Source organism: Rhinopithecus roxellana, chromosome 19, assembly GCF_007565055.1.
Source record: "Rhinopithecus roxellana isolate Shanxi Qingling chromosome 19, ASM756505v1, whole genome shotgun sequence".
Taxonomy (NCBI): domain Eukaryota; kingdom Metazoa; phylum Chordata; class Mammalia; order Primates; family Cercopithecidae; genus Rhinopithecus; species Rhinopithecus roxellana.
The window spans coordinates 63,823,489-63,964,433 of NC_044567.1; the positions used below are offsets into that span (position 1 = coordinate 63,823,489).

At 52.4% G+C, this 140,945-nt stretch overlaps 1 protein-coding gene and 1 long non-coding RNA gene across 4 annotated transcripts; one reads left to right on the plus strand and one right to left on the minus strand.

Annotated features, from left to right (window-relative positions):
• The first annotated feature begins 10,705 nt into the window (after positions 1–10,705).
• MGAT5B (alpha-1,6-mannosylglycoprotein 6-beta-N-acetylglucosaminyltransferase B) lies at positions 10,706–93,621 on the plus strand. 2 transcript variants are annotated; one of them, XM_010387500.2, is made up of 17 exons: positions 10,706–11,292; positions 15,151–15,263; positions 24,748–24,895; positions 45,932–46,047; positions 46,682–46,755; positions 47,608–47,778; positions 48,526–48,690; positions 49,365–49,534; positions 67,341–67,472; positions 69,344–69,477; positions 75,773–75,903; positions 81,000–81,155; positions 83,688–83,834; positions 84,018–84,134; positions 89,620–89,694; positions 91,071–91,327; positions 91,874–93,621. In XM_010387500.2, exons 1-17 carry the CDS (start codon positions 11,225–11,227, stop codon positions 92,070–92,072), a joined length of 2,373 nt encoding a protein of 790 aa, XP_010385802.2. In that variant the 5' UTR covers positions 10,706–11,224; the 3' UTR covers positions 92,073–93,621. The 2 variants fall into 2 exon arrangements, with proteins under 2 accessions (XP_010385802.2, XP_010385800.2); XM_010387498.2 differs by lacking the exon at positions 10,706–11,292 and having other exon boundaries at positions 15,050–15,263.
• An 80-nt stretch (positions 93,622–93,701) lies between these two features.
• LOC115894713 lies at positions 93,702–112,628 on the minus strand. 2 transcript variants are annotated; one of them, XR_004054849.1, is made up of 3 exons: positions 112,314–112,628; positions 107,419–107,669; positions 93,702–93,786 (listed from the first exon to the last, which is right to left on the minus strand). It is a non-coding gene; the product is annotated as an uncharacterized LOC115894713 (long non-coding RNA). The 2 variants fall into 2 exon arrangements; XR_004054850.1 differs by lacking the exon at positions 93,702–93,786 and adding an exon at positions 106,262–106,567.
• Positions 112,629–140,945: the final 28,317 nt, after the last annotated feature.

The following is a 140,945-nucleotide window of genomic DNA, read 5'->3' on the forward strand; positions in this document are numbered from 1 at the left end:
AATAACCATTTCAACCAGTTGCCAATCAGAAACATTTTATCCCTTAATTTATTATTTTACTATTTTAATTTTTTTCTGAGAGGGAGTCTCGCATTGTCATCCAGGCTGAAGTACAATGGCATGATCTCGTCTCACTGCAATCTCCGCCTCCTGGGGTCAAGTGATTCTCCTGCCTTGGCCTCCTGAGTAACTGGGACTACAGGCATATGCCACCACACCTGGCTAATTTTTTGTATTTTTAGTAGGGATGGGATTTCACCATAGTGGCCAAGCTGGTCTCGAACTCCTGACCTCAGGTGATCCTCCCGCCTCGGCCTCCCAAAGTGCTGGGAATACAGGCATGAGTCACTGCGCTGGACCTAGAAACAATTAAATCTACTTGTATCCTGGAAGCCCTCCCCTCCCACTTCTTCAAGTTGGCCCACCTTTCTGAACGGATCCAATGTATATCTTAATGTATCTGATTGATGTCTCATGTCTCCCTAAAATGTATAAAACTGTGCTGTGCCCCAACCTCCTTGGGCACACGTCATCAGCACCTCCTGAGGCTGCGTGATGAGCACATTCTTTTTTATTTTTTTTTGAGATGGAGTCTTGCTCTGTCGCCCAGGCTGGAGTGCGGTGGCGTGATCTCCGTTCACTGCAAGCTCCGCCTCCCGGGTTCACGCCATTCTCCTGCCTCAGCCTCCTGAGTAGCTGGGACTACAGGCTCCCGCTACCACACCCAGCTAATTTTTTTGTATTTTTAGTAGAGACGGGGTTTCACCGTGTTAGCCAGGATGGTCTCAATCTCCTGACCTCATGATCTGCCTGCCTCAGCCTCCCAAAGTGCTGGGATTACAGGCTGTGAGCCACTGTGCCTGGCGATGACCACATTCTAAACCTTGGCAAAATGAACTTCTTAAATGGATTGAGACCTGTCTTGGATCCTTCTGGGCTCGCAGAGGCTAAAGTCAAGGTGCGGCCGGGCTGCATTCCTGCTGGAAGCTCTGGGGGAGAACCTACCTCCTTTTTCCAGTTTTTGTTGTTGCTGTTGTTGTTGTTTTTTTTTTTTTTGAGACGGAGTCTCGCTCTGTCGCCCAGGGCTGGAGTGCAGTGGCCGGATCTCAGCTCACTGCAAGCTCCGCCTCCCGGGTTCATGCCATTCTCTCGCCTCAGCCTCCGAGTAGCTGGGACTACAGGCGCCCGCCACCACGCCCGGCTAGTTTTTTTTGTATTTTTAGTAAAGACGGGGTTTCACCATGTTAGCCAGGAGGGTCTCGATCTCCTGACCTCGTGATCCACCCGCCTCGGCCTCCCAAAGTGCTGGGATTACAGGCTTGAGCCAAGGCGCCCGGACTCCTTTTCCAGTTTTTGGAGGCCGCCTGGATCCCCTGGCTTGTGGCCTCTTCCTCCACCTTCAAAGCCAGCAAAATGGCTGGTGGAGTCTTTCTCATGCTCTGTCACTCAGACACTCTTGCTTTGCCTCCCTCTTCTCTATATAAGGATCCTTGTGTAGGAGTGACAGAACCTTCTCTTTTTCCTGGAGGTTCAATATTCAAGCCTGAAAAATGCACTCAGCAGGAGACAGATGAGCAGGAGGAAAGACACACATTTATAAGGTGCATGTGCACAGGGGTCACACAGGGTAAGCGCCTCCAAGAAGGACCAGAGGGTTGAAGCTTAAATAGCATTTTGAGCTACATAAAGAGTTAGGGGCTTACAGGCTCCTGGAGGGTGGTGGCGACCAGCGATGGAGGGTGAGGGCAGGAGCTGCACTGGGAACAAAGTCATTCCTCTCTCCTCTGGTTAGCGTACGCAGGTTCTGGGGACAAGAAAATTGCATTCCTTCTGGAGGAATTTCCCTTAGATAAGGAAAGCTTCAGGAAAGCCCCTCCCTGTGCTTCAGGAAAGAAGGGATGGAGACAGGATGGAGACTGGAGAAGGGCAGAGAGACCTTGGTTCTGAGGCTGCTGCTTTAGTTCAAAATACAGCCCTCTGCATCAGTGCGTTCCACATCTGCAGATTCAACCAACTGCGAATGGAAAACATTAAAAAACAATCATAACAATACAACATTTAAAAATAATACTGGCCAGGCATGGCAGCTTATGCCTGTAATCTCAGCACTTTGGGAAGCTGAGGTGAGTAGATCACTTGAGGTCAGAAGCTTGAGACTAGCCTGGCCAACATGGTGAAACCTCATCTCTACTAAAAATACAAAAATTAGCTGGGCCTGGTGGTGCCCAGCTGTAATCCCAGCTATTTGGGAAGCTGAGGCAGGAGAATCGCTTGAACTCGGGAGGCAGAGGTTGCAGTGAGTTGGGTGACAGAGCGAGACTCAGTCTCAAAAAAAAAAAAAAAAAATATATATATATATATATATACAAATTTAAAAATATAGTATAACTATTTACTATAGCATTTATGTTGTGTTAGGTATTATAAGTAATCTAGAGATGCTGTAAGGTCTATGGGAGGATGTGTACAGATAACATGCAAATATGATATAAGGAAATTGAGCAGCCTTAGATTTTGGTACCTGCAGGGGTGCTGGAACCAATCCTGCATGGATGCTGAGGGATGACTGTACTTAGCATGTCAAAGCACCGTATTTTGGGGTGTCATTTTCTGAGTTCCGGCACTTGCGGTTACATTAGGCCTGTGACAGTGAAGCAAAGAACAAACACCCCTCCCTCCATTTGTGTTTAAGAGGCCTTTACTCATTCCTGCACGTCTGTAGGATAATTTTAGAGCACTGAGACAAAATGCAAAACAGCAATCATGTAGTTTTTGAAACTAACTCTGGGATTAAAGGCAAAGTCTGTAAACAACTAGCTATGTTTTGTTGAAGGTTTACAGGCACACTGTGACCGGACCAAGGACAAAGAAGTTCCCAACCTCTTCTCACCCTCACTGATGTCCGAATGTCTGTGGTCCTTCATCACCTCCAGATTCCAACGCTCTCCTCTTCCCCATATCCCCCTCCCATAAAAACTCTCTGGCCAGCCTAAAAAATTGGAGCTGTACTTTCGAACACTAGTTCACCATCTTCCTGGTTTTGCTGGCTTCCTGAATAAACCTGCTTTTCCTCCCTCCAACCTTACTGCTCATGTCTGGCTTTTGGGTGGCAAGCAGCTAAACCTGAGTTCGGTTGCAGGCCCAACCAGATAATCTAGGATAATCTCTGCTTTTTTTTTTTTTTTTTTTTTGAGATGGGGTTTCGCTCTTGCCCAGGCTGGAGTGCAATGGCATGATCTCAGCTCACCACAACCTCCGCCTCCTGGGTTCAAGCTATTCTCCTGCCTCAGCCTCCCAAGTAGCTGGGATTACAGGTATGTGCCACCATGCCTGGCTAATTTTTGTATTTTTAGTAGAGACGGGTTTCTCCATGTTGATCACGCTGGTCTTGAACTCCTGACCTCAAGTGATCCACCAACCTCAGCCTCCCAAAGTGTTGGGATGACAGGCGTGAGCCACCATGCCTGACCTCATCTCTGCATTTTAAACTCAGTTGATTAGCAACCTAATTCTCACAGGTTCTGGGGATTAACAGGTGGACATCTTTGGGGGCTGATTCTGCTGATCCCATATTTCTGCAGTGATCTGTGATGCAACCAGAGAAACTGTTCAGAAAGAAAGGGAGTCTGTATTAGTCTCCAGTGTTTCTTTATAGCAATGTGAGAATGGACTGAGTAATTTATAAAGAAAAGAGGTTTAATTGGCTCACTATTCCACAGACTCTACAGGAAGGATGACTGGGAAGGCCTCAGGAAACTTACAATCACAGGAAACTTACAATCACGATGGAAGGCAAAGCGGAAGCAGGTGTGACTTCATGGCAGGAGCAGGAGGAAGGTGGGGGGAGGTGCTACATACTTTTAAACAACTGAATCTTGTGAGAACTCACTATCAGCAAGGGGGAAGTCTGCCACCTGATCCAGTCACCTCCCACCAGGCTCCTCCTCCAACAGTGGGGATTACAATTTGACATGAGATTTGAGTGGGGACACAAATCCAAACCATATCAGGGTCATTAAAAAAAAAGTTGTCCTGCTAAAGCAAATCTAAATAACAACGTGAACATGGTAATACATTTAGAGTCCCTGGTTCATTTCCTGGTTGTATGAGTCTGTTTTCACACTGGTATAAAGATACTACCTGAGACTGGGTAATTCATGAAGGAAAGAAATTTAATTGACTCACAGTTCCTTGTGGCTGGGGAGGCCTCAGGAAACTTACAATTAGGGTGGAAGGGGAAGCAGCCTTCTTTTTCACAAGGTGGCAGCAGAGAGAAGAGTGAGGAATGAAGTGGAAGAGCCCCTTATAAAACCATCAGACCTCCTGAGAACGCACTTGCTTTCTTGAAAATAGCATGGGGGAAACTACCTCCATGATCCAATCACCTGCCACAGGGCTCCTCCCTCAACACATGAGGATTATGGGGATTACAATTCCAGATGAGATTTGGGTGGGGACACAGAGCCAAACCGTATCACTGGCATATAGTAGATGCTCAATAAATGGAATCTCCTGATCATGATAAAGCGTTCACCTGTGTTTCCAGCACTGGGATGGGGCCTATATGGAGGGGGAGGGCTGCCTGTCTGGTTGGTGCCTGCTTGGCTGGCCACATACACCCCAGACACAGTGGTTACCTTTCCTGCAGAACAGGGCAAGTACAATAGCTCTGCTCCCAGCTCCCACAAGCTGTGTGGTAGAATGGCCTTCTGTCATAAATAAAAACAAATCCTAGATGCTGCCTTTCAAGCAGAGGATTAGCCAAATGTTGTGAAACAGAAAGCATAAAATACGCATTGGAGAAGCAACTCTCCCTACCTCGTGGCCTCTGCACTCCAGGTGGCTGGCGTGTGCAGGCCAGTTGTCCTCACACAGTGCTGCTGTTGCTGATTTGTACGCAGTATCAGTAAATGCTGTTATGACATTATTAATGCTGCACACTCCAGCAAAGGACAATGGCCTATTGCCTCGTAATACGCTGTGTGCTGCTGCAGTCGGATCACATTAAATGGGGATTTCAAACACGGTAAACGGCTTGTTTCTTTTCTCCCTCTGCATACCCCAGGTCCTGTCTGTGACTCTAGAAACAACCTTGACGCCTTGAGAAGGTGGGAGTGGCAGTCGAGGCTCTGATGCCCAGTGAGGCTCCAGCAGGACCAGTGAGGGGGTCCTGGGGTCCCTAGGAAGCAACCCAGCCTTCCTACCCCCAGAGTGCACCTAGGAGAGGTGATTTTCCTCCCTGGGGCAGAGAGGTGTCTGGGCAGCTTGGCCTGAGGCTTGAGGGTGGTGGGGTAGTTCAGGGAAGCTGGACTTGCCAGGTCAGGGGGCTGCTGGGCTCACTGCTCTGCCCTCCAGTGACACCCGCAGGGGGCCCAGATGGCAGGCCTTCCAGTGGATTTCATTGGTCTTGCACAATGTTCTAAAAATACTGAGCCTACATTTTAAAATTATGCGACTTCACAGGAGAAGTCCATATTTCTGGCTTCTCTTGAAATAACTGGGCCCACAGTCACACAAACACTGATGGCAGCATGTCCCCTTCAGGGGTGCAGCCCTTGACAGTCTTTTGCCACGCTGGTCATTTGAACTAGGTCCCTGTAGTGGGTTAAACAGTGTCTTCCCTGATCCATGTCCTCCCAGAACCTCAGACTCTGACCTTATTGGGAAATAGAGTCCTTGCAGATTTAACTAGTTAAGATGAGGTCCTGTAGGATTAGGGTGGGTCCTAAATCAATGAGTAGTGTCCTTACCAGAGACGGGATATTCAGGCACACAGAGATACATCCGGAAAAGGCCAGATGGAGATAAGGCAGAGATTGGAGTGATGTAGCTACAAGCCAAGGGCTGCCTGGGGCTACCAGCAGCTGGGAGAAAAGCATGGGGTGGTTTATCTCTTAGAGCCTGGAAGAAACGGACCCTATCAACACCTTGATTTCAGACTTCTGGCCTTCAGGAAGCTGAGGCAGGAGGATCGCTTGAGCCCAGAGAGATCGAGGCTGCAGTGAACTATGAGCGCAGCACCACACTCCAGCCTGTGTGACGGAGCGATGCCCTCTTTCTTATAAAATAAATAGATAAACAAGGACTGGCATGAGGTGTCCCTGTTTCCAAACCCCTTCCCTCTTCACTGTTTCTTGAGGCTATCAACAGATCCACAATCAGTCAAATGCAGAGCAGGATGCACATTCGCCCAGGTGCCCTGAATACAGCACTTCCAGCCCCTCCCCTTGAGCAGGGTGAATGTGAAGAAATTCCAGTTGCCTTGAGCCATGCCAGTTGTGATGGTTTGTTGTGATTGTCTGGGAAACACCCCACTCCCCCTTCCCTTGTTTCCTGGCCCACCCTCTCAGTACGTTGAGTTTGGACTCCTGAATGGCAGGACTTACCCTGCTGCACCCCAATCCTTTCCCTGGAGTCCTCTGCCTGTTTGGACACAGGCCTCCACTGCCTGACCAGGGTTTTCTGCCAACTGTGGGCTTCTTCTGACCCCTCCAACCAGGCCAGCAGGACCCAAGGGCAGGGGGAGGGGCTGGAAATGCTTTTATTTTTATTTTTATTTTTTGAGACAGAGTCTTGCACCGTTGCCCAGGCTGGAGTGCAGTAGCACAATCTCGGCTCACTGCAACCTCCACCTCCCAGATTCAAGTGATTCTCCTGCCTCAGCCTCCTGAGTAGCTGGGATTACTGTATTATTAGTAAAGACGGGTTTTCACCATGTTGGTCAGGCTAGTCTTGAACTCCTGGCCTCATGATCTGCCTGCCTCAGTCTCCTAAAGTGCTGGGATTATAGGGGTGAGCCACTGCGCCCAGCCCTTTTTTTTTTTTTTTTTTTTCTTTTTTTGAGACTGAGTCTTGCACTGTGACCCAGGCTAGAGGGCAGTGGTGTGATCTCAGCTCACTGCAACCTCCACCTCCCAGGTTCAAGCAATTCTCCTGCCTCAGCCTCCTGAGTAGCTGGGATTACAGTCACCCGCCACCAGGCCCAGCTAATTTTTTGTATTTTTAGTAGTGTCAGGGGTTTCACTGTGTTGGCCAGGCTGGTCGCGAATGCCTGACCTTGTGATCCACCCACCTTGGCCTCCCGAAGTGCTGAGATTACAGGCGTGAGCCACCACGCCCGGCTAGGAAGTGCTCTATTTAGGGCTCCCGGGTGAATGTGCATCCTAGCCCTGCACTGGCTGGTGGCGGGTCTGTTGATAGCTTCAGGAGAGAAACGATGAAGAGGGATGGGGTTTGGAAACGGGTACATCTGATGTCAGTCCTTATTTATTTATTTATTATTTTACAAGAGGGCATCGCACTGTCACACAGGCTGGAGTGCAGTGGTGTGCTCATAGCTCACTGTAGCCTTGATCTCCTGGGCTCAAGCAATCCTCCTGCCTCAGCTTCCTGTGTAGCTGGGACTCCAGGTGCATGCCACCACGCCTGGGTAAGTTTTAAAGGTTTTGGTAGAGATGGGGTCTCACTATGTTGCTCAGGCTGGTTGTCTCAAGCTCTTGGCTTAAGCATTCCTCCTGCCTTAGGCTCCCAAAGTGCTGGGATTACAGGTGTGAGCCACGGCGCCCGGCCCACCGTCAGTCCTTGGCCAGGCCTTGAAGCAGGTGCCGCGGTTCCTACTCCCGTTCTCCCCTGGCTTGCTTCCAGAGACTCTCCTTCCTCCTCAGGAGGCCACAAGGATTTGTCCAGAACAGCGCTCCCCCACCCGGGCCTGTGTCCGCATAACCTGTGGCATTAAAGCACCCGCGTGCCTAGGCCACACCTCAAGTACTGGATCAGAATAAGGACGATTTTGCTAAATTCTGCAGGTGATTCTGCTGGAATCCGGGCTGAGAACCACCAGTCGATGAGGCAGGATCTTGGGATCTTGGTATGAGTTCCCCAGAAACAGATGCTGAGAATAGGATTCTGCAAGTGGTTTACTTGGACGGTGACCCCAGGAACATTGACCGGGGAGTGGAATGAGACAGGAGGGAAGGGAGTGAGCACAGGGGCATGGGCGACTGGAGCTCAACCTTGCTGGGAACCCGTGGAGCCACGGGGTAACACGCCGCGGATTATCCCCCTGAGGGAGAGGGAGTGGGGGTGTCTATCCACTGCTTCAGGCTGCTTCCAGGGTTTTGATCCTGTGTCCAAGGTCCTTTGTTCTTGCCCCTTTATGTTCTAGAATATTCCCACAGCCATTAAAAAAAGTCCTCAGGCAGAGAGTTGAAGGTGTTCTCAGTAATCTGCCTCTTTGCTTGCAGAGGTGACTGCAGCGGGAACCAGGGCGGGGCACAAACAGCATCTGTTCCTGATGGACAGTAACAACAATCAGAACCACCATGCTTGAAGGGCTCAGGAGGTCCTGGCAATGGGCTACTTACCTGCATTAAGCGGCTCAATCCTCAGAACAGCTCTATGCAGCAGATTATAAGGAGCCCGATTTATAGTTGAGGAAACCAAGGTATGAAGAGGTTGTATCCAAGACTGCATGATGTGGGATCCACAGTTTTTCCCCTAATGCCTACAGCACAGTGGAGAGCAAGCAGGACCGTTTACACTGAACTTTACTGCAGACAAGAGGCCAAAAAAAGGGGACAGACTTCAAAAGGGACAGGCAGCTGGACAATCTGGCTTGCAAAATGTCACTGGCTGGCCTGGCACGGTGGCTTATGCCTGTAATACCAGCACTTTGGGAGGCTGAGGCAGGCGGGTCACTTGAGGTCAGGAGTTTGAGAGCAGCCTGGCCAACATGGCGAAACCCGTCTCTACTAAAAATACAAACATTGTGCATTTTTATAGGCATTTATTACAGGTATTTGGCACGTGCTTGTAGTCCCAGCTACTCAGGAGGCTGAGGCAGAAGAATCGCTTGAACCCAGGAGGCAGAGGTTGCAGTGAGCCAAGATCGCACCACTGCACTTCAGCCTGGGCAACAGAGCGAGACTCCATCTCAAAAAAAAAAAAAAAAAAAAAAAAAAAGTCCCTGGCTGTCCTCTGCTTGCTTCCCTCCCTGGCCCAAGCCAGCCATCAAATGGCAGACAGGCTCTCCCACTCCAACCTCAAAGTCCATATCTAAGGGAGTGTGGCCCAGAGGAAGAGGGGAGTACCCTCTCCTACCTTCTAAATTCTGGCTTCTGTGGAGGGTAGGCCATCTCCCCAGATGACCCACACCAGAGGTGGCCATGCCTTCTAGGGAACCCCATCTCCACCACTCAGCAAGAGGCTTCCCCTTTGGCCTAAAATGGCAACCAGATATAAATGCCACCCCCTGAGCTTACATGAGAGAGACACCTAATTAGAAAGACCATTTCATTCCTTAGTGTACATATGGCTTATTGCCAGTTTGTGGCAGATGTAGGCACCCAGGCATGAGGTGTGATTTAGAGGCCTGGCAGAGACCTCTGCCCTCCAATATCTCCTTAGCCAGTCTGCCACGATGCCCAAATTTCCTGCCACCATTCATCACTCTTCTGCACAAAGGCACGGTCAGCATGTCCTTGTTCAATGCAAATTTGTTACCTAGCCCCTGTAACACATTATATCTGCTAACACCAATTTATCACCCATTTTCACATTAGCAGAGAGCAAGGCATTGAGATAATGGAACTCGGGACAGGTAAATTTTGATGAAGGAGGAGGAAAAGCAGAGAGCGTGTCACTGCCAGTGAGAAATGGCCCAGGAGGGGGGCCGGGAGGTGGGCGGGGCAGGCAGCAAGGGGCCTGGGTGTAGGGGATTGGAGGGGACCAGGCGCAGCTGCAGGAAAATAAAGTCTCCTCCTCGCATAAGCCAGGCTGCAGCATCGTGGCCTGAGCTGGGAAGACCCTCAGAGTCATTTGATATATGACCGAGGCTTTGGGCACTTCCCAGGGTGGAGTGGTCAGGTCTGACCTCGGGAAGTGCTTTTGAAGCCGGAGAGCTTTCTTCAGACTGGCTCTGCGAGCTCCCAGGAGCCTCTCTCTATCTCTGCAACTGCAAATACATCTCCAAAGCCAGGAAGTGCGAGGAGGAGGAGGGGAGGACGCCTAGATGCTAAGAGATGACATGAGATCCTACATGCTTTAGGGTTGCAAGGGGCCTTGGTGAGCTTCTGGTCACTATCCTAGTGGAGACTCTGAGACGTGCACACTTGATCGCCCACTGGCTAGTGGAGGATCTAGGGCTAGAAACTCAGTACGCCCCTACGCCTGGCTCTGTGAGCGAGCCCCACACCACAGGCTGAGTTTATACTCAGATCAGTAAACAAAGAGGAGCCACGGGAGTTTCTGATCAGGGAGGAGCAGAAGACGGGCGTGTGTTGCCAAGCGAAATCCGATCGTTGGGAAGCGGCTGGTGAGGAAGCCCGTGCAGGCACCTGGTGGAACAGAAGGGTCTCCGGTGAGTGCTCATCTCTTCTGTGCTCTGCGGGAGCCAAAGCAGCTTTCGGCCCCCGGGGCTGGTGGCGCCCTGGGAAGTAGCTTGGCTCAGGGGAAGGAGCAGGGACCCCCGCCCGCCGGTCCCCAAAGCCGGTCCTCGGCGTCGCAGCCCCGCACGGCCCCTGGCAGGGCGCACAGCGGGGCTGCGGCCACGAGGTGGCGCCGGCGCGCCTTGGAAGCGCAGCGGCCGCTCCCGGGCCGCCCCAGCGCCGCTCGGCCGCCTCCTCCGAGGAACAATGCGGCGCCTTCGGGCGTAGCGCTGCGCCGGGCCAGACGCCGGACACCAGAGCGCGGGCGGCGGAGTGAGCGGGCGGGCTGCGGGCGCGGGTTGCCCTAGTAGAGAGCCATGGGCGCGGCGCGGCGCGGGGCCGAGGATCGGCGCGGCCCGGTGGCGCTGGGGACCCGGGCGCGGGCCCGGGGCCGCCTCTAGCCGGCACCGAGGGCGCGGGGCCGGGGATGAGGGCGCCCGCCGCGGGGAGCCCGTCTGCGCGCCGCGGCACCGTCCCGCCCAGCGAGCGAACCCGAGCAGGCAGACGCGCGGCCGGCGGTCTGGGGGCGAGCCGCCTCCCGGCCCCCAAAATGTGAAGCGGGGAGGGCGGAGACGCAGAGACGGCCCGGCCGGGCGCCCTCGCCGCCCTCCGGCAGCCGCGCCGCTCCCTCCGCTGCCCTCCCAGGCCCGAGCAGCGAGGCCACCGAGCCGCGCGCTCCCAGCTTCGCTCGGACGCTGCTTCGGCCCGCAGAGGGTTCGTGGCCCGGAAGCGGCGAGAACTGGGCCCAGGACGGTGCGTCCCGCCTCGCCCGCGGCTGCTCGCACCAACAACTTTGAACAATGATCACCGTCAACCCCGATGGGAAGATAATGGTCAGAAGATGCCTGGTCACCCTGAGACCGTTTCGGTAAAGTTCCCTCCTGGTTGGTCTTTTCCCCGGGGGGCGCGGGATGGAAGTGGGCGAGGTCGGTTCCTGCGAGCGTGCAAGTCCCGGTGGCAGAAGGGGAGGTTCGCGCTTCAATCCCTGGTGATCACCAGTGGGGCTGGGCTGGGGAAACGGATGGGGTTGGGGTTCGGGGTGCGGGTGGGGAGGGGTGTGTTATTCGGGGACCTGTCCCGAGTTGGGCAGGGTTGGAGAGGACTCGGGGTGCAGAGGTAAGAATGGGGGCAGAAAACCCCCAGGTTGTGGTCGTGGGCCCAGAAAGTCGCCCCAGCCTGCCCGCCCCATCCCAGCCCCTCGGGGTCCTTCCTCACCCCGCGGACGGTCCTACCCGGGCGGCAAAGTTAGTGTGCGGCGCCTGGGAGCTCCCCCTCCGGTCCCTCCCGTCCCCCCTGTCTGCCCCTAGGTCGGCTACCCCCAACTCCTCCACCTGTGCTACCCTCTCCCCCGACTTTGGTGGCACTGCTCTCCTCCCCACGGGGCTCGGGCCTGGCTCCGACGAGAGGGTCCCGAGATTAGACCGAGGACCCGCTCATCCCGGGATTCGCCCCCGATCGCAGGCGTCGGAGAGGCGGGGGCAGGGGCGGCGCTGCGGGGCTACCGGACGGCTGGAGCCGGGGCTGCGGCGGAGCGTGGCGGGCGGGTGGTGGTGAAGGCGACATGCTTCGGGCGGCCAGCACCTGGGGGCCCAGGCCAGGCAGGGCTGGGGCCGCGCCGGACTCACTGGACCCAGCCAGGGGCCCCCAGGGCCCAGCGGTGCCGGGTCAGCCCCCTCTCCTCCCAGGCACCCGCGGAGCCGGCCCGCAGTTGGGTGGGGAGGGGGCGCTGCCTGGTGGACGCCCGGCGGGGCCCCAAGTGTCACCCCCTGGGTAGCTGGTCAGCGAGGAAGCTAGGGGAGTGACAGCCCCGGCGCAGGGGCCGGGCTCGGGACGCGGCCACAGGTGGGCTCCGGGCGCGGGAGGGAGCCCGCGAAGGCGGAGCTGGCAGGGGCCCTGAACCCTTGCCCTCCAGGTCTCGACCAGAGCCCCAGTCCCACCCAGCCCCACTGTGGTCTCCCTGCCGGCTCCAGACGGGGATGGGGGCGGGGAGACGGTGGCTCATCTGGCGCCCGTCTCCCAGCATACCGGGCCTGCCTGCTGGGCCGAGGAGGCAGCCCCAGGGGACTGCAGGGGTCAGGCTGGACCGCTGCGGTCCAGGGGCCGGGAGGCCCGGAGTGCTGGTGCAGGCCCTGGGCAGTGATGGGGGCGTCGGGAGCTCATGGGAAGCAGGGCGGGAAGCGGGCGTCTCTGTAAAGGGCCTTGCTCCTCCAGGGAAGCCCTTGAATCCCTGAGCTGACTGGGAAGGCTGGAGGGTCCTCGCCCCTTCTCTTTCGACCCCAGGCTGGAGGGTCCTCGCCCCTTCTCTTTCGACCCCATTCAGTTCGCGCCCTCCGGGCGACTGGATGTTTCCTGGCGCAATTGGAAGCAGCCTCGGGACCCCAGTACCACGGACAGCGCTCGCGCCCGAGGGCTGCTTCCCTGTCTCGTCCTGCCCTGGTTTTTTTTCAGGCCCTTACCTGAAGGCAGGACTGGGGGTGGAGCTGCATGGGTCCCCACAGTTGTGTAACTTCACCCCAGGGTCTCCCTGGGCTTCCCGGAGACCCGCAGCCATCAGTGAGTCCCTTCAGTTGAGGTGGGGGGCAGGCTCCAACCACAGCACCCCAGCTTGTTCATCCTCAAAGGCAGGCTGGGGTCCTGTTCTCTCTGGTTTTCCCAGGGCTGCTGGCAGAGTCTTTATTCCATAGGTGCCCCTGGAATGTTGCTTGAGTGGATACATAGATGGCTGAAACCATTCTAACTTGAGTCCACTCCAAATGCCCCCCAGCTGCCTTGGGGGACATTGAATCCCAGGATGGGGGGCTGGCAGAAGGAGATGCAGATGAGGTGTGTTGGGTGACTTCAGGCTAAAGGGGGTAGACACTGTTCTCTTAGCACGGTTGTTGGACCCTGGCAGGCAGCCCAGGTCCCCAGCTCTAAGTACAACTCCCTCACTCCCCTAGCCTCTTCCCCAGGGACTAGAGACATGAGTGGGGGAAGTCTGTCCTTGTCCTCAGATTGAGAGGACAAATAGCTGATTTCCCCTGGGATCTCCCGAGCATGGGACAGCACCTTTCCTGTGCCATGACTGTGGCTGTTGTCTCTAGAGCCTCCTGACTTCCTCCGAGGGACCCCAAGATCTGAGCCCCACCCCCAGGCTTGGTGGAATTCAGTGAGGTGTCCTTCTGCACTGAGGGAAGTGTCCCTTGTGCGGTCTCGCCTACTAAATCATGTCTCCTGTCCTTCCTGTTGAGGGTGTGGTCTTTGAGTCTCTCCTTGGGGAAGCTCCCAAGCACCTCTCTGCTTTGGGGTTCTCCTCCTCTCTGCCCAAATCTCTAACAGCTTCCTTTAAATATGGGCTGGGAATTTTGTTGTGCCTTTTATTTTCTTCTGCAATTTTGTGTTTTCTTTAATGGACCAAATTTTAATTAAATACTGCTCTGCCAGTTTCAAATAATGAAGATTAAAATGCATAAAGCAAGTCTTGCATAAAGACACAAACAAGTGTGGAACTTGAGGGTGGGGAGTGGAGGGGCAAAGCCCGGAGGTCTCTGGCATGACTTGTGGGGCTCTCTCCAGGGAGCCTGACTCCACACAAGAGAGAGTTCCTCACCCTAATCTGGGGTTGGTGGGAGGCCACCCCTCTCAGCTCTGCTGGTTCATCAAGTCCCCTGATAGGTTCAAGGTCCCAGAAAAGCCCCAAGGCTGTGCTGGTGAGCTCAGCTCTCCTGTTTGGGGCCTAGGATTGATGAGGGAAGCAGCAGGACCCTGGGTCTGGACTTGAGGGAGGAAGGGTTCTGTGCCTTGTTCCCTGCTGTCCCCCTGGGGTTACCCCAGAGCCTGGCTCCTGGTGGATAATCAATAACTACGTGTTGAAGGCAGGAACAGGAGTCCTGTTCTGGCCAGCTCTCCCTGCCACCCAGTATGACAGCACACACACCTATATTACATCCCTTGCACAGGTATGAGGACACCCTGGCCAGTCCGTGGTGCAGGCTGATGACCCTGGGTGTGCCTGCCTAGGGGAGATGTGTGTTGGGGGGAGCCTGGACATGGGCCGTGTGACCCTGCCCTGGAGATCTTACCATCTAGTAGTGGAAGTGGTTGGGGGTGTTCAAACAAGCTCGTGACTGCTGCAGCAACGCCTCTGCGTACAGCACTGAAGGCGGCCTGAGTGACTGATAGGGTCCAGGTGGGCTTTGTCTGGACCAATTCCTTGCCCTCTGGCTGGCCTCGGGCCCTGCTGTGTCCACCACTGGTTCTCAAACTTTAGCATGCAGTGGAATCTTCAGGAGACTTTGCTAAAACAGCTTGCTCGCTCCACCCCAGAGCCTCAGATTCAGTAATTTGGGGTCTGGGCCCAGCATTGGCATTTCTAAGGAGTCTCAGGTGATGCCGACTGCTGGTCTGGGGACCACACTTTGAGGACTGCAGCTGTTAATGAACCAGCTCCGCTTGGAGGCTAGAGCCCGCCCGCCTCATGCCTAAGTGTGCGTCATTCTGCCTTGTGGTTTTTCGTGTGGCTCGGGGCCAGCATCTTGTAGTCTAGCTCTCTTTATCCTGTAGTTAGCCTGTAGGCTCCCAGGGGGAGCCCTCCTGGGCCTGGAGCTCAGCCCCCATCCTTTCATTCTCCCTTGCTTCCTTCACTTATGCACTCATTCTTAAAGCATTTGTGCATCTGGTACTTGGTGGAGCACCGGAGCACGATGGCCCTTCCTGCCCTCCTGACCCGCCTCCTTCCTCTCCACAGGCTTTTTGTCCTGGGCATCGGCTTCTTCACTCTCTGCTTCCTGATGACATCTCTGGGAGGCCAGTTCTCGGCCCGGCGCCTGGGGGACTCGCCATTCACCATCCGCACAGAAGGTACCTTGGTGGGGCAAGGAAGTGTGAGATGAATGAGGGTGTTTGTGGGTCAAAGAGGAAGTGCCTCTGAGCCTAGCCCTGTACCTGGCTTTCTGGCCACCCTGTAGGTGGATGTGAGTGGAGGGGGCCTGGGCTTGTGCTGTGTGACCCTGCATGCACTTTGGCTCTGTTCTGGCAGCGGTCATCAGGCTTTCTCTGGCCTGGATTCTCAGGCCAGGCTAGGCCTTTAAGCCAGGGTCTCCCAGGTCTCAGAAGAGGCTGTCAGTGTTGCTTCTTTAGTTGGGTGTCAGGGGTGAGAGGTCTCTGGAGATTACACCTGAACCCTTGAGGCACACATATCCTTGTCTTTGGCCCAGGCTGTGGCCATGTGGGGACGGGCCTGCCCATAGGCTTAAATGTCTTATCTCTAAGCTCTTGGGACACAGGTCCCTCCCAGGCCCCATCACTCCTTGCCCACATGATATTTGCAAGGCAGTGGAATGGAGATCAGAGCATGGGCTTTGGAGGTCTGGCGGGTCTGGGCTTGCATCCTGGTCATCACCTACCAGCTGTGTGCTGTTGGCCGAGTCACCTGGCTTCCCTACAGAGAAGGACAGCAGTGACCTTCTGCAGAGGTTGGATTGAAGGGGCTCACACGTGAACATTACCCAGCATGGTTGGTGCCACATGGCACAAGAGTGACCAACTGGGAGCCCTCCTCCTGAAACTGGGCCCAGCCCCACCTCATCTCACCTAAGGAGGGGTGGGGGTCAGAACTGAGTCCTGCCCACTGTATCATGGGGGTTCTTTTGGTCACTGGTCAAAAGGAGGGACATGGGGTAGTAGGGAAACTGAGGCAAGTGGGTTTCTGGAACTGTTTGAAGGCTGGCTCTGTGAGTTTCCCCTGCTCCTCTGGGGAAGTCTCTCCTTAAGGTCTAGCTTCTTGAACTTGCAGGGCTTGGGTATCTGGCTCCCCTGTTCTCAGCGATGAATATTGTAGACATCCCAAGTTGAATAGGTTGTCATCTGGGTGGGTGCTGAGGGGCTCTTATTATGCCATCTGTCATCTCATCATTAGATTCATTCCTCTGGTTTCACATGCACTTCTTTAAACTTGCAAAAGCTCTCAGAAGGAATCTCATACTTATTAGTCATTCAAGCCTGAGTGTAAGTTAATTTATCCCGTCTCTGACTCGCAGAGATTCCTCAGTCTCTGAGCCTCCAAATTTTCCTCTGGTAAATGGGGATGGTAATACCCACTTCCCAGGCTCATCACGAGGCTGTGCTAAGATAAAGCATGGGAAGGGGCCTCAGCAGCATCTGTCAAACAGCGAACACTCCATCAATACTTAATGGATGTGTCGAGTTGGAAACAGGGGCACTGCAGCAAAGTGTGTTTATGGAAGAGGACCAAGGAGATGCTGGAATGTCTATGTAGGAGAGGCTGAGGACTGAGGTGGGCAGGGGTGGGAGGAGGCAGTCGTGAAGGTGCACCGGAAGGGTGGCTTGAGGGAGGGCTGGTGGGAAAAGTGGTGCATGGGAAGTTGGAGTATAGACAGAGATTCATAAAGTACCTGGGTGCCACCCCTGGAAAGGGGGTGTGCCTATCTGGGTGGGCTGCTACAGAGGCCTTGAGGAAACTGAACCTCCAGAATGGTCAGGGGTCTAAGAGGTGGGAATTAGGGGTCGGGGAGAGGAGGGGTTTTTGGCTGGGCTCTGGTTTTTATGCCTATCTCCCTAAGGGGGTTGGAGAGTCAAGGTAACTCACCTACCCCATGGCTCTTGCCCCATCTGGGCGGGATCAGGCTCAGTGGTCCAGAGTACAAGGGGTGTGGGAGCCCTGCTGTGCTCCATGCTGTGCAGTTTTGCTTGGGTATGGGAGTGGGAGTCCAACCCTAGCTGCAGGTCTGGGTCTAAAGATGGATGGAACCACATAGGGGAGAGCACTTGCCCAAGGTCATACAATTGGACTAGAGGTGTGTGTGCATATGTGTGTACATGTGCATGTGTGTGCATGTGTGTGTGCATGTGCATGTGTGTGCATGTGCATGGGCTTAAACTTTTTAATGGGGTATAATATACACAAATGAACAATCCATGCAACTAACAACCCAGATCAAGGAACAGAACATGATCAGCCCCCAAGTGTTCCCATGCCACTTCACAGTCATTACTCACCCAAAGATAGTCATGACCTGACTTCTGATCGCATAGAAGAGTTCTGCCTGTTTTTTGGACTTCGTGAGCGTGGAATCGTTTTGGGAGTTGATATGGTTTGGCTGTGTCCCCACCCAAATCTCATCTTGAATTGTAGTTCCCATAATCTCCACTTCTTGTGGAGTGGACCCTATGGGAGGTAATTGAATCACGGGGGTGGTTTACCTCCATGCTGTTCTTGTGATAGTGAGTGAGTTCTCACAAGATCTGATGGTTTTATAAGGGGCTTTTTCCCTTTTGCTTGGTACTTCCCCTTCCTGCTGCCATGTGAAGAAGGACATGTTTGCTTCCCCTTCCGCCATGATTGTAAGTTTCCTGAGGCCTCCCCAGCCATGCTGGACTCTGAGTCAATTAAACCTTTTTCCTCTATAAATTACCCAGTCTTGGCTATGTCTTTAGTAGCAACGTTGAGAATGAACTAATACAGGAGTAGTCTTTTTTGTGTGGATTTTCTCTCAATAGTACATGTGTGAGACTCACTATCTTGTATGTGGTTGCATACATATCATGTATGTCACTTGCACTTTTGCACTGTTTTTTATTTTTATTTTTATTTTTTTGCTGTGTAGCCTTCCATTGTGTGAGTACAACACCATTTTTTTAATATACTTTAAGTTCTAGGGTACATGTACACAATATGCAGGTTTGTTACATATGTGTACATGTGCCATGTTGGTGTGCTGCACCCATTAACTCGTCATTTACATTAGGTATATCTCCTAATGCTATCCCTCCCCCCTCCCCACAATAGGCCCCGGTGTGTGATGTTCCCCTTCCTGTGTCCAAGTGATCTCATTGTTCAATTCCCACCCATGAGTGAGAACATGCGTACACCACCATATTTTTATCCATCCGATCATTGGTGGGCATTTGGTTGTTTCCAGTTTTGGGCTTTTGCGAACAGTGCTGCTATGAATATTTTAGTGCACGTCTTTTGGTAAACACATGTAGGCATTTCTGTTGGGTATACCTAGGAGTGGAGATTCTACATGTTGTAACGTTGGTTCTCAGACCAAGTTTATCCAAGCCAGTCTTTTCACATTTCCCAGGCCTCAGAAGCTGAGTGCCTGGAATACAGAACTGAAGTCTGGGAGAAGGAGGAGAAAAAGGGGCCGCTGAGAACCTGGGAGAGCTGACCCTGATTCACTTTAGATCCCGATTTGCAGTGTTCCCCGTGATTTCTTTCATACCCTTGGATCAAGCTAATTTGCTTGGGCAGACCCAAGGCAGGGACTCGGGCGGGGAAAGCAGTTTGCAATGTGGGTTTAACATCCTGATCCTGCAAGAGAAGCCCCTCAAACTACATCCCCACACAGTGCCTGGGGCAGCCCTGCCGAAAATCAAGGAGGTGCCAGCATTTCCACCTAGGAGATGCCTGAGGGAAGGATTAGGACTTCAAGGGAGGTGCTTGGCAGATTGCTTGGCTGAATCAGGCCTGGGAAGGGATCTTGGAAGTTCTGGGCTAGGGTTGGGTTGTTGGATAATGCACATTTTGTTACGTAAAAGAAATCTGTGGAGTCTAGACAACCCCAGAGCAGAATCAGGAGGAGGAAACCCTCTAAGGCCCTGCTATTTAGAAAAAAAAAAAAAAAAAAAAATCATTGCATTGGTCACCAAAACAATCTGTGTACAAATGGGAAAAACCATCTCTCCTCCCCATCAAACCAGTGACAAGTGACAGAAGTGACAGAAGTGGGGTCCCACATAGACTGTGGCTGCGAAGGGGGAGGGAGGAGAAGGCTTTTCTTGAAAAGAAGAGCAGGGCGTCATTCAGCCTCTTGTGGACTGTGGTCTATGTGCGGGGCCTCCAGATTCTCCTCTGTGCCTCTTTATACTTCATGATAAACTCTGCGTACTTTGGGGGATGAAATGTGACTGACATCTCTTTCTGTATTCTGCACACTCATCTGAAAGATTCGAGAGAGGAGGCTGCATGGGGAATCATGACCCAGAGGAGATCTGACTTCATTCCCTCTTGCTGCATTTGGGCCAGGCCTGGACCCTGGGGAGGGCTTTCCGGCATTGCCCCCTCCCAGGCAGCTCTGCCCCACTTCCCACCCCAGGCCCTCTTCCTGTCTCCTGCCCTTCCAGCCCTTCTCTCCTAGGCCTCCTTCCCCATGTGGCTGCAGATAGGGCTGTGGGGCTGTTTCCTGCCCTCTGACTTGTCTTGAAGAAGTAGTGGTAGGAGTCTGGGCGTGGTGGCTCAAGCTTGTAAGCCCAACACTTTGGGAGGCTGAGGCAGGTGGATCACCTGAGGTCAGGAGTTCGAGACCAGCCTGGCTAACATGGTGAAACCCGTTTCTACTAAAAATACCAAAATTAGCAGGCTGTGGTGGCACATGCTGTAATCCCAGCTCCTCAGGAGGCTGAGGCAGGAGAATTGCTTGAACCTGGGAGGAGGAGGCTGCAGTGAACCGAGATTGCGCCACTGCACTCCAGCCTACGTGACAGAGCAGGACTCCGTCTTGGGTTTAAACAACAACAACAACAACAAAAAGTAGTGGTAGGAGGCTGTGTTTTGGGAGGGGTCTGTAGGTTGGAAGTCCATGGCACAGCTGCATGTGTCTACTGCACCCTGCCAGACCTCCCAGGCCTCCTCCAGGAATTGAACCTGAGGAAGGCTCCCTGGCTCTGTGGATGGTTCTGGCTCTGGCCCTTGGTGCTAAGGGGCCCTGGGGCTCTTCTCTCAGGCTCAATGGATGGGGGGCCAGGGCCCAGAGGTCTGAGGGAGAGCCTGATGTGGCCTCCCACGGCCTGTCCTTGTCTTCTCTGCTGCCCGGAGCCCAGAGCGCCCGTGGCCTCAGCTGGTTTCTGCGGTGAGCAAGTCCAGTGAGACAAACGTGCACATTTCTCCAGCTGCACAAACACCCAGTCACAGCTCCCTTCTCAGTGCCAGGGAGGTCTCTGCTTTCTGGAGAGATGGGGGCTCATTCAATTTCCAATGGCAAAGTGGGGGGATGGGGACAAGAAAAAGGGGACGAAGGAGGATGAGAGAAACAGAGAGAGACACAGAGCGTCTGGGGAGGGAATGGAGCCTCCGTGGGTAATAAACACACCCCGTCGGTAGATGAGAGGATCTATTTGTATCTCCCAGCGTCCCAGCTTTCCTTATTTATATGGAAATATGGAGGGAACATGTGCCTGTTCTGAGATGTATCACTGGGGCCTCACATTAAATATATTTCAATTTAGCTGACGCCAAGAGTGGTGAAGTGACTCGGGGGAAGCGATGTCAGCTGGCTCTGCTGACAGTCCCAGGGCCAGTGGTGGCTTTTAGGGGAGTGGGTCACTGGGGGAAGGTCGGCCTAACCTGCTTCCCTCCTGGGTACCCACCCCCTGCCTTGTCTTTGGGCATTTTTAGAGTAGAAAATGTGCCTGGTACCCCAAGGGCTCGTTGGGAAGGGGCAGCGCTATCTCCCCAGGTCTCAGTGCTTTCTGGAGTTCCATGCCATCTGCAGAAGATGGGAGCAGCTCCTGAGCCCCTGGAACTGGGGGGTGGGACTCTTGCTGCCTTGGTCCAGGTGGGGCTTGAAGAACTATAGATGGGGGATCTGGCTCTGTGGGCATGGTCATCGTGAAACCCAGGCTGCAATGACCCATGCCTCTGTATGCCCTCAGGGTTTTCGTTTGTTTGTTTGAGAGAAGGTCTCGCTCTGTTGCCCAGGCGGGAGTGCAGTGTAGCTCACTGCAGCCTCAATCTCATGGGCTCCAGCAATCCTCCCACCTCAGCCCTGAAAGTAGCTGGGATTACAGGCACATGCCACCATGCCTGGCTGATCTTTGTATTTTTTATTGAAAAGGGTTTTGCCATGTTGCCCAGGCTGGTCTTGAACTCCCGAGCTCAAGCGATCCATCCACCTTGACCGCCCCAAGTGCTGAGATTATAGGCATGAGCCACTGCGCCTGGCCTGCTGCCAGCTTTTATAGGAGTGATTCTTTCTTTTCCCATTTCTCGAATCTCTGGAGGCAATTAGGGGAAGTCAGAAACGGAAGTCAGGGTGATAGGGACTCAGAGCTCCATGAGCCCAGCCCCCTCGTTTTACATGAGAGTAAATTGAGGCCAAGAGAAGAACGGTGACCTGCGCACCTGTCTGGTCCGTGGCAGAGCAGGCCTGGAGTCCAGGCTTCTGCCACACCCCTCTGGACCAGGCCCATGCCACCATGCTGCTGCTGCAGCCTCTGCTTTGTCGACTGTCAGGGGCCCCTGCAGCTCTAGGCCAGACCTCATAGTTTTTGGCCCATCAACTGTTTTTCAGCCTGTGCAATGGGGCTGGGAGCGTGGGGTGTAGGTGGGGAGCTGTGACCGTGAGGTTTGTGGGAGGGGCTCAGGCGATGGGCAGGAGCAGAGGAAGCTTGGGGTGGGCTTGGAGAGTGGGACCGGTACAGCAGCAGACAGGGTGCCAGGCCTGAGGCACTCCAGGGAACACAGCATCACCCCAAAAGCCATGCTGTGGGCTCAGCACTAGCGGGGTGCTGCATCTGCAGGAGCGAGCTACTGACCAGGCTCTGTGGTCAGTCAGCGGAGTGCTCTGGCCACAGCACCGCTACGGCATCCCAGCTGTGGTCTGTTATTCCTTTTTTCATCTTAGTCCTTTGGGGAAAGGATACTCCAGCCTGAGCTGTGAGCGACAGCCCACCAGGGCTGCCCAGTGAGGCCAGGCAGGCTGTGTACTGCACGACTCCATGATACCCTTCAAGTGGTCACAATACCAGTGGTGCCCCGTGGACTTGTGGAAAGCAGTGGCCAGGCAGGTCATCTGAGTCCTCCAGTTTTTTTAGCTGAAATGATGGGAATCTTTTCATTTACTCTGTGCTACAAGCACTGGTTGCAAGCTCGGTATTGAATTTGGATGGTGGGCTTGGGCAGGCATCTCTGAAATGAGAGTGATCTGAAAATGTAAACCATTGCCCCCACCTCTGGGAAGCTCAAAGAGAGAGCGAGCCATCTATATCCTGTTTTCATCCCACTACTTTGGAGAAGGACTACTCCAGCCCAAGCTATGAGTGATGGCTCACCAGAGCTGCCCAGATTAACCGATTGAGTGTGTGAGTGCGTGGGGAGGGCCTGAGAGGCTGGAGGGACCTGAGTTAGTGTCATTTCATGCTAGTGTGAAATTGCCCGCTCCCAGCTGAATTTTTGAAAATCCACTCTGTTTTCCGTAGAGAGACTTGTGGGGAGGTCCTTTGCTGCTTCAGCTCTTGGGGTGGGGAGGAAATATGCCCATTTTCTCCAATGCCCAACCCCATCCGTGAGCCTTCCTGGGCATCTCTGCCTCTCTCTCCTCCTTTTCTTCTGCCCCCCACTTCCCCCCTGCTCCCATTCATGCCTATTCTTCAGAGCCAGGAGCCCTGTGTCTTTAAGGAAATTGCAGCTTCTCCTGTTTTGCAGCCCTAGCCTGGCGGGCATTTCCACGAGGTGTGAGTGGCCCCTCCCCAGCTCCTGTGGCCTCCCTTCTGACCTCAGGCGGGTTCACCTGGCAGGGGAGCCCCACCAGGGGGTGACTTATATCAGGGTGGGAACGCGGCAGCAGTGGCTGGGCCGGCCGGAGCCAGGGAAGAAGGACAGAAGCAAAGCAGAAATGTGACAGCAGCCGCGGTGATGCAGAGGCTGCCGGCTGCCCCTGCTCAGCTCACAGCCTCTAGTTCCTTCTCTCCTCTCCCTGCTCCGCCTCTTCTCAGTGGCCTCTCTCTTGTCACCTTCCTGGTGCTGTGATGTTGGTCTGCAGATGGGGCCTGTTATTCTTGCCTTGAGACGGGATTGCTGAAGCTCAGAGCCATTCAGTGACTGCCCCGGTCACACGGGGGTCAGCAGGCAGAGGCCCCAGGCCCCTTGCCCTCCCCAGGTGGGGTGACTGTAGTGTGCTCTACTTGGTCTCGGGGCTCCCTGGCAGGGCTGAGCTTGGGCGCCCTGGTGGTAACATTCTCGGCAGTGCAGCTTTCCCCAGCTTCCCCAGCTTCCCCAGCTTCCCCGTCTCTCTTCCTCACTCTCCTGCCGAGGTTTCCATTAGCTCCCGTTTAAACTACTCACCCTCAAACCCTTGTCCCAGGCTCTGCTTCTGGGGAGCCCAACCCATGGCATCCTCCACTGGGCCCCTGGGCTGGCAGCCTGAGTGTCAAAGGTTCGCGTCCCCAGGTGACTTGGCTCCTTTTTGGGGAGTGATTTCAAGCCCAACCCATAGGGGTTTGGGAGGAGCTGAGTTGGGGATTTTAGTGCCTGGAGCCCAGCACCCTATGGACTGTGTGGAGGGGCAATGTGAAGCCTTCAGATTTAATTTAAAAGGAAGGCGAGAGCTCGCTCCTGCACACTGGCACGTGCAGCGCTAATGATCGGGAATGATTAGAAAGGAAGCCGTGGAGGATTGCAGTCTGGCTGATGGGATCTTGGTCGAAATGCCTCATTTTCATTTAATTTTCTTCTTCACAAGGTCTCCCCTGCCCAGGCTGGGAGCAGAGGGAAGAGCAGGCGCCTCAGCCCCAGGGAACCTGCCCTTGTCAGTTGATCTTTGAGAACCCAAAGACCAGCTGGAGATTCAGAACACATGCATTAGGGTTTCCTACAGGAGGGTCCAGGGAAGAGGGATGGGGAAGAGATGGGGTTAGGGCCCAGAGGCCGGGCAGGAGAAGGAGGGCTGGGGAAGCAACAGGGCCCTGGGCCCCTGAACACAGGCTCCCAGCTTCCCTGCATGTCCGGATCCGTGAGGAGCAAGGAAAGTGCAGATTCCTGGGCCCCGGACCCTAGACAGTTGAATTGGCAAATCTAGACCAAGGCCCAGAAATCTGAATTTTAACAGCCTGGCTAGAAGATTCAGATGCTGCCGGGTGATTGGCCGCACTGCTAGGAACCCTGATCTAGAAGTCCTGCCTGGAGCTTGCTGTTTGGGGGCTCTGGAGCTTCTGTCCCAATGCTGGGCCTTCTCTGCCATCTCACAGATATGAGGGTTGTTGGGCCCCAGGAGACCTCAAAGATTACATCTAAAGCTCCATTTTACAGTTGACAAAATTGAGGCCCAGAGGGCTTAGGAAATGATCCCAATGTCACATGGCTGGTGGGGACAGGGCTGCCCAGGGCTCTCACTCCACCACGATGCTGTTCTCTGCACCGCAAAACAATGCAGCAAAGGGGTCAGGAGCGCCTGGGAAGATAGGGCTGAGGCTGGGGTCTGGTGTTGGTGCTGGGGGGTTTTGGGGCCAGCTTTGTCTGAGCTGCCCCAGCCTGGACACCAGGTGGCCTCAGGTGGCCTCCAGGCTGCTCGGGCCTCCCCTAACCATACCCATACTCTGCCCACAGTGATGGGGGGCCCCGAGTCCCGCGGCGTCCTGCGCAAGATGAGCGACCTGCTGGAGCTGATGGTGAAGCGCATGGACGCACTGGCCAGGCTGGAGAACGTCAGTGAGCTGCACCGGGCTGGCGGCGACCTGCACTTTCCCGCAGACAGGTGAGGGGATGTGGGGAGGAGGCACGCGGAGCAGGGGAGCGGTGGCACCTGCCACTCTGCCCGGGATGCTGTCCGTCATCTCCTTTTGTGAATCTGGAGAAGATTTTGACTATATGGTAATTCAGCCCAGAGCGCACTTCTACCACCCAAATTTAACAACTGTTAACATTTTGTCGCGTTTGTGGCCTGTTTTCCTCTTTAAATAAAACATCACAGATGAAAACTGAAGGGCCTTTTAACGACTCCTCCCTAGAGACAAGTGCCTCCCTGAATTTGCTGTGAGTTTTTCCAGTCCATTCCAAGCACATTTGCACATATGTTTAATACACACCCACATTATAAATGCATAGTGTGTGATTTTAACAAATTCCATGTAAGTGGCATCTCACAGGACGTATTCCACTGCCTTTTTTTTTTTTTGAGATGGAGTCTCACTCTGTCACCCAGGCTAGAGAGTGCAATGGCATAGTCTCCGCCCACTGCAACCTCCGTCTCCCAGGTTCAAGCAGTTCTCCTGCCTCAGCCTCCCAAGTAGCTGGGACTACAGGTGCATGCCACCACACCTGACTAATTTTTGTGTTTTTAGTAGAGACAGGGTTTTACTATGTTGGCGAGGCTCGTCTCGAACTCCTAACCTCGTGATCCACCCACTTTGGCCTCCCAAAGTTGGGATTACATCTACTGCCTTTTAAATATTAAAAAAAAATTTGTTTTTGAGACAGTCTTACTCTGGGCTGGAGTTAAGTGACATGATCTTGGCTCACTGCAACCTCTGCCTCCCAGGTTCAAGTGATTCTCGTGACTCAGCCTCCTGAGTAGCTGGGATTACAGGAGTGCACCACCACACCAGTTAGTTTTTCTGTTCTTTTTAGTAGAGATGGGGTTTCACCATGTTGGCCAGGCTGGTCTCCAAACTCCTGACCTCGGGTGATCCACCCGTCTCAGCTTCCCAAAGTGCTGAGATTACAGGCATGAGCCACCCAGCCTTTTTTAAAAATATTGTTTTTGTGATGATTTTGAACTCTGTGTTGAGGGCATGTTACTAATGTACCCCTGGCCATTTTTGCCAAGTAGAACTTTCTGGTTTATTTATTCTAAATATTCTCCTACTCCGGCCAGGATGTCTGAGAGCCCCAGAGTCTGTGCTGCTATCCTACATGCCCCAGCAGCATCTCCGGGGCACATGTGATGTGACATCCAAATCATGTGTCCTAGGTATATGAGGCATCTCCTGGACCTCAGAGAACAGGAGTGCAGGAGGTCAGGCTGTCCCGACTGGCCCCTAGAAGTGGATGTGGAAGGAGGGATTTTGACCCCACCCTATTCCAGGGAGAAAAGCTCCACTTTCCCTCTTTTATATATTGGAGTTCTTTATGACATGGATTTGCTAAATGTATTCTAGCTGCTAAAAATTAAACTTGAAACACACGTTTAGACAATTTGCAGAAAAGCTGTTTCTCAGCCAGCGTGTGTGATGGAAAAGCCAAAGCTCTAGGCATTTCTAAAGTACAGAGTTGGGTGAAACAGAAGGAAATGCTGACCCACAGGAGGCCACTGTGCCCACAGGAGGGTTGGAGGGACGCCTGCCTGAGTCAGGCCTGAAACACAGTGCGCCTATGTGGACTGGTGTGGGATCCTATGCCATGTAGCCTGCTAGTGCTGGGCTGTTGGCCATAGGGCTAACCTCTAACTGGCCTTGCCGATTGAGTGAATGTCCTGGATGCCTGGTGGGCCAATCTGGTGTGAGCATCATTACCCTCATATTAGCTGACATTTACTCAAAGTGCACTAAGCACCTGGCATGGTTCTTACTGCATAAGTGCCGTGATCTTACCTATCTCACAAACCATCTTACAGTTTAATCTTTAAGATTTAATTAAATCTTTACTCTCACAGAGGAGGAAACTTTTTCTCCCAGAGGAAGAAACTGAGGCACAGAGAAGTTCAGTAATTCACCCAAAGTTGCACAGCTGTAAGAGGCTGGACCCAGCTTTGGGTTCAGGCCGACTGGCTCCACAGCCCACATTTCTAAGCACTGTGCACTGTGCTCTTGATGATTCATTAAATATGTGGTTATGTGTGGTTTGGTTTTTGTCCCTTTCTAAGAGGTTTTATTTATTTTTATTTATTTTTTGAGATGGAGTCTTGCTCTGTTGCCCAGGCTGGAGACCAGCAGTGGCACGGTCTCGAGTCACTGCAGCTTCCGCCTCCTGGGTTCAAGCAATTCTTCTGCCTCAGCCTCCCAAGTAGCTGGGATTACAGGTGTGTGTGACACCATGCCCAGCTAATTTTTATTTTTTGTTTTTTGTGTTTTCAGATGGAGTCTCACTCTGTTGCCCAGGCTGGAGTGCAGTGGCACGATCTTGGCTCACTGCAAACTCTGCCGCCCGGGTTCAAGCGATTCTCCTGCCTCAGCCTCCCGAGTAGCTGGGATTACAGGCACATGACACCATGCCCAGCTGATTTTTGTATCTTTAGTAGAGACAGGTGTCACCATGTTGGCCAGGATGGTCTTGATCTCCTGACCTCGTGATCCACCTGCCTTGGCTTCCGAAAGTGCTGAGATTACAGTTGTGAGCCACTGCGCCCGGCCTAATTTTTGTATTTTTAGTAGAGATGGGATTTTGCCCTATTGCCTAGGTTGGTCTTGAACTCCTGAACTCAGGTGATCCACCCTCTCGGCCTCCCAAAGTTCTGGGATTATAGGTGTGAGCCACCGCGCCTGGCCTACTGGATTTATTTTTTAAAAAGATCATTCTGACTGCTGAGTGAAAACTCGATTAACAGGGTGGCAGGAGGGGAAGCAGCGAGGCTGTCGTAGAGATGAGGAGTGCTGGCAAAGGGATCTCAGCTTCCTTGGAAATCCCCCTGAGGCATGAGGCCATATTCTATTCCTCTCTGTGTGCACAGATCCTTCTTCTCTGACACTGTCTGTGTGCCCTCAGATCCAGCCCCTGCCCCCCGGCTCCATCTTTCTCCCTCGGATCCAGTCCTTTGCCCTTCTTTCATTCTTTCTGCTTTCCTGTCTGCCACCAGCTGTGCCTCTGACGCAGCCTTTGTCTGTAGGCCTGTTCGCCAGGTCAGGAGCAGGCCTTGTTGATCTCTGTTGAGGATACTGCTGCAGGCAGCAGAGCTGAGGGTCCAGTGGACCTGGACTCCAGATCTGCCTTCTTGGACTGGAGGTGGTACTGCTGACACATCCAGTGGTTCTGTGATTTGTTCCAGTCCTGGCCTGTGCCTCCCTCCCCTGCCCTGCCCTTTGTCTCCTCCTGGGGAAGGAGGGAACTTGTTGGGGAAGGGGAAACACGTGCCACCTCCCAGCTTCCTCCTGGGAAATCGCAACCATCCATGTGGGCAGACCCCATCACACCCACAGGCAGAGCCATCAATTTCAGGGACACTGTGGTTGCTGGTTTCAGGGAGAGAAATGGTGGGTGTGTCGAGGGCCTGTGAAAGCCACCTGCTCACACGCCCCTGTGCACAAACACTCCTGCCTCCTCCCCACCCTGAACCTGACTCCAGGTTAACCAACCTGCAGCTAGACCGGCAAGAGTCCTGCAGGAGTGCCTGCTGCTGCGTTTCCAGAAAACCCACAGGTGCCTGCACTTGGATTCCCCACTTAGAAATTTCCTATGGCTTAGAAAAACACCTCCACTATTTTTCCTCAGCCCTTTTGGAAGCTTCTGGGCTGCCGCCTTCCACTCATGGCTGGTGTGTCCTCAGGGAAAGTAAATTTGTGATTTTAGCCTAGGAAAACATAATTAGGGAGGCAGATTTGCTGCAAATGGCATCGTATTATGTATCCTAAAGCCAAATAGTAATGATCTTTGAATTTTCCATAAGGCCATAAAACCACCGAAATTTGAGGCTGCCTGTATTAGTTGAATGCCTAGTGTGTGCGGAGTCTGGGCTGGAGATTTGAGAGCAAGTGGAGGGCACAAAAGAGATGGAATTCCACTGCATGCCTGGTGCCCAGCCTGGCCGGTGGCCGCTGGGAGTGGGGCAGACCTGGGCGGCCTTGGGCTCTGCCAGCCTCAGGTTCTTCAAGTGTGTTAGAGATGATGCTGATGGGAGGCCTGGGCCTTGTGCTCGGTGCTCGGAAGAATAGCTTGTCTCCTTTCCTTTCCTTGTACTGTTAGAGTCTAGAGAAAGGGGTGACCCAGCCATGCTGTGGGAGGCTTAGAATCACCAAGTCCCCATAGCACAGGGGGAGTTTGGGATAGCCTTGAAGGAGGGACGTTTTGACTGGGGAGACAGCCAGCGCTCTGGACAGAGGGAAGGAGCAGATGACCCTGCAGACCCAGACGTGGCTGAGCCCGAGGGAGGCAGACCAGGGAGGGGGGGCTACCTGGGAGCACTGTGGCTGGAGGACCTGGTGAGTGAGGGGCAGTGGTGGGCTTGAACCCTGAACTTTGGTGGCTCTAAAAACCATCTTCAGGCCAGGTGTGGTGGCTCATGCCTATAATCCCAGCACTTTGGGAGGCCGAGGTGGTCGAATCACCTGAGGTCGGGAGTTCAAGACCAGCCTGAACAACATGGAGAAACCATGTCTCTACTAAAAATACAAACATTAGCCAGGCATGGTGGCACATGCCTGTAATCCCAGCTACTCAGGAGGCTGAAGCAGGAGAATCGCTTGAAGCCGAGAGGCAGAGGCTGCAGTGAGCCAAGATCGCACCATTGCACTCTAGCCTGGGTAACAGAGTGAGAGTCTGTCTCGTAAAACAAAAAAAACAAAAAACAAAACAAAACAAAAAAAAAAAACCACCTTTGTCCTCTAGACTCCTCAGTTTGTATCTTAAGCTGGGGCTGTAGCCCTGGATGCCGCTGCTCTCAGAATAGGCACCTGCCGACCCACCTGGGTGTCCTGGGAATGCTCAGACTTGGGGTCTCCTGGTTGCACCCAGGACCCCCTTCTTCCCCAGCCCCCATCGCAGGCTGTATCAGCGCCATTATTGCCATGGCTTGGATGCCGACCTTACAGTCACTCCTGACTGTCCTCTCTCATACGCTCACCCTGTCCCTCAGCAAATTCTCCCACCTTCAGAATACACCTTAGAAGCCCACCTCTTCTCACCCCACCAACTGACCCCAACCAGCTCTTCCCAACTCAGCAGCCACTGGGGTTTTTCTTTCACTCCCTCCCTCCCTCCCTTCCTCCCTCCCTCCTTTCCTTCCTTTCTTTCTTTTTCCTTTTCTTTCTTTTCTTTTTTTCTTTTTTTACAGAATCTTGCTCTGTTGCCCAGGCTGGAGTGCAGTGGCACGATCTAGACTCACTGCACCCTCCGCCTCCAGGGTTCAAGCAATTCTCCCGCCTCAGCCTCCCAAGTAGCTGGGATTACAGGTGTGCACCACCACGCCCGGCTAATTTTTTTGTATTTGCAGTAGAAATGGGATTTCGCCATATTGCTCAGGCTGGTCTTAAACTCCTGATCTCATGTGATCTGCCCACCTTGGCCTCCCAAAGTGCTGGGATTACAGGTGTTAGCCACCATGTCTGGCCCAGTGAGGTCTTTCTAAGTCATCGATAAGACCAAGTCCCTCCTCTACTCCCCTCTCCCTCATGGTCCCCAGCTCATCCAGGTCCTTCCAGTGGCTGCACCATGCCTGGCCCCATGTCCCTGTGGCTCCTCCTGCTGGTTCTGCCATTGTCCCTGGAACACAGTGATCTCAGGCTTTGCTTCCCCGGGCAGGTGGTAATGACACCGCACACAGCCCAGCCCCAGCTCTGTCCTTTTAACAGGGGGAGTGCATGTGTGCATGGGTGTATTTATGTATTTATTTTTAGTTTGGGAGAGAGGAGTCCTCTCTGTTCTCACTTGGGGAGGGGGCCTCCCCAGCCTCGGGGGTGGCTCTGGATGGAGCCAAGGAGGAGCTGAAGCAGAAGAGAGCAGTGCAAATGCAAGCCAGGCTGGATGCTGGGGTGGGGGCTCCATGTCCCGTGTGGTGTGTGTGAAAGAGACAGAGGCGGACACAGAGACACGGTGACAGAGAGGATCTGTCTCCCTGGCTCCGGCGCTCACGTTTCCAGCCGTGTGCACTCAGGTCTCCCGGTATGCGTGTCTGTAGGCACCTGTGTACGTGAGTCTCTGTGTTTTAAAAAGGAAAGTGATCAGTTTCATAATAAAATAACAGCCCCAGCAAGCACCCTAGCCAGCGGCTGGGAGATCAATACCCCCGTTAATTGAATGCAACTCTCATAAATCAGGAGAGGAAGTCAGAATTAAACCTCCTTCTGGAGGTGGCCTGGAGAGTAAGCAGACTGGACCAGAATCAGTGGTAACCTCGTGGGGCCAGGAGGAAGGGACTGAGTCTCAGGGGCCTCTTTGGGGGACCATCCTGAAGGGAGTTGAGGATTGGGGCCTGCGAGGAAGTAGTGATCTGCCACTGGCCACCTGCGGAGCCAGAGTTCTCCGCTGGCCCCAGCCTGTTGCCCTAGGCCTCAGGTGGTGGAGGGAACAGAACATCTGGGTCTGGCATGTGGCCTGCAGTGTTGGCTGCCTCTTTGGTCCCCTGGGGCAGTGCCTGGAGGCTGGCTGCACGAGGTCGGCCTCGGGAAGAAGGGTGGACAGTGACCAGAGGCCTCGCTTGGCATTCTTTCACTTTCCAAGTAAGAAACGATGGTTTTGGTGGAACGCCTGGGGCTTAGTGGGTGTGCAGAAAATATACTGAGGCCCAGGTCTCCCATGCCAGGTGTATTGAGCTGTTTTGCAGAGGCAGTGAGGAAATGCAAGGCTGGTGCAGGGCAGTGTCAGTCCTGGGAGCTTGCCGTCTGACCTTGGGAAAGCCACTATATCTGTCAGACGACCTGGGACCTTGGGACCCAGGCAGGCTCTTGAGGTCACAGTGCCCATGGGAGGTGACTGAGCCCACGGGAGGTCACTGTGATGGGTTTGGACCCACCAAGGGGTGGCTTCAGCAGGCAGGGAGGGGAGAGCTCTCAGGGAACACACCAGATAGCCTGGGAAGTCACCGTTCCCTCTCCCCATCCCCGCCCAGAGCTGTCTGCAAACCCCTCTGGTCTCAGAAGCTGTCTCGGGCCACCGTGGGTACCTTCACTGGGATAGAGGCATGTGGTTGGCAGGTCAGGGCACTCTTTCAGCCAGTGCCACCCAAGGGCAGCCCTCGACCCCCAGGGCATGTTCTGGATTCCAACGGACTTTGCTGCAGAGCTGGCTGAAGTAATAATTATTAATCATCATCATAATTAATGATGATAATTAATGACAATAGTAAATAATAATAACAGTCACCCTCTATTGGGCACTTCTGAACTTTGAATGTCACCAGCAGCTTGGTGAGGAGGATCCCGTCTAGGTCTGAGCCAGGCCTGTGCTGTTAGCACAGCCCCGCAGTGCCGAGAGCCAGACCAACCACACGACAGCCACATTTATTGGGGATGGGATGTGAAAAAGTCCCAAGTTCCCAGTGCAGTCCCTGCCGGGCTGGGAGGGAGGTGGGATCCTTCAGGCTGCAAGTATGTCCTGTTGGCCCTGAGGGCTTCCTGATCATGATGAATGTCTCCAGCTTTTCTGTCGAAGGCAGGGTGGGACCGGAGACCTTCCCTCCCCTCTTATTGGCCGTGATGTGGGTGCTCTCCTGGCCTGGCTTGGGGAATAATCTGTCACTACAGGATCGTGTGCCAAGGCATGGGCCAGACTCACCACCACCAGGAACCCAGGCCCCACTGAGTCCTCGGTCTGAAGAGGGACAGTGAGTGGTGGATCTCAGGGTCACCCCCTCAGCAGGGGCGGTAGTCCTGTCCTCGGTCCTTCTGAGCCATTGAAACCTCGGGTGGGGCAATTTCAGGGTTGGGAGACTCACTGCTTTCTGACGTGGTCCATTCTGTTGTTGGGCAGATCTAACTGGGACTTCATCCAGAAGGGGGTGAGACCTAACTTTGACTGAATGTCCATTATGAGTAGTGATAATAATGATAGTAATAACATCACCAATAATCATTAAAACTAGGTATGAGCGCTAGGTATACCTAAGTATAGGTATACCTGTAACTACGTATAGGTGTCTTAGGATTTCAGGCTGCAATAGCAAAATTCCATGGCCTGGGGGGCTCATAGACAACAGACATTTCTTTCTTTCTTCCTTTTCTTGAGACAGGGTCTCCCTCTGTTGCCCAGGCTAGAGTGCAGTGGCACAATCACAGCTCCCTGCAGCCTCTGCCTCTCAGGCTCGAGCAATCCTGCCCTGGCCTCCTGAGTAGCTGAGACTACAGATGCATGCCACCATCCCTGGCTAATTTTTATATTTTTGTAGAGATAGGGTTTTGCCGTGTTGCTCAGGCTGGTCTTGAACTCCTGAGCTCAAGCAATTGGGCCACCTCAGCCTCCCAAAGTACTTGGATTACAGGTGTGAGTCACCATGCCCAGCCTCAAGCATTCATTTCTCAAAGTTTTGGAGGCTGGAGGTCTGAGACCAGGGTGCCAGCATGGTCAGCTTTGGGGGAGGGCCAAACTTTGGGGGATGGTCAACTTCTTGCTGTATCTTCACACAGTGGGAAGAGGCTGAGAGAACTCTCTGGGACCTTTTTTTGGAGACCGAGTCTCCCACTGTCACCCAGGCTGGAGTGCAGTGGCACAATCTTGGCTCACTGCAACCTCTGCCTCCCAGATTCAAGCAATTCTCCTGCCTCAGCCTCCTGAGTAGCTGGGATTACAGGTGCACACCACCACACCCAGCTAATTTTTGTATTTTTGGTAGAGATGGGGTTTCACCATGTTGGACAGGCTGGTCTCAAACTCCTGACCTCAGGTGATCCACCTGCCTTGGCCTCCCAAAGTGCTGGGATTACAGGTGTGAGCCACTGCGCCCAGCCAGGGGCCTGTTATAAGGGCACTAATACCATTCATGAGGGCTCCACCCTTATGACCTAATCACCCCTCAAAAGCCCCACCTCCTAATACCATCACATTACGGGTTAGCATTCCTTCCTTCCTTCCTTCCTTCCTTCCTTCCTTCCTTCCTTCCTTCCTTCCTTCCTTCCTTCCTCCTTCGTTCTTTCCCTCCTTCCCTCCCTCCCTCCCTCCCTCCCTCCCTCCCTCCCTCCCTCCCTCCTCCCTTCCTTCCTTCCTTCCTTCCTTCCTTCCTTCCTTCCTTCCTTCCTTCCTTCCTTCCTTCCTTCTTTCCTTTTCTGGAGACAGGGTCTCCCTCTGTCACCCAGGCTGGAGTGCAGTGGTAAATCTCAGCTCACTGCAACCTCCGCCTTCTGGGTTCAAGCGATGCTCCTGCCTCAGCCTCCAGAGTAGCTAGGATTACAGGCACCCGCCACCACCCCTAGCTAATTTTTTGTATTTTTAGTAGAATCAGTGTTTCACCATGTTTCCCAGGGTGGTCTCAAACTCCTGAGCTCAGGCAATCTGCTCACGTCAGCCTCCCAAATTGCTGAGATTACAGGCGTGAGCCACTGCGCCTGGCCCTGGGGATTAGGATTTCAACATGGAAATTTTGTGGGGACACAGACATGGTTCATAGGAGCAGGCAAGGCAAGCACCTTCTATTGCTTACTCCTTCGCACAGCTCTCCCAGGGCTGCCTCCTTTGACAGACAAGGGAGCCAAGGCTCAGAGAGGCTCGTGGGTCCAGGACATGCAGCACAGGGCCAGCCTGGTGGCCTGGCTGGCTCCAAAGTTCTCGGTGCTTCGAACACAGGTTGTTCCTCTTCTAAGCCCTCCGTGGCCCTAACAGGCCTTGAGGAGGGCAGGAGGCTTCCTGGAGTGTGTCCCCTGACCCCACTGAATAAGAAAAGCCAGCACAGCAAGGCAGGTGTGGTATCAGGGCCAGGAGGTAGGAAGTCTCTTTTTGAGACAGGGTCTCGCTCTGTTGCCCAGCCTGGAGTGCAGTGGCTCAATCACGGCTCACTGAAGTCTCAACCTTCTGGGCTCAAGCAGTCCTCCCACCTCAGCCTCCAGAGTAGCTGGGACCACAGGCATGTGCCACCACACCTGGCTAATTTCTGTATTTTTAGGGGAGATGGGGTTTCACCATGTTGGCCAGGCTGGTCTCGAACACCTGACCTCAGGTGATCCACCTGCCCCAGCCTCCCAAAGTGCTGGGATTACAGGCATGAGCCACCATGCTCGGCCAGGTAGGAAGTCTTTAGAAGGACGCTCCAGGACTGTGATGGGCCAGTGGCCTTTGCCCCCCAGTGAAGCCCCAAGTGCTGGTCAAGAAGGAAACTGGCAGACCCTGTGTGGTGAGGAGAAGGTGACCTTAGGCTAGTCCTAGGGCTCCAGATGCAGGGCACTGGCACAGAACATCTGGGGTCCCCAAGGCCACCCTGAGGTTCAGTGATTTGCTAGGAGGACTCAGAACTCAGCACAGCCATGATTCTCACAGTGACAGCTTATTCCTGTGAAAGGATATGGATGAAAATCAGCCAAGGGGAGCGGCGCACGGGCAGGGCCGGGCCCTGGAGATCCACATGGAGCACCAGTGTCCCTCTCCCAGTGGAGCTATGACCACACTTGCTCTCCCAGCTACAATGTGGGACAACACGCATGGGTGTTGCCTGCCTTGGTGTCTAGCGATGTTATGGGGGCTCAGTCTCAGAGGCATGACTGACCACTCAGGGGCTGATCTCAGTCTCTGGCCCTTCCAGAGGTCAAGCTGAGGCGGTGTGGCCCGAGGCCCCCACCATCAGTCACAGGGAAGCACAGACTGTCGGGGGTGGCCCAAGGCCCCAGGTAAACAGGGACACTCTTATCAGCGGGACACTCCAAGGGCTGAGGGGTGAGCTCCCTGGAGCAGGTCCAGGGCAGGCCCTTCTTTTTTTTTTTTTTTTTTTTGAGACGGAGTCTCGCTCTGTCGTCCAGGTTGGAGTGCAGTGGCGTGATCTCCACTCACTGCAAGCTCCGCTGCCTCCCGGGTTCATGCCATTCTCCTGCCTCAGCCTCCCTAGAAGCTGGGACTACAGGCACCCGCCAGCGCGCCTGGCTATTTTTTTTTGTATTTTTAGTAGAGATGGGGTTTCACCGTATTCGCCAGGATGGTCTCGATCTCCTGACCTCGTGATCCGCCCACCTCAGCCTCCCAAAGTGCTGGGATTACAGGCGTGAGCCACCGCGCCCGGCCCAAGGGCAGGCCCATCTTTCGGATGTGTGGGTGTGGACATGCTGGAGCTGCCCAGCTCACCTGTTACTGCACGTACAGTATGGGCTCTTGGGTACCTGCGTGTTCTTCCCTCTTGCCCTTGAGTGGCTCAGTGATACCCTGTGATGCGCCCCAGGGTCACCCCACACAGACACACCCTAGATTGCTCTCCCCTCTGACCCCTCTCCCTGATAACCTCCCTCAGGGAATCCTTGAGGCTGGGCCTGCGTTTGGTTCATCTGTGTTTGGTTCCTCTGTGCCTAGAGCCCAGCACCGAGCAGGCATGTGGTAAATATGTGTGTATGCACGTGGATGATGGGACCTCCTCTGGGGACACCCCTCCTGAGCCCTCCAGCCTCCCCTCTCCCTGACTCTCACGGGCCAGGTCTTCACTGTTCGTGTTCATGCTGCTCTGCCGGAAGCCACCGGTTCAAGCTCGCCTGGGTTAACAGACGTCCTCTCTTAAAATGCATGTAATGAAGGCAGAAAAGAAAAGAAAGGAAAATGGACTACAGGCAGGACCAAAGGGCTCAGGGGCATCTGTGCCAGCTGGAGAAGGACTGGGTGCACTTGGTGGTGGGAGTAAGGCCCAGTGGATTGTCCCCTGCCCCCCTGCCGGGGTAGATAGAATTCAAGGTTCATACCCTGGTAATGGATTCTACAGGGGTTAGGGTGGTTGTTGCCTGGGAAACTCCTTCTGCCAGAGCAGCTTCGGCCTCGCCTCCTGCCGGGCCTTTTGCTCAGTTTTGGCCTCGATCCTGATGTCCTGCCCCCACCCTGTGCATGGACCCCTTCCAGGTGAAATGGTGCATTCCTGCCTGTCTCAGAGCCCCCCTGTTGGCACCACCTTCCTGGGGTGTAAGAGGTGGAAAATGGATTTTCTTCCAGCAACCCAGCGTGTCTCAGGGCAGCCTTTTCTGATTGATTGAAGACAGTGTTCCATTTGTGGCTCTAGGCTGCTTCCTTTGCTGAAGACCAAGGCCTGGAGGGCCCTCGTAAGCTTGTAGGCACTGCAGTTGTGTCCAGGCATTCATTAGGCTCACCTGGCTCCCTGTTCGCCACCAGGAACATTGTCTCCAGCTGTCCCTCTCCAGCCATGTTGCCTGTGTAGCAGCCTTCTGTGCTGGGCGGGGTGAGCTTTGGGGCTAGGCTGCCTGGTTGGACTGATTTTCTCATTTAATAACTGTGTGACCCTAAGCAAGTCAGTCAGCCTTGCTGTGCCTTGGTTTCCTTCCTGATCTGTCCAATGGGGGCATTAAGAGGGACCAGGATGTTGTCATGGGCATTAAATGAGATCAGAGTATAGAAAGAGCTGGACAAGTGAGTGCTCAATACCGGTTGGCTGTGTAACTGTCATTATCGTTAGTGGAACGGTTTTCTCGTGTCCTCCTAAAAGTCTAAAAGAAGTCTTGCCTCCCTGGGCGGCCTTATGATGTCCATAGAAAAGATTTTAGGCTGGGCAAGGTGGCTCATGCCTGTAATCCCAGCACTTTGGGAGGCCGAGGCAGGTGGATCATGAGGTCAGGAGTTCAAGACCAGCCTGGCCAAGAAGGTGAAACCCCATCTCTACTAAAAATACAAAAATTAGCTGGGCGTGGTGGTGGGCACCTGTAATCCCAGCTACCCAGGAGGCTGAGACAGAGAATTCCTTGAACCGGGGAGGTGGAGATTGCAGTCAGCTGATATTGTGACAGTGCACTCCAGCCTGGGCGACAGAGTGAGACTCTGTCTCAAAAAAAAAAAAAAAAGATTTTAAATGGCATTGGTTTCCTAGGGCTGCTGTAACAAAGAAGCACAAACTGATTGTATTAAACCACCTGTCCCTAACCCCCTGGCATAGACTGGTACTGCTCCATGGCCTGTTAGGAACCTGGCTGCACAGCAGGAAGTGGGCAGCAGGCAAGCAAGTGAGGCTTCATCCATATTTACAGCCGCTCCTCATCGCTCCCATTACTGCTTGAGCTCCGCCTCCTGTCAGATCAGCAGTGGGATTAGATTCTCATAGGCTTGAAAACCCTATTGTGAACCACACATGTGAGGGATCTAGGTTGCCTGCTTCTGATGAAAATCTAATACCTGATGATCTGTCATAGTCTCCCATCACCCCCAAATGGGACCATCTAGTTGCAGGAAAATAAGCTCAGGACTCCCACTGATTCTACATGGTGGTGAGTTGTATAATTATTTCTTTCTTTCTTTTTTTTTTTTTTTTTTTTTGAGACGGAGTTTCGCTCTGTCGCCCAGGCTGGAGTGCAGTGGCCAGATCTCAGCTCACTGCAAGCTCCGCCTCCCGGGTTTACGCCATTCTCCTGCCTCAGCCTCCCGAGTAGCTGGGACTACAGGCGCCCGCCACCTTGCCCAGCTAGTTTTTTTGTATTTTTTTAGTAGAGATGGGGTTTCACTGTGTTAGCCAGGATGGTCTCGATCTCCTGACCTCGTGATCCGCCTGTCTCAGCCTCCCAAAGTGCTGGGATTACAGGCTTGAGCCACCGCGCCCGGCCCAATTATTTCATAATAATAGAAATAAAATGCACAGTCAATGTAATGCGCTTGAATCATCCTGAAACCACCTCCACTGCCCCTGTCCCTGGGTCTATGGAAAAATGGTCTTCCAAGAAACTGGTCCTGGGTACTAAAAATGTTGGGGACCACTGGATTAAACAATAGAAATTGATTGTCTCACTGTTTTGGAGGCCGGAAGTCTGAGATCAAGGTGTCAGCAGGCAGTGCTAGGGAAGGATCTGTTCCAGGCCCTGCTCCTGGCTTCTGGTTGTTCCTTGACTGATGGGAGCACAATTAGAGTCTTCACATGGTGTTCTCTCTGTATGTGAGTTTCAGACCAAATTTCCCCTTTTGATAAAAACACCAGTCATATTGGTCACTCCAATATGACCTCCTATAATCACACATTACATCTGCAGTGACCCTGTTTTCAAGTAAAGTCACATTCTTACCTATTGGGGGATAGGGCTGCAACATATGAATTTGAAGGGGGGAACGTCATTTAACCCATGGCAAAAATTATATTTTATAATATATGAAAATCATGTATTAAAATGTTTTCCTTGATCTACAAGGGTTTTTTTGCCCCCCAATTTTTAAAGAAATTCAAACGTTTCGAGGGTCCCTAAAATCATCATGGGCTCTGGCCTGTACCTCCTGGCCCTGGTGGAGAAGTCAGTGCTTGTGCTGCCTACCCCACGGTGGCAACACCAAGGCCCTGGGTTCCCCAGACCACATTGGCTGAAGGTCATTGGCCACCGTCCCCCCAGTCCAGCCCCTCTTTTTCTTTTCCAACCAGGCATTTCCCAGGCCATAGATCTGTTGCGGTTTGAGGCTTTATGACATCTACTTTTGTTGTCACTTTTAGAAAAACCTCTCAGGGAAAGAAGCCTCATCGTATATGGTTTGAAAATAGAAAGGGCTGTGCAAATGCTAAGTCCAGTATAATAATAGTGATGCCAAGTAATTCTGTTTTGAACAAGTTGAACTTGTTAAATCAGACAGATGCCATCTGCACTATTTAAAGCCTGTGCTGGCGATAGGTTTTACACAGACATGCTTGTCGTAGGAAAATTGCTGAATCTCCCAGAAAGTAAAGCGCTTTGCTTTGTATTTGGGCGTATGATGCTTCCTCTCAGGAATGGGATGACTGCTGTCCCTGGGGAGCAAAAGCATATCAAGCATGTATTGAGCATCTCCTGTATGCTGAGTACTTTACATTTGGCCTCACAGCTAATCCTCACAATAACTCTGTTACTCAGATTTCACAGGAGTTAAAGCCTGAGTTCAGAGAGGTTAGGTAACTTGCCTAAGGCCACACAAATGTGAAATGCAGCGAGGATTTGAACTCAGGACCTCTGACTTCCCGGGTTTCACTCTTTCCAATACATCTCTGGATAATGTGGAGAGTCACTGACCCAGGGCTTGAAACTCAAGGGCATCCCTTGATTTCTTTCTTTCCTATGAGAGCGGCAGGTGAATTAAAGCTTGGCCTTCAGCAGTAGGGACATGGTTGGCAAAAAGAACTTCCTGAGAGCAGGAACATCCAGGAGAACCTAGGCTCTCTCTCTCTCTTTTTTTTTTTTTTTTAAACAAAGTCTTGTTCTGTCACCCAGGCTGGTGTGCAGTGGTGCGATCACAGCTCACTGCAGCCTTGACTTCATGGGCTCAAACGATCCTCTTGCCTCAATCTGAGTACCTGGGACCACAGGTGCACACCACCATGCCCAGCTAATTTTGAAAATTATTTATAGAGATAGTGTATCACTCGGTTGCTCAGGCTGGTCTCGAACTCCTGGGTTCAAGTGATCCTCCTGCCTTGCCCTCCCAAAGTACTGGGACTACAGGCGTGAGCCTCTGGGCCTGGGCCTGGACTCTCTTTTGTGATGGATTAAAAACCATTTCCCCTCAATTCTGCAGATGGTGATTATCATAGTTTCCTAGGGTTGCCATAAAAAATGACCACAAACTAGATGCCTGAAACTAACAGAAATTTACTCTTTCCCAGTTCTGGAGACAGAAGTCTGAAATTAGGGTGTCTGCAGGGCTGTATTCCTTCCAAAGTTCAAGGGGAGACCCCTCCCTGCCCCTTCCTGGATGCTCCTGGTGGACGCTGGCAGTGCCTGGCCTTCTTTTTCCAGCAGATGCATCACTCCACTCTCTGCCTCCTTCGTCACATGGACTTCTCCCCTGGGTGTCTGCACGTGGCCTTCTTAGAAGGACCCCAGTCATTGGACTTAGGGCCAGCCTGATCCGATATGACCTCACCTGAACTAATTACATCTGCAAAGACCCTATTCCCAAGTAAGGCCTCTTTCTTGCTTTCTTGCTTGCTTTCTTTCGTTTATTAAAAAATAAGTTTATTGGCCGGGCATGGTGGCTCACACCTGTAATCCCAGCACTTTGGGAGGCTGAGGTAGGCGGATCACGAGGTCAGGAGTTCGAGACCAGCCTGGCCAACATGGTGAAACCTCGTCTCTATTAAAAATACAAAAATTAGCCAGGCGTGGTGGCACATGCCTGTAATCCCAGCTACTTGGGAGGCTGAGGTAGGAGAATCGCTTGAACCCAGGAAGCAGAGGTTGCAGTGAGCTGGGATTGTGCCATTGCACTCCAGCCTGGGCAACGAGAGCGAAACCCTGTCTCAAAAAAACAATTTATTGAGGTGTATTTTTCATAAAGTACACTAATATTAAAGGTAGAACTTGATGGAGTTTCACATATAGACAGATTCACCTACCGAGATTAGGTTACATAGAATATTTCTAGTACACAATATTTCCTGTGTTCCTTCAGCAGAAGTCATTCTTAGTCCCTAAACCTAACTTCTATGCTGGCTTCTATCAGCATTACTTTTGCCTGTTCTTGAACATCATATAAATGGAGTCACAGAGTACATTATCTTTTTTTTTTTTTTTTTGAGACAGAGTCTTGCTTTGTCACCAGGCTGGAGTGCAGTGACACAATCTCGGCTCACTGCAACCTCCGCTTCCTGGGTTCAAGTGATTCTCCTGCCTCAGCCTCTTGAGTAGCTGGGATTACAGGTGTGCGCCATCACACCCGGCTAATTTTTTGTTTTTGTATTTTTAGTAGAGATGGGGTTTCACCATGTTGGCCCGCTGGTCTCAAACTCCTGACTTCAGGTGATCCACCCACCTCAGCCTCCCAAAGTGCTGGGATTACAGGCGTGAGCCACGTGCCCAGCCCATAATCTTTTTTATTTGGCTTATCATGCTCAACATTGTGACTCAGATTCGTCTATGTCATTGCACATAGCAGTAACTTCATGAAAAAAAATTTTTTTTATGTCCATAGGTTATTGGGGAACAGGTAGTATTTGGTTACACGAGTAAGTTCTTTAGTGGTGATTTGCGAGATTTTGGTGCACCCATCACCTGAGCAGTATACACTGCACATTACGTTTTGTCTTTTATCCCTCACATAAGGCCGCATTCTGAAGTTCCAGCTGGACATGAATTTTGGAGACACTCTTCAGCCTACAGTGATGGAGCCCCGAGCACGTGGCCCACACTGGGCAGCGCCCGGCTCCACACAGGATAATTGAGTCCCTGTCCTCGAGGACTCAGGACTCCGTTCGGGGTTTCAGGGTGGCCACTCACAACCACACCCGCAGTGGGGCAGGAGATTCAGAAAGTGATCTGGCTCTTGTAGCACAGATGGAGAAGGAGAGGTGTCTCCAGGAGGGGCTGAAATGGGTTGAGGTCCATTCCAAAGTCTCTAGTTGACCTGGCAGGACCCCTGGCTTGTCTTGACATAGGTTGTTTGTGCCCTGGGGTCTCTGGTTAGAAGCTAGGACAGGCGCCCAGTTTTTCTCCACCTTGCGTGCCTCCTGTCATGATGGGAGCCCTAGAGCCCGGCCTTAGCTGCCCTTGCTGGTCTCCAACCCTGACCCTGCAACAGTGGAGGTTTCCCTGCCTCTGCACTCTGTCCTTGAAATATTCATTCCAGGCCGGGTATGGTGGCTCACACCTGTAATCCCAGCACTTTCAGAGAACGAGGCGGGAGGATCACTTGAGCCCAGGAGTTGGAGAACAGCCTGTGCAACGTATTTTCTACAGAAAATTTTTTTAAAAATTAGCTGGACATGGTGGCTCATACATATGGTCCCAACAACTTGGGAAACTGAATTGGGATGATCGCTTGAGCGCCGGAGGTTGAGGCTGCAGGTGATCTCGCCGCTGCACTCCAGCCTCTGTCCAGGGTGGCAGAGTGAGAGCCCTTCTCTCTCTCCCTCTCTCTCTGTATATAAAAAAATATTCATTCCTGTCAAAGGAGCGTCCATCCTGCCCCTGTAGATCAGCATGGAAAGCAGCTCCACGATCTTCATCTGGACTGATTTCAGAGCCCAGCAGACATCAAATCGGCATGTTTCTTCTTGGGGTGAGCCCAGGCATTCTCGGTGGGAGCACATCACTGCCAAAAGGGCAAACACTGGTTCTTAAACAAGCATAGTAGCGGTAAGAACGTCTAAGAAACTTCCTAGATGGGCCATAATGAGAAAAGGTTGATGTGCCCTGGTCTAACCCAAGTCCCTGTGGCTGCTGCTTCAGCCACATCAATATCAGTGCTGAACACGAATGCAAACAGTGCTGATGTCACACAGGTACCGCTGGCCACGCACTTTACAGCTCTCTCTTCGTTCAGGCCTCACGATAGTAGCTGCCCTTATTTCTTAAAAGACAAGACTGGTGAACACAGAGAGGCTCAGTGACCTGCCCAGGGTCACACAGCTCATAGGGGGCTGAGCTTCTCTCATCTCTTTGTGTGGTACTGGTAATGGTAGTGAACCTTGATGTGTTTTGGACGGATGAAAAATACTCCTACCTCCTTCTGCCTGAGGATTTTTTGAGCAAACGAAGCAGGTGGCTTTTAAGTCTCTTCTCTTTCTTCTTTGCAATCTCACAGAAGGCTGTCGTGCATTCAACTTTGTGCTCCAAAAAGCCATGTCCAAGCCCTGGTCCCCAGGACCTGTGACTGTAACCTTATTTGGATATAAGGTCTTTGCAGATGTAGTCAAATTAAGAGGAGGTGCTGCTGGATTTGGATGGGCCTTGGTTCCATGGCTGGTGTTCTTATAAAGAGAGGAAGGTGGACACAGACACACACAGGGGAGAAGGCCGTGTGAAGGTGGAGGTGGAGGTCGGGGTGAAGTAGCCACGGGCTGAGGAACACTGAGGGCTGCTGCTACTTCCGGAAGTTGGGAGGGAGGCCTGGGGGAGACTCCTCCAGAGTCGGAAGGCACTGGCCCTGCTGCCGCCTTGCTGTCTGACTTCCAGCCTCCAGAGCTGCCAGAGGAGAAATGGGTGTGGTTTTAAGCCACCTGGTTTGTGGAGATTATTTCAGTTGCCTAAGGAAACTAACACAAAAGTGGTGGCATTTTTTATTTTAAGAGTTTTATGTTTGTTTGTTTTTGTCAAAGTTGGCCTTGGGCACTGAACTAAAGAGTGAGAGGACAGACTGGATTGTGTGTACGTGTGTGCATGTGTGTGTGCGTGTGTGCATGCGTGTGTGCAAGAGTGTGCATCTGTGTGTGCATGTGTGCATGCATGTGCATGTGTGTGCGTGTGTCCGTGTGTGCGTGTGTGCTTGTTTATGTGTGCATGTGTGTGTCTGTGTGCATGTGTGCATGTGTCTACTGGGGTGTATTTACATGTGCACGTGTGTGCGTCCATGTGTATGCATGCATGTGTGTGTGTGCATGTGTGAGTGCCTGTGTGCATGTGTGTGTGCGTGTGCATATGTGTGTGTGCATGTGTATATATGCATGTGTGTGTATGCATGTGTGTACATAGGCGGCTCATTCCCCATTCCTGTCATCTGCCTTTTGTCCCCTCCACTTCTGTGTCTGCTTTGCCCCCACCTGTCATCCTGACTAGTCCCCTGACGTGTATGGGGCTACTGCCCTTTCTTTCCTTAGGAAAGGTGGAGGTGGGAGAGGAGGATGGCTGCAGAGGGCGGGTGGCCATTGAGGGTTTCTGTTATGCCTTCTCTAGTGGGCAGCTTACCAGGCTCAGAAGATGAGGAGAGGTGGGGTTTGCAGACCCGAGCGGAGCCCAGGTTGGAAAAATCCTTCATTGAATTTCTGTTATGTGCAACCATAAAGACCTTGTATAGGGATAAACAGAGCTTAAACAGGGCCGGCAAAGCCACGGGGTGAGGTGAGAATCAAAGGAAACCGAATTAATATGTTTAAAAAAAGGTCAGCAGCTTCCTGGAGAAAGACCCCCAGGACTGTCTTTGTGTGAGAAGATCTGCCAGCCGAGGGGAATCCATCTCAATAGAAGTTTGCAATGAGAGAAGCACGACCTATGACGGCTAATAAATGTCCCTGAGAGCTGAGTAGTAATCAACACAGGAAATGAATTCTCCAAAAATAAAAGCAACACTGGTATCGATGGTGAGGTGGAGGGCTGTGGTGGTGGCAGTCACCTCCTTTAAGATCCTGGGAAGGATTTGTTCTCAGGAAGCCAGTGAGAATTCACCGGAGTTTTAATACCTGGCCAGTTCCCAGGCTTCTGTGGGTGGAATTCATTTTGGCACAATACGGCCTCTTGGGAGGAAATAGAGAGACAGACTGGGAGAGGCCTGGCTGTGCCTGGGAAAAGGCCTCTGTCACTTGTGTGGTCCCTGGACAGAACCTAGCCAGGCTCTTGAATGGAATTCCTCTGCCTGTTTCAGCCCCATGTGTTGCCCTTCAGCACACGTGCAGTAATGCACAGACATGCCTGACACGTGCAGATAGGGTTGCATGTGCAGATAGGGTCACATGTGCAGATAGGGTCACATGTGCAGATAGGGTCGCATGTACAGATAGGGTCACATGTGCAGATAGGGTCGCATGTGCAGTCGTGGGCACACATGCAAATGTGATCACATGTGCAGTTATGGGTATGTGTGCAGTTGTGGGTATGTGTGCAGTTGTAGGCACACGTGCAGTTGTGGGCACATGCATATGTGGGGACATGCGCAGATGTGGGGACATGCGCAGATGTGGCACCTGTACAGTTGTGGGCACATGAAGATATGTTCCCTGACTGCTCAGGGAAGGTGGATGTGAGGCCTGGGGCCGAGGGGCAGGGATGTCCACTAGTAAGGGCCTCTCTGCAGATATGATAGCACATGCAGTTGTGGGCACATGTGCAGTTGTGGGCACACATGAAGTCATGATGAACATGTGCAGATATGGGCTTTCCTAGATGTCTGTAACGTGTGTACTGGATGGGGTAGGCTGCCAGCTCCATCTTCCCACCCGATCCACTCCCCACCATTTGGTCTGCTTGGGGTTAGGGTTTGGGAGCCTGGGGTATTGCAGAGCCTGCCATCTTTGCCTGTGGGCCTACTGGCAGGGCCTTCCTGGGAAGATCATCTTGGCCGGTTCTGTGGCTCACCTCTAGCTTCTCCCACTTAGGATGCCCCCTGGGGCCGGCCTCATGGAGCGGATCCAGGCTATTGCCCAGAACGTCTCCGACATTGCTGTGAAGGTGGACCAGATCCTGCGCCACAGCCTGCTCCTGCACAGCAAGGGTGGGTGCCAGGGGGGTGGGGGTGCCCTCTACCCCAGGGAGCCAATGAACTGGGTGCTGGGTGGGCCCTGGAAGGGTGGGACACCTGAGGTGTGGCTGACCTCTCTTGACAGCAGCTCTTCTGGCTCTTCGGGGCCCCAGTTTAGGCTTTCAGGGGGAGGACTAGGGGTTCACTCCCCCCGACCCGGCAGGACGGTGCTGAGGACGGTGGAGGTCCCTGGAATCCCAGCCTCTGGGATCCACAGTTCCAGGAGTGAGGCCACGTGGGGAAGGGTCCCTGGGTGGCCCCCTCCAGTCCCTGTGATGTGAGGAGCAATGAGCTGGGGGCTGCAAACCTCATTTCTGCCTACTCAGAAAACGCTGGGGACGCTTTTAGGTGGGTGCATGAGGTCTGCCCATCCAGGCGGCTGCTGGGTAGCTGTTCACACCAGCTCCTCATTGCTCCTGAATCCCCTGAGGAGGCTGCGGGCAGCCCAGGCCCGGGATGACCTTGTGGGTGGGTTGTGCTGCTGGTGAGCTTTAAGGTGGGAAGGTCTGGCAGCAGATTGTGTGGGAAGCTGCCTCCTGCACCCAGGCCTCCCTCCCTGGGCTCCTCCTTGGACCCAGGCCTTCAGCAAGGTGACCTCTCCCTACAGTGTCAGAAGGCCGGCGGGACCAGTGTGAGGCGCCCAGTGACCCCAAGTTCCCTGACTGCTCAGGGAAGGTGGAGGTGAGGCCTGGGGCTGGGGGCGGGGATGTCCACTAGCTAGGGCCTCTCTGTCCAGCCCTGCCCCTAACCTAGGCACAAGCTGGCAGAGGCCAACCTCAAGGAAACGGCTTCTCTGCTCAGTGCATCCACCCCACCCATCAACCCAAATCCCCCAGGAGGAGTCGCCCTCAGGTGTCGGTGCTTTCTCACAGCAAATGATTAAATCTCCGAGTGTCACCGCCAGCAACCAGAGTCCCCCAGAGACTCAGAGGAGTGGCCCTGGCCGCCCTGTCCCCGTTCCTCCTGGCCCAGCCAAGAGCTGGACACAGAGTCTTCCTGCCCCATCTCTGGGGCCACCGCTGGCTGCATGAAGTCTGCCCCTGTAGGAGCTGTCCACAGCCATGAAGGCAGCCCCCCGCTGGTTCTGAACGCCCTAAGGGGTGGGCAGTGGTGCCACAGACCCCTTCTTCAGTGACCATCTGGGATCACTGCAGGTGGATCCTGCCATGGCTCCAGCCCTGGCACCTTGGCCTCTAGCCCAATCCTGCTCTGGTAGTGGGGAGACGGGGACCAAAGGGAGAGTGAGACAGCCAGGACTCCTGGCTCTTTGCCCCAGACCTTTGAGCCAGCGTTCTCTCTCAGTCCCTCCTCTTTCCAGACATGAGGGCTGGTGATCCCGCCCCTGCCATCTCTGGGGTCCTTCAGGCAGGTCCTTGTTCTATCTCTTCTCTGCCCTGTCCCCTGTTGCATCAGTAGGGCGGGCCACATGGGCCCCATCCTTGACCTCAGGGCCCCTGGGGTGCACGTGCAGGGGAGCCCCCGAGGGTTGGTGGGGCTGGCGCAGCCCCCTGCACAGCCTGGCCCTCTCTGCAGTGGATGCGTGCCCGCTGGACCTCTGACCCCTGCTACGCCTTCTTCGGGGTGGACGGCACCGAATGCTCCTTCCTCATCTACCTCAGTGAGGTCGAGTGGTTCTGCCCCCCGCTGCCCTGGAGGAACCAGACGGCTGCCCAGAGGGCACCCAAGCCCCTCCCCAAAGTCCAGGTGGGCCTGGGAGGTGGGTGGGCTGGTGAGGGGCCGGCATGGCTGGACATCCTTAGGGACAGTGGGCAGAAACCTCTGCCCTGGGGGAATGAGACTGAGCGGCTGTGCCAGGTGTGCGGGCGAGTTCCAGCCCACCCTGCCGGGCAGACAGGAGGCCAGCCTGACAGGGCCTGTCTGTCTTCTTTGAGATGCCACCAAGCTGGGCCTCTTTGCAGGGCAGGTGGGGGGCCTGGAGGTGCCCCCTTAATAGAGTAGAATAGTAGTAATAGCAACTGTCACTTATTGAGGGCTTTCTGTGTCCAGACGCTTTATTTGCACTTAAAGTTCCCAGCCATCCTCCTGTGATCATATTTGACAGACGATGCATCTGAGGTTTACCGTTGAATTAATGGGTTTGAGGCGCACAGTTGCTGTGGTGGCCACATCTGTCCCCTGCCATCAGAGTTCTGGCTATGATCACCGCCAACTGCCTCCCTGCTGTGGTTGGGATCCCAGGAACTGCTGTGGTTGGCTACCTCCCTGGAAGGACTGGGTGCCCGTGGTTAGAGCTGGGCTGGGGAGGGTGTGTTGATGGGGAGGGCAGGACTCCCTAGTTTTGGGGGCTGATGAGTCCCTTACAAAGTGTGGGAGAAGCTGGAGCAGGCCCCAGCCTCATGGGAGGGTGCCAGCCCCTGTCCCCAGGCCAGCGGGGAATGATGGTGGCTACAGGTCGAGGGGCAGAGAGAACTGAGGTCTGGACCCCTCCAGGCAGTTTTCCGAAGCAACCTGTCTCACCTCCTGGACCTGATGGGCAGCGGGAAGGAGTCCCTGATCTTCATGAAGAAGCGGACCAAAAGGCTCACAGCCCAGTGGGCGCTGGCTGCCCAGCGCCTGGCGCAGAAGCTGGGGGCCACCCGGAGGGACCAGAAGCAGGTGCGTGGCCCCTGCCCCCTCATATGCAGGAGCTGAGAAAACTCAGGGCCCCCACTTCCAAGTGGGCATGGAATAGGTCTTCAAACAAGCTGTAGTGGGCTTCTGAATTTGATCAGAGGGAGCGAGGGGTGGAAATGCAGAGTCAGGATAGATGTCTGTGGTGTTGGCCCCTGGCCCTTTTCAAGGTTGGGATCGAATGACAAGCCCCCAAGGGGTCCTGCATTCTGTGTACATCTGGTTCATGTCAGGCAGAAAAGTCATGGTATTGGCCTGGAAATTTGGGAATGTTCTGGGGAGCTTTGTTAGCTCATCCCTCCCTTCTTCCTTCCCTCCCTCTCTTCCTCCCTCCACCCAGTCGATATTTACATGACTCTCACATTGCCCTTTCATTTCTTTCAGAGCCTTTATCATTTCATGAAATTCTCTCTTGTCTGTGTTCACTGTTGTCTACCTCTTCCATCTGGAACATAAGCTCCATGAGGGCAAGCACATGACTATCTTATTCGCCTGTGTCCCCAGTGCCCGATCTGGTCACTCTGGTGCCAGAAAGCACCTGCTGGGGCCCGGCCTGGAGACAGGGTCTGCTGCCAGCTGGTCTCCTGACCAGTGCCCTGGGGAGCGGGGCTGAGAGCTGCTGCTCCTCCCTGTTCACCCTCTGTGTTGCACCAACCCAGATCCTGGTCCACATCGGCTTCCTGACGGAGGAGTCCGGAGACGTGTTCAGCCCTCGGGTCCTGAAGGGCGGACCCCTGGGGGAGATGGTGCAGTGGGCGGACATTCTGGCTGCGCTCTATGTCCTGGGCCATGGCCTGCGGGTCACAGTCTCCCTGAAGGAGCTGCAGAGGTGAGTGCTGGGGAAAGCCACTGGCATTGAGTGGGGCAGGGAGGGGGTGAAGGGAACCCCTCCCCTCCCTCCCAGGGGCCGTGGGAGCCCCTGCTCCACCTGCAGCTCCCATGGCCCTGAGGCTCTGAGACCCTGGGAGGCCTTCTGGTGTTCTGCAGGACATCGCCACTCCAATTCCCCTCCTTCTGCCCGGTCTTGGGGGATGTAGCAGGGAAGTGTATTTGCATAGCTCTGTCTGGCCAGGGCCTGGCTCCTTCTCTGGTGTTTGTGCTCAGAGACTGACACGTATTGGCTTGTGGAGTTGAGCCACGTCTGCAAGCCATTTGAGCCCCTCTGCCTGCCATCCTGGAAGGCTTGGTTTCTCTTCTGGAACTGGGCTCCTTCTTGGGTCTACTTTAGGGTCTGGAGACCAGTAAGATGTGGAGGGTGAAGGGAGTGGGTGGGTGGTGCCTATCCCTTACCCAGTGCTGGGCTTTTCAGGGTCCCTCAGATGCTGTGGGAGGTGGAAGGGGAGTGATTAGAGGCTCCCCTGGGTGCTTGAGGGTAGGATGGGGTGAGGCTGAGAGTGTGGGGATACCAAGGGGGTAAGAGTGTGTGATTGGGTTTATTTTTAACCACTGTTTCTGTGGGATATAGGAATACAGATTTTTCTCCCTTTGTTAATATTTATTATATGATATTTGATGCATACAAAGTCTATTTAAAGTATGTTGTGAAACACGAGAGTCAAATCACCTCCCATGTGTGACCTTCCACTTAAGATCATTGTCACCAACGACTCTGTGTCTGGTGTCCGCCGATCTCTCTGCCTCCTCCCCAAGCAAAACCTTAACTTGAACTTTGTGTATATTATTACTTTGCTTTTTTTTTTTTTTTTTTTTAATGGAGTTTCTCTCTTGTCACCCAGGCTGGAGTGCAGTGGCGCGATCTTGGCTCACTGCAACTTCCACCTCCCAGGTTCAAGAGATTCTCCTGCCTCAGCCTCCTGAGTTAGCTGGGATTACAGGTGCGTGCCACCACGCCGGGCTAATTTTTGTATTTTTAGTAGAGACAGGGTTTCACCGTGTTGGCCAGGGCTGGTCTCGAACTCCTGACCTCAGATGATCCACCTATTTTGGCCTCCCAAAGTGCTGGAATTATAGGTGTGAGCTACTGTGCCCAGCCTCTGCTATACATATATTTTAAAATCTTATTTATTTTAAAATAGAGATGGGTTTTCGCCATGTTGCCCAGGCTGCTCTCAAACTCCTGGGCTCAAGTGATCTGCCTGCCTCAGCCTCCCAAAGTGCTAGGATTAGAGGCACGAGCCACATGCCCGGCCTACTCTGCTATCTAACATAGAACTTATTCCTTCTATCTATCTATATGTTTGTACCCATTAACCAAACCAACCTCTCTTTATCCCCCCTCCTCACCACATTTGATGAGATTATTCCTCAGGGTCTTCCTTAAAGACCCCAAAATTGTTTGCATGTGAATCAACTTTTCTTCATTAGCCCATTAACTTCTACTCAGGTGGTTTTCAAGTGGTTTCCTTGTGTGTCTCCCCAGAGCCTGCCTACTCTCTTGCTGGTCTAATTGGCCTTCTCTCCACTAATGCTGATGCTCTGTGTAGTACAGTAGTGTTGGAGAGCAGAGAATGCTGATGAGGACACAGCCATGGCAGTCTTAGGTCACTAGGGCCCAGCAAAGCGCCAGTCTTGGGCAGCTCCTTAGTTTCTACACTTCTTCCCTGCAACTCAGAGTTTGCCAGTAACTCAGGAAGAACGTCCGTGACTCTGATCAGAGGAAGGAGTCTGGACCAGTTGTTTTGAGTAGTGGGAGAAGGAGGCTGGGTCTGGGTTGTGTTGCTTAGGAGTCTGCTAAATGACCCAGTGCTTTGAAGGTTTTCATCCCCATCGCCTGAAATTCACAGCGCTGGAGTCATCCTTTTAAGTGAATGCATTCAATGGATAGGCTCAGTAAAGATGAAAAAGTGTCTCCAGAGAGGAACAGCACATGTAAGTGAGGCTATGGGGCAGAAGCAGGTTGATGTCAGAGACTAAAGAGGCAGCTGCGTGCTTGTGGCTGTGTTGAGAAGCACCGTCCAGGTCGAGGGTGGGCTCTAGGGGAGGAAATCCCCACCTTGAAATAGCAGGTCCAGGAGCTGCAAGGAACCCGGCTGGGAGCTGTCCCCGAGTGCTAGTGCTGAACCCACAGAGGGGCTCCCAATGCTGGGAGAGGGAAACAGCACATCCCTCACTCTGGCTCTCACCCTGGTGACACCTTGTTGTCAGATCCAGCTGTTTGCACTGTGCAGGCCACTTTAGAGCCAAGTGTGGGGCCCCCTCGCTTGCCTGCACCCACTGCTGCACACTGAACTGTGTCCACCCCTGGCTCCCTCTGAACAGAGGGCCTGGAAGAGGCATCGATGCTGTCTGTGGAGCAGAGCGCTGCAGAGGCAGTTAACATTTGCAGATTATGGAAAGAGGTGATTTTTCCCTGGCCTGGAAGCTTCCTACAGGGAAGTCAGAAGGGGCAGGGCTGAGGAGGAGGGAGAAGAGAAGGGACCTGGGTTGGGGGAAGCTAAAAAGGTCTTGAGCAACTTGTGAGTGGCACAGCCAGTGGCTGTGGCTGACCATGAGTCAGACCTTCCTCAGCAGAGCAGCTAACAAGGGTCTAGTGGCCCTTGATGCCTGGGTCACCAGAGACCCCAGGATGTAGTGGGAAGAATTCTGGGGAATGGGAAGAATTCTCAAGGAATGAGAAGGCATCTCCTCTGCATTCATGACAGCCCAATGCCACCCGTATCATCTTTCTGTAAGAAAGGCAGATATCTGACGAGTCTCCTTGGGAGGTGGGAATGGAACTCAATTGTTCTGCATCTCAGCCCATGCTGGATTTCTGCTCTCTTGCCTTACCCTGAGCTCTTACTTTCCCAGAGCTCTGCATCCTCTTCTGGTCTCTCCCCTGGGCCCAGCACTGAGCCTGTGGTCAGGACAGTTGCCAACACCTGTCTCAGGGCCAGAGCAGGGACAATGGGGGTGGCTGCACTTGGGAGGCCCTGAAAGTGAGGCCCTGGTAAAAAGTGACAAGATCAGGAAATGCCCTTTCCTTTACTATTGATTGTATTTTACTGCCTTGTTCTTTACTATTCATATGCCCTCAGACATGCACACATAGAGACCCACATGCACACACACGTGAACACCCATTCACATGCATGCACACGTGTGTGTATACATTCATGCAGCCTCTGCATGCACCCGTGCATACACGTGCATATCCACCACATGTGTGCACATACATGCATACTCACCCACTCACATGCACACTCATGGACACATACTCATAGCCTCTGAACCCACACGTGCACACCCACACATGCACACCCACTCACACACCTGAATATGCACACACTCCACATACACACGTGCAAATGCACGCTCCTGCATGTGCAGACATGATGCATCTATACAGACATGCATGCACACTCTCTTGCACACACATGCACATCCACAGCCCACAGGAATCAGTGTTTTTTACCAAGCAAGGCTCCATTTCCTCTCAGGCTCTTGCAGATCTGAAGGAGCTCCAGGGAGAGGTTGCCCCATCTCTGGTTTGCAGCTTGTTAAATGGGTAGGACCAGGACTGTGCTTAGATGCCCTGGCCCGTGGTCCCCTGTGGGGTGAACGAACGATCCTGCTCAGACAGGGCAGAATGGTGTAAACAGCTCAGCGACCTCAGGGGATCTTCTTAGGAAGGTGATTTCTAAATCTGCTACCAAATGCAATTTAAAAACAACTGAAAGAATAAAAATAAAAACCAAACCACCCTCCCCAGGAGAATTCCCCAGTTATGCCTACAAAATTTACAGCATCAGCTATGGTGGGAATACATTCAGGGTGGGGGTTCTTAACCCTGGCTGCAGCAAAACCACCTGAAGCACTTTAGAAACTTACCAGTGTTTGGGCCCCAGTCTAGGCATCTCTGACTTCATTCATCTGGGGCGGGGGCCCAGGTAACAAGTTTAAGCTCCCAGTGATTCTAATGGCCACCAAAGGTTGCGAATTGGAAAAGCTTGAGGCTGTGGCTTTTCTAAGCCCCTCAGCCCAGGACACAGTCTGGGTGGCGGTGGGGCTGGGACATTATAGAATGCATGGCTTCTTCAAAAGGCCTCATCTGTGTCCCTAGTGCAGTCCTGGAGGATGGGATTGGGGCCCCAGGCTCAGAGCTCTAGAAGAGATGTAGAAAGAATGGGAGGATTCATCCTGAGTCCTCCTCTGCACTCTTGAGAACACCCAGGATACCCTTGGTTGCTGGAGTGTGGCCTAGTTGGGGGGTCAGGCCACAGAGGCACCCCGTGGAGGTGGCCCAGATGGTGGGGCCTCTGGCATCCTGCCCAGGGCATCAGGTGGGAACCTGCTGGTCTGAAATGCACTTTGTGCCACGCCCTTTCTTGGAGGTACTTTCTTCCTTCTTCCTTTGTAAAGTGGGGGCATTGCATTGGTCCCCACAGTTGGCGAGGTCAGTGACAGATGTGAGGCCAGGGTGGAGGTGCAGCTGTGAGCTCCCAGGCACATTCCCTGCCGGGTCCTCTCTGATACATAAACGCAGGCCTTTCCTCGCAGCGGAGATGTCAATGCAGCTTGAGATGTGGATGAGCCTCCTAGAGCTGCCGTAACAATGGAGCATGCGCTGCGGGGCTCACACAGCAGGAGTGAACGAACTGAATCCTGGCGCTGGAGCGTGCTGCAGGTCCAAGAGCAAGGTTTTGGCAGGGCTGGGGCCTCCTGAGGCTGTGAGGGAGTCTCTGCCCCAGGCCTCTCTCTGGGCTCCTGGTGGTTTCCTGGTGAGGAACTTGGTGACCCTTGTCCTGCAGCTACATCTCTACAATCATCTCTGCCTTTGCCTGGTGGCCTCCCTGTGAGCGTGTCTGTGTCCAGATGTCCCCTCCCTATAAGGACCTATTGCATTAGGGCCCACCCTAATGCCCTCATGTTAACTCCATTACCTCCGTAAGGACCCCAGCTCCAAATAAGGTCATAGCCTGAAGAATTGGGGGTTAGGACTTCAATATATCAATGTGGGGGGCGGGGGACACATTGTCAACCCATAGTAAGATGGCAACCATTGTAGCCTGGATGGGGCCCTGGGCAGAGTTCCCACCGAGTAACCGTGAGCCCTTCAGGGAGAGGCAGAAGCACGCAGGGCCTCACCTCTCAGCCCTGGGAGCCGTTCTGTGGGAGCAGCACCAGTTTAATTTGAAAACAGGTCAACCGGATGTGAAGGTAATCTGAATTCCGAGTGTCTCGGCTTGGCTTCTGTGACAGAAACATCTCCCTTGGCTGGCGAAATGACCCGCATGGGAGGCGGCGGGACAAAGACGCAGCTTGTACGTTTGTTGTAGTTTATTCACAGATGTTCATGGCAGATGTCCTGGCCACTGACGGAGCAACAAGCCTGGACGGATGAGCCGGCCCTGCTCCGCTCCTCGGGTTTCGGTGTTTCAATTAACCTGCTCACTGGAGTGACATTTGGGGCAATGTGCAGGATCCACATCTGCCTTTGCTGCTGCAAGATGCTTCCAGGGTGAAGGAGTTGGCACGAGGGAGCCATGCGCTCTGTGATGAGATTGCAGTGAGGTGATGTCAGCCAGTCCCCGCCTGTGCCCCGCTGTGCATGGAGGGAAGGAAAAGTCAAACCTGAGCGTCTGCCCAGCCGTTGCATCCTGAGATGGCCTCGTGCATGCACAGGTCCAGGGTGGGCGTTTTAAAGTTAAGCCTTTCCCTTTCTGCTTTCCCAGAATCAGCTGTGCTCATCAATTTTATTTGCATAATTTCAAGCATCATTAATAGTACATGGCATGAGGAAAAATTACTGAGCTCTTCCTCCATCCATGAGTGAAATTGGGTTTAGTAGAAAATTAGTTGACTTAACTGGCAAATGATGAAAGCTTAAGAGGAGAATGTTTAAATAAGGAGGACTAGGAGAGACAACTCCTGGCTGTCAAGCATGCAGCCAGGCTGGAAATCTGCCTCCTGCCTGGGGCCCAGTGCCCAAAGGAAAGGCTGGGGAGGGTTCCCAGAGAATGACGAAGGTGGAGACTCCATCTGCTTCCTCCGGCACAGTCCACGGTGACCAGCTGAGGCAGGTCTTAGGGTTGGAACCCAGAGATCAGATCTGGATATGACTGGCACAGACTGGTCTGAGCTAATGCAAACTGGGCACAGCTGCTGGAAACCAGCTTGAGCTGACCAGAGCCAGGCTGAACTGGGCAGCTCAAACCAGCTCCAGGGCGGAGGATGCTGCCCTTCTCTGAGGGGAGGGGAGAAAAGCACTGGGTTTGGGGCACACGTTGAAACAGAGGTGCCCCATGGAGGCCACTGGGTGATGGGCCCAGGGGAGGTGTGGCATGGAGATGGAGTCTTGGCCGTTGAGAGTTGTTGAACACAGTGTGGATGAAGTTGCCAAGGGATGGGAAAACAGGCTTGAGGGGCACAGACTTGGGAAATATCAACACAGAAAGTCCTCTTACAGGCAAAGGAGACTGAGGAGTAGCCAAGAGCAAGCAAGATGTGGTCATGGGTGCCCATGAGAAGATGCTTCTAGAAGGATGATGTGACCAGCAACACATTGCTCATTGAGAAACCAAGTAAGAAAGAGACTGAAAAATGTCCAAAGAATTTGGTCCCATGGGGCTGAGTGGGGCAGCTCACTCCTGTAATCCCAGCACTTTGGGAGGTCATGGCGGGAGGATTGCTTGATACCAGGAGTTCAAGACGAGCCTTGGCAAGATAGTGAGACCTGGTCTTTACCAAAAACAAAAAAATTAGCTAAGTGCGCCAGTGGTCCCAGCTACTCAGGCGACTGAGGCAGGAGGATCACTTGAGCCTGGGAGGTCGAGGCTACAGTCAGCCATGATCGTGCTACTGCATTCCAGCTTGGGTGACAAAGCAAGACTCTGTCTCAAAAAAAAAAAAAATAAAGAAGAAGAAGAAGGAGGAGGAGGAGGAGGAGGGGAAGAGGAGGGGAGGAGGAGGAGGGGAGGAGGAGGGGAGGAGGGGAGGAGGAGAAGAAGAAGAAGAAGAAAAAGAAGAAGAAGAAGAGGAGGAGGAGGAGGAGGAAATAAAGAAGGAGAGAAGGAAGGAAGGAAAGAGAGAAAGAAAGAGAATTTGGCCACGTAGATGTCATTGCTCACCTTGGAAAGAGCATTGTGGTGCAGTCGTGGGGACAAAGGTTCTAAACCCAGTCGGCTGTGGGAGTGTGGAAGGCGGGATGGGGAGGACACAGTGGTCGTGAGTGTCTGCACTTCTCCCAGGAGTTTGACCAGGAGCCGGAGGAAAAAGAGCACAGGAGTGGGGGTTATAGAATTGCAGGCAGGTGTGTCTGCCTCCTGGGGGTGACCAGTCGAAGGACCACATCCTAGGGGGTGTAGACCACACAAATGTATCCTGTCACAGTCCTGGAGGCTGGAAGTCTGAAATCAAGACTCCCTCTGAAGGTGCTAGGGAATAGTCAGTCCTAGCCTCTCCCCTGTCTTCTGGTAGCCGCAGACATTCCTGGAAGGGTAGACGGTGTTCTCCCTGCGTCCTCATCTCTCCCTCCCTCCATGCATAACTCTGTCCACATTTCTTCTTCCTCTTTTTTTTTGAGACAGAGTCTCATCCTGTCCCCCAGCTGGAGTGCAGTGGTGCAGTCTTGGCTCACTGCAACCTCCAACTGCCAGATACAAGTGATTCTCCTGCCTCAGCCTCCCAAGTAGCTGGGACTACAGGAGTGCGCCACCACGCCCAGCCAATTTTTGTATTTTTAGTAGAGACAGGGTTTCGCCATGTTGACCAGGCTCGTCTCAAACTCCTGACCTCAGGTGATCCACTTGCCTCGGCCTCCCAAAGTGCTGGGATTACAGGCGTGAGCCACTGCACCCGGCCACGTTTCTTCTTTTTGTAAGGACACCAGTCAGATTGGATTAGGGCCCACCCTAATGCCCTCATCTTAACCTGATTACCTCTGCAAAGACCCTTGTTCCAAATAAAGTCACATTCACAGGTACGGGGGTTAGGACGTCACCCTCCTTTAGGGGGGCCACAGTTCAGCCCATGATGGAAGGTGTGCTTGTTTATTTTTCAAGATAAGAGAGTGCAGTCATGTTTAAATGTGGATGTGAAGGAGCCAGAACAGTAGGGAGGTTGTGGACACAGGAGGGAGAGAGTATCGCTGGCAGTGGCTTCAGGGGAGGGTCCCAGGAGGAGGGACAGGGACAGCTCTTCTGCCCTGAGGTGAGAGAAGGAGCAGAGACCAGGGTATGATGTAAATGCAGCAGGACGGGGGGCCCGGGCTGGGGGCTGGGGATCGGGCACTCCCCTCTGATGGTTTCTGTTTTATCTTTGATGCGGGAGGGGAAGGCATTTCCCATGAGCCAGGTGGAGGCAGCGGGAGATGCGAGGAAGTGGACAAGACCGAAAAACAACCCTTGGGCTCCACCAGGGTTTGTAATATGTTACCCCCTAAACAAAAAGGATTTGAACCAGATATGGCAAAATGTTAAGGCTTGACAAGGCTGGGAAATGGAAGCATTGGAACATTATATGATTTTCTATAATTTTCTGGATGCTTGAACTATTTTATAACTTATAAGCACACAGATTAGGAAAAGGGGGAAGAACCGTGTCTTGGCACCTAGACTTGTGAACGGCGGCTCTCTTGCATCACCCTCCCTGTTCCAAGAGGAGGCATGAGAGGCTGACGATTATGTTACACTAAAAATCCCCGGCCCCTCTCCTGTCTCCTTTTTCCTTCCCCTTCCTTCAGTTTCAAGGAGGCATTTTAATCTCCTGGCTGAGTGGGGAGCGAGGGCAGGAGCCATGCATCCCAGCCACACCTGGCAGCCAGACACCCAACCCAAGTTGGCTGGCGGTCAGACTTTTCCCCGGGAAATTCAGACCTGGGTGGGCAGAAGACCTAGATGGCGGGCAAGGGGACAGAGAGGGAGCAGGCGCCGGCATGACGAGTGTGGTGGGATCTCATTCAGTGTAGCCAAATGTCATGGAAGGTTGTGGGCTTCTGCTGCTGGGGCCTGGGGCTGCCCTGGCCCCTGCCCTTCATCCTTCCTTGGGATCCAGGAGCGACCTTCCTCTCAAGGGCCTTGTCTCCCCTTATGCTCCATGTGCTGCACTGGTGTCTCAGGGAGTCTGTTTCTTGCAAGTCAAGGCCCCCGGTCAAGTCTGAACATTGACCAAAAAGCAAGACGGATGGAGGCCGTGCCGTGTCACGTTTCCCAGGTCTGGCCTGGCCTGTGTTGGGGAGGGCTGCAAGGGAAGACTCATGGAAATGATGTCGCTGGCCCTCATGAGAGATCCATGTACCCCGAGTACAGTGGGGAGAACTTGGGGAGATAGATAAGAAATGAGGACGGACCAGGCCTTCAGCTCATACCTGTAACCCCAGCACTTTGGGAGGCTGGGATTATAGGCGGATCCCTTGAGTCTAGGAGTTCAAGACCAACCTGAGCAAGTGAAACCTAATCTCTACAAGAAAAATCTCAAAAGAGAAAGAAATGAGGAGAAGGACTGGCCTCTGGATGCTCCTACAGGAGGCAGGATTCGTCCCTGGGGAGGAGGCATCAGGGCATCTGTGAATCTCAGGGATCGTGGGTTCTCAAGAAGGAATGGGGGGACCAGTGTTCTTCCTCTGCCAAGGACAGACCAAGAGAGTGTCTTGTCAGATGGTGGCTGGAGAGGAGGAAGGTGGCAGTGGACGAGCTTCAGGAACCATCTGTCAGGGAGACTGGAAGGAGCCACCCACGGGAAGGGTAAAACTCAGGGGTTCCTGCCTCTTGGAAACTGGGGCCAGGGCTGGTCTGGGGCCCTTTTTATTCTAGGTGAAGCTGGCAGAAGCACAAGATGGTACGAGTAACCCCCTAGCACTCCTCCTGACTACGGTGTCAGGTTTGAGTCAGCCTAGTTATGCTAAGTCCAACGCCAGGTGGGAGGTTTCACTATGACTCAGTGGCCAATTAAATGCTTTCAAGTCCGGGTTTAGTGCGAGGATTTTGCACACCAACCTTCACTGCAAATATATTCAGCACCCACAGGCCAGTGGCTCGGGATACGAGTGCACTGACTGACAAGCCAGGCGGGTCCGAATGTCCCTCGAAGTCAGTTTCTTTGCTGTGTCTGCAGCCTCTGCAGGGCCGTCTGTGGTCATTTCTCAGCTGCCTCTGGCTTCGCTTTCTTGTTGGGTCTCGGGGCTGCCTTCCCACAGCAGGTGTCGTCTCATCACCCCAGTCCAGCATACATTTATCACTTGAAGGATCAGCAGTTTCACTGTGGGCTGAGTCACTTGTCATAAGTGACTCCATTTGAGATTATTTAGGATCACAAAACACTATCCTATATCACCACCTGCCCCTCAAGTCAGAGTAGCTTTGGTAAAAGGAATGCATTTTCCTGGGAGCCAGACTGCTTTTTCCTCAGCATCTCTAACGTGGAGCCAGGGGCCTTCAACATCCGAATCCAGGATGCAGGGGCTGTGTCTTAGCTTTTGGCCCTCATCTCCCACCGAGACTGCTTGAGTGGGATTGACAGCAGAGTCTTACCCCAAGGCGCCTGCACAGGTTGGTTCTCAGCAAAGGTTGATGGAACTGGATAGCATAGCAAGAGCCCCTGGCACACAGGAATCACCTGAGGAACTAAAAATAATCCCTGACGTCCAGGCCCCAACCCAGAACAAATAGAGGAACCCTCCGGGTGGCCTGGGCACCAGGAGCTAAAGCCTGGATGAGATAACCTGGATTCAGGCTCAGTGTTTACAGGCATTTGTTCTAGAAATCGAGGCCTGTCTGTAAGGAAGAGGACTGGGAACAACCGGAGGGCCGAATTCCTGTTCCTCTTCCTGCAGCCGTGCTGGCAGCCGGGGGATGAGTGTGCGGTTTCCTCCAGCTCTCCTGGGAGCACGGCCTTATTCTTAGCCCTGAGTTTGCTTACTAGGAAAGAACACTGGGGAAGAAAGTGCCAGCTTTGGATGCCAGCCCCACTTTGGGTCTGCAGAGTTGAGGATACGCTGCTCCCTCAGTTTCCCTTTTGGAGGCTCCCCCCGCCAACCGCACACCTTGCAACCCACCTGCCCCCGCACCCATGCTTTGTGGTGGCTTCGGCTATAAGGAGCACCTGTACTGTGCCCCCATCTGCCTTTGGACTCCCTTTTCCTCTGAGCCACAGACCCCGAGGGGCCTGGCAGCTCTCAGCTGTGGCCCTGAACCCTCGAGGGCACAGGGTATGTGCTGGGGATGTTCAAGGGCCTCTGCCTTTTTGGAGATGGGAGCTGAGGGCAGGGCCATCCCAATGGCTCCATAAAGCAACTCTGGGCTGCTTCTGTTGGATACAGGGAGGTCAGTCCATCCTGGGCAGGAAGAAAATGCTGCAGGACTGTGTAATTCTTTCCTCGTTAGTGATCCTAACCCCTGCTTCCTAAAGCAGCTCATTAGATGCCCAGTTCAACCTCTGAGTTTGTTCTTTCTGCCCCCATCTGATCTGTCAGGGACCAGACAGTGACCTGCTCTGGTAATGGGCCATGGTGGGGTCAGGGGCTGCCCATGATGCTTGGGAAACGGGCACTAGTCAGGTTTGGAGGATTTCAGGGCCCTGGGGAGACGGAACGTCCCAGGCTGCCCCGGCTGTGTGTTCCCCTTGAGAGGCACCCAGTGAAGTTGTGGATCCTGCCTGCACTTCAGCCCCTGGAGCCAAAGATCTCTAAGCCCTTTGCAAGGATTCTTTTTAATTAGGTCTCTCCCACACAAGAGAAAGAGAGAGAGAATAGTTTGTTCCACAGTTTGAGCACTACCTGGAGAGATTATTTCTAGCCACAGACCAAAGGCACAGAGAGAAATAAAACCAGAGAATTTTTAGCCTAAAAGAGACCGTGGAGATTCGCCTGACCACGTGTCCCACATGTGGAGGCGGACAACAGAGCGATGCGGTGGCTTGCAGAAGGCTACCCAGCAAACGCCTGCTGGAGCTCCTGGCCAGGGATATTTTTCATTGCCAGAATTCAGCATTTGAATTCCTAGCCGAGGGTTTCTTCTATGAAGTGAAGGTTTATTTTTTTCCTCCCTCATCCCATCTCCCCATCCTCCTCTTTGATCTTTTAGCAAAGAGCACCTGAGCCAGTCCTTCCCTGGATATTTGCTAAACCCCTGTGTTGTTTGTGGCCAGCTGGGAGTCCCAGGCAGGTGGGGAATGTGACAGCTGGAGAAGATGGGGCCTCAGCCCCTCTGGGAGGCAGAGTGCTTGGCATGGGAGCCAGGAGTGTGAATGGATTGACTTAAAAATGATTTTTAAATCGTTCATATTTTTAAGACTGGGTCTCACTCTCTTGCCCAGGCTAGAGTGCGATGGTGTGATCACAGTTTACTGCAGCCTTAACATCCTGGGTTCAAACGATTCTTCCACCTCAGCCTCCTGAGTAGCTGGAATGACAGGCGCACGCCACCATGCCTGGCTAATTTTTTGTATTTTTGGTAGAGATGGGGTTTCACCATGTCGTCCGGGCTGGTCTCAAACTGCTGGACTCAAACGATCCTCCCACCTAGGCCACCTAAAATGCTGGGATTATAGGCATGAGCCACTGTGCTGGGCTGGCTTTTTAAAAAATTGTAGTAAGATGCACATAACATAAAATGTGCTGCCGTACCCACTTCGAAGGGCACAGTTCAGTGGCAAAGCACATTCACATTGTGGTGCAACCGTCGCCACCATCCATCTCCAGATCACTTCCTGCAAAACTGAAACTCCATACCCGTTAAACAGTAATTTCCTATTCCTTCCTCCCCCGAGAGGGCAGCTTTTCCGGGTGGATTAATTTGGGCACAGTGCAGGGGCGAACTCTAACCAGGTGACCTGCAGAAATGCTCCATTTCCCTGGACCACCCTACCCTTACCCCTTTCATCTTGGGATTTAGACTCCTATTCATCTGGCCTGGGGATACTCAGAAGTATATTCTAACCAGCCAGCTTGGCAATTTCACGCAAACTTCCCCGTCCTTCCCAAGCACTGGCTATTGGCAGTGGGCAGATGGTGGGGTACGCAGCAGATGCATTTCATGTTCCTTCTGTCCCTGAGGTCCTCCCTCTGCTCACCCTTATCTGTGGGGGCTGCTGAACCGTCCTCTTGACTCAGCCCTGGACTGAGAGTTCAAGAGAAATGAGGACTTGGCCTTGGAGGTGCAGAAAGATCTGGACAGGAGCGTTTTGCGGATTCAGCAGGATTGATGGAAATGCACAGCCGCGCCTCCCAGGACCCTTTGGCTGAAGGTTGTCGGGGGATGGCGTTTTCAATTCATGTCACTGCTCCAGCCAATCACTTAGCGTAAAATTGCCCGTACAAGTAAACTTAAAAGACAAGTGATAAAACTACAGTCTCCCCGCAGCTGACCTTTCTGCTCTCCAGGGGACAAGGCTCAGGTTTCTTCTGACAAGAGCAATGAGGCCACTGCGGACACCTCCAGGGACGTCCTCCCCTTCCATTGAAAATCCTTGTTTTCCGGGGCTGGGGACATGTGGGCTTCTCCTTAACTCTTCCTGGGAAGGGGATGCTGCTGTCTCAGGGCCGACGGGTCTCCCTCCTCTGCTGTGATGTCCTTTGAGCCACGTGGAGGGCCACTGGGCTCAGGTCCAGACCCGAAGTCCAGTGGCCAAGGCACCTTCGCCCCTGGGCCCCTCACTCACCCACACTCTGTCTCCAGGGAGGCTTTTCTTGGCCAACTGTTAAACATTGAAACCAGTTATTCCTGAGGGTCATCTCATCTACCGCTTTGTTACTGCTTCATGAGTACAGCAGATGTTTCAGTGGGTCAGGTCCTGTCCTTGGTCCTGAGTTTTAAAGATGGCCTGACCCTGCCCTCAAAGGGGCCTCCAGATGGGAAGAGGTGTGTCCCAGGTATGGAGGGAGCATAGTGGGAGGGGTGTCTCAGGTAAGGCTTCCTGGAGGAGGAGGCGATGTTTGAGTTAGGCACGTGGAGGTGAGAAGAGTATTCTAGACCCAGGGAATGGTTTCTGTGAAAGCAGGGCACCGTCGCAGGAGAACCTTGGTAGGATCAGAGGGGAGGGTTTGGCCGGGTCCACCTTGAAATTTCTGCGGCCCCTGGCCTTACGTGTGACAGAGACAGGAAGTGTCCGCTCTCACTTATCTTAGTTGGATGCTGGTGACAGCTACTGTCTCATTGTAGATTCCTTCTCCCCCATCCGTTAATATTCCTCCCTTTTTTTCTGGTTTAGTCAAGACTTTGACTTCACACTGAGCGGGGTGTGCATGGGGGAAGCAATTGCTCAGGAGGTGCCCCTGCTCCTGCCCGGCTCTGGACCTGGGTGCGAAGGTTTAGGGCTGATGCTTCGTGGGGTGAGGACTGACTGCCCAAGTGGGTCCTGCATAAGGTGGGGCTCAGTGGGGGTCCACCTTCTGCCCACTCCCTTGCTCCCTCCATGCACACTCAGTGGGCCTGTGCTGGAGACGCTGCTGCAGACCCTGGGGGGCACAGGGTGTGGTGCAGGGGCTGCAGCTGTTGCTTCCACAGGGGTTAGGTGGGGAAGCATCCTCGAAGTCCTGGCTCAGAGGCAGTGGGTAGCCTCAGAAAGGGTCGGGACCCTGGGGAGATGTGACCAAGTTTCCACTGTAGAAAGACTCTGATCCCAGCTCTGCTCCTTCCTGGCTGTGTATCCTTGGGTAAGTTACTCAGACTCTCTGTTTCCTAATCTGTAAAGATGGGAACAGGATGAGAATGGGTCTGATCTGGTAGGGTAGTTGCTAAGATGAAAGGAGTTGATGCATCAGTAAGTTGAAAGCACATAGAATGATGCCTGTGTCCAAAATGTTAGCCTTGAAGATGGTGAGGGTGATGGACTCCCCTTAGAACCACAGCGTGGCGGTCTCCCAGGAGAGGGCTGTGAAGTGCTACAACCCCTCTGTCCTCTCAGTGGCCCTGGTGTCTGGGACTAGGGTCAGGGGTGTGGTCCGTGATGGGGCAACAAAAGGAAGCTCCCAGGACAGAGAGATAACATGTTGCCTGGAAACCAACCAGAGATCTGTAGGGAAGCCAGTCATGTTCCTGGTGCAGGTAGCAGCTCCTAGACCCACCTACGGTTTGTATTTTCAGGATTGTCTTAATTTTACGAGACCCAGATTCCATGTGGGAGGAGTAGCCACCCCCTTCCTGGTTTCTGCAAGGAAGGGGATAGAGGGAGCATCTTTGTGTCCTTTTGTGTGTGGTTCTCAACTGGGTTGGGGAGGTGAGGAAGAGGGGACTTCTGGAGCCCCAGGGCAAAAAAAATGAAGCTTCTTTCTGGGGCATCAGTTTTACTGGAGGAGTTTTGGGAGTGAGAAAGTCCATGCTTCACAGAAAACAACGGGGGCATCTTGCAGAGTGAATGCAGAATTTGTTCCACACTTAAACGTACCACCAAATATTTCATGAACTCTCCAGGTTGTGGGAGCTGCTGCCTGTGATGGCTCCAGACCCCGGGGGCCTGTGCTCCCTCTCCTTTGCTTTCTGGGTATTTCAACCAAAAAGCTGAAGAGGCAGGCACTGCCTTAGAAGCCCTGGATCAGAGAATCCCGTGTGGCAGGCGGTCTGGGTTGGAAAGAGGGGAAGACAGGAAGGATTGGAGGGATGGGGGAGGAGCCCTTGGCCATTTTCAAGCTTATAGACAAGAAATGAGGAGGAAACGGTTATTAGGTTTTCACATTCCCCTCTCACACTTAGCAGCAAAGGTTCTGACATGGCGGGGAAGCCAGTGTGGGGACAGCTCAAGAGGTTGGTGGGGGTACCAGCGGGAGGTGGGGGGCAAGGCCCAGAGAAAGCACCTTCCCTCTTGCTGCCCTTCTCTGCAGGGTAAGGCTGACCTCTGATGGCTTAGTCCCTCTGCTGGCAGCCTCTCCCCACCTCTTTCCATCACAGCGCTGTTGGCAGGTGACCAGAAACATCATTGACACGGCGCCACTTTGGACAGTGTGCTAACGGATGGTGTGCACAATCCCCTCCCCGAGCTTCTGAGCATGCGCAAAGCGAGCATGCACCTTTCGGGCCGGTACTTTTCCACCTGGCCTGAATGGTTTCAAGGAGCCCAGACACAGCCCAGGAAACTGATCAATCCTGGCCCCTTGCCGTTAATGAGCAGGTGACCTTGTCAAAGCTCATCACCTCCCCAGCCTGACTCTGCTTATCACGTGGGTCCCTGAAGGACCTCCCTAGTAGGAGGTGTCCTGGGTCTCTTGCAGAGCTGGCACCTGAGCCCCAAAGCCTGGGGAGGTGAGCATCCCCGGGAGATGGGGCCCAATGGCCTGGCTGCTTCCCAATCTGGGCTGGGAGCAAAGGACAGTCACATCCAGCTCCATGAGGTGATGCGTCCACCAAGAGCTGTTGAGAGAGGAAGATGAAGACAGAGCACGTGGCCTTCTCTGCTTGGGCAACCCCCCTGCCCATCCCTCCATCAATGGGCCCCTCCTCAGGACACCTCCACTGTGCCTCAGCACATGCTGTTCAGATCTCCACTCCAGCACCCCTAGGCATACACACCTCACATGGCTCGTGCTCCTGGGGCTGGGGCCACATCCCACGTGTCTCTGAGTTCATGATGTGGGCACAGGGCCTGGCACCCCACGTGCACTCAAGAAACATTTGTTAAAGAGAATTATCTTGAGGTGGGGAGCGGGTGTTTGGGGAAGCAGGTGCCTGACCGGGTTCTGCATGCATTCTGAGCTCCTGGGCGTCCTCCTCTGGTGGAGTGGGGAAGGGAATGTGGAAGGGCCGTCTCTGCGGAGGACGGCGCATCCCACCTGACTCGGGCTCAGCATAGACTTAACTGAATGAACAAGTGACCAGATGCCTCATCATTCCCTGCAGGGGAGACACCGAGGCTGTGGAGTTGGAATAAGCAGGGGCTCCTGGAGGGAGGAGCTGGTTTGTACGGATGCTGGCAGGGGGGTTGTGGGCAGAGGAGTTTAAAATGGCAGCTGTGGCTGCCGGGACAGGGGGCTTTGAACCCTTCCCTAGGGAGGTGGACTGAGTAGATGTGGGGATTCTAGAGGAGGCCATGGGGCGTGGTCATGTCCTTCCATGTCCTCCTGTCCATGCTCCTGGAGCCGGGGACCTGGGGGGGCCAGCAGGAGGAGATGACCCAGCAGCTCCAGCCAGATGGCAGAGGGGCACCACCCCTTCTCTGACCAAGCTGCGTCTTCCAGGTCACCAGAGGCAACCTTGTCCCAGATGAAAACCTGTGTGTAAATGACCCGGCAGGTCAGGGCAGGCAGGTCCCGTGCGGTGCCCGGAGTGGGAAACAGGTGACCAGTGGCCTGCAGGAGCTTGTGGCCTCAGCCAGCCCTGGGCGCCAGGAGCTCGGTCAGTCCTGCAAGACTGCACTCTTCTGAGGCAGGAGGTTTGGGGCCCTCATCCAGACACATAACTGAGCTTGAGGACTGCAGCCAGCATCCATGGGATTTGTGAAAGTTAGAGAAAGGCTCCCTCTCTGGGTAGCCACAGCCCTGCAGGAGCACATTTGTGGCAATGACAAAAAGTGCCCCTTCTTCCCGGCAGGTAGCCCAGGCTGGGTGCACAGGAGCCCACACTGACCTCAGTCCCACCTGCCCCTCGCTGGATTGCCCTGTGCAGTGAAACACCTACGTTCCCGTACAGGGCCATCCTGCTCACTTCCTTTCTGAGAGTGTGCTAAGCTCTCTGCACTTTTACAGTTCATCCTGGGCTCTAAGGAACTGGGGCAGCTGGTTGGGCAGGTGGGTTTCTTGGGGCCCAGACTCTGAAGGGCTCTTCTCTCAGTAACTTAGGGGTGCCGCCAGGCCGGGGGAGCTGCCCACTCACCATGCCCCTGCCCTTCGACCTCATCTACACCGACTACCACGGCCTGCAGCAGATGAAGCAGCACATGGGACTCTCCTTCAAGAAGTACCGGTGAGAGGGCGGCCAGAGGGTGGGCACGTGACCTGCATGCCAGGGGAGAAAGCTCCTCCTTCACACCCTGCCCCCATGTCCCCACTTGGCCAGCTGGGCCCAAGTGGGAGAACATACTGTCCTGCATCCTGCCCTCCGCCCTCCCCTCCCCTTCTCTCCCCTCCTCCCCTCCCCTTCCCCCCTCTCTTCCCCCATCTCCCCTCCCCATCTCCCCTTACCCGTCCCCTTCCCCTCCCCCCCATCTCCCCCCTCCCCTCCCCTTCCCCCATTCCCCTTCCTCCATTCCACTCTCCCCCATTCCCCCTCCCCCTTCCCACCCTTCCCCTTCCCCCATTCCACCCTCCCCTCCCCTTCCTCCATTCCACCCTCCTCTCCCCTTCCCCATGCCTTGGCCCCCCTTCTCTCCCCACCCCCTCCCTTCCCTTCCCCCATTCCACTCTCCTCCCATTCCTCCTCCCCCTTCCCCTTCCCTCCTCTCCCTTTCCCCCATTGCCCCCTCCCCTTCTCTCCCTTTCCCTCCCCTCCCCTCCCCTGCCACTTCATAACTGCCTCCCGGCTAACACAATGATAATTAATAAACCACTCAGGGAGTTGCTCCATCACCCCTCTGCTGCTTTGAGGCCGGGGGCAGGGGACCAGGGTAATCTACATGGAGTGGGGCTGAGGAATTGGAGAGAGAGGTACAAGGGAACGGGACAGTAACCAGGGCTGTGACCCTGCTGTGGGGACCTTGGGGTGGGGAGAGTTGCTCAGCACTCCCCTCTCTTCCTCCACCCCACCCTCTCTGTCTGGAGGAAGGCCAAGGCCATCGCTCCCTGTCTCACTGCAGCCAGCGGGATGTGGGGCTTAATTTAGCACAGAGAGCCCTGCTATTTATTACGTGTGCTCCAGTCCCATTGACGATCCCACATGATTTTATTAGGGAAAAAAGTGACAGGCAGTGTTATTGCTTTTATTATTAATGCGCGTTCTCTATGCACTCGGCGCTCTCTCCTCCCACCCCAGGCTCCTTCCCTGGGGGAAAAGTGCTGACCTCAGCACTCTGCAGACAATTCTGGGTCACCAGGAAGGACGCTGGGGTGAGGAGCTCCTTGCAGGGCCTCTGAGTCTTGGTGCTTTTCTTCAGGTGCCCCTTCCAGGGGGTAGGGTGGGCAGAGCGTGTGGCTCTGGGGCTGTGGCCCATTGAGAGTGGCCTTGGAGTTTGTCTGGCCCTGCGGTTGGCGGATCTATAGGGACAAGGCCCCTCTGTTTTGAACTTAGGCTTCCACTGCTGGAGGCAGCAGAGGGAGAAGAGCCCTGTGGAGCAGAGCCTCTGCCCAGCTGCAGGGTCCACCCCGGCTGGGACCAGCCTTGCAGAGGAGGCTCAGAAGTACTGCCACCCAAAGACAGCCCATGGGCAGTGCCTGGGACCCTGCCTGTTGCATCCTGGCCCTATAGACCGGGCACATCCAGGGGTGTCAGGCTCCTGAGCAGAGGGGCTATGGACTCCCGACCCAGGCAGGTGCAAATTGTATAGAGGATGCGGTGGACAACAGAGAGGGACCCTCTCTCCAAACAGTGCCTCCCTTCTGGGTGGCAGTAATGGCTACAGTTCCTGAGTGCTAACCACGGACCATGGGCCAGGAGCTTCCTTACAATCCTGAGACAGTTGGGCTGTTGTTTTTCCCACTTGACAGATGAGGCAGCACAGAGAAGTGAAGGCACTTGCCTGTGGTCACACAGCGAGGCAGTGTCCTAGTCCAAGTGCTAACACACACTGTGCTACTCTGACCCCACCACTGGCCAGTGACAGTGCTTGTGGCTGGGGCAACTCCAGCCCAGGGATACGCAGGGAGATTACTGACCCTGGTTCCCGGTCCCTGGGGGAGCAGGTGCCGAATCAGGGTCATCGATACCTTCGGGACGGAACCTGCATACAACCACGAGGAGTACGCCACGCTGCATGGCTACCGGACCAACTGGGGCTACTGGAACCTCAACCCCAAGCAGTTCATGACCATGTTTCGTGAGTGCCCCACAGGGCGGGGGTGGGGTCAGGGTCAGGAGGTCCTCCTGGTGGTTCTCAGAGGTGGCACGAGAGGCGGCCAGGGTCTCACTCCTCCCTCTCTTTCCTTCTCCAGCCAGTGGGGTGGTGGGACCCAGCAAGCATCACGTTCTCCTTCTCCGTGAGTGTATGAACCAGGAAGGAAGCCTCTGGTGCTATTTGGGGAGCAGGAAGCATGGAGGGGATGTCCAGGGCGGGGTGACCTCCCTGACTCCAGCAGACATATCCTTCACCCTCCAGGAGGGCGGTTGGGCACACAGTTCCAGAACACAGGGGACTCCGTGGCCTTCCAGAAAGAGAGGCATTCCAGAGTAGGTTGGAGAACTTCCCTGGGTGGAAAGGAGCAGGCAGGCAGAGGGAACAGATGCAGTAAAGAGGGATGCGGGAAGAACTGGAAGGTTCCAGAAATGCAGGAGTGGACTTGTCTGCCAGGGCTCCAGGCAAGGAACGTGAGTGGAGCTGGGCTTCAGCTATTTGTTTGTTTGTTTTTTGAGACAGGATCTCGCTCTATTGCCCAGGTTGGAGTGCAGTAGTGTGATCTCCTCGGCTCACTGCAGCCTCAACCTCCTGGGCTCAAGTGATCCTCCAGCCTCAGCCTCCCAAGTAGCTGGTATTACAGGCATCCGCCACCACTCCCAGCTAATTTTTATATTTTTTGTAGAGAAAGGGTTTCAGCAGGTTGCCCGGGCTGGTCTTGAATTCCTGGGCTCAAGCGATCCGCCCACATAGGCCTCCCAAACTGCTGGGATTACAGGCACAAGCCACCGTGCCCGGGTTTCAGCTGTTTTTAATGATACTCTAAAATGTATATACACACACTGACCTATCCTGTTAAATGCAGCTCACTGAAAACAATTTCACCTTTTCTTGACAACTCAGGGTCAGTTCTCTGCCTCCCAGGTGCATGGGCCTGCCCTTCTGGACGGCAGAGGCGTGGAGCTGTGTCCCCTCCTCGTGTCTGCTTCACGCTGCGCTCTTCCACCTTATTGGGAGGCTCTTGGCTGTCACTTTTAATTGTTGTCAGTACATCTGCCTCCAGCGGCATCTTGCGTGTGGCTCTTTGAAGGCTCTGGGCCAGAAAGCTAGATAAGCACCCTTGTTAGGATTGCATCTATTAAATTAAGAGCAACGTAGACTCTGAGCGGAGTCCTGAGGGACTTGCTTGTGAGTAAAGTATATGATTTGTATTTAGCCTGTCAAATTCATGGCATTTCTTGTGGGTGCTTGGACTATTCTTTTTTTTTTTTCTGATTCTCTAGACTCGAGGCTGTACTGGGGCAGATGTGATTTTTGAATAAATAAGTAATGGCATCATTGAATCCCAGAGGGTTGGGAAAGTGGGAAGGTTCCTGGGGCCCATGCAGTCCAGATGAGAAAACTGAGGCCCAAAGAGGTAGAGCATGCAGCCTGAGGTCACACAGCTCAGGCGGGACCAGACTCCTTCTGCAGGGCCCATTTCAAGGTTGCGTGAGACTTCTCACTGTCCTCCCAGCAGAAAAGTGCTTGGGGTAGAGCAAGCACAGGGAGCAGATTTCTGGAGGGAAAGGAAATGGGGAGTGGAAATAGAGGTGGGAGGAAATGGTGTTGCTCTGGGCTGTGGAAGAGGAAAAGCTATGGAGATGAGAGGCTTGGGTGATTAGATCACTTAGAAGGGAAGCAGTCAGGCCGGGCGCAGTGGCTCACACCTGTAATCCCAGCACTTTGGGAGACTGAGGTGGGCAGATCATGAGGTCAGAAGTTCGAGACCAGCCTGGCCAACATGGTGAAACCCCGTCTCTACTAAAAATACAAAAATTAGCTGGGCGAGGTGGTGGGTGCCTGTAATTTCAGCTACTTGGGAGGCTGAGGCAGGAGAATCGCTTGAACCCGGGAGATGGAGGTTGCAGTGAGCTGAGATGGCGCCACTGCACTCCAGCCTGGGCAACAGAGCAAGATTCTGTCTCAGGGAAAAAAAGAAAAAAAGAGAGAGAAAAAGAAAAAAAAGAAGGGAAGCAGTCAGATTGGAGGCTGGTAAGAGGAGCATGGAGGATCAGGGCACCAAGGAGTGGGGTCTTTTAGCCAAGGTTCCTGAGTTCACGTTGGAGGACCACTGAAGGTTCTTCAGCTAGAGAATGTCATGAAGAAACTTTTTTTTTTTTTTTTTTTTTTTTTGAGACAGAGTCTCACTCTGTCCCCCAGGCTGGAGGGCAGTGGCATGATCTTGGCTCACTGCAACCTCCGCCTCCCGGGTTCAAGCGATTCTCCTGCCTCAGCCTCCCAAGTAGCTGGGACTACAGGTGCCCGCCACCTCACCTGGCTAATTTTTTGTATTTTTAGTAGAGATGGGGTTTCACTGTGTTACCTCAATTTCGTGACCTCATGATCTGCCCGCCTTGGACTCCCAAAGTGCTGGGATTACAGGCGTGAGCCATCGCACCCGGCCTTTTTTCTTTCTTTCTTTCTGAGACAGAGTCTTACTCTGTCACTCAGGTTGGAGTGCAGTGGTGCGATCTCGGCTCCCTGCAACTTCCGCCTCCCGGGTTCAAGAGATTCTTGTGCATAGCCTTTGGAGTAGCTGAGACCACAGGCACACGCCACCTTGTCTGGCTAATTTTTGTATTTTTAGTAGAGAGAGGGTTTTACCTTATTGCCCAGGCTAGTCTGGAACTCCTGAGCTCAGGTGATCCACCTGCCTCAGTCTCCCAAACTGCTGGGATTACAGGCGTGAGCCACTGTGTCTAGCTGGAGAAACATCTTTATTGAGGCATATTATCCTGTCGGACTGCAGGTGGCCAAAGACGATGGAACAGGTAGGAGGGGGAAGCAGAAATGGGTTAAGAGGCTTCTGCAATATCCTGCAGTGAGAAAATGAGGACTTGTCCCAGGGTGGAGCCCACTGGATGTGGATTTCCAGACCTGGCAAACTCCTACTCATCCTTCAAAACCTCAAGTCAAATGTCTCCTCTTTTTACCATCACTTTCACTGATCCCCTCATCTACTCCAGGCAGAATGTATTGCCTCTTTACCTCTATTTTTATAATTCTTAAACTTAACTCTGTTAAAGCATATATTGAAGTATGTTAGAGTTATTTGCTTATACATTGCTTTTCCCTGATAGATCATGAACCACTCAAAAAGGGGCCACTAATTGGTTTATCTTAATCTCTCTGGAGCCAACCTAGGTCCTCAGAGAACATTAATTGATTGAATAAATCGAAGAAAGTGGGGACAAAAGGGAAGAGGGAGGCTGGCCAGTTTTAATGGCTCAGAGTCCAGGAAGGAAATCAGGAGCAGGCCTTTTCCCATCTAGCTGACTGATTTCCCCAGAGAGCTAACTGGGGGAGCTGCTGTCTCTCCTGGACTTACCCTTGCTCTGCCCCCAGGAGCTCTTGGCTTAATGGTCCCTGTTATTTTAATTGGTTGCAATACTTCCCTGTTCCCCTCCGACTGGCTTAGCTAACCGTGTTCTAAATGTGTCCCTTCTGGTGGAGTTGGTGGAATGAAGGCAGTTTAGTGCAGGATTCTTCAGCTTTAGAGAGTGGTGGAAACGGGAGAGAGGGCTGGGTGGCAGCTTTGGAGGAGCCAGAGGGGAGGGGGAAGATGAGTGCTGGACAGGTAAACAGGGTCGGGCAGGGGCTGCTTTGCCTGGCGTGGACAGAGCCTCCTCAGACGGAGAGCTGTCCTGACCCTGACCACCCACAGAAAGAACTCCAGGCCTCCAGGGCTCCTCCTGATCCTCCTGAAGCTCTAGAGGAGAGATTGGTTGGTTCTGTAGTTGGATTTTTAGGCCCAAGAATCTGTGAGCTTTGGGGGCACTTACACAGGAAACCATCATCTCTTCTAAGCTGTACCAGATGTCGATTACTACATCTTGTGGGCCTGGAGGGGTGGGTGGAAATACTACAGTAGATCTATGCATTTGATTAAAACATGCATCCCAATTGGAGAAACATTAAAATGTGGGGAATGTGCATTCAAAATGAAGAAATAGGGTATTTAGAATCGAGGCTGTTGTGGGAAATCAAGGCTGGGCGGCTGCTCCCAGACTCCTCGCTCACCATAGCCCCTTCCATGCAGGAAGGTAGATTAAATATCATTGGATTCAATAAATGGTTTATTCGGGATCCTAGTGCGCAGAAAGCAGGGCTTGTGTGTCTTGCAGATTCACAGCTCTCATGTTCCTCTTAACCCCTCCCTGGCGGACAGAGCTTTAGCAGTCACTGCGCTCCACACATGGCCATGGAATTGGAGCACGAGATCAAACATGTTGCCTGGCCCTGGTGTGTGGGTTCCTGGGAACAAATAAGTCAAATGGCGAGGAAGTCCCGGGGCGATCCCTGCTTTAACACAGACCTAACTGCCGCAGATGGGGCCAGCAAAGGGAGGCACAGTCCACCTGTGAGAAGGCTTCCAGGAAGAGGTGTTGTGTGAGAGGGGCCCCGAAGGCTGAGTAGAATTTCCTCATCCAAGACAAAGGGAGGAGGGCAGTGCAGGCCAAGGGGACAGCAGCAGGGACAATGCTTGGAGGTGGGAATGGGAAGCTGTCTCCCCGTCTCATCCATCTTTGTCCAGCATTCATTCAGCCAGCCCAGGCTCTGTTTCAGGTGCTGGGAGCACAGAAGTGAACAAAACAGAACCATTGCCCACAAGGGGCTTCTATTTTAACAATTATTATTATTGTTTTTGGAGATGAGTCTTGCTCTGTTGCCTAGGCAGGAGTGTAGTGGCGTGATCTTGGCTCACTAAAACCTCCACGTCCCAGGTTCAAGTGATTCTCGTGCCTCAGCCTTCTGAGTAGCTGGGATGACAGGAGTGTGCCACCACACCTGGCTAATTTTTATATTTTTGGTAGAGACGGGGTTTTGCCATGTTGGCCAGGCTGGTCTTGAACTCCTGACCTCAGGTGATCCACCCGCCGCGGCCTCCCAAAGTGCTGGGATTATAGGCGTGAGCCACCACACCCGGCCTATTCTGACAATTATACATGAACAAATAAATATATAGTCTAATGTCTGGTCAGTAAGTGCTGTGATGAAAAATAAAGCTGTTAAGGGGACAATGAGTGACCGGGGTCAGGAGAGACCTCTCACCGGCCTGTGAGCACAGTTCTGTATGGAGAGGGGTTGCGTCCAGCAGGGCTCTGGGTGAGCTGGATGGTCAAAGATGCAGTGGGAGGGAAATGGAGGCAGAGCCTGGTGATTGTCAGGTGGACTTTGGTATATGGGGTTTTGTGCAGAGGAGGAACCTGATATGGCCTAGATTCAAAAGTGTCATTTCAGAGAAAAGACTCTACCAAGACAGCCACAGGAATGGGGAGGCAGCTGTCAGGGTGGTCCCACTGAGAGCTGATGCGGCCTAGGCCGGGGTGAAGTCATGGAGAAGGTGGAGAAAGTTCCACCTGGAATGACAGACACTGCCTATGGGCTCAGGTGGAGGCGGAAAGATAAGTCAGAGGCACAGCCAAAGCTTGGTGCTCCAGGGACTGTGAGGAGGGCAGAGTCCCTGCTGGGTCACCTGGGGCCTCAGCCTCAGTTTCCTTATCTGAAAACAAACAGGGGGACTTGATGACCTCTTAGGCTGCTGCTGCTACTGCTGCTGGTGCTTCTTCCTTCTTCTTCCTCCTCCTCCTCCTCCCCTTCCTCCTCCTTTTTCTCCTCCTCCTTTTTTCCTCCTCCTCCTCCTCTTCTTTCTCCTCCTCCTTCTTTTTTCCTCCTCCTCCTCCTCCTCTTCCTCCTCCTCCTCCTCCGTCTCCATCTTTGTCTTCGTCTTCTTATCCTTCTTTCTCCTTCTTGCACAGGGTCTCACTCTATTGCCCGGGCTGGAGTGCAGCGGTGCAATCAAAGCTCACTGCAGCCTTGAACTAGTGGACCCAAGCGATTCTCCCACTTCAGCCTCTCGAGTGTCTGGGACTACAGGCGCGTGCCACCATGCCTGGCTAATTTTTCTATTTTTAAATAGAGACAGGGTCTCACTTCGTTGCCAAGGGTGATTTCAAACTCCTGGGCTCAAGGGATCCTCCCGCCTCGGCCTCCCAAAGTGCTGGGATTATAGGCGTGAGCCACTATGCCAGGCCTAGGTTTCCTTCTGCTCTGAGCTTTGTGGCAGTCTCTGGGAAGGGGGTTCCCAGGCCAGGGCTCTCCGGACCTGCACTCCTACGCCCCACCCCCTTTCCCACCCCTGTCAAAAGAGGACCTCTTGGGCGGGGCAGTCCAGGGAGGCCTGGGGCTGCCATTGGTTGTTTGGTGACCCCATTCCTTTTGCATGCTTGGGCTGCAGCTCACACCCCCGACAACTCCTTCATGGGCTTCGTGTCCGAGGAGCTCAACGAGACGGAGAAGCAGCTCATCAAAGGCGGCAAGGCCAGCAACATGGCCGTGGTGTACGGCAAGGAGGCGAGCATCTGGAAGGTAAGCGCGGCCCCTGTGCGCGCGCAGGAAGCAGCAGCCTGCCCGGCACAGGCCCCCGCCTCGGTCCCGCATCTCCTCCTTCCAGGATGCGGCGCCCACCTCCCGCCCAAGCCCTGCATGCTGGAAATGTCTCCCATGAACAGTTCGGGACAAAAAGTTCCTAACTGCTATTTAAAGACACCCAGTCTGGAAGCTGACAGCTTGTCCCCCGGACTCTCGTAATAAATGATTCCTTAATTGAGGACTGTGACTAAATCTTCCACCCTCCCAAGGAACAGATCAATAGACAATGTAAGCCCAGCAAGGGCGTCGTCAGTGGGTGGGGGGTGGTCAGGCTAGACTTGGGGGTTCTGTGGGATGAAAGGCAGAGAAAAACAAGAGAGGCTTAGAGATTAGAACCTCATCTTTAGGGTTGGGGGTCCCCAGAGAGGAGCTGCCTGCATGGGGTGTTGTCTGCGAATCACGACTAACCTGCTGTCTCTCTCTCTGTTCCCTGCGCTCCCCCTGGCCACGAGGCAGCTCCAGGTATGGAAACCGCTTGCCGCCTGCCCCTTCTGCCCTCTGCTCCCTTCCCCTCTCCAGCAGCCCCTCCAGGGGTCTCTCCTCGTGATGTTCCCCTGACTCAGGCTCTCTGGGGCTTGTGGTTCCTGTGGATGGACCAAGGTGGGGAGGAGGGTGATGGGGACAGCAAGGTCCTGGGAGCCATCTTTCCTGGCTCCTCTGTGACAGGGAGGCAGGTCCCTGGAGGTCAAGGTCCTGCTTGGCATGGCCACAGGGCAGCTCCTGGGAGTGAGAGGGACCAGCGTTCGATGGGTTATTGCATCAGGCAGGTGGCATGAGGTCAAGGTTAATAATGAAGATACAAGTCAGGGGAAGCCCCTGCACCCTACATCAGGCCTGTTACATGATCGTTGGATTTAATCACTCTCACAGCTGTGTTAGATCCAGCTGTCCCAGGAAAACCCCCAAATAATCATGATTTAAACAAGATGGAAGTATATTTTCTTTCCTGCTTGCAAATTCCAGAGGTCGGGAGGGCTGGTGTGGCGTTCCCGGGGGTCTTGTTACCTTGACCCACCGTGTTGAGTTTCCACCCTGGCCTTGTCTCATGGTTCAAGATGACTATAGGCATTCGAGTCATTACATCTGCATCCCAGTCAGCAAGGAGAAGGAAGGAGCAGAGGGGACACCACGTTTCCCGCACTGCTCATCAGCTCCATCTTGGCCACAGGGCCATGCCCACTTCCAGGGGACGCTGGGTGACTTTATTTCCAGGGAGCTCAGCTCAATGTGCCCAGCCCAGTTCTGGGTTCTATGACTGAGGAAGGAGGAGAGAAGGAGGACTCGGAGGGGGGATCTCACCATCTGGGTGGCATCCACCCAAGAGGCTACTGTTCACTGAGAGCTTGCTATGTGCCAGGCATTGTGCTGAGGGTTCATGTGCATCTCTTATTCCACCTTCACACCATGAGGTAGGTACTGCGTGTGATCCTGCACACTCCACAAATGAGGACACCAGGGCACAGTGGGTTAGAAGGTGACCCATAGCTAGTAAGCGCCGAGCTGATGTTCCAGCCTACATCAATCTAAGTCCAGAGCCAGGGGTGCTTGGCCCTGACTGCACAGTCTGTTCAGCATTATGAAGCCTTGGAGAATGGCAGAGAGAAGGCTTGGAAGCAGGAATCAAGGTCCAAGACCTCTGCTGAGATGTCAGAGGTCACTGTGGGGTGTGGAGGGGGGCGCTGGGAGGGGAGGCTCCCCATGCTGATTGCCACAGCTGCAGGGAGGGAAGGCCGGGAAGCTGTGGGTACTGGGCGCTGGAGAAGAGGGCAGAGTCGGAGGGTTGTGGAACACATGGGATCTACCTTTATCAGAAAATGCTATTAAACTGGCCCAAGAGAATGAGAGGTTATGAAGTCTGGAAAGAGAAAGGTTTTATCTCTAGCGCTGGAACTTCTGTGATAGCCTGAGGCAATCCTGTTCAGCTAGAGACCTCAAAGAAGCCGCTTCCAAAAAAAGACATCCTTGCTCTGGCATTTGTAACCAAAGGAAGTCAGAGGTGGCTGGATGAAGAGAAAAATGAAAGCAGCATCCTGGGAGAGATGCCTTCCAGAGTTCAGGGGACCAGGTGGCCGAGAAGCAGAGGAGGAAGGAGGGGAGATGGAAGGTCATTTATCATCCTTATGGGGAGCAGGAGCTGGGGACCCAGGGCAAGGTGTTGGGTGATTTTTGTGCTAAGCGGGTCTGTCTTATTCTGCATTCCCCAGAAAGTGGAGCCTGAGGCTAAGGCTTAGGTGCTATTTTAGTAGAGTGTAGTCCCAGGAGGCGAGGGTGAGGGACCGAGGGAATGAAGCAGGAAGGAGGGAAAGGCAGCTGGTTCAGGCCCAGGGCAAACCCACCCTCATCCCTGAAGGAAACATTCCAGGCCCTCAGAGAGTCATCTGGGTGAGCTTGGGTGGAACTTTTCAATCCGTAGGTGGCAACCCATGAATAAATTGCAAAACCAACTCAGGGAGTCTTGACTAGCCTTTTTGGTTCGTGTACAATTTTTTGTAGAAACATATGCTTTCATTTCTCCTGGGTAAATGCCTAAGAATATAATGGCTGGTTAATACTGTAGAAGTGTGTTTAACTTTTTTTAAAAAGGTGGTCATGCCATGTTATAGTCCTACCAGCAATGTAGGAGGCTTTCAATTATTTAACAAATTCATCAATGCTTGAGATGGTCAGTGTTGTAAATTTCAGCCATTTTAACAGGCATGGAATGGTGTCTTCTTGTTGTTTAAATTGGCATTTTTCCTAATGACTAATGATGAAGATATTTTTGTGTGTTTATTAGTCTTCCATATATCTTTTTTGTTTTTTGGTTTTTTTTTTTTTTTGGTAATGTGTCTTTTTAAAAAGTTTTACTCATTGAAAATATTAGGTTGTTTGTATTAGGTTGTTTATTTTCTTACTATGGAGTTGTTAGAGTTCTTTGTATATTCTGGATCCAAGTCTTATATCAAATATGTGCTTTATAAATATTTTCTTCCCATCTGTGGCTTGTCTCTCTCTCTCTTTTTAAACATATATATGTGTGTGTGTGTGTGTGTGTGTGTGTGTGTGTGTGTGTGTGTGTGTGTGTGTGTAGATAGAGATAGAGATAGACAGGGTCTCGCTATGTTGCCCATTCTGGTCACAAACTCCTGGGCTCAAGCGATCCTCCTGCCTCAGCCTCTGAAAGTCCTGGCATTACAGGCATGAGCCACTGTGCCTGGCCTTGTCTTTCTCTTAACAGTGTCTTTTGGCCGGGTGTGGTGGCTCACACCTGTAATCCCAGCACTTTGGGAGGCTGAGGCGGGTGGATCACGAGGTCAGGAGATTGAGACCAGCCTCACTAACAAGGTGAAACCCCATCTCTACTAAAAATAGGAAAAATTAGCCCGGCGTGGTGGCGCATGCCTGTAATCCCAGCTACTCAGGAGACTCAGGCAGGAGAACTGCTTGAACCCAGGAAGTGGAGGATACAGTGAGCCGAGATGGTACCACTGCGCTCCAGCCTGGGCGACAGAGGGAGACTCCGTCTCAAAAACAAACAAAAAACAATGTCTTTCAAAGAGCAAAAGTTCTTGATTTTAATGAAGTCCAGTGTTTTCTTTTATGGATTGTGCTTTTGGTGTTGTATTTAAGAAATCTTTGTCGAACACAAGATTACAAAGATTTTTTCCTATTTTTTTGTATAAGTTTTGTAGTTTTCGGTTTTGCATTTAAGTCTGTGATCCATTTTGCATGAACTTTTACATATAAGTATAAAGTTCTTTCAGTTTTTTGCATATAGATATTATGTTTCATGACCATTTATTGATAAAACCATCCTTCCTCCACTAAAATGTTTTGTACCTTTGTTGAAAATCAATTGACCATACTGTGTGTGGGTCTATTTCTGGAGTCTCTATTCTGTTCCATTGATCTATTTGTCTATCTTGATACCGATACCACACTATCTGGATTACTGTGGCTTTATAAGTCTTGACATCAGTAATATAAGCCTGCTAACTGTGTTCTTTCTCAAAGTTGTTTTGTCTGTTGTAGGTCTTTTGTGTTTCCAAATGAGTTTTAGAATCAGCTTGTCAATTTCTACAAAATAAGTACTGGAGGTTTGATTGGGATTTCAATGGTTATTTTTTTTTTTTTTTGAGTTCTGGAAAATGAATATGAAGAATTATAGAGATAATTTAAGATCAGGGATGACTCTATTTTATTCCAGAGAGAATTTACTTTTACTCTTGGCTTGTAGCTGGAGGCCCTAGCAATCTCGGATCACTGTAATCAATATAGTGATTGAGACAAAATGGATTCAGCCCCTGTAAGGACTGGTCTAGCTGTGTTTCATCCTTTTTTCTAGGGTGTAATTCCCCTGAGTTCAAATTCCAAATATGGAGCTTCCATCAGAGGTCCCCCTCCTTCGATGAAAGAAGGGATGGACAGATAAGATGGATGGATGAGAGGATGGATGGGTAGATGGATGAGTGGATGGGTGGATGGGTGAGTGGAGGGATGTGTGAGAGGGATGGATGGATGAATGGGTGGGTGGATGAGTAGATGGGTGAGAGGGATGGATGGGTGAATGGATGGATGGGTGGGTGGACGCATAGAGTGATGGGCGGATGGACAAATGGATGGATGGATGGATGGTGGTTGGGTAGATGGATGGATAGAATGGATGGGATGGGTGAGAGAGAGAGATGGATGAATGGACTACAGAGAGCTCTACAGCTCCTCAGAGGAGCTTAGAGGTCATTAGGGGTTCAGTGGAGGCCAAGTGGCACCATGTGAATCCATTTAAATGTTGGTCCCCATAGGGTTCCTTTGGAAAGAAAACAGTTTCATGGCTAAAAGTAATCCTGAAACCTCTGCTCTAGTCCAGTCTCTGCAACTCATAGATTTTGAGGGCCAGACAGGGGAGGGGCCTTTCCCAGTGTCCCACAGCCAGTTAATGGCCAACCTGAGACTGGGTCCACATCTTCTGACTTCCAGACCAAGGGGATTTCCTCCACTGACTTTGCCTTCTGTGGTTTACATGAGGTTCCCATCTCCTCCTCTTCTTTTTCCAGGGGAAAGAGAAGTTCCTGGGCATCCTGAACAAATACATGGAAATCCATGGCACTGTGTACTATGAGAGCCAGCGGCCCCCTGAGGTGCCAGCCTTTGTGAAGAACCACGGCCTCTTACCACAACCTGAGTTTCAGCAGCTGCTGCGCAAGGCCAAAGTGAGCTCCCATCCCTTACACCATTCTCACACGTGCCGGCTGCAGACACTGAGGTCACTATCCATGCCTGCCAGGCCTGCCACCATCACTTAGGCCCCTTCCACATGTGGACATAACCCAGCATCCTCGACTGTCCTGAGCCCCACATCTGGCCAGAGCCCAGGGGCAGAGATATGTGTGCCCACCAGGCAGGAGAGGCCCTATAGAGAAAGGGACCTGAGCAGGGCCAGAGCAGCAGAGCCGTGGCTCAGTGATGGGGAAGTAGAGTTGCGCTGCCCATCCGCCCCTTTGCAGTACCAGTCCAGCCAAATGGACTCCTGGGTCAGGCCTAGCTTTTGGAGACACTGAGCTGGGGTGGTTGGGTGGGTGGAGAGAGGGGTCCTGGCTAGAGTGCCATTGAGCCACGAGTCCTGAGTGACTGCTTCTGGGGTCCCTGAGCTGTACTCCTGGAGCAGCAATTGACACAGTGGGCAAAACCCTGACTGGACCCTGGAGTATCAGCTGAGGCTGGAGAGTCTTCAGCCAGCTTCTAGGTACCCCCACCCTCTTTTTTATGAGACAGGGTCTTGCTCTGTTGCCCACGCTGGAGTGCAGTGGTGCAATCAGGCCTCACTGCAACCTTATACTCCTAGGCTCACACGGTCCCCTCACATCCGCCTCCTGAGTAGCTGGGACTATTGGCATACACCACCACACCTGGCTAATTTTTAAATTTTTTGTAGAGATGGTGTCTTCCTACGTTACCCAGGCTGGTGTCAAACTCCTGGGCTCAAGCGATCCTACCACCTTGGCTTCTTAAAGTGTTGGGATTACAGACATGAGCCACTGCACCTGACCCCAGGCCCTCTCTTGATCTCACCATAGCTTCTTTCCCAAGGCATCTTGGATGTGTGTGTGTGTGTGTGTGTGTGTGTGTGTGTGTGTGTGTGTTGGGGCCAGTGGAGATGCTTGTGTGCAGTGAATAACCTGAACAACCTCACAGAACAGCCTTGGATTCAGAATCATTTATTAAGTGCCTTCCAGGCCAGCCCTGTGCACTCCTAGCATAGGTTACTTAAAAAATAATAAGGCTGGGCGCGGTGGCTCAAGCCTGTAATCCCAGCACTTTGGGAGGCCGAGACGGGTGGATCACGAGGTCAGGAGATCGAGACCATCCTGGCCAATATGGTGAAACCCTATCTCTACTAAAAAATACAAAAAACTAGCCGGCGAGGTGGCGGGCGCCTGTAGTCCCAGCTACTCGGGAGGCTGAGCCAGGAGAATGGCGTGAACCTGGGAGGCAGAGCTTGCAGTGAGCTGAGATCTGGCCACTGCACTCCAGCCTGGGCGACAGAGCGAGACTCCGTCTCAAAAAAAAAAAAAAATAATAATAATAATAATAATAATTTTGGCTAGGCACGGTGGTTCATGCCTGTAATCCCAGCACTTTGGGAGGCCGAGGTGGGCGGATCATGAGGTTAAGAGATCGAGACTGTTCTGGCCAACATGGTGAAACCCTGTCTCTACTAAAATCCAGGAAAAAAAAAAAAAAAAAAAGTTAGCTAGGCGTGGTGGCATGTGCCTATAGTCCCAGTTACTCAGGAGGGTGAGGCAGGGGAATTGCTTGAACCCAGGAGGCAGAGGTTACAGTGAACTGAGACCATGCCACCATACTCCAGCTTAGTGACAGGGCAAGACTTCATCTCAAAAAAAAAAAAAAATTCAACTTTTAGTTTAGGTTTCAGGGGTTCATATGCAGGCTTGTTAGCTGGGTATATTGCATAATGCTGAGGTTTGGGATATGAAGGATCTTGTCACCCAGGTAGTGAGCGTAGCCCCAGCGGTTAATTCTTCAGTCTTTACCCCCCTTCCCCCTCCCCACTCCAGGAGTCCCCAGTGTCTATTGCTGCCATCTTTATGCCCATGAGTACCCAATGTTTAGCTCCCACTTATAAGTGAGAATATGCAGTATTTGGTTTCTGTTCCTGCTTTAATTCACTTAGGATATTGGCTTCCTGCTGTATCCATATTGCTGAAAAGGACATGATTTTGTTCTTTTTTAAATGTCTGCATAGTATTTTATGGTGTTTATGTACCGTATTTTCTTTATGCAAGCCACCGTTGATGGGCACCTGCATTGGTTCCATGTCTTTGCTATTGTGAATAGCCTCACACAAGTTAGATGCTGAATAAATGTTTTTGGGGTGAGTGAGTGAGGTTCCTGGAGGTCTCTTGTAGGTGCGGGCCTGCACCTTTCTCGGCTTGAAACCCTTGCTCTTCTCTTCCTCCCTCCAGAATCATAAATCATAGCCTGATAGAGCAAGAAGAGACTATTGATAATAGCTAATTAGACCCCTTATTTTACAGATGGGGAAACTGAGGTCCAGAGAGGGGAAGTGCTTGCCCGTGGCACAAGATGTTTTGGGCTGACTTTTGTGGCCCAGCTGCCTCCTGTGAATATCCTGACGCCTAACCTTGTCCCCGGCATCCTGGGGCTGACCGGGCTATGCAGCGCAGTGCTTCCTGACCACTGTGTGCCTCTTGATTCTGCAGCTCTTCATCGGGTTTGGCTTCCCCTACGAGGGCCCCGCCCCCCTGGAGGCCATCGCCAATGGCTGCATCTTCCTGCAGTCCCGCTTCAGCCCACCCCACAGCTCCCTCAACCACGAGTTCTTCCGAGGCAAGCCCACCTCCAGAGAGGTGAGTGAAAAGCATCCTGGTCCCCAATCAGGAGGGGCCGGGACAGAGACCCCTGCAGGTCCTGGAAGAGGCAGACTGAGATGTGGGGCAAAAGGAGATAGGACACGTGGATGGGGTACCTTCCTTTGTCCCTGCCCCACTGGCAGGCACAGGGGACAGCTGCGATCTCTGTACCCTTGCCAGGTGTTCTCCCAGCATCCCTACGCGGAGAACTTCATCGGCAAGCCCCACGTGTGGACAGTCGACTACAACAACTCAGAGGAGTTTGAAGCAGCCATCAAGGCCATCATGAGAACTCAGGTGAGAGCAGCCACATGCAGTCGAGACCACCACTAGTCCACACTGCTGGTCTTTACTCTGATTAGAAAACGGTGCCCCTCTGGGTGAGTTCAGACTTGCAGGCCTGGGTTGGCAAAGGTGTCCATCCCTCCCCTGGTCAGACACAGCTCTGAGCCCGGGCATGTGGATTGGAGAGTGGAATGGGGCCCCCATTCATCTACTCAGGTGTGATGTGTGGGGAAATGCCTTTGTGCCGTGAGCAACCTGCATAACCTTACGTGGCAGCCCTGGATCTCGAATTGTTTATAGAGCACTTTTGAGGGCCAGGTGCTAAGTGAGTGTTTTCACGATGAATGTGTGGAGATTCTTTAAACTGCTGCAGGTGTGGGTTTGCAGCCTTTACCCAGCACATTTCAAAATATAATGTGCACACAGACCATCTGTTAAATGCGGGGCAACGCTTTGAGTAGCAAGGGGGTAGAACACCCTGGGTCTCCAGCGAATGTGGGTGCTGGTGTGTGTAGGTTCACATGTGTGGGCTGGGTGAGAGTGAGGAGGGGCTTGTGCCTGATGCTCATCTCCACAGTGGGCATGTTTGTGGCTTTTGAGCATGCCTTGTGCTTGGCTGGTTCCTTCATTCTGGGGAGGCTCAGACCTGGTGAACGAGAGAGCGAGCCTCCTCTCACTATGGTCCTCCTGGATCCCCTTCTTGCTATAGCTCAAATAACAGGCTGAGCAAAAATAATCGCTCCAGGCCGGGCACGGTGGCTCATGCCTGTAATCCAGCACTTTGGGAGGCTGAGGCGGGCGGATCACTTGAGGCCAGGAGTTTGAGAGCAGCCTGGCCAACATGGCAGGTTTCTCAAAGTCAGGGGCTGTCTGAGATTGGATTCCTCCAGGAAGTAACATGAAAACAGGAATTTCAACAGTAGCTTATTTGGGAGGCAACCCCAGGAAGCAGGGATGGAGGTGCCAGGTGAGGCAGGGTGGGTATCAGCAGGTGGCACCTGGAGCTCATCACCACGGGGGCCTCTGTGAGATGGGGTAGGTCACATCCCAGAGCTGTCCTGCCCGAGGAGAAGGAGGTTAGGGTAGTATCCTCCTCTTCCCATCCATCTGTGCCTGAGGGTGGCGCCTGGATGCCAGTTCCTGACACTTTTGACCTGCACAGGGATGGGCTCAGCAGGCCAGAGACAGCCCTGAAGTGGATTCACAGGTGACTGAGGGTGGGGCGCTGATGGTCCTGCTGCAGGGAGAGGTTGTGTGACCTTGTAGTGCTGGGTCCTAGCAAAGCACCGGCCTAGACAGAGTGGGGAGGGATAAAAAGCTCCCTTGCTAGCTCTCAACCCAGTGTTGTCCCCTGTCCTGGGCTGGTGGCTTAAGTTCTGGCAAGGCCCTGTAGAGCACAAACAAATAGAGGCCAGGTGCAGGGGCTCACACCTGTAATCACTGCACTTTGGGAGGCTAAAGTGGGCGGATCACTTGAGGCCAGGAGTTTGAGACCAGCCTGGCCAACATAGTGAAACCCCATCTCTACTACAAAACAAAAAATTTAGACAGGCATGGTGGCACACAACTGTGATCCCAACCACTCAGAAGGCTGAGGCAGGAGAATTGCTTGAACCTGGGAGGTACAGGTTACAGTGAGCCAAGATCATGCCACTGCACTCCAGCTTGGGTGACAGAGCAAGGCTCCGTCTCAAAAAATTTTTAAAAAGACCAATAGGAACTTGGCCCCTTGGCCACGCCCTAGGAAGAGGGCCAGGTATTTGACTGGTACCAGTTCATAGGCTTAAATGGGGCTAGAAGTACCAGTCCCAGGAAGGAGGCCTTAGGTAGGGACCTCAGTGCATAGGAAAGAAGATTGAAGGGGGTTAACTGATTAATTTCACTGCTGGAAACTGACCAACCCCAGCCCACTGCATGGGGAAGCTGGCAGCAAGGTGCACAGGTAGGGAAGGGGGCTCCTCCCACCCCACAGTCTCCTCCTGCTCCTTCTCCCCACTTCTCCACCCACCTGCCTCTGCTCTCCTCCCTCTCCCCTCTCCTTGCAAACCAATCCTCCAAGGCTTCTCCTACAGAGGAGCTTGAGCAAGGCTGGGGAGGGGGACTACATAGACTTTTCCAATGTGGGGAGCAGGGTTGGCCCAACCTCCAAGATACATTGTTGAGCTGAATGAGGAAGACACTCCACCCTGTGGATAACTTGCCCCCCGGAGGCCCAGAAAGCAGGGTCGGGGAGGGCTGTGTGCATGAAGGTACTGGGATAGTCGCAGGTATTTCTGGTTGGACACATAAGAAATTGGTAACTGGGGGAAGGACTGAGTGTCTGGGGTGAGAGGAAACTTCCCTTTCATTGCTTTCCTGTTTGATTTTTTTTTATATGAACATCTGGTTAATTTTGTTAATTAATTTAAAAATAACAATTACAAAGGGATTAAGGAAGCAAGGTATTGCAAATCCGACCAGCTGAGACTTGTGCTGGGCCCCAAACCAGCTGAGGCCCCTCTGCCTTCAGGCCCCTCCTTTCTGTGGGCCCCACCCCTTCGCATAACAGTTCACCCCGTCTTAGCTTACAGCAGCTCAAAAACGTTCATGTGCCCAAGAGTCACCCGGGGGAGGGGCTTAAATGCAGATTCTCGAGTCCATCCCGCACCTTCCCATTTAATAGGACCCAGCTTCGCGTGGGAATCTGCATTTTAAACAAGAACTCTGGGTAATTCTAATAATCCCATTTTATTATTTTTTAAAAATATTCTTTTTATATTATTTGAATAGAGGCAGGGTGGGGAGGTCTCACTTTGTTGCCCAGGCCAGTCTCGAACTCCTGGGCACAAGCGATCCGCCCACCTTGGCCTCCAAAAGTGCAGGGATTACAGGCGTGAGCCACCATGCCCAGCCTAATAATTCTATTTTAGAAAACAAGTTTAGGGCCAGTTGGTGGAGGCTGAGAGCAAATGAGGGGCGCCATCAGGGGGAGTGGCTTGTTCAGCAAGTCCTGTGGCCTTTTACAGGGAAAGGGAGGGAGGAGCGGCCAGGATGGGGAGAAAGAGGTGAGAAGAGGAAGTGAGAAGAGGGAGATCTAACACAGCGCAGCCGGCCCCCGGCCTGACAGCCATGGAAAACCAGGGCCCGGCACCCCTTCTGTGTCTCTGCACCTCCCCGGCTTTGCCTGTGGGCATCTGTGTCCAGAGCAAGGCCATTCAAGGTGATGCCAACACCGGCCTCTGCTGCACCCCTCCCTGCTGTCATTCCCGCAGGCCAGCAGTTCTCAGGCAGGACCAGCACCTGTCACTCTGTCAAGACTGATTAGGGTGCACACCTGTAATTAGACCTAATGGGGGTGATTTCTAGGCCAGGCAGGCTGGCTCCTCCGGCAGGAGATTCGTGGCAGGCAGAACGTCATCCCTGGCTGTGAGCGTTCGCTTCACACAGGGACCTTTGAATTACCTTATGACAAGAGCTTCAGACACAGGAGTGAGAGTAACTCAGAGATCTGCTGTCACGGAGAGGGGGAGCGGCATTTGGAGGGGAAAGCTCTTCTCTGGGGAGTTTTATTTATAACCTGGGAGTGAAGCCTTGTCCCTGCAAGACCCCCAGAAGTGTGTGGGGCTCAGAGGCTCCCAGGACTTTGTTATGAGTATTTAGGGAACCAGCTGGGGCAGCAACTGGCTGCCAGGGTCTTCTTGGGCAATCAGCTTGGGAACGAGAGCAGGTCGGGACAGGGCTGTGCAGAGCATGGGGCTTCAAGGCTGGGCTGAGGATGGGACCTGCAGATTCTCCAGGACTTCCAAGTTGCCCCAGTGTTAAGAATACCCGTGCACAGTGCCGGGGGATGTCAGTGCTGGGGCAATGTCCGGCTTCAAGGACATCGGTGACTGCTGCTTCCCTGGGACCCTTGAGTGTCAGGAATGTCCCCTTGGCCAGAGGCCCCAGGACGGGTCTCCTAAGAAACACAGGAAGCAAGACCGAGCTTGGCACAATTGAACTTTCTAGCACCACCCAATGCCAATGAGGAAGAAAGGAGGTGGTTGCAGGCTTGAATCAAACAGTTAGATTTCACCCACTGGCTGAAGACAGGAAAGTGGCCTCATTAGGAGATGGGCTGGGCCACGTTAGGTGCCACCAGACATGTTGGGGTGGGGAGGTTGAAGGCTAAAACAGCCCTTTCTCTGAGTCTGGGACGGCTCCTTCCCGGGTCCTGACCGCTGCCCCTGCCCTTCCAGGTCAGTGATTTCCTCCGCGGTGGCTCCACACTGGGCCTGAGAAGGTTAATGGAACAGGAAGGGGTTGGTTGATTAAGAAGTCGGAGGAGGCAAGAGTACCCCCTTACTCCTCTGTCACCTCTTCCCTCCATTTCCCTGGCTTCTTGAACACCAGCTACTCCATGCATCTGCCCACACGACAGGTTGCTGTGTGACTATTAGATGTTTATTTATTTATTTATTTTTGAGACAGAGTCTCGCTGTCACCCAGGCTGGGGTTTCACTGGTACAGTCTCAGCTCACTGCAACCTCCACCTCCCAGGTTCAAGCGATTCTCCTGCCTTAGCCTCCTAAGTAGCTGGGATTACAGGCACCTGCCACCATGACCAGCTAATTTTTTTGTAGTTTTAGTGGAGCCGGGTTTCACCATGTTGGCCAGGCTGGTCTCGAACTCCTGACCTCAGGCAATCCGCCCGCCTCAGCCTCCCAAAGTGCTGGATGTAATCCACGCCTGGATGACTATTAGATATTTAGACAGACAGCCTGTGGTCTCTCTTTGGGGGTTTGTGCCTGTGGGGGCAGGGTACTTTGCAAATGTCATCTCATTCCTGCCGACTGGGAGATGTCCCTGTGTTCCTCTGCATGAACGTCCCATGTCTTGGGCAGGATACAGGCAGAGCTGGGGATGCCTTTTCATTCCATGGCTATTTCCTGAGCACCCACTGTCTGCCAGGTACTGTGCCAGGCACCGGGGATTCAAAGTGAACAAGCCGTAGTCCCCACCCTCAAGGGGTCCATAAGTTCACGAGAGACATGAGGAATAAACAAGAGACAATAACACAGTTGCTCATTCTGTGCTGGGGGACGTCTGGGGTGCTGGGAACCACCACAGAAAGTGTTCCTGTAACAGGAGTGGGGGTGGGGTTCAGGGAAAGCTCCCTGGAGCAGGTGATGCCTAAGAGGGTGGGTGGGCTGTGGGAAGAGGAGTGTCAAAGCCCAGGACGGGACAGAGTGTGAGCTTTATCCTCAGTGCAGTTGGGACCAGGACCTGGGAGGGGCGGGGAGGGATGAGGCTGGGCCTCGTGGGTCCTGAGCCTGAGTCCCGGAGGGCCACTGGAGGGTGTGCGGGGAACAGGGACTCTGAGCTGGGCGGAAGGGCCAGGTGGATGGGGTGGTCGGCTCCCTGGGCATGGCACAGGATATGAGAGCCCACCAGACCTCCACTCCCAAGGCTGAGCATGGCAGGGCCCCCAACGGCTGGGCCTCCTCCCGCGCTATGTATCTTCCTATCCCTCCCACAGGTAGACCCCTACCTACCTTACGAGTACACCTGCGAGGGGATGCTGGAGCGGATCCACGCCTATATCCAGCACCAGGTCAGTGAGCCCTCTAGTCTCTGCCCCAGATCCCGTCAGACCAGAGGAGGGGGCTGAGCCAGGTTCATTGTCTGCCCAGGGACCTGCACCCGTGAAGTCATCCAGCTCCCTGCTCCCTCCTCCAGCCTGTCCAGTCTGTTTTCCCAGAGTTCCCTCAGGGCTGGAGACAGGCAGGCCTGACTGTGGGTGTAGAAAGCAGCACTGCTCGGGGCACCCCTGCCCTGGGCCCAACTTTAGAGCTGAACTCCACGGCACTAACAGAAACACAAAGACTTTCATTCTTAGAAAACAGCGGTTCGAAAGTCGGGTAACTGATTGGGATTTGGTAACTGGGAGGTGAAGATCCCCAGACTGCCCACCCTCCCGCTAAGGATGGCAGTGAGACTGGAGCGGGAGATTGGGATCTCTGCCCTGAGAAACCAAGGACAGCCCCACGGTTTCAAAAGCTTGGCCACCCCAGCCCCGCAAGGGAGCACCCGGGCAGGCAGCTGTCCCAGGAGTACACTCCTTTCTTGCAGGAGTACATGGGTGCTCAGAGTGCCTGGAAGTAGTGGGTGAGGAGGAGGATGTGCCCTATTCCTGGGGAGTCCTGGCCCCCTACTGCATCCTGGTGGGTCCAAGCCACCGTGAGGGCTGCAGGTGGCCCAGATGGAACGTGGCTCTGCAGGTTCCAGGTCTCCAGGGTGATGCCTGGCCTTGGGCTCGGGGGCCTCGGGCAGGTGGCTGTATGGCTGTGAGAAATTTCCACAGATAATGCGTGGCCGCCCTTTCCATCTTGTTGGCCCCACCAATATTAGGGGCCGGGAGTGTCTGGTTCTCCCCTGTCCCTTTATAGATGGGAATACCGAGGCCCCCAGGAGGGAGAGCGTGTTCAGGTGACAGGGTGAGGGTCAGGGCCGTGGCCAGAACCCAGGACTGAACCCAGACAGGAAACTCACAGGAAAGCATTCGCGGGGCCCTCCAACCCCTGGAGTTGAACCCTGCAGGGAGAGCCTCACGGCCAGCCTGGGGCCCTGTCCCTATGGAGGGCAGGGCTCGTGGGCCCCAGGGTAGGAACCCCAGCCTGACCTGAGCATCAAGGCTGCTCCGGAGCAGACAGGATGCAGAGGGCCCTGAATCTAAGTCCTGTTCTGCCATCCAACCCCAAGGCCCTGGGCAGGTGCTGTGACCTCTCAACCTCTGTAATTCCTGTAAGCAATCTGGAGACACGAGTGTCTATGAGAAGTAAATGAAATAATGCAGTTAAAGCTACCCGGTATTCAGTAAGTGCCCAATAGTGGTGGCTCGTACTGGCACGGCAGGGCCACACCTTCAGGTGTCTCCCAGGCACACCTGGGTCACATTTCCCCGCCCTAACACTGCTCTCCTCCTTGCAGGACTTCTGCATAGCTCCAGGCCCTGCGCTACCAGGGGCCCACACCCCGCAGAGCCCCTTTGTCCTGGCCCCCAATGCCACCCACCTCGAGTGGGCTCGGAACGCCAGCTTGGCCCCTGCGGCCTGGCCCCCCGCACGCTCCCTGCGGGCCTGGCTGGCCACACCTGGGAAGGCCTGCACTGACACCTGCCTGGACCACGGGTTGATCTGTGAGCCCTCCTTCTTCCCCTTCCTCAACAGCCAGGACGCCTTCCTCAAGTGAGTGTGCCCCCCACCCAGCCCCTATCCTCACCGGCCCAGCCGGGCTCACTGAGAGCTCTCACACCCAGAACCGGCCCTCAGCCCTGCCAGTGGGGAGGATTTAAGGCTTTCCAATGAGTCAGGAAGGATCCAGAAGGGATCCTTCAGGCCATTATCCAGGTCACTGCTGCCCTACTCTTGGCCAAGCCCTAAACTACCAGGGAAAGCTCCTTCCAGTGCTTGCTGTCTTCCACCCACTCAGACGCCTACACAGCCTATTTGGGCATTGTCCTGTCCCAGACCATGAAAGCTGTCCTGGGTGCTCTTCCTACTGGGGCTGCCTGAGTCCCCAGCCCCTCCAGGCCAGGCCCCTCTCTTCTCCAGGGGTTCCTGGGTAGCACGTGGGATAAAGGAGCCGTAACACATCTCCTTACCCAGTCTGGGATGGGGATGGGTCAGAGAAGTGGGGCAGGCAGGACTAGGCTGGGGGCAGCCCCTACCCTGCCCCAGCCCTTCTGCCCAAGTGACCAACGCTGAGTGACGATGCTGTGTGTTGCCTGCCAGGCTGCAGGTGCCCTGTGACAGCACTGAATCGGAGATGAACCACCTGTACCCGGCCTTCGCCCAGCCCGGCCAGGAGTGCTACCTGCAGAAGGAGCCCCTGCTTTTCAGCTGTGCCGGCTCCAACTCCAAGTACCGCCGGCTCTGCCCCTGCCGCGACTTCCGCAAAGGCCAGGTGGCCTTGTGCCAGGGCTGTCTGTGAGTCCACCTCTGCCGCCCTGCCTGGCACCCACGCTGGCTCTCTCCTGCCGTGGGAGAAAGCACCAGCAGGTTCTGAGCTCGGGCTGCTTGTCCTTCTCGCAACCCCTCCAGGCCTGAGCTTCCTTCCTTAGCCAGGAAGCTGGCAGAGGAGAGCTGTGCACAGGAATAGGAGGAGGCAGCACGCTGAGCCCCTGGGACCTCCTAGGCAGGCTCCTGGTTCTCTCCTGGGGACTCACGGCAGCATCATGGCCGAGAAGATGTCGGACTACTCGGAGTCCTCATGGCCCAGGAGCAGGTGGTCAGAGGCCCCTGGCTTTGTGCAAGGCCAGATCTGGGCCAGGTGGCGAAAGGGGCCTAGTCATTCTTGGGCCCAGGATGGGGCCTCTGGACTTGCAAGGGAGAGGAGCAGGGACCAGACTGCCCAATGGTCCCTGAAGGGTCCAAGGAGGGGCCCTCCCCATGGCCCTGGAGAGCAGGCCTGGGTGGTACCTGCTCCAGGCAGGGAAACTGGGGGCTCGCCCTCCTCCTGTGAGGGGAGCCAGGCACACAGGGCCCATTGGTGTTTGGGATGTGGACAGAGGGGCAGGGGGCTGGGAGAAGGCTAAGCTGAGGAGTCCTGATTGTGCCTCCCCTTAGCCCCTTCCCTCCCGATTTCCCGATTCCCCCACCCTCCCTCTACACTTGAGGACCACAGTTGGGGGTGCAGGAACCACCCAAACCCTAGCTGAATTGTTTCTCTCTCCTGCTTGTTCCAACCCTTTTCACTCTGGGCGTCTCCCAAAACCCATCCTGGCATGACCTGTGACTGACTCCAGACGGTGGATTTGTTCCAAAGCCTCAATCCCTACCCCCTCCAAGGGGCAGATTTCCACCCCAGCCTCAGAGAATGGGCTCTGGGACCCCGCCCGGGGGTGGCCTTCATGCACCAGGCACTTCCACAGGTGCTGACTCCCCAACTCCCCAGCATCTTTTGCAGACGTGGGCTTGGGATGGAGCCTCAGCCCCATGGTACGCCCTGCCCAGTTTCCAGTTGCCCTGTGTGCTTACCCCAGATAACCTCCCAGCCCACCAGTGCCGAGTCCTCGTCCCTACCTCCAGCTTCCTCCGGCCTCAAACCGCCTCCAGATCTAGCCGTCCTTCTCCGAGTGGCATGCCTGCCCCAGGATGCCCCCCTCTCCCCCCATGCCCAGAGCCCCGCCTGCCTCAGCGGGTCAGGCCTTCAGAACACTGCCACCCACCCAGTTTTATAATCCTGCTCCCACCCACCAACCTAGGCCTGCTCCTCCGCCCTTCCCAGGAGGCAGCCCCGGGATGCTGAGAGTTGGTGGAGGGGCCAGGCCAGACACTTCCCACGGGAGTCCCCTCCAGACACGGCTGGCCCCTGCAGCCGCAGAAACCACGATGGCAAAAAAAAAAAAAAAAAAAACTCATTGGTTCCCAAGGACTAACCTGTGGGGGAAAGCAATAGAGACACTCTTTTTCTCTCTTTTTTTTAAAGATTTATTTCTTGAAATAATAAATATTTTATTGGGATGTGAGATGCAGAAGAGGAACTGTGCTGATTCTCATCTTCCTGCGGCATCCAGCGCTCGCCCAGAGCGGAGGGCAGATGGCCGGGGTGCCCGGGCTCTGCTCCGTGTCAGTTGGGGCCCATGGGGCGCTAGGCCTGCAGAGCTGGGTGCTGTCTGCTTCAAGCCGCCCAAAGGAAGTCCATGCTGATGGCAGAGACCCAGGGTCTCTTAGCTGTCCCAGAGCTGTGACTGCAGGCACCCTGACAAGCAGTGGCGAACTCAGTCATGTTCACCTCAGGCTGGCCTCCGCCTGCCTCCAGCTGGCTGTGACAGTGGCAGCATGAGGTCAGAGAACACAAATCCATTTTGGTAAGAGCCTGAGCCATATAATGAGAAAACGAGCCAGTGTTTACTGCCTCAGGCACTGGGCTGAGAGTTTGTCCCATGCTTGAGTTGTCATTTCATGCACTCAGCTACCCTAGCAGGTAAGTGCTATTGTATTAATATTTCCACTTTACAGCAGGAGGCACAGAGAGTTCAAGTAACTTGTCCAAGGTCACACAGCTTGTAAGCAGAGAGGTGGGATTTGCTATAAAATGGGGATCATTTTCAAGTCATGGTGAGGAGCAAATGGCTGGATAGAGTGACAGCCTGGCATGGTGACCCTGCATGCATGGTCTTTGCTCCAGCCTTTTTTTTTTTTTGAGACGGAGTCTCGCTCTGTCACCCAGGCTGGAGTGCAGTGGCATAATCACACCTCACTGCAACCTCCGCCTCCTGGGTTCAAGCGATTCTCCTGCCTCAGCCTCCTGAGTAGCTGGGACTACAGGTGCCCACCACCACACCTGGCTAATTTTTGTATTTTTACTAGAGACAGGGTTTCACCATGTTGGCCAGGCTGGTCTCAAACTCCTGACCTCAGGTGATCCACTCACCTCAGCCTCCCAAAGTGCTGGGATTACAGGCATGAGCTACCGTGCCCGGCCTTCGCTCCAGGTTTTATGTGATCCTATATTTGAGTCGCTGCACAATCAGGGCCTTCCTTCCAGCCACGAGTTCTCCACTGGGGCAGTTTTGTTCCCTGGAGGACAGCTGGCACTGTTTTGGATTGTTGTGACTTGAGGCAGGGATAGCATGCTATTAGCCTCCAGTGGGGTAGAGTCCAAGGATGCTGGCAGCATCCTCCAGTGCACAGGACAGCCCCACGACACAGGAAGATCTGGCCTGGAGCGTCAGCAGCGCCAAGCTTGACACACCCTGTTCCAGGCCAGTGGTTCTCAAATTTTGGCATGCGTCAGAGTCACCTGATTCCTGAGCTTACTGAAACACAGGTTGCTGGGCCCCGCCCGAAGAGTTTCTGATTCAGCAGGTCTGGGGTGGGACCCTGGGATTTGAGTCTTTAATAAGCTCCAGGTGGGTGGGAGGATTGCTTGAGCCCAGGAGTTTGAGACCAGCCTGGGCAACATAATGAGACCTTGTTTCTACCAAAAAAAAAAAAAAGAAGAAAGCCAAGGTTGGTGGCATGCACCTGTGTTCCCAGCTACTCAGGAGGCTGAGGTGGGAGGATAGCTTGAGCCTAGGAGTTTGAGGCTGCAGTGAGCCATGATTGTGCTACTGCACTGTAGCCTAGGCAACAGAGCAAGACCTTATCTCAAAAAAAAAAAAAGCCAGGCATGGTGTCTCACATCTGTAATCCCAGCACTTGGGAGGCCGATGCTTGAGTTGGAGACCAGCCTGGGTAACACAGACCTCATCTGTCTAAACAAAAACAAAAACAAAAAAAAACACTGGGTGCTGCTGCTGCTACAGGGGGCCAGGGCCCACACTTTGAGAACAGCTGGTCTAGACCAAGCAGGTACTAGAAGGTATTTCAAACATGAGAGTACCAATAACTCAATGCCAGTTTTTAATTAACAGTGACTGTGGCCATTTCCTTGTTCCAGCATGTAATGCCAGGTGAGAGTCCTCATACAACCAAATCCGCTCACAGAGATCAAAGCCACAGGCCATCAGAATTCCTCCTGTCCCCTCATTTTACAGATGGAGGCCCAAAGAGACCAGAGGTCTGGTCCATATCGTACAGCTGGAGGAAAAGCCCAGATCTCAGTCCCTCTCTGTCTCTGCTTCTGTCCCTCTCTGCTATGCTGCTTAAAAGAGGCTGAGAAAAAAACAGCCGAGCCAGGCATTTTCCATGGTCTTGTCCAGCAGGAGGCGGGTAGGGCTCAGAAACCTGGCCAAGGCCTTTTAGGAACTGAGCCTAGTTAGAAAAAAAAAAAAAAATGTCCAGGTGCGGTGGCTCACGCCTGTTTTCTCAGCATTTTGGGAGGCCAAAGTGGGAGAATCTGAGGTAGAAGGATCACTTAAGCCCAGGAATTCAAGCAACATGGCAAGAACCCATCTCTACAAAAATTGTTATTATTTTTATTTTTTTGAGATGGAGTCTCACTCTGTCACCCAGGCTGGAGTACAGTGGTGTGATCTCGGCTCACTGCAACCTCCGCCTCCCGGGTCTGAGCAATTCTCCTGCCTCAGCCTCCCGAGTAGCTGAGATTGCTAGGATTACAGGCACCTGCCACCATGCCCGGCTAATTTTTTGTATTTTTAGTAGAGACAGGGTTTCACCATGTTAACCAGACTGGTTTCAAACTACTGAGCTTAGGTGATCCACCCGCCTCTGCCTCCCAAAGTGCTGGAATTACAGGCATGACCCACTGCACCCAGCCTACAAAAATTATTTAAAAATTAGCTAGTGTGGTGGCAAGTGCCTGTGGTCCCAGCTACTCGGGAGGCTGAAGTGGGATGATCGCTTGATTACTTGAGCCCGGGAGGTCCAGGCTACAGTGAACTGTGATTGTGTCGCACCACTGCACTCTAGCCTGAGTGACAGAGTGAGACCCTGTCTCCAAAAAAAGGACTTTAGTTTTTTGAGCAGTTTTATGTTCACAGCAAAGTTGGGTGGAAAGTACAGAGATTTCCCATATGCTACCTCCCCCACATACACAGGCCACCCCCACCATCTACATCCCCTACCAGAGTGGTCCATGCATTCCAATCTATGAGCCTACACTGACATCATCAACCAAACACAGTTCACATTGCAGCTCACTCCTGGTGCTGTGTATTCTACGTGTTTTGACAAATCTTGAATGAGATGTATCTGCTATTACGGTACCATACAGAGTGGTTCCATTGCCCTAAAAATCCTCTGTGCTCCCCCTATACATCCCTCCCTCCTTCTAACCCTGGAAAACCACTGATCTTACGACCATTTCCACAGTTTTACCTTTTCCAGATCATCAGGTAGTTGGAGCCCTTACAGTCTGTAGCCTTCTCAGATTGGCTCCTTTCCCCTAGTAACATGCATCTAAGATTCCTCCGCATCTTCGCATGGCTTGATGCCTCATTTCCATTTAGCCCTGAATAATATTCCATTGTCTGGATGGATCACAGTTTGTTTACAGATTCACCTACTGAAGGACATCTTGGTTGCCTCCAAGTTTTGGCAGTTCTGAATAAAGCCGCTATAAACGTTCACGTCCAAGTTTTTGAGTGGAATCCATTTTCTTTTCTATTTTCTTTTTTGCTTATAACAATCATAGTCATTTGTTTTGCTCACAGATCTGCAATTTGGGCAGGGCTTGGTGGAGGTAATTTGTCTCTGCTTCACGTGGCATCAGCTGAGGTGGCTTGCCCGGAGGCTGGAGAATCACTTCCAGGACAGCTCACTCATGTGGCTGACAAGTTGGTGCTGTCAGCTGGGGAGCTCAGCAGGGGATTTGGGCTGGGGCCCGTGGTTCCCATCCATGTGAGCCTTTCCAAGGACTCTTGTGCTTCCTTGCAGCATGGTGGCTGGGTTCCCAGAGTGAACATGCCAGGAGAACAAGGTGGAAGTGAAAGGCATTTTTTTTCTTTTAACTAGCCTTGGAAGCCACACGCTGTCGATGCTGGCATACTCTATTGGTCGAGGGAGACACAAAGCCCCTCCTGCTGCAGTTCATGAGGAGGAAACATAGATGCCACCTCTCAATGGGAGGGGTGTCAAAGTCACAGTAGAAGAAGCGCTCATGGAATGGGATATAGTGTTGCCTCTATCTTTGGAAAATATCATCTGCCAAAGATGCATCTTGGTCTTCCAGCATTTCTGGACGGTTGCCCTCATCTGGTCCAAGATGGCTCCCTTCTAAGGCCTCATTCCATCCAATGAAAGAGAAAAAGGAGAGGGGGAGTCAGCTCATGCCACTTCTGATTGTGCTGCATTGGCCAGAGCTTAGTCACATGGCCATACCTAGGTTTACCGGTTTATTGTAAAGGATTTTGCAAAGGATACAGATGTGTAGGGCGAGGTATGAGGGGGGCGGAGGACATGGAACTTCCGTGCCCTCCCTGGATGGCCACCTTCCAGGAACCTCCACATGTGCAGCTGTCCAGAAGCTCCTGGACACAATTTCCAACTAATTCAGGTAAATGCCAAGGAACATGATTGCTGCATCATATGGTAAAAGTACCTTTAGCTTTGTCAGAAACTGCCAAGCTGTGTTCCAAAATGGCTACAGCATTTTGTATTACCAGCCCTGAATGAGAATTCCTGTGTTCCACAGCCTCACCAGCATTTGGGGTTGTCAGTGTTTTGGATTTGGGCCATTCTGATAGATGTGCAGTGGTATCGCATTGCTGTCTTAATTTGCATTTCCCTGATGACATATGATGTGACATATATATTTCTTTGCCATCTGTGTGTCGTCTTTGGCGAGGTGTCTGTTCAGGTCTTTTGCCCTTTTTTTAATTGAGTTGTTTTCTTATTGCTGAGTTTTAATAGGTCTTTATATATCAGCCTACTTTTGAATCCTGTCTGAACTTTTAAATGAAGCTGGAGGGGCTGGCAGTAGAGGGAGAGAAGTTGAGAATTAGAAAGAATTTGCAGCCCAGATGTCAGTGCCAGGCAGAGCTGTGGCTCCCATGCCTGCCTCTGAAGTTGGCCACGCCTCCTTCAGCCCTGGCCCAACTCTGAACAGTGGAGGGAAAGGCAGGCACGGGCTGGCCTCAGCACCACCCTGCCAGGTGACCACCCCCTCCCCACTCACAGGTGAGGAAACAGGTGTGATGAAGTCCCTCAGCCTGTGGGACTCACCTGAGGAGCCAATTAAGCCAAAAACCAAAATATCTAGGCAGGGCCAGGCATGGTGGCTCACGCCCACAATCCCAGCACTTTAGGAGGTCGAGGCGGGCAGATCACTTGAGGTCAGGAGTTCAAGACCAGCCTGGCCAACATGCTGAAACCCCGTCTCTACTAAAAATACAAAAATTAGCTGGGCATGGTGGTGCATACCTGTAATCCCAGCTACTCGGGAGGCTGAGGCAGGAGAATCACTTGAGCCTAGGAGGTGGAGGTTGAGACTCTATCTCAAAAAAAAAAAAAAAAAATTATTAGAGTCAGGGTCTCACTCTGTCACTCAGGCTGGAGCTCTCAAACTTCTGGGCTCAAGCAATCTTCCCACTTCAGCCTCCTGAGTAGCTGGGGCCACAGGCGTGTGTCACCAAACCTAATTTTTTTTTATAGAGATGGGTGTGTGGAGGGGGTCTCACTATGTTGTGTAGACTTGTGTCAAACTCCTAGGCTCAAGCGATCCTCCCACCTCGGCCTCCCCAAGTGCTGGGATTACAGGCGTGAGCCACCGCACCCAGTTGGCATCCGAGTTTCATAAAGCACTCCTCTGTGTGTCTAATGTGGTTCTGCTGTGAACCACTGCACTCACCCATCGTACCTGGCCAGCTCCTCTGCAGCCCTCGTGGCTTTGCCCTCCAAGGAGGGAGAGGAGGTTGAGTACCAACTCGGGGAGGCCTCATTTGAAGCCTTGGCCTCCAGCCCCAGCACGTGAGTTGACGCAACTTCTCTTGCAGCCCAGGGTCCACTAGGCTGAGCCCAGTGGAGGAAAAGGCGGGGGGTCCAGCTGGACCTGGGGGCAAAGGATGGTCCTGAAGTTCAAGGGCAGGAGAAATAACATGAGTGGGAGGCTGGTAACGAGTTCCATCCCCCAGTGCCAGGAAAGCTGGAAGGCAGCAGAGGGGACAGGGTCCCAGGTCCCAGCAGGCCTGTAAGAGGCCAGCTGCCTGTGGAGGTCCAGGAGGCAGTCCCTACCCTGGGTTCTTCTCTTGGCAGCCAAGGCACCCTCTTAACTGGGCCTGGCGGGGCTGGAGGCCGAGCAGCTAGACCTGGTGGACCTGCCTTCCCTGTGCTCTGGCCCTGCAGCTGCCCCAGCTCCCTTGGCTGACTTAGAAGGCTCCCAAAGACTCCGTATGTTCCCTAACCCCACCTTCCCACGCCCTCCCCTGGGGAAGATCTGACCTCTGGGGGTCAAGAGCAGTTTGGGGTCTCAAAAAAGAGGTCCGCAGGGTTTAGGTTTATCCACTCCTTTCTGCCTGGCCACGCTGGCTCATCCATGTATTGGCCTGGCACTCTCTAAAAGAGAATCCATGTATTCCCTTAATGGGGGCGGGGGTCCTCTTTTCAGGACTGTGCTAGGGAGAGGCTGCCCTGCTCATCCTTGGCTGTGCAGGTGCAGACCCCGCCACCCCATCCCGACAAGCCCGGCTCGGAAGGGAAGATGGGGTGAAAGCCCTGTCACGGTCCTCGCAACAGCACCGAGCTCCTCGCCGGGCTGGCACCCGGCGCCCAACCTGCTGCTGCAGAACTTCCTCTTAGTTTGCATTTCAGCTTCCTCCTCTGTAGAATAAGGGACATCATCCTGGGACACAGGTGTTTTGAGGACTAAAGGAGGTAAGGCAGGTAAGATTCCAGGTGCTGCCTCTGCGATGAGGTGGCTGTTGATGACTACAAGACACTCAGCTGCTCCCAGGAGCCGCACTGTCTCCAGGGGCAAGGAGCTGCCGCCCCTCCTGGCAGGACAGCACAGTAAGGCTCAAGTGGTCCCCGGTTCCCAGCCTGCTGCCACCCAAGATTAGAAACCCCAAACCTGGGGGGGCCTTCTCCTCACTGCAGCTGCTGGAGGGGTGGCTGTCCTTGGGCAGCACAACACAGAAGATGCTGTGGGTTGAATTATGTTTCCCCACAAGAGATGCATTGAAGACACCCCTGGTGCCTGTGAATAGGAGCTTACTTGGAAATAGGGTGTTTCCAGATGTTCATCAATTTGAGAGGAGGCCAGACTGGATTAGCGTGGGTCCTAAGTGCAATGATTGGTGTCCTTATCAGAAGAGGACCCAGGGACACACAGGGAGAAATCCCTGTGAAGACAGAGGCAGAGATCAGAGCCTTGCAGCTGTCCCAGCAAATACTAAGGACTGCTGGTGACCGCCGGAAGCTGGGAGGGCAAAGAAGGACCCTCTCTAGCACCTTCAGAGGGAACACGGCCCTGCTGGCACCCTGATGCTGGACTTTGGGCCTCCAGAACTGTGAGGAAATATACTCCTGTGGTTTTAAGCCACAGCTTGTGGTAAGTTACTATAACAGCCACGGGAAGCTCATACAGAAGGGTCAGATTTCTGCCTTTGAAGATAATAACAGAGGCCGAGCCACGCATCCTGACTCAGGAGTTAAACGCCCCCCCCCCCCGCCCCCCGGTCAGGCTGCTGGCTCCAGTGTGCAGCCCGCTTTATCTTTTCGCAGAAAATCAAAGTGTTTGCTGAAGAAAAGCCTCGAAGGAAAAAGAACGCAGCCCCCCAGGGATCCAGACCAGTCCCCCTGCCCCAAATAAACACAGACCTTCAGGGCACCTGGGGTGCAGAATCCAGGCCCTTACAGCAGGAGACGGGGGTGGTCCTCAAGCCTGACTTTTCAGGTTGATTCTGCGCTCCTCTGGGACTGGCCCCTCTCAGTCGAGTCAGCCTGAGATCATCTCCCTCTGAGTCTCAGCTAAAAATAGTCCAGGCTCCGACGTCTGCATATATTTGAATATTGGGCTCAAGGGACCATGATTCTGGGGAAACGGTGCAGTTGGTTCCCCCTGATGTTGGGGCGTGAAGCCAACAGAGCACGTTCTCCCCATTCAACTGTCAGCTCTCACAGCTACCTAGCCCTGACCACCAGCCGCCTCTTCCTTAGAGAACCTTTGCGGCGGGAGGGGGGGGTCTTCTCCAGCCTAGGGCCCCATGGAGCAGCCCAAAGCTGGGTGGGATTTGGTTTTTGGAGTGCTGAGAGTTTCAGGCTGGGGTCTCAGCCCTGGGAGGGCTCCTTGGGCCCACAGAAGATACCCCTGGCCCCCATGGCTCCCCCAGCCCCATGCTGGTGCCCACCCAATCCTTGGACCTCTGAAGGTGGAGGGTGGGTAGAGACTACGAATCCCCCGGCCTTGTCTCAAGCCAGATTTAGACACCCTCACTTTCGCCTCTTTTCCCTCTCCCCATCACCATCTGTTCAGCAAACATTCTGTCAGGAGCAGTGCTTGGTAAGGCACTAGGCCTGGAGGGTACAGTCTCCTGTCTAGTGGCTGAGTCCTGAGCCCCTGTGTCCAGGGCTGGGACCTGCTGGGGACTCAAGCGGGCTTCCTGAATCTGCTGGTGCCTAGTTTTCATCAGCTCTGGAGACCGCTCTGCCAGTATCTCCGATCTTCTTTCTCCCAATGACAGATCCCCCCTCCCCATCTCACCGTGCTGGGGATGGGTGTTTTCGCCCTGTCCTTCCACAGAGGCCGCAGTCCTGAAGGGGCCTGGCTTTCCGCAGGGGTCTCGATTCTGCCTGTCCATCCCCAAGGCCACACCTCTCGTCTCCATGGAGGAGTCAGAGTCCAAGCCCTGGACCCCAGGACCGGGAAGCCTCAGCCAGCACAGGCCACACTCACGCGGCCACCATATGGTTTTCAGCTCCTGGTTCACTCTGGCCCTTGAGCTTCCCCTCCTCCCTGCAAGCTCATCTCTGCCTTAAGCTGGATGTGATTGCTTGTGGTGGTTCCTTTCCTTTTCTTTGCATTTTCCTTTCCTTTCTCTTCTTTCTTTTCCTTTCTCTTCTTCTCCCCTTCCCTCCCCTCTGCTTTTCTTCTCTTCTCTTGACTGAGTCTCGTGCTCTGTCACTCAGGCTGGAGTGCAGTGGCGCGATCCTGGATCACTGCAACTTCCACCTCCTGGGTTCAAGCAATTCTCCTGCCTCAGCCTCTTGCGTAGCTGGGGTTACAGGCGCCCACCACTCCTGGCTATTTTTTTGTATTTTTAGTAGAGATAGGGTTTCGCCATGCTGGCCAGGCTGGTCTCGCACTCCTGACCTCAAGTGATCTTGGTCTTGGCCTCCCAAAGTGCTAGGGTGACAGAGGCACAGCGCCCGGCCGGTTCCTTTTATTTTCTGGTGTTTCATAAAGAAAGGCTACGCAGTTCCCGTGCCTGACATAGGACGAAGTTGTTAACCTTCCCAGAGGTGCTTTCGTGTAAAGAGTGACTTCTCCTCTGGGATATGATAAAGAACGTGGGCCATGGAGCCAGACAGCCCCGGGGTCAAACCCTGTCTTGGGCCCCCATATCTAGCTGTGACCCACAGAGTTTATGTCTCTGAAATTTTGTTCCATCACCAGGTTAAATACCACCGTGTTGGAAACAAATGGCCACAAATTTAGTGGCATAAAATAACACAATATATCTTACAGTCCTGAACATCAGAAGTCTGGAACGGCCCTCACTGGGCTAAAATCAATGTGTCAGCAGGGCTGCCTGCATCCCTCTTGGAGGCTGTAGGGGAGAATCCATTTTCTTCCTCTTCTGTTTTCTAGAGGCTGCCTGCACTCCCTGGTTCTCGATCCCTTCTTCCATCTTTAGAGCCAGCAATGACCTGTCAAGTCCTTCCTGTATATCTCATCCCTCTGATGCTGACTCTCCTGCCTCCTTTTTTTTTTTTTTTTGAGACGGGGTCTCATTCTGTTGCCCAGGTGGGAGTACACTGGTATGAGCACAGCTTACTGCAGCCTCTACTTCCTAGGCTCAAGTGATCCTCCCACCTTAGCCTCCAAGGTAGCTGGGACTACAGGTATGCGCCTCCACACCCAGCTAATTGTTATATTTTTAGTAGAAATGGGGTTTGTTGTGTTGCCCAGATTGGTCTCGAACTCCTGAGCTCAAGCGATCTGGCCACCTTGGCCTCCCAAAGTGCTGGGATTACAGGCATGAGCCACTGCACCAGGCCTTCAAATGTTAATCTCATCCAGAAACACTCTCAGAGAAACACCCAGAATGTTTGACCAGTACCTGAGCACCCCATGGCCCAGTCAAGTTGACAGATAAAATTACTCACCATGACCTCCTTTCAGGGAAGGAGTAAATCTCATCACACACACGAAGGTGCTGGGATCAGCTCCCATGAGCTTCCAGAGATGGTTGTTAGATTTTCAGGAATTTTGCAAGCCAGTTGTTAAATTGTTAGTATCTCCAAACTGGCCAGGGTGGGAGTATTACACCATGGAAACTGGCAAGTACTAGAAATCAGGACTTTTTATTTCTTATTTGCATTTTGCCTGTTCTAGACTTTGAATATAAAGATCAGTGTGATCCCTTATACATAGCTATCCTTGGGGCATATATATATATATATATATATAGATATATACCTATATATCTATATATATATAGATTTTTTTTTTGTTTTTTGAGACCGAGTCTTACTCTTTTGCCCAGGCTGGAGTGCAGTGGTGTGATCTTGGCTCACTGCAGCCTTCACCTTCTGGGTTCAAGCGATTCTCTTGCCTCAGCCTCCCTAGTAGCTGGGATTACAGACTCCCGCCACCACACCCGCTAATTTTTGTATTTTTAGTAGAGATGGGGTTTTACCATGTTGGCCAGGCTGGTCTCCAACTCCTGACCTTAAGTGATCCACCCATCTCGGCCTCCCAAAGTGCTGACCTTGGGGTGTAATTTATCACCATTCTTCCCGAGGTTAGTTATGTGCATCAAAGCCTTAAAAACACATGTCCTTTGATCAGGTAATTTCACCTTTAGAAATGTCACTGAGGGGCTGGGCGTGGTGGCTCAAGCCTATAATCCCAGCACTTTGGGAGGCCGAGACAGGCGGATCACGAGGTCAGGAGATCGAGACCATCCTGGCTAACACGGTGAAACCCCGTCTCTACTAAAAAACACAAAAAACTAGCCGGGCGAGGTGGCGGGCACCTGTAGTCCCAGCTACTCGGGAGGCTGAGGCAGGAGAATGGCGTAAACCCGGGAGGCGAAGCTTGCAGTAAGCTGAGATCTGGTCACTGCACTCCAGCCTGGGTGACAGAGCGAGACTCAGTCTCAAAAAAAAAAAAAAAAAAAAAGAAAAGAAATGTCGCCGAGGTAAGTGAATGAGGGTATGGGTAGATATTTATGCAAAAGCCTGTTCATCAGATTTGTTTAGAATAATGAAAAGTGGGAAATGGCCCAGTAGTGAGGAGCTGTAGGACCTGTAGGCCCCTACAGTGGAATATTACAGAACCATGAATAATGAATTGGTAGGCCAGGTGCAGCGGCTTATACCTGTAATCCCAGCACTTTGGGAGATCGAGGTGGGAGGATCACTTGAGTTCAGGAGTTCAAGACCAGCTTGGGCAACATGGCGAAACCCCATCTCTACAAAAAAAAAAAATTACAAAAATTTGTAATTTTTGTGGTGTGGTGGTGCTGTGCCTGTAGTCCCAGGTACTTAGCAGGCTGAGGTGGGAAGATCACTTGAGCCTGGGAGGTTGAGGCTGCAGTGAGCCGAGATCGCGCCCTTGCACTCCAGCCTGGGTAACAGAGCAAGACCCTGTCTCAAAAAAAAAAAAAAAAGAAGAAAGAAATGTTGGATGATTGTTTTGTTTCTGGAGAGCGAGTTTACCAGTTCACCACTGACCACACGTGTCAGGTGTAATGGTGGTAATGGTAATTCTCTTCTCTTCCCCACTTTGCTGAAGACAGAAGTCTTCATTATCCAGTGAAGGAGCTTCCCAAAGGTGAAGTGCCACCCTGGTGGAAGGTTTTTTTGTCTGGTGTGGCCAATGGCTCCTCCAGGCCCTCCTTTCCTCAGCCCTGCCCCACACTCTGGAAGCCCCACCTCAGTCCAGAGTCTCCTGCACCCCAGCCCGGGGCCAGGCGAGCTGGTTGAAGCCAGCACAGGCAGCTCCTCAGAGCCTGCTCATTGAGGATTTGACAGTCAACGTGTGACTTGCGGTCTGAGAGTGGCCCTGCCTCCCCTTGCCACTACTTAAGAAAATAATTCATAATAATTAATGAATAAACTGGGTTTATTGAGAGCCATTTACCACAAAAGGCCTCAGGGTACACTGCACTCAAGCATAATTAAAAGTGGCATCTTTTAAACGTCAATTTGAAATGGAACACTGGCTTGGTTGCCCAGTACAGTCTGGGCCTCTCTCTGATTCCACCTTTGCAGGTGGAGCCTGAGATGATGGGAGGAGGAGGGGAGGTTGGTCCTGAGAGTGAGGGTACAGCCAGAAACCGTGGGGAGGACCTGGAGGAGTGTGGTCCCAAAGATCAGAGTAGGTCTTCAGTCTGAGAGGGCTGGTGCAGCCATGGCCACCAGCAGGGAGGGAACAGGGTGGCCTGGAAGCAGGTGACCATTTGCTACAGAGGGAGAGGATGAAATCCCTGGTGCCAAACTCAGGCCACTTGGCCCCTGCATGCCAGCTGAGTCTAAAGGGAACAGGTTTCCCCTATTAGGCTCAGTGCCCTGTGCTCCTTCCCTGGCCAGGGATGGTGATTCATTCATTCATTCATTCATCAAGAGTTTACTGAGAACCTGCTGCCTGCAAGCACCACTCTGGAGATATAGCTGTGCACGAAAGAAGGTGCCTGCTCTTGGGGAGCTTATAATGCAGTTGGCGGAAGACAGACAATAAACAAATATTTAATACATGTCATAGAGAAACTCATAGCAAGAGGGCGAGGGAGTGTGGAAGGTGGGAAGGTAGTCCTGGGTTTCTAGGGCGATCTCAAGGACATGACATTTGGGCAGGAAGTGAGGGAGTGAGCTAAAGGGAAGAGCATCCAGGTAGCAGGAACAGCCTGTGCAAAGGCCCTGAGGCAGGTGCAAGATGGAGGAAAGAGGCTAGCATGGATGGAGCAGAGCAGGGAGGGTAGAGTGAGGATCAGACTCATTCTCTGTAAGAGTTGCTGAACTCCAGCCCTGTAGGTGGCCCTGGACTTGACCCTCGAGATACAGTGGTAAACATAGCCATCCTCATCCTCAAAAAGCTCAGCGTCTATAGGGAGGGCCCCACCATGGAGAGGCGCTTAGATGGCTGGGGGTGAGGTATGCGGCTCCTGGGGGCTTCTGATTGGCCAGTTGGGAGCACTGACCTGAAAAGCCTGGCCAGGTGTGGTGGCTCACACCTATAATCCCAGCACTTTGGGAGGCCGAGGTGGGTGGATCACCTAAGGTCAGGAGGTCGAGACCAGCCTGACCAACATGGAGAAACCCTGTCTCTACTGAAAATACAAAATTAGCCGGCGTGGTGGCACAAGCCTGTAATCCCAGCTACTTGAGAGGCTGAGGCAGGAGAATCACTTGACCTAGGAGGCAGAGGTTGCAGTGAGCCGAGATTGCGCCATTGCACTCCAGCCTGGGCAATAAGAGCGAAACTCCATCTCAAAAACAAACAAACGAGCAAAAAAAAGCCTGGGCATCCCGACTTACACAAGGGCAGGTGGGGCCTGGAGAGCCCTCCCTCCACATCTCTCACCTCTCAGGAGCCCCCAGTGTGGGCCTGGGAAACAGCTTCACCTTAGCGGCTGTATCCCACTCACTTCCCATCTCTTTCCTACCGGCTTCTCTCCCTGCTGCCCTGGCTGTGGAGACCCCCTCTTCCTGTGGAGACCCCCTTAGAAACCACTGCTGCCCCCAACCCACAACATGAGTCTGGGACTCACCATTGACTCTGGATAATGACTGGGTCCTTCCCTCCTCCTGGGGGAAATGTGCGCGGGCCCCTCCCGGAGGCGAGCTGTCTTCAGCCACGAGCACGTGGACCGTCTGCAGGTGCCCTGCTCCATGTCCCTTGCTGGGAAACCCTATTCACTGGCTCTTGATCTTCCTGTAAAATCAGGGGACACTTATCCCTTGGTATCCCAAATAAGGCTAATGAAAGCTCCACGAGGGTGACATGGTGGAACCCCAATTCCTGCCAGGATCGAGAGAGGTAGTAATCGGGATTAGAAGGTGTCCACAGCTGCAAGAGCAATCTCCCGGCTGTCCCCGAGAGTCCAGGCTGTGGGCTGCAGACCAAACCTTTTCCGCTGCTTCTCATCAGTCAGCCTGTTCCAGGGCCCAGAACAGATGCCGTGTTTGAGGAATCCCACTTTCGGGCAAGGCTGGATGCAGGGCAGGGAACACCTGGATGTGAGGTGGCCTGGCACTGGGTAGGAATACACGAAAAGCAAAGATCAGGCATGGTGGCTCACGCCTGTAATCCCAACACTTGGGAGGACAAGGCAGGTGGATCACCTGAGGTCAGGAGTTTGAAACTAGCCTGGCCAACATGGTGAAATCCCATCTCTACTGAAAACAAACAAACATTAGCCAGGTGTGGTGGCACAGGCCTGTAGTCCCAGCTACTTGGGAGGCTGAGGCAGGAGAATCACTTGAACCTGGTAGGCAGAGGTTGCAGTGAGCCAAGATTGTACCACTGCACTCCAGCCTGGGCAACAGAGCGAGACTCCTTCTCAAAAAAAATAAAAGATAAAAATAAAAATAATAAAAAAAAGAATACAGGCAAAGCAAAGTCTCTTTGACCAGGTTCCTGCCTCTTGGTATCCTGCAATTTCCCTGATGAAAGAAACAAAGCCAGGAAGTAGTGGTGTCAGCCCTCATTTCAGACGCTTTCCAACAGCTGTCTTGGCGGTTGGGATTGTAGGGGTGAAGCTTGCTGAAAATCAGTTGACCAAAGGCAGATGAATAGGAGAAATGGCGTTCACAATTTGTTGTAATGTGCACAGCATGGGGGAATTGTAGAATGATCACCCAGTAACTTGGTGGCTTACAGATACTTATATACCTTTTTTTTTTTTTTTTAATTTTGAGACAGAGTTTCACTCTTGTCCCCCAGGCTGGAGTGCAATGGTGTGATCTCGGCTCACTGCAACCTCCGCCTCCTGGGTTCAAGCAATTCTCCTGCCTCAGCCTCCCAAGTAGCTGGGATTACAGGCACCTGCCACCATGCCCGGCTAATTTTTTTGTATTTTTAGTAGAGACAGGGTTTCGCCATGTTGGCCAGGCTGGTCTCGAACTCCTGACCTCAGGTGATCCGCCTGCCTCGGCCTCCCAAGGTGCTGGGATTCTAGGTGTGAGCTACTGCGTCCAGCACAGATACTTACGGACTTTTCGTCATAGGAGAAAGGAAGGTGGGAAAATGGGGATGATTTCAAGAGAGATGTTTTAAGAGGGTAAATGATTTTCCGGGGGATTCTGTGGGCTTGGAGAACATATAATGGCCTGGGTCAGAGTCTGTTGGGCCCACAGAGCAGTGTGACAAGTCTGCCTAGGTGTGTTGACAGACTGCAGTCTTTCTTCCTGCAATATGAGTTAGTAATGAAAATTCAGGGAAGTGGCTGGGCGTGGTGGCTCACCCTTATGATCCCAGCACTTTGGGAGGCCAAGGCAGGCAGATCATTTGAGGTCAGGTATTTGAGACCAGCCTGACCAACATGGTGAAACCCTGTCTCTGCTAAAAATACAAAAATTAGCCAGGTGTGGTGGTGTGTGCCTGTAGGCCCAGCTACTTGGGAGGCTGAGGCAGGAGAATTGCTTGAACCCGGGAGGCGGAGGTTAGGGTTAGGGTTAGGGTTAGGGCAACAGAGTGAGACTCTGTCTCAAAAACAACAACAACAACAACAACAACAACAACAACAACAACAAACACCTCAGGGAAGGTAATTGCATCCTTCTTTAGCAGGTCTGGTTTCTGGGTAGATAAGGAAACTTCAGAGAACAGCTTCATCCTGTGCTCTGAGAGAGACAGGACTGTGGGGGCGGTCAGGGAGAACTTGAGGCCACCTCATGTCAAAGCGCCATGTTTTGGGGTATCAGTTTCTGGGTCCTGAAAAGGTCTTTGTTTGCCCCCACCCATGCATCCATCCATCCATTAAAAAGTAATTACTGCATGCATATCCTGAGCCAAATACTGTGTTTAAGCTCCCAGGACATAGCTCTTTGTCCCCTCTGCCCCTCGAGAGGGATGGCTCACTTGAAAGTTTAATGCTACAGTGGAATTATAATTATGAAAAACCACACACTGCAATTCAGGTTTAGGATGAAAGTATTAATTTCCTGGTTTTAATTATTCAATAGAAATTAATGAAAATTCAAGAGGAATCTCCAAGGAGCTTCTCTAACTAGCAGAGGTGGGGTGGATCGAGGAGAGGAGAGTGGAGTGGAGTAGAGTGGAGTAGAGTGGGGTAAGCCAGAGGCTGAGGACCCTGCACCTCTGCCCAACCCTGCTCATCTGGGAGCTTTCCCAGGGCGAAGGTACGAGCCTGCTGCATGAACCAAACCTCGAACCAGGACTCAGGCTTGCTCAGTCATTTGGGAGACTGGGGCTGGGGTATGTGTTGAGTTCCATCCCTGCCAGGATGATGCCAGACAGCGGAGAGATGAAGACCCAGCCCTGCCCTCAGGGAGTTCCTGGGTCATTGCAGGGAGACAGACCACACCTGTAGGGCCTGAGCTAAGCCCTGGAGTTCTGGAAATGCCGAGCCAGGCTGCTGGGACGAGGTGGGAGGTGAGGACAGGAAAGGCTTCCCTGAGAAGATGACTGGCAGAGTTCTGAGGGTCTCTCCCTCCTGGGTGAACTGAGAAGCTGCCCTCTGAACAGAGGCAAAGCAACATTTTAAAGCACTGGTGACCATTTGGGGCAGGATAATTTCCCAGCATGATAATGTGTCATTTGTCCTCACTTTAAAAGAATCCAAATTCAGAGCACTCTCGTGCGCTCTCTCTCTCTGTCTCTCTCATCCACCCCTAAGGGCTAGGAGGGTGGAAGATAACATTCTGAGGATGGGACGGCTCTGAGGCTTGGAGAATAGGAGATAGTTTCACTCAATGTCACTTCCCCAGAAAGGAAGCGGGTTGGAGCTTTGAGGGCAGATGATTCGGAGGGTGGGGGAACCTGTGTCCCAGTTCTAGCAGTCTCCCTACAAGGTGACAGGTCCTGAAAAGGGATGGCTGCAAAGGCTGTGATGACCCCAGGAGCTCTGGCCGCAGAAGCCCTGGCAAGGGGCCCCCACACCCAAGCTCAGTGCCAAGGAGGAAGCTTTGGATGGAATGCAATTGATTCCTGCCTCACGGCCAGTTTGGCATCTATTTGTAAATTCATTTCCGCGTTCCTGACTGTCTACTTAGGTATGCTCTTTGAACTCTCCTTTGAACTTGGTTGTGGCACCTTGCGGGCTCCCTCATGAATTAATGAGTCAAATAAAATCATGGGCATTTGTTTGTTCTATTTGATGGAGCCATGATAATTCTTTATAAAAAGTATTCTCTAGCAACGCCTTATAGTCCTAGTAGTGAGAACTACTACAGGCCCCCATGCTAAGAGGAAGAACAGAGGCATAGACACTTGAAGTAGCTTGCCCAAGGTCACACAGCTAGGTGGGGTGGGGCCAGGATTTGGATGCAGCAATCTGGTTCAAAGTCCTTAAAGAGCACTTGAGCTCTGTTATCTGTCAGTCCCCCAAGTAACCCCACAAAATAGGTACTTTATTTTTAGAGACAGATCTCACTCCGTTGCCCTGGCTAGAGTACAGTGGTCCGATCACATCTCACTGCAGCCTCAACCAGGAGGTTGAGGAGCTCAAGTGGCCCTCCCACTTCAGCTTCCTCAGTAGCTGGGACTACAGGTGCACACTACGGGGCCTAACTAATTTTTTTACTTTTTGTAGAGTCGGGATCTTGCTATTTTTCCCAGGCTGGTCTTGAACTCCTGACCTCAAGCGACCCTCCTGCCTCAGCCTCCCAAAGTGCTGGGACTACAGGCAGGAGCCACTCCGCCAGGCAAAATAGGTACACTATTTATGCTCAAGAACGGCAGCACGGAGGTTAAGTAATTCATCCTCTCTCTCACGGTAAGTGGTTGTTTCTATAGTAGGATCACTGTACACTGTGTGGTGGATTTGATGTCTGCACTGAGGGAAAGTGCTGATAGAATATTAACAAAAATCGTGACTAGCATCTGTTGAGCACTTTCTCTTTTTTTTTTTTTTTGAGACGGAGTTTCACTGGTCGCCCAGGCCGGAATGCAATGGTGCCATCTCGGCTCACTGCCACCTCCGCCTCCCAGGTTCAAGCGATTCTTCTGCCTCAGCCTCCTGAGTAACTGGGACTACAGGCGTGCGCCACCACGCCCGGCTAATGTTTTGTATTTTTGGTGGAGACAAGATTTCACCATGTTGGCCAGGCTGGTCTCGAACTCCTGACCTCAGGTGATCCTCCCGCCTTGGCCTCCCAAAGTGTTGAGATTACAGGAGTGAGTCACCGCGCCTGGCCCCTACTGAGCACTTCCTAAGTTCCAGATACTGAGGGAAAGTCTATACCCAGATCATCTCATTTACTCCTAAGTCCCTACAAGGTAGGTAATTTCATTGGCCTATGTTACAGATAGAAAGACTTTGAGGCACCCAGAGGGTGAGCGGCTTGAGGTTTTCTTCCCCTCTGGGTTTATCTGAAGCTGAGCTCTGCCGGCGGACGTGGCCCGTAGCCGTCTGCCCTAAGAACTGGCCTGGACCCCCCAAACACCACCCTTCCCCTCCCGAGGCCCCCCAGCCGCACTTACACCCTGAAGGCGGATCCCTTGACTCCCGAGAGGCTGGCGGTGGAGTGCGCGGCAGGACCGCAGGGCTGATCTCTCCAGCTGGGCTGGGCTTTGGGGACCTCGGCCTTGAAAATCTCCTAATTACCGGTGGGGGCGGAGCCGCGTCTCCAGGGTCTCGGGGAGGGCGTCGGGGGTCAGGGATTGCAGGTGCCCGCAGCCGGCCTCGGTTGTTTACCAGGCACCCGTCACGCTAATTGAAATGTGCCAAATAGCTGCCCGGCGCGGGTCCGAGCCGAGCAGCGGGCTCCGGGTCACCTGCGGTGTTGATGAGGAATTAAAGAGGCAAAAGCGCCGGAGCGGCAGCTTCATTTGCAAGGGAAATGACTTGACGATGCCCTTCATTTGCAGTCTTTCGGCCCAGAGGCTCTGATTAGCTGCGGAGGAAAAGCCCTCCTGTTTTATGCATAAGGAGCTCTGCCTGGAGACCCTCGGCTGCTCACCCGCCCCGGTTCTGCCTTCTCCTCCTCCCAAGCCGGGAAGGAGGAGAGGGGTCCCCAGAGGGCAGGATCCAAGGCTGAAGCCCAAGACCAACCCTTGGTGATGAAAATAGAAATTTCTTGAAGCAAGGCTGCCATAAAGTGGAGTGAGACTCATCGGCGAGGGGGGGAACTGTGCGATCTCCATCCGGGGTCTTCAGGGCAACTGCATGAGCTCAGCCTGCTAAAGCCTGGCAGGCAGCGGGAGCCCCCCTAGGGTTCCGGCCTCTCCACCCAGTGGCTCTGTGCAGCGCTTCCCGCCCGGAGAACCTAGTACCCCCTTCCAGCCCCTCCTGGTGCCACACCTCTGCACCAAGACCCTCTCCCTACCTCCTTGGTCTCTGGCGCTGACTTCCTCTAGGAAAGGGGAGACAATGGGCTAGATGCTTTTGCAAATATTTTCTCTACAATCTCCAATCTTTGTGACAATTACCCTTAAAAGTTAGACCTTACATCCATTTCCTTTCCTGTTACCCACTCCCCCTCCCCCTTCCCTGGACTCCCCGAGTGTTTTTTTTTTTTTTTTTTTTTTTTTTACCACCACCTCCCTTGCAACCCACATTCTCCGCAGCTGCATCTGCCAGGCTGCCAGCTCTGTGAGCCAGCTGTAAATGTGATTAATGCTGAAGGAAGCACTGCTGGCTGCAAGGACGCATCCCTGGCTGGGGCACAGCGCTGGGTCAAGTGGCCAGCTGGGGCTAGGCAGGTGAAGGATTAATCTAGAATCTTGACCAACAATCAGGTGGCTGTTTTTCCCAGACAATGGGTCTGAAGGGGCAGTGCCCAAGGTTCACCCTTGAAAACTCCCAAGGGTCTCAACCCAGTGGCATTGGGAGCGCCTTGGCTAGGGGCCTCTTGAGCCTGAACCCAGGCTTTGGGGCCTGGTTGCCCCTTAGGGTTATTAGATATGAGTTCTACATTTCTTTTCCAAAAATTAATACGTCAGTGTGTTTAATTCTTTGCCTTCTCCTTTTAAACTTAACTGTCTCGTAAAGCAACCTTTTTTGATTGCCTACTCCACCCTGATTCATTTTGATCACCTGCTCCACCCTGACTCCTTCTGATCACCTACTCCACCCTAACTCATTTAATCACTTGCTCCACCCTAACTCATTCAGATTACCTGCTACCTGCTCTGCCCTGACTCCTGCCAAAGCACTCACCCCATCATTCTCTTTAGCCAGTTGGAATTAGTTTAGCCTGTGCAGTCTAACCCTAGCCAATAGGGGAACCACACAGCAGCAGGGGCCACGTGCGTCTGGGATAAGAGCCCCTTCCCCTCCCTTGTCCAAGTGTGCGCTCACCATTGCTCCATCTATAAGGGCGCACCCTTCTGTGGAAGTAAATTGCCTTGCTGAGAATTAAAACAGAAAATTTTATATTCGAGTGCTATTCCTTCTACAGCACTGAAACTTACACAGCGCCATGCCAGGGTGTGGCGGAGGTGGAAGTCCTGTCGCTGTCTATAGCTCACGCTGGCATGAACACATTTCAGACCCAGTTAAAGTCTGGCTCTGTCGCTGACCAGCTGGGTGGTTTGGTCAAGTTCCTTCACCGCCAAGCCTCAGTTTTCTTATCAGAAGAATGGGGATGCAAGTCCCTATATTTAAGGGTTATGGAGAATTGGAGCTGATGTATTTGACCATGGTAGTCCTTCAGTACACAGTGGCTGTCACTTCAAATACTCTTCGTGATACCAATGGGCCTGAGGAGGTGCCCGAATGCCGGTGGGACCTCGACCCCAGCTCTTGACACCATTTTGAGAAGGAATTCAAGGATGAGTCAGAAAACAGTGAAAGTATGGAGATTTACTGCAAAACAAAAAGTACACAAGAAGGGGAGTGCAGCGTTCTCAAGAGAGGATCGCGCAGTGGGTTTGGGGTTTCATCTTTATGGGTTTCTTCAACCAAGGGATGGGATATTCAAGAAAGTTCCTGGGAAAAGGTGGACATTTCTCAGAATTATGGTGCCACTCATTTTTACACCAAATACAGGTGGTCTTGGAACTGTCCTGGCACTGGCAGCTGTGTGATTTAGGATGTTAATGAGCGTATAATGAGATCCTAGGAGGAACCCGGGTCAAATCCAGCACCATGGTGGGTCCACACACCCTGGTTTCCAGGGTTTTATCAGCCCATAACCTCTAGTCATGTGAAACCATTATAGGAAAGTGGTCTCAATCCAGACCACAAGAGAGGGTTCTTGGATCTTGTGCAGGAAAGAATTCAGGGCGAGTCTGTAGAATAAAATGAAAGCAAGTTTATTGCGAAAGTAAAGGAATAATAGAATGGCTACTCTGTAGACGGGGCTGCTGGTTGCCCATTTTTATGGTTATTTCTTGATTATATGTTAAACAAGGGGTGGATTATTCATGCCTCCCCTTTTTAGACCATGCAGGGTAACCTCCTGAGGTTGCCACGGCGTTTGTAAACTGTCATGGTGCTGGTGGGAGTGTAGCAGTGAGGACGACCAGAGGTCACTCTCGTCGCCATCTTTGTTTTGGTTTGGACCAGCTTCTTTACTGCAACCTGTTTTATCAGCAAGGTCTTTATGACCTGTATCTTGTGCTGACCTCTTATCTCATCCTGTGACTAGCCCAGCAGGCCTCAGCCTGTTTTTACCCAGCCCCTATTCAAGATGGAGTTGCTCTGGTTCCAACGCTTCTGACAAAGCAGCACCTGGAATTTTTTAATTATCCTGTGACCCACCCTGTATTTATTCCTGTCTCATTCGGGTGGTATTACCTGCAGCCCAGGGGAGGGAATGCAGGAAGAGCTCTGCCTTAGGCTCAGCTTGAAGGAAGTCTCAGTTCCCTCCTCCCTACAGCTGTCAGAGCAAGAGGTGGCCCCAGGGGAGGCTCTAGCTGAGGCCCATTAATGGCATGGAAGACAGGAAGGGACAGGATGCAGCCCCATACCTGTCCCAGGCTGGGTCAGATAATTCCCAAGGCTGCCTCTCTTGGGAGAGTCTCCTGGAGGAAGCCTGGTGTGTGCAATTTTCCTGGAACACAAATGTGGCTGAGGATTTTGGAAGCAGCCCCACGGGTACATCTCACCTGCTGCTTGGCAGGTACTTGGCTAATTTCACTTTGAGTGGGTAGGGGTTAGAATTCTGCCTCCACTTTTTACCTGCCATGTGATTTGCAGCAAGTTACTTAATTTTTATACATCTCAATTTTAAATTGTAAAATGGGAATAAAAACAATGAGAAATAAAAAAGACAAAGCATGTGAACTACAGAGCCTCACGTGTTACAAGCATCCATAAATGTCCAATTTTATTTGTGTTATGGGAGCCTCTATTTCATGGCAAGCCCCAATTCAATCTTGAGGCAAAGCTTCCATTTTGAAGGCTGTGCATATGTGTATCTTCCAAGCTCCCCTCCGCCCCGGCCTCAAAATGCAAATGTAATAGACTAAAAAGAATAAACCCGCAACACCAAGACAGGGGTGGGGGGTCACCAATCCCTGGGAGACAGTGGATGGGAGGTGTTGCTTGCTACACAGGTAGAGAGTGCTGCAGCTCAGGATAGAACTACAGAGAGAGGGGGCAGTGACCAGACAGAGCCCCCGAGACTCAGGGCTCAGAGGCAAGAGATTCTGTAGAGCAAAATGTGCTTGCTGAGGACAGGGGAGTCATTGACGGTCTGTTTATGAAACACCTGCACACGTACCAGTTCACCCTGTCCCACCCTCTGTGCATTTCACTCAATGACATCCTGGAAGGCTCCTCGCTAAAGAAGACAACTGCTGGGGAAAGCTAAGGCCTCTGAACCGCAAGGCCGCCAAATATGAGTGTGCGCCTGTGAAGATACTGATGCTCCAGAGAAAATCCCTGCCCATCCCGCATGTAGGCCCCCACCCCAGCCTACACAGGAGAGGATGGGGAGGCCAATTTACTCCATAGCAGAGGAAACACCAGCCTACAACCCCGTCCTTCCCTCTTGCATGTGAATGAGCCATGAAGGATCCCCAGGCATTTGAAGAAGACCATCCATGCGAAGGAGAAAAAGCAGGAAAGCAACAAAAATGCTGGCCCAGAGGAAGCAGAAATAATTCACGGAACAGAAGATCGCATTTAAGCCCTCTAATGAATATACTCAGGGAGACTGCAGAATATATTCCATCTATTAGAGAGCTCAGTTTTCTTGGGATAAGAAAACCCTAGAGAACCATCAAAGATTTCCTGAGATGAACAAATATGCTTGCTAAAATGAAAAGTTCAATAGAAGGACTGGAAAATACACAATCTCAAAATGCAAAAACTAAAGAAAGCAGAGCTGGGGAACCTAGGAAAAAGAGGAGCAGGGCTCTATACAGAAAGGAGGGCAGACTAGGACCACATTGCCTACCAGTAACACTGGGTACTAGAAGGCAATGGGTGCAGGATGGCTGCATGTTAGAAGGGAAAATTATCTTCAACCTGGAATTATATATCTAGCTACATTATCTATCAAAAACCTCATGGCAGAATAAAGACATTTCAAACATATAAGGATACAGATTATCTTCAACACACCCACTTAAACATTTTTTCCTCAGCTTTATCAAAGTACCATTGATAAATAGAAATTGTGTATATTTAAGGTATACAACGTGATGATTTGGTATACATATACGAACACAGCCTTTCTTTAAAAGTTGCTTGATAATGTTCTCCAGAGAAATCAGGGAGTAAATGAAGAAAGAGGAAGATCCAGGAAACTGAATCCATCCTAGAAGAGAGTCAAGGGAAGTTCTGAGGTTTGATCTCAGGTCTAGACAGGGTGACCAACTCATCCCAGTTGGCTGGGACTTTTTAGCTTCAGTACTGAAAGTCTTGTCTCCTGGGGAATCTTGCAGTCCTGGGCAAACCGAGGTGATGGGTGACTCTAATGATGGTAGCAGCTGCTCCAGATGGCCTTGTGCTGCCGTCACACCGGCTGCAGCAGGGAGGCATGGCTGGGGTTGCACGCTCTACGAAGCAGGCAGGAGTCCTGCCCTCCTGGTGGGGCTGCAGCCACCCAAGTTGTGGTTCCAGATCTGAGCTTCCTTGTGCTCTTGGGGGGCCAGGAGCAGGACAGAGCCCTGCCCTCCCGGGTGCCACTGCAGCTACCCAAACTGTGGCAGCAGACTCAGGCATCCCTGTACTCTTGGGGTCCCAGGAAGGCACCCCTACCCTCGCAGGCTCAGAAGTGCCTGCCCCCACTGTCTGGCTTCTTTCTGCTGTTGGTGCCTGCTCTGATCTTGGAGCAAAGTCACGCTGAGCCCAGGCACCATGAACAGCAGCAGGAGGCAGATTCCCGGAGGAAGTGGGCAGGTCCCTGGTGAGTCATTACCTTCAGGCCAGGGAGGTCCTGAAGGCTGGGGCCAGGCTGCCAGTCCCACTGACTGAAGTGGGAACTGGTGCCTTTTCCGAGTCTACCCAAGGCTGCCCATGCACTTCCTCCTCTCTGAGGCCCATGAAAGCCCCAGGATCAGCCAGAGCTGAGCAGATGACAGGACAACCGGCTACAGAGAGGAGCTACCCTCTCTGTTGAGAACTTCAGAGACCTGCAGAGACATCCAAGTGACCTGCCTGCAGAGGGGAGCCACCATTTCCAAGGCCTCCTCTCTGCTGATTGCTGAACACTTGATGGGACAACCTGCCTACAGAGAGGACCTACCCATTGTGGGTCTTACTGAGCTGTTGTAACACTCAATAAAACTCCTCTTCATTTTGCTCACCCTTCACTTGTCTGCGTACCTCATTCTTTCTGGACACAGGACAAGAACTCAGGCAAAGGTGCCACTGGCCACAGTTGTTTCTGGGAAGAAAACTGACACACCGAGGATCCTGTAACCTTAGGCCTAGGGACCAACCAGTGAAAATTGTAGCAAGAAGAGTAGATTTTAAGAGCGAGGTTTCCTAGGGAAAAACGAATGCCATAGAATTTATAGTATGATGGAGATATGACTAAAGTACATAATACAAAAAAAGGCAATTAGAAACTCTAGGAAAAATAAACAATTATATGAGAAAATGATGACCCAACTCAAAAAATGTTAAATGTGACATGATTGTAAGTTATTGATTCAGTGTGAGAAAAGAGAATCTATTGGTCCTTGATGTTAGAAATATGCGTGATCCAAGGTTGGACATTGGACCCAAAGTGTATATTTTAGTATACTGCTTGATTCAACAGCAAAAAATATTTGCGTGGACATAAAAATACAAACATCTTATTCTTTTCAACTTTTAGAATCAAGCTACAGATAACACAGAGAAGATCTGGTTGAAGTTGCAGGGCAGATGTAAAAATAAAAATGGTCGTCAGGAGTGGAAAGAATTGCTGGGAAAAGAGATGCATTACAAAGAGATACTGTCAAAAATTGATGCCACGTGAAAGAGAGATTCACCTATTAGAGTTAAAAGGTACACAATGCAACTCAAATAACAACAACCACCATCAAACTAGGAGAGGCAGAGGGGGAAGGGAAGGAAGTGAGCTGAATCTTCATCTTTCACAGTGGAAATCCAATGGCTTTTGGTTAAAGTTGAAAAATCAAGAAATAGTAATATTTGTACATTATCTAGAGTTTCAGAGAAAACCACCAGAAAGAGGGCAATCAGAAGTGGTTAGACAAGGATACCTCCAAGGGGTGAACAGGGAGGGAAGGAAGGATAAGACTGGAGACTGTTGCTTTTTATTTTATTTATTTATTTATTTATTTATTTATTTATTTATTTATTTATTTTTATTTTTATTTTTTTTTTTGAGACGGAGTCTGGCTCTGTCGCCCAGGCTGGAGTGCGGTGGCCGGATCTCAGCTCACTGCAAGCTCCGCCTCCCAGGTTCACGCCATTCTCCTGCCTCCGCCTCCCAAGTAGCTGGGACTACAGGCGCCCGCCTCGTCGCCCGGCTAGTTTTTTGTATTCTTTAGTAGAGACGGGGTTTCACCATATTAGCCAGGATGGTCTCGATCTCCTGACCTTGTGATCCGCCCGTCTCGGCCTCCCAAAGTGCTGGGATTACAGGCTTGAGCCACTGCGCCTGGTCGAGACTGTTGCTTTTTATTATAAACTCTCTGTACCTTTTGATATTTACAGTGGGCATATGTTATCTTCAGAAAGGCTGAAATAAAAGCAAACAAAATCAAAACAGACACATATCTTGGGAATTTACCACCCTCTGGCTGGCTCCATGTAGAGAATTGGGCTGTAATAAAGGCTGCACTTAGGCAAGCTTTGAGGGACAAGAAGCAGCAAGATGGCGCCCTGGGAGGCCCTGGTTCAGCCTTCCCGTCCCATGGCATGGTGGTCACAGGGGAACAAACAGAGGCTTGAAGTGTGTATCATTTTCCTCCAGGTTCTCTATGCTGGGTAGTAAGTGTGTTCCATCAATGTCCTCGTATTAGTCTGCTTGGGCTGTCATAATCAAATAATATAAATGGGGGGGCTTACACAAAAGAAATGTATTTTCTCATGCTATTCTAGAGGCTAGAAGTCAGGGGTCAGGGTGCCCGCATGTTTGGGTTCTGGTGAGAGCTCTCTGCCTGGCTCGCAGAAGGTCACCTTCTTGCTGTGCCCTCTCATGGCAGAAGGAGAAAGAGAGAAAAAGGGAGAGACAGAGAGAGAATCTCCTTTTCTTATAAAGCCCCAGTTTTATGAGGGCCCCACCCATATGATGTCATTTAAACTTATGCCTCTTAAAGACTCTATCTCCAGATACAGTCACATAGAAGGGGAGGGGGAGTTGGGGCTTCGGCATATGAATTTTAGGGGAACACAGTTGAGGCCACAACAGCCCTGAATGCTGACTAAGAGGTTGAGGGGAGGGGATGAAGATTTTCTCTCCAGTCTCTGTTTTCATTACATTGGGTTTAACAACTGTGTTAGTCTGTTTTCGTTGCTGTAAAAGAATACCTGACACCGAGTGGTTTATAAAGAAAAGAGGATAAGTTGACTCACAGTTCTGCAAGCTATACAGGAAGCGTGGTGCCAGCATCTGCTTCTGGTGAGGCCTCTGGAAGCTTCCAGTCATGGTGGAAGACAAAGGGGTAGCAGGTGTGTCACACAGAGAGAGCAGAAGTGAGGGGGGCAGGTGGGAGGAGCCAGGCTCTTTTAAACAACCAGCTCTTGGTGAACTCATTACCACTCATTACCGCAGAGTGGGCACCAAGCCATTCATGAAGGATCCACCCCCATGACCCAGACACCTCCCACTAGGCCCCACCTCCAATATTGGAGGTCATATTTTGACATGAGATTTGGAGGGAACAAAACATCCAAACTATTTCAACAGTCAAACCTATGGCCACTTCAAGTTATAGCCACTCCTTCCAGGGAAGAGAATAATCAAATCTTAAGAAAGCCCTGCACTTACTTCCATCTAACTCTTTCCCCAGTAATTGTCCTTACACCTGCGTGTCTTGTTAGGACCAGGGAGGAGACCCTTCAAAGCCCTCTTGAACTAGGTGTGGTGGCTCATGCCTGTAGTCCCAGCTATTTGGGAGGCTGAAGCAAGAGGATTGCTTGAGCCCAGGAGTTTGAGTCCAGCCTGGGCAAGATAGTGAGACTCTCATTTTAAACAAACAAAAACAAATAAAAAGGCTTCTTGAAGCTCCTACAATCCAGCGACAGACAAAGCATTGAGTAACTCCTGCATTCAAGGTTATTTTTCCTTCTCAAAGTATGTTGAGCTGCATTGGAAAGTGATATGGTTTGACTCTGTGTCCCCACCCAAATCTCATCTTGTAGCTCCTAAAATTCCCATGTGTTATGGGAGGGAACCAGTGGGAGATAATTGAATCATGGGGTGGGTCTTTCCTATGCTGGTCTCATGATAGTAAATGAGTCACATGAGATCTGATGGTTTTAAAAATGGGAGTTTCCCTGCACAAGCTCTCTCTTTGCCTGCTGCCATCCATGTAAGATGTGCCTTTGCTCCTCCTTTGCCTTCTGCCATGATTGTGAGGTTTCCCTAGTCACGTGGAACCGTAAGTCCATTAAACCTTTTTCTTTTGCAAATTGCCCAGTCTCAGGTATGTCTTTATCAGCAGCATAAGAACAGACTAATACAGTAAACTGGTACTAGTATAGTGGGGCACTGCTGTAGATAATTGAAAACGTGAAAGCTACTTTGGAACTGGGTAACAGGCAGGAGTTGGAACAGTTTGGAGGGCTCAGAAGAAGACAGGAAAATGTGGGAAAATTTGGAACTTCCTAGAGACTTGTTGAATGGTTTTGACCAAAATGCTGATAGTGATATGGATAATAACATCCAGGCTGAGGTGGTCTCAGATGGAAAAGAGGAACTTGTTGGGAACTGGAGCAAAGGTGACACATTATGTTTTAGTAAAGAGACGGGCAGCATTTTGCCCCTGCCCTAGAGATTTGTGGAACTTTGAACTTGAGAGAATGATTTAGGGTATCTGATGGAAGAAATTTCGAGCAGCAAAGCATTCAAGAGGTGACTTGGATGCTGTTAAAGGCATTCAGTTGTATAAGGGAAGCAGACCATAACGTTCAGAAAATTTGCAGCCTGACAATGCGATAGAAAAGAAAATCCCATTTTCTGAGGAAATATTCAAGCTGGCTGCAGAAATTTGCATAAGTAACGAGGAGCTGAATGTTAATCCTCAAGACAATGGGGAAAATGTCTCCAGGGCATGTCAGAAGTCTCCACTTGGGGCAGACCCTCCCATCATAGGCCTGGAAACCTAGTGGGGAAAAGTGGTTTCTTGTGGGCTGGGCCCAGGGTCCCCATGCTGTGTGAAGCCTAGGGACTTGGTGCCCTGTGTCCCAATCACTCCAGCCATGGCTGAAAGGAGCCAATGTACAGCTCTGGCTATGGCTTCAGAGAATGCAAACCCTAAGCCTTAGCAGGTTCCAAATGGTGTTGAGCCTGTGGGTGCACAGAAGTCAAGAACTGGGTGTTTGGGAACCTCTGCCTAGATTTCAGAGGATGTATGGAAACACCTGGATGCCCAGGCAGAAGCTTGCTGAGGGGTAGAGCCCTTGTGGAGAACCTCCGCTAGGGCAGTGTAGAAGGGAAATGTGGGGTTGGAGCCCCCACTGGGGCACCACTTAGTGGAGCTGCAATAAGAAGGCCACTGTCCTCCAGACCCCAGAATGGTAGATCCACCGACAGCTTGCACCATGCACCTGGAAAAGGTGCAGACACTCAACACCAGCCTGGGAAGGCAGCCAGGAAGGAGGCTGTATCCTGCAAAGCAACAGGGGCAGAGCTGCCCAAGACCATGGGAACCCAGCTGCTGCATCAGCATGACCTGGATGTGAGACAAGGTGTCAAAGGAGATTATTTTGGAACTTTAAGATTTGACTGCCCCAGGTCAGGTGCGGTGGCTCACGCCTGTAATCCCAGCACTTTGGGAGGCCGAGATGGGCAGATCACGAGGTCAGGAGATCGAGACCATCCTGGCTAACACGGTGAAACCCCCGTCTCCACTAAAAATAAAAAAAAAAAAAAATTAGCCGGGCATGGTGGCAGGTGTCTGTAGTCCCAGCTACTCGGGAGGCTGAGGCAGGTGAATGGAGTGAACTCAGGAGGCGGAACTTGCAGTGAGCCGAGATCGTGCCACTGCACTCCAGCCTGGGCAACAGAGCGAGACTCTGTCTCAAAAAAAAAAAAAAAAAAAAAAAAAAAAAAAAAAAGATTTGACTGCCCCACTGGATTTTGGACTTGCTTGGGCCCTGTAACACCTTTGTTTGGGCCAATTTCTCCCATTTAGAATGACTGTATTTACCCAATGCCTGTACCCCCGTTGTATCCAGGAAGCAACTAACTTGCTTTTGATTTTACAGGCTGATAGGCAGAAGGGACTTGCCTTATCTCAGATAAGACTTCAGACTGTGGACTTTTAAGTTAGGCTGAAATGAGTTAACACTCTGGGGGAGGCTGAGGCAGGTGGATCACCTGAGGTCAGAAGTTCTAGACCATCCTGGCCAACATAGTGAAACCCTGTCTCTACTAAAAACACAAAAATTAGCAGGTCTGGTGGCACGCGCCTGTAATCCCAGCTACTCAGGAGGCTGAGGCAGGAGACTCACTTGAACCCAGGAGGCAGAGGCTGCAGTGAGCTGAGATCATGCCACTGCACTCCAGCCTGGATGAGACAGAGTGAAACTCCATCTCAAAAAAAAAAAAAAAAAGACTTTGAGGGACCGTTGGGAAGGCACGATTGGTTTTGAAATGTAAAGACATGAGATTTGGGAGGGGTCATGGGTGGAATGATATGGTTTGGCTCTGTGTCTCCACCCAAATCTCATCTTGTAGTTCCCATAATTCCCAGATGTTGTGGGAGGGACCTGGTGGGAGATAATTGAATTGTGGGGGCAGGTCTTCCCTACATTGTTCTCCTGATAGTGAATGAGTCTCATGAGATCTGATGGTTTTAAAAACAGGGGTTTCCCTGCACAAATGCTCTCTGCCTGCTGCCATCCATGTAAGATGTGCCTTTGTTTCCCTTTTGCCTTGCACCATGATTGTGAGGCTTCCCCAGCCACGTGGAACTGTAAGTCCATTAAACCTCTTTCTTTTGTAAATTGCCCAGTCTTGGGTATGTCTTTATCAGCAGCATGAGAACAGACTAATACAGACACCTACGTCATTAAGGAGGGGTTTATCCTGCACAGCATGAGATCAGAAAGCCCAGATACCCAGTTTCCAAAGTGTGGATACAAACACTTCTCCCTGACCAAGTTTCCACCAAGAATCAGAATGCCAAACAAAATCGTCCTCTCCTTATGGAAATTAAATTCCCAAAGCAACAAGCTCCAAACACCTATGTTCCTTCTTTAGCCATTAGAGCCCAAGCTGCCTTTCACTAGAACAAGATTTGGTTTGCATGATAAACCAATTTCAAATGTCTCCAAAGTAACCCTTCCCCGAATTTCTAACGAGTCCCTGAGACAACCCCATTGATTTGTGCTCCTGCTTCATTTGGGACCTCTGAGGACTTCCCTCACTTTCTTCTGAGTTCCTTTGTATGCCAAAGAGTGTTTAAAATGTTTTACTTGAAGTCTTAGGTGTGGTTGAGAGGGAGGGCTTTCAGAATAACTCATCATCCTGAAACAGCTGTTCCCCCTCCCCAAAATGTATCCTAAGAAAAGCAGCATCCCCACATGGGCCTTGCCAGCCATATCACCTGTAGGAAGGGGACAGAAAGTAAGCATAGAAGAGAGAAAACATTTGTGGTTTCAGCTTTGCTAGGATGCAAATACGTCCTGCCAGTTGTCTGGAGTCCATAGATTGTGTGACCTTGAACACAAGCAGGCGAATCCTCTTGGGAAGAGGCTGAGGCATCTCCTGGGCTTCTCCCTCAAACTGTGCAGAATCTGGAACTTTGTTAGTCCTTTGCTACTGTCATTGGCTCTGCTCAGACTGGACCGAATGATTGATGCAGGGTACAGAGGCCTGGCCTCCTCACCCCAACCCAAGCAGTTCAGAAGGGTTGTCTGATTTTTCAGAACGTCCGTAGGGTAGGCTGAGGCCTCTGTTGAGACTGCAGAGCCAGCTCAACTTCTCTTTTTGCTCAATTCTGCTTCTTTCCTTTCCCTTCCACAGCTATTGGTCCAAGAGCACTCTCTACAAGCCTCTTACATGCTCATCTCCATCTCAGACTCCTACACTCAAAGGAAGATGGGCAATGTGAAAATAAACCTGTGGAACAAGCTTGTCCAACCTGTGGCCCATGGGACACACGTAGCCCAGAATGGCCTTGAATGCAGCCCAACACAAATCTATAAACTGTCTTAAAACATGAGATTTTTTTTTAAAACATACTTTTTAATAAATGAAATTTTAAAATAGAAACAGGGTCTCACTATGGCGCCCAGGCTGGTCTTGAACTCCAGGGATCAAGCGATCTTCCCTCCTCAGCCTCTCAAAGTGCTAGGATTCCAGGCATGAGCCACCACACCTGACATATTGTGAGATTATTTTGCAATTTTTTTTTTTTTTTTTTTTTTTTTTTTGAGATGGAGTCTCACTCTGTCACCCAGGCTGGAGTGCAGTGGCACAATCTTGGCTCACCTCAACCTCTGCCTCCCGGGTTCAAGCAATCCTCCTGCCTCAGCCTCTTGAGTAGCTGGGATTGTAGACTCCGGCCACCACGCCCACTAATTTTTTGTATTTTTAGTAGAGACGGGGTTTCACCATGTTGGCCGGGCTGGTCTCAAATTCCTGACTTCAGGTGATCCACCCACCTCGGCCCCCCAAAGTGCTGGGATTACAGGCCTGAGCCACTGCGCCTGGCCCCAATTTTTTTTTTTTTTTTTTTTTTTTTTTTTAGCTCATTAGCTGTCATTAGTGTTAGTGTATTTTATGTGTGACCCAAGACAGTTCTTCCACTTTGGCTCAGGGAAGCCAAAAGATCAGTCACTGCTGTTGTAGAAAAAATGAAGAGCTGGCTGTGGGAGGCCGTAAGAGTGAAGGTCGTGATCAACTCAATATACCACTGGAGGCTATACGAGTAAATAGCAAACTGTTTCTCACACATGCAGAATGTTGGCAAAACTGACAAACTGCATCTGCAACCCAGAAGGAATGCTGTGGGCAGTCACTCCGCAAGCGCAGTGTGTCTTGGGATTAGGTACATCTGAAGCCTGTTAGTCATAAAATGAACCTGTGATCAATTAAACAGCTGCTCAGTGGTTACCTCCTCCTCTCTGCTCTTTCTACCCAATAAATACGAAGGACTGTGGAAGCTCGGGGCTGCCTTTGCTTACTAGAAGCAGGGAGCTCTCCTATTCTTCCCCTGGACCTTTCCTTTAAAACAGTTTCCTTTTCCTTTTTTTTTTTTTTTTTTTTTTTTTGGTTATCATTTCTACATTCGTCCCTTCATTCAGTCTCATAATGACGGTCTCAAGTAGTAACCGTGGCAGTCGGCCACAGTGGGCCACGGTGGCCTGGGTGGTCTCTAGTTGCATCTCCAACCTGCTCCCTGGGGGCTGGCAGAACAGCAGGCATGGCCAATGTAGCTTCCCCAGGCTGGGCCTTTCCCATGCCATGGTTCATTCCCTCCTTTACTCCAATACCTCCTCCAAGGCAGGAGCCTGACATCACCAGCACCAGTCTGGGAAAATGTGTCAATAAGTAGGTGTCGAATGAATTGATAATTGAATGATCTTCCTGACTACAGACAAAGACCCCATGAGTAATGTGGGGAGAAAAAGAAATAAAAAGTCAATATAAAAATAAAAAGAAATATAAAAATAAAAAGAAATAAAAAGTTATTGTATCAGTTGGGCACATGGTTCATGCCTGTAGTTCCAGCTATTTAGGAGGCTGGGATGGGAGGATTGCTTGAGCCTGAGAGGTCAAGGATGGAGTGAGCTATGATTGCACCATTGTATTCCAGCCTGGGCAACAGAACAAGACCCTGTCTCTTAAAAAAAAAAAAAAAAAAAAAAGTCATTATATCAACAAATGGTTGGACAATTAATTGTGCATTAATATGCCAAAGGATGAGCCTAGGGCCATATCTTCTGCCATATACAAAAATAACTGAAGCTGGATCATAGACCTACATGGAAAACCTAAAACTATGAAACTTTTAGAAGAAAAAGGAGAAAATTTTAGTGGCCTTAGGTTAGGCAAAGATTACTTAGATAAGGTATAAAAAGCATAAACCATAAGAGAAAAAATTGGACTTCAATTTTTTTTTTTTTTTTTTTGAGACAGAGTCTTGCTCTGTTGCCAGGCTGGAGTGCAGTGGCATGATCTTGGCTCACTGCAACCTCCACCTTCCGGGTTCAAGTAATTCTCCTGCCTCAGCCTCCTGAGTAGCTGGGATTACAGGTGCCCACCATCACACTTGGCTAATTTTTGTATTTTTAGTAAAGACGAGGCTTCACCATGTTGGGCAGGATGGTCTCGATCTCCTGACCTCGTGATCCACTCGCCTTGGCCTCCCAAAGTGCTTACAGGCATAAGCCATCGTGCCCAGCTGAGTTTCTTATGAAGTTAAGTCTACATTTACCATCCAACCTAGCAGTCCCACCTGATACGGTTTGGATCTGTGTCTCCACCCAAATCTGTCAAATTGTAATCCCCTGTGTTGGAGGTGGTTGGATCATGGGGGTGGATTCTCATGAGTGGGTTAGCACCATCCTCCTGGGTGCCATTCTTGTGATAGTCAGTGAGTTCCCATGAGATCTGGTTGTTTACAAGTGTGTGGCACCTCCCCATTCTCTCTCTTGGTCCTGCTCCTGCCATGTAGGATGCCTGCTCCCCCTCTGCCCTCCGTCGCCATGAATAAAAGCTCCCTGAGGCCTCCCCAGAAGCAGATGACGCCATGCTTCCTGTATAGCCTGTGAAACTGTGAGCCAATTAAACATCTTTTCTTTAGAAGTTACCCAGTCTCAAGTATTTCCTTATAGTAGTGCGAGAACTGACTAATACACCTCTCTTCATTATTTATCCATGAACAATGAAAACCTGTGTTCACACGAGACCTGTATGAGAATGTTTATAGTGGCTTTTGTTCATAATCACCCCAAAGCTGGAAACAATTCAAGTGCCCATCAACTGATTGGGAGATTTGCGTCACAAGGTTGATTGGGGAGCATTCTTGGGGGTCCTGCCTGTGGAAGGGGTGCAAAAGAGCACATGGGGCCAAAGGAGAAGCTGAGCTGTGATGCAGCCTCAACAGAAGCCTTGGTGGACCGTGCAGGGAGTTCTGAAGACATGGCCCTTCAGGGCCGTCCTGAGCCGGGAGAAGAGGGTCGGGACTCCATATCCCTGCTTTGGGCAGTCCTTGGCGAGGAGCCATGCTGGGAAGGGGACATTGTCCAGGAAGGCAGCTGTCTCAGCTGAAGCAGTCTCCAACGGGCTGGCACCTGATGGTGAGTGTCAATGACACTTTCAGCAGCTGGAGTTCTAAGCCCTTCAGTCCTGAACAGGCATTTGGGTGGCTGTGACACCCAGCACACAGATGCTCAATAAATGTTTGTCAAAGAACTGAGTGGATCACAGTAGGGGTACCCAAGAAGGAGTAAGGATGGGACAGGGCACCCAGAGAAGTTACGTTGTTGGTACCTGATGGTCAGTTGGCACCAATTTTTCTGTTGGATTCCCTGAGACACAGTAAGTTCTCTCACCCACCCCATTTTACAGATGGGGATACTGGGGCTCAGAAAGGTTAAGGAACTTGCCCAGGATTGCCCAGCTAGGACAGGGGGGCTGCAGCCGGACTCCAAATCTGGGCACCCTGAACCATCCAATTTCCCCCTCTTTCAGGTGGACAGAAGTGGACAGAACTTCTGGGTAAGGAGGCAGCAGGCCAGAGGGGCAGTGGCTGCCTAGGACAGGTGTGTCTCATTGTGATGAAAAACGTGCAGGAGGCTTACCATGTGGGCATCAAATACTTCTGCATACACCCTAGACGTGCATATCTCATTGGCTGAAGCAAGTCAGCCAAGGCCGACATCTCTAGGATGGGGAAGTTGATGATGCTCGTGGGAAACCATGGCCAGGGTAGGAAGGGAAGAAAAATTGCGAGCAGATCATCCATCCACAAGGGTCACATGCCCACATGGTAACAGCCCACAGGAGCAGGGTAGTGGCTGCCCCCTAGAGAAGGTAACATGCTCTCCAGTTTGCCACAGGCTCTACCATGCCCTGTGGTTCTCCCCACCCACTTCCATCACCTACATGGCCCTGTAGCTGGGTGTGTGCAGCCAGGGTTTAGTGGTTTCTCCAGGCCTTTCCAGTATTCATCTTTTCTTTTTTCTTTCTTTTTTTCTTTCTTTCTCTCTCTCTCTTTCTTTTCTTTTCTTTCTTTCTTTCTTTCTTTCTTTCTTTCTTTCTTTCTTTCTTTCTTTCTTTCTTTCTTTCTTTCTCTTTCTTTCTTTCTTTCTTTCTTTTTCTTTCTTTCTTTCTTTTGTTTTTTGAGATGGAGTTTTTGCTCTATCATCCAAGTTGGAGTGCAGTAGTGCCATCTTGGTGCACTGCAACCTCTGCCTCCTGGGTTCAAGCAATTCTCCTGCCTCAGTCTCCTGAGTAGCTGGGATTACAGGCGCCCACCACCACGCCTGGCTAATTTTTGTATTTTTAGTAGAGATAGGTTGTATTTTTAGTAGAGACCATGTTGGCCAGGCTGGTCTCGAACTCCTGATCTCAGGTGATCCAACCACCTCAGCCTCCCAAAGTGCCCGACCAAGTACTCACCTTTTCTGTGGATAATCACAGCACTTGAGAGGGATGGGAAGACAGCCCTATTAGGCTCATCTTACTCACATTTGTAAATCTGGTCAGCTGGGCCCATGGTCTAGACTTCCAACTGTGTAGAGGTCTCTGGTGGGGCCTGTCCAGGAGCCTGGAACCCCATCCCTAAGAGTCACTCTTTGGAGCCATCTGGGGACACATGCCCCTCAAATGGATTAAAGCCATGTCTCCTGGGAAAGGCAAGATGCCCTTTAGGGAATACTCTGGCAGGCAGTGTATGTGCCTTGACCAGCCCCACATACATTTTCTCCAGTTGAAAGCCAGTCCCTAAAAGAATGGATCCCTGGCCAGGTGCAGTGACTCACGCCTGTAATCCTAGCACTTTGGGAGGGTGGGGGTGGGGAGGATCATTTGAAAGAGCATAAAGTGTCTCCTTGAAATTTAGCTGCGGGGATGAGATTGGCAAAAGAAAGTGTCCTGGAGCCAGAAGCGGGGCTTGCCAGCTGGCAGACTGGGGAGAGAATTCAGAAAGGGAAATGGGGAAACTGCCTACAACCAGAGGCTGCTTTCCCACTAGTCCTGAGCTCCCCCAGCCCTGAGTGGCGTCAGCCCACCGCCTGCCCACATGTCACCCACCCCTGCCCCTACCATGGCAAGGCTGTTCTCGGTGCCAGGCAGTTTCACATCCACGAGCCCTGCTCTGCCCAGGACATGCTTGGTACCTTATAGCAGCTTTTTCAGTGACTCCTAAAACAGCCTTTTAATCCCCATTTTAGGGATGTGGAAACTGAGGCTTAGAGAAGTAAGGAAGGTGATGAATTTGGGATAAAGGTCCATCAATGTCTGGATGTTTTCCATCTCATGACACAGTCCCATGACAATACTGCCCCACTCACACCCAGTTCAGACAAGACCCTCGCCAGGAGGGGGGAGGCAGCTACCTCCTAACCAGTTACTGTAGCATCAAATCCCTGATCCCTGATCCTGTTGCCATAGAAACAGCTTTAGACCTCACAGTCTCTTCTGGGCTCAGTAGGGAGGTACTGGAGGGAATAATCCACCATTTGCTAGCAAATTGGGGGAACCGTGGCTCATGCTTGACAGAGAGGCAGCCGAAGGTGGGACGGAGGATGGAGAAGGGCAGCTTGGTGTCATTTCAGCATCTGTCCCCTGTCCTGTGAGATGCCGCATCTGCAGGGAGAGGCCCGAGGCTGACTCCCTGGGATCACCAGGCCAAGGTACACAGGCTCCTTGGATCAGCATCCATGAACAACTGCTCCTCTGCCAGACGCTATTCTGGAGATGCAGAAGTGGACACATCTGAGAATGATCCTGCCCTCAAGGAGCTTACATTCTGGCAGGGGAAGCAGAGAGTGGACAGTAGACATAGTGCACGCATGATAGTGTGAAAGATGCTATGGAAAAAGAAACGAGCAGCCCTGGATACTGGTGATCAGAGAAGCAGGGGCTTGCAATTTTAAGCAATGCAGCACCATCTTCAAAGGCAGGTCACAGGCACCCACAAACAGAGCCCCATCCACCCATTTCCAGGCTGACATGGGACCCAGAAGCATGCTTGTTTTGTGCAGAGACAAGACACAGGAAAGTCACAGACTCTGAGAGGAGGCGGCCGTCCCCCTACCCACCCACCCAGACTCTCACAGCCAGAATCCCACCATGAGCGCCCAGGCTTGGCTTTTGGGGGCTTCCTTTGTTTAAACCCCACCTGTTCTCATCCAAGCATCCTGGGAGGTTCTGCTCAGAGAATACTTGCGGGTAGATGAGCATCTCCCTGGGGACAGATGTAAAACCTTGGGGAGTCAGACAAACCCATTGCTATGAAAGGAGCTGTCCAGCTTACCGGGGAAAGGGCATCGCCTTCCTCACATAACCCTACCCAGGGGGTGGAGGCCTTTGCCAATGGCTGCTTTTGCATGTCTGAGGTGGAACAGGGACAGCACTCTGTTTTTCTGACAACAAAGCTGCTCACCTAACTGCCCCTCCTTGTACCCTCAGTCCTAGCTGCCAGTCCACCCAGCCCTGCATCAGCCTGTGGCCGCCTCCTCGTGTCACCTTGGTCTGCACAGCCCCTAGAGCGCAGCTCCTTGGAGGCAGCACATGCCCACACTCTGGGGCATCCTTGGCTCTACTTGGCCACAGCAAGGCTCCCAAATGCCACTCCTCTCCTCTTCCACTTAGCAGATGACCCAAGGACCCTGCTTCCTGGGGAAGAGCAGAGGCTTCCAGGCTTGCTTCCCTTGTCTTCCTGCGCATCGCCCCAGCCCTGCACCCGCTGCCCTCCTCCCTTCTCCTCCAGCCTGGAAAAGGCTGCTGAGGCGTAGCTCCCCGTCTGGACCCTTGACTCATGCACCCCTCCCGCCCCTGGCTGTGGGGTTCGTAGAGGCCCTGGGCCAAGTCTTCCCCTTAGGCGGTCAAGGTGCTCACATCACCTCTCCACAGACAGGCGGAGACAGCAGCTTCCTTCCAATCTCTAATCCTCCTTAGGGCCCTGCTCACACCTCCTCGCAACCTGGGAGACATTTCCTCTTGAACTTGACATTTAATGATATTTCAGTCTCAGCTGGTTTGTATCATCTCTTACCAATTCTAACTGGTGTCTGACTAGAGGCAACGTGGAACCCTGGATTAGATCCTGCAACGGAAAAGAAGATTTTAGAGGAGAAACTGGTGAGATTCTAACAAAGTCTGTAGTTTAGTCACTAGTCTGATACCAGTGCCCGTTTGTTAGTTGTGACAGATGTATGCACCCTGGTTAGGCAGGATGCTAAAATCAGGGGAAGCTGGGTGAAATGGAGTTGGGAATGGTAATTACTTTGCGTTTTCAGCAAATCTAAAATTACTCAAAAATAAAAATTTATTTTTTAAAAAATGATGAGTCTGGGTAAATGATACACAGGAGTTTTGTGGTACTGTTCTTCCAACTTTTTAAAATAAGTTTGAAAATATTTCCAAATTAAAGTTCCTGGATGGGTGCAGTGGCTCATGTCTGTAATCTCAGCACTCTGGGAGGCCGAGGCAGGCAGATCACTTGAGGTCAGGAGTTGGAGACCAGCCTGGCCAACATGGCAAAACCCCGTCTCTACTAGAAAAAATACAAAAATTACCCAGGTGTGGTGGTGCACGCCTGTAATTCCAGCTACTCGGGAGGCTGAGGCAGGAGAATTGCTTATTCAGCCTTACAAAAGAAGGAATTTTTTTTTTTTTTTTAAGGCAGAGTCTCACTCTGTTGCCCAGGCTGGAGTGCAGCTGCGTGATCTTAGCTCACTGCAGCCTCCCTCTGCCTCCCAGGTTCAAGCAATTCTCCTGCTTCAGTCTCCCAGGCAGCTGGGATCACAGGCGCTTGCCACCATGCCCAGCTAATTTTTGTATTTTTAGTGGAGGTTTCACCACGTTGGCCAGGCTAGTCTTGAACTCCTGACCTCAGGTGATCCGCCCGCCTCAGCCTCCCAAAGTGCTGAGATTACAAACGTGAGCCACCACGCCCAGCCTGGGAATTTTTTTTTTTTTTTTTTTTTTTTTGAGACAGTTTTGCTCTGTCACCTAGGCTGGAGTGCAGTGGCACCATCATGGCTCACCGTAGCCTCAACCTCCTAGGCTTAAGTGATCCTCCTACTTCAGCCTCCCGACTAGCAAGGACTACAGGTACAAGCTACCACACCCTGCTGATTTTTTATTTTTGGTAGAGATGGGGTCTCATCACGTTGTCCAGGCTGGTCTTGAACTCCTGGCTTCAAGCGATCCTCCTGCCTCCGCCTCCCCAAGTGCTGGGATTACAGGCATAAGCCATTGAGCCTGGCCAAGGAATTTTTTTTCTTTTCTTTGAGAGAGAGTTTCCTTCTGTCACCCAGGCTAGAGTGCAGTGGCACAATCTTGGCTCCCTGCAACCTCTGCCTCCCAAGCTCAAGTGATTCTCATGCCTCAGCCTCCTATGTAGCTGGGATTACAGGCATGTGCCACCAAACCCGGCTAATTTTTGTATTTTTAGTAGAGACAGGGTTTCACCATGTTGGCCAGGCTGGTCTCAAAGTGTTCCATCCACCTGCCTCAAAGTGATCCATCCACCTGCCTTGGCCTCCCAAAGTGCTGGGATGAGCCACCATGCCTAGCACCAAGAAAGGAATTTTTGATACATGCTGTAACACTGGTGAACCTTGGAGACATTATGTTAAATAAATTAAGCCAGTCACAAAAGGACAAATACTGTATGACTCCACTTATGTGGGACTCTTAGAATAGTTAAGACTAGAGACAAACAGTAAAATGATGGTTGTCTGGGGCTGGAGGGAGGGGGAATGGGGAGTGATTTAATGGGGACGGAGTTTTAGTTTTCCTGGAGAAGGGTTGCGTCACAACGTGAATGTACTTTACTAAACGGTGCACTTAAAAATGGTTACGATGGTGATTTTATGTTATGTGTTTTTTGCCACAATTGAAAAAAAAAAAAACAAAACCTGGCAGGGTGTGGTGATTCACCCCTGTAATTCCAGCATTTTGGAAGGCCAAGGTGGGCTGATCACCTGAGGTCAGGAGTTCAAGACCAGCCCGGCCAATATGGTGAGACCTCGTCTCTACTAAAAATACAAAAATTAGCTGGACGTGGTGGTGGGTGCCTGTGGTCCCAGCTACTCAGGAGGCTGAGGCAGGAGAATCACTTGAACCCGGGAGGCGGAGGTTGCAGTGAGCGGAGATGGAACCGCTGCACTCCAGCCTGGGTGATGATGTGAGACTCTCTCAAACACACACACACACACAAATCAATAAATTTCCTAGAAAATAATTCCATCTGAGTATACGAAAGGCTGTAGGGCCTTTGTGGCCCCCAGACCCTCGCCCTCGAGGTGAGGCCTAGTCAGATAGAGCCCTCTCCAGTGTGGGGCCCAGGTGGAGACTGGGTGCAAGGACGCTCCTGGTCATGGCGTCTCCCATGGTCGCTGGACTAGACCTTCCATCCTGCTCAGCTCCCAGCAGGCAGAGCCCTTTACTGCCCCTCCCCTGGCCCAAGGCCCTAGAAGTGGGGAGGAAGCCATGTGGAAGCTGAAACAACTCTGAGAATCCAGCTTAGGGCCTGCCGAAAGTTCCAGGGATGCTTCCAGGCCCCACTGCTGAGCCCTTCCTCCACCTGCAGTGTATCATGACATGCCCCGCCCCTCCGCTGCCTGCTGCCAGCTCAGAGGTTACTAGACCCTGGGCTGCCTCTGATACTTCCCCAGCCTGTTGTAGGCTGGCGGCCAGAGAGCTTCCTGGGAGCCCAGTGGCTGACAGTTCTCCTGCCCCAAAGCCTTCCAGGACCCTGGGCAGGGGACAAAGAGGGCTGGGGGCTTCCCTGGGGAAGCGACACACGTCAATCTGCTCCTGAGCCTGCCCCAAAGAAGCCGGTGACATTTCCTTTGCTGGATTCCCTGACAGACAGCCATTATTACTGTTGTTGTTGGTATTGAGTGTCCCCAGATAAACGAGAGCCCTGTTAGGACAGAATTCTGAAGCAAGGAAGGGCTGCCTATCTGGTCTCTGCCTCTGAGCATTAGAAGCTGGGCTTTGGGATTCTGTCTGAGGCCCCAGGTTCAGACACATCCCCATCCCTTACCTTGAGGTTTGACGAGGGCCAAAGAGTTTGTCGAGACTGCTTCGTCCACACCCTTGGAGGGAATTCACAGGCAGCGTTTATGCTGCACTTTTCTATCTACTGACCACAACTTAGAGGACTCTAGTACCTCTAATTCCTTTGCACAGAAGACCCCATGATCACCCTTCCCCAGCAGGCTAAGGAGAGTGTCCGGTCTGCCAGCTTCTCTTCCCAGGGATGGCAGTTCCAGGGGACATGGCCACCCCCACCCCATGAGTCCTCTTAATGTACCCTCCTAGCCGGGAGGGCAGACCCCACCCCTGCTGTTGCCAGAATGACAGAGCCCCTGAGGCCAGGCTAGAGTCACTCGCGGGAATCAGGACTTCAGGCCACTACAAACTGCCTGAGATGACGGGTCAGCCTGCAGGAGTCCACGTGGGGCCACTCTCTATGAAGGAAGATGGAGGGAGCCAGGGCTGGGGCAAAGAGCTTGGCCTGCATCCTTGGCAAAGAATCTGTTGTGGACAGCCAGGGGCTGCTGAGAGCACTCACCAGGTTGGACTCCCTCGAAACAGGCTGCCCGTTGTCCCCCGCACACTTGGCAAAATGCACACACTGATGAGCGTGTGTTCCTCCACGTAGCCCCCGTAGGGGAAGTGTCTGTGGACCTGGAGCACTCATGCACACAGGCGGGGCAGGTGCGTGAGCGTGCACACGCGTGGGTGCCCACAGGCTACAAGTACTGCCCAGAGATGCTGTCCGGAGTGGCTGCCACTCCTCAGTTGCCGGTCCCCACGTCAGATCACACTCGCACTCAGCCCTGTGTCTCAAAAACCTCAGAGTCAAACTCCCGCCCACATCTGCACAAAGACCTCAGCCCAAATTAGGAGTGACAGCTCCGCCCTGAGCTCAGCCATGTCTGCACCACACGTTCAGATAGATGGCCTGGCAGTCCCCACCCCTCTCCAGAGAGGATCCTGAACTTGTGCGTGTGCTGATTTCTGACACGTGCTCGACTTTGACACACACTCACAGCTAAACTGCCAGAAAAGGCTTTTTCTTGAATAGTTCTTGTCTTTTTGCTGTTGTTGTTTTGTCTGGTTCTTTAAGACAGGGTCTCACTCCGTCACCCAGGCTGGAGGGCAGTGCGGCCATCAGGGTTCACTGCAGCCTTGAACTTGAACTCCTGGGCTCAAGCATCTGCCCCCACCTCTTGTTAAAGAAGCCGCAGGCAAGCTTTTGCAAACAGCCAAGACTTTCCTACTGAGGCAAAGAAAGAGGCCCACAGCCCACCTTGCCACAGTCGGTGGGGGAGGTAGTAAGGGGGAGAGAGGGCCTCTGCAGTGACCAGGTAGCTGGAGGACAGTGTCCAAGTACCTGAGGGGCAATAGCAACTGGGATCCCCGGATGTAGAGGAATGATTTAATTCCTGCTGGAGCAGCTGTACAGAAAAGTCAAGTTCATCTTGGGGAAGGCAGGGGAAAAGAAAACCAAGGGGAAAACTCTATATTTTCTGAGCCAAAAATGATGGCCCTGGATTCCCTCCTTCAACTTGAGAATGCATTTAGGTAAAAAAGATGACAAGAGGCTGGGCGCAGTGGCTCACGTCTGTAATCCTAGCACTTTAGGAGGCCGAGGTGGGAGGATCACTTGAGGTCAGGAGTTCGAGACCAGCCTGGCCAACATGGCAAACCCCCGTCTCTACTAAAAATACAAAAATTAGTCAGACTTGGGGGCATGTGCCTATAATCCCAGCTACTTGGGAGGCTGAGGCAGGAGAATCGCTTGAACCCAGGAGGTGGAGGTAGCAGTGAGCCAGGATCACGCCATTGCACTCCAGCCTGGGCAACAGAACGAGACTCCATCTCAAAAAAAAGAAAAAGAAAAGATGACAAGAGCCAGGTCTGCACCACGTGGCCTGCCTCATTGCAGCTCATCCCAGCCTGGGTCTTCAGCTATTCCTGGTTCCTCGGCAGGCACAAGATTCCTCTTAATAACAAGAATTCCCCTCCCTCTGCCGTGACTGAGGCAACCACAGTGCATCCCGGGAGCATCACTGAAACAGCCATAAACATTAAGTCACTTTCTGTTACACATTGAACAACTCTCCTTTATTAAAAAGAATAAAATCGCATGAGCTCAAATAGAATCTCCTGCAAAAATATTTATCTGTTAATATAAAGCCGAAATCGCCAGGGTTTAGGAAACTGGGAAGAATGATGTCTGTTTTGCTGTGGGCACTGCCTCAGAGCCGCTGTCTCTGATGGGTAACATGCTAACGGCTTCCTCCTCCACCCTCCAAAATATGATCGCCAGAGGCCAGGTTGGCTTTACCCAGTGCAGTAGAGAGTCCCTAAAATTGGAGCGTGAACCCTGATTTTGTAAGCTGAATTCCATTTCCACTGCCCCAGGAGTGCTCGCTATTTAAAAGGAAAATTTTAGCTGTGGCAAAAAAAAACAAAAAAGAAAGAAAGAAAAAGAAATCATTATAATGCAAATCAGCTTTCTCTTCTATCCCTTCTTGGCAAATTTGATTTTCAATTTTTCTCTGTGCTTGGGGCTGGGAACAGTGAAATCCAAGCATGAGAAAAATCACAGGGAAGTTCCAGTAAGCTATGGCCCAGCCGAATGCTCCAGGGTTCCAGACAGTACCGCAGGAGACTTTGGAGCATTCGGCCCTATTTGCACTTCTGCGGGGCTTTGCTATCCCTTAAGCTCTCAGGTCAGGGGAATCACTGGCTACTTGGTAGAAGCTTGTGGTGTGACCCCAGGTTACCTGTGTGAGGTTTAGCAGAGCCTAGGGACTCCCCTCTTCCTATCCTCACTGTCCTTGAGACCCTTATGTGCCACCTGGACCAGCTTGCTCCTGCCAGTTCCTCCCCTGCACTGTCCCGGAGCCTGTTACCCTAAAATACAGCTGTCCCTTCAAGCTGGGAACCACCTTCCACCCAAGCAGGTGGGACTCCTGCCCTCAGCCCCAGGCTGCAGAAGGCCATGCTCTGGCCACCCCTGGGCCACCCCTCCCCCAGGGCAGGGAGTCACCATGATTTGGGCCACATGTCACAGATGAAGAACAGGAGACTGTGCTGCAAGGTCAGGGTCTCCAGTCACCACACTTCTGATCAGCTGGCTGTACATTCAGGGGTTTCTGTTACCCTCTAAGTTTCACCCCACTAGAATGACTCACAGAACTCAGGAAACTACTCAATTTAGGATTTCAGTTTTATTTTAACAAAGGATACAAATCAACCAGCCACAATGAGAGGTGCGTGGGGCGGGGTCTTGGAGGGTCCCACCTGCAAAGCTTCCATCGTGCTCAGGACCCGTGACCTCCTGCCACACAGATGTGTGACAAGACATCAAACATCGCCATCATTTCTCCTCCCCCTTCCCCTTTGAGCCGCCACGTGCTGAGATTAGGCCACCTGGATAGTCCAGGACACTCTCCACATCTCAGCATCGCAACTTAGCCCCATCTGCCAAGTCCCTTTTGCCATGTAAGTAATACGGTCACAGGTTCCAGGGTCTAGGACGTGAGCACCTTTGGGGGCCATGATTCTGCAGCCACACCCTGTGACTGGCGCCCAGGACTTTCCTGACTCTGGAGGGAATTTGATTCCAGTTTTTTGGGGTCTTGGAGGGCATGGCCATGCATACGGCACGCTGGAAGGCTGAGCCCCAAGCCCCAGGACTTGGCCTGGGTGGGACTACATACCACGAAGTGGGAGGTTGAGAGCTGACATGGTTTGCCTCTGTGACCCCACCCAAATCTCATGTTCAATTGTAATCCCCAGTGTTGGAGGTGGGGCCTGGTGGAAGGTGACTGGATCATGAGGGCAGCTTCTCATGAATGGTTTAGCACCATTGCCTGGATGCTGTCCTCAGGACAGTGAGAGTGAGTTCTCCTGAGATCTGCTTTTTTAAAAGTGTGTAGCAGGTTGGGTGCAGTGGCTCACACCTGTAATCCCAGTGCTTTGGGAGCCCGAAGCAGGTAGATCACCTGAGGTCAGGAGTTCGAGACCAGCCTGGCCAACATGGTGAAACTCCATCTCTACTAGAAGCACAAAAAATCAGCCAGGCATGGTGGTGCACGCCTGTAATCCCAGCTACTTGGGAGGCTGAGGCAGGAGAATCTCTTGAACTCAGGAGGTAGAGGTGGCAGTGAGCTGAGATCGTGCCACTGTACCCCAGCCTGGGCAACAGAGCGAGACTCTACTCAAAATAAATAAATAATAATAATAAAAGCGTGTAGCACATTCCCCGCTCAGCTCCTGCTCTCCCTGTGTGAGGTGTCGACTCCTCCTTCGCCTTCTGCCATGATTATTTCCTGAGGCCTCTCCAGAAGCCGAGCAGAGGCCAGCACCATGCTTCTTGTACAGCCTGCAGAACCATGAGCCAATTAAACCTCCTTTCTTTATGAATTACACAGTCTCCAGGCGTTTTTTAATAGCAATGTGAGAACAGATGAATACAAGCGCTTTTTGCATTCTGTAACCACAGCCCTGCGTCAGTGCAGGTGGGCAGGGAGAAGGCAGGCAGGGCTGGCTGTACACAGCTGGTTGGTCTAACTCTCAACGCTGGAGAAATTGGTCTTCAGCTCCAGCGCGGCCCTGGGGTGGCCAGGAAGGGCCCTATCATGGGGCAGCTCCCTGCCTTCTCCCAAGTCTGTTCTTGTCCTTACCCAGGAGCAGGTCCTATGTGGATTGGAAATGTGAAGACAGCGTGGCCCTCGAACCTCGGAGTTCAAGCTCCAGACATCAAAGCTGCTTCTGCTCAAGGCATCACTTCTTGTTCTCGCCCCCATTCGTTGCATCTTTGCTGCACAAGATATTTCGCACATATGACCAAGCAAGGGTTCAGGCCCTCATTGATTTCAAAGCTTGTTTTTCACTGCATCCAAGACCCTCTGCAGTTTCCAAGGCCGCCCTGTTCAGTTGTGCAGGTTTTCACTGCACAAGAGCAAAAGGTGACCAGCCTGGGCAACATAGAGAGATACCATCTCTATAAATAATTTTTTTTTTTTAAATTACCCAGGCTTAGTGGTGCACACTTGTAGATCCAGCTACTTGGGAAGCTGAAGTGGGAGGATCACCTGAGCCTGGAAGATCAAGGCTGAGGTGAACCACAATTGCACCACTGCACTCTAGCGTGAGCAACAGAGCGAGGCCTTGTCTCAAGATAAAAATAAAAAATAAAAAATAAAAAGTTTTGCAAGACTGTGAAGGCAGGCAGGTGGATACTGAGAAATCCCTCAGAGGCCTCCCACCCCACCCTCCCTCAAGGCCTTGCCCTGGGAATCTGTTTTCTTTACCAGGCATCTCCAGATTTGTCTTTTGGGGTTGATGGAGATTTATTTATTTAAACACACAGCTGACACTTGTACAC

Bases quoted from the DNA above. Each gene is read 5' to 3' on its own strand.
- MGAT5B (XM_010387498.2), top strand. From the start codon at position 15,050: ATGCACTCATTCTTAAAGCATTTGTGCATCTGGTACTTGGTGGAGCAC. The intron at 83,835-84,017 runs GTGAGTGAAAAG...TACCCTTGCCAG, and splicing joins GCAAGCCCACCTCCAGAGAG to GTGTTCTCCCAGCATCCCTA. The intron at 89,695-91,070 runs GTCAGTGAGCCC...TCCTCCTTGCAG, and splicing joins ACGCCTATATCCAGCACCAG to GACTTCTGCATAGCTCCAGG.